We start from the raw sequence: 143,182 nt of genomic DNA, 5'->3' as shown, positions 1-143,182 counted from the left end.
TGATAGTTAGTTGCAAGTGCTGTCTAAATGGAGCATTTTTTCAATAAGTTGCCTCTGAAATCCTTTTGATTTCTGGTTTCTATGCTGGTAGAAAAAATAAGGACTTCTTTGCTTCACATTTACCGTGCAGAGAATGTAATCTAAAACTCTGAAATGTGTGTAAACTTTTTAAATCACTACAGTGAAATGTGCTTTTTCCCCCTGAAATTGTTACTATCTTTTTGGTAGTAGGCAGGGTTTCATGTCTGCTGTAATTTAGCAGCAGTAGAAAATCAGTTCTAAATCCTATTCCTGAAAGTGATACTAATATGCATAATCCTATCTAGTTGATTCTTAGCCTGAATTTCGCCAAAACATTCTGTGCAACAGCTACCAGAGGTGAATTTGCTGTCCTGTAATTGACAACTGAGATAATGTCCCAGCATCCTCATTGTTTGGGGTCATGTTTTGTGCAGTAAGAATGTTTTGGTTTCAGTAGGACTCCTGATACTTTGTGTGATGACCTCAAAGGAAAGTTTATACACAGTGGATACCAAATTTTGGGAAGATGGTGTGGATGCTGTGCTGGGGTTCCTTGGAGATCCGTCCAGTTTCGGTGACATTCTGCAATGACCTGGAGGATGTCATGAGCAGTGTGCTATTTTCAGGGGTGGACTGGGCAGTGCTGGGTTAATGATTGGACTCAGTGCTCTTAAAGTCTTTTCCAACTAGAATGAATTTATGATTCCAAGTGCCTTCCACCTCACGGGACTCAAAGCCAGGTTACAAGAACCGGCCTGCAGGGTTTTGCCTTTAGGGCTGTTTAAAATGCCAAGCTATGCATTTGGTCTGGATTTGGAATGTAATTAAAGCCAATAAGTGATCAGCACTGTAACCATGGAAATGCTGCCTGAACCACAGAGAGGAGCAGAAATGCCAGTGTTTGTGTCTTGGTGCAGTTGCTTTCACTTGGAAGTGCTTTGTAGCAGTTTAACACATGAAAGGTCCTGCTATCAGAAATCCAGGGTGGTGTGTGATGTGTAAGCAGCACTCTGTGAGCTGCAGTTCCCTTTATAACACCATTTCAGTGGTATTTCATGATTTTTGTGATTGGCTGTGTGTCTCAGCTATGGTTTTGTCTGAAATTTAACATGAAGCCGTTCCTGTTGCACTGCTGAAGACTTGGAAGAGATTAAATAGGTGTGAAGTAGACTGGATTGTGTCTGCAGAGCTGTGTGGAGATAAAGCTCTGTCCTGAAAGGTTTTGCTTCCCCATGCGTATCCCTGGTGTTCTGGATGAGTGGTGGTAAGTGCTGTTTGAAGCCAGGAACCGAGAAAAAATTCTCTCTACATTTTTATGGCCTCAGAGTAACTTAGTGGAGCCAAAGCACAGGGAGAACTTCTGTGCTGTTTCCTGTCTCCATAGAGATTTTTAATTTACTGAATCAAAGCCCTTCATACAAGATCACAAAGCAGTTATTGAATTTGAGTTTAGCCTGTATACTGGCTTATTTTGTAGTGGTTATGGGCAATGTCCTCATTGTTTTTAGGAATTTGCAGAATGGATGTGAAGCTGGGAGGTTTCTTGCTATGTTTTTCTAGGATTTGAGCAGTAAATTGCCTGCTTGGTACATGGGTAGGGCTGTTAACCTGTTTGGTAGAACAAATAGATATTGTTTGTTCAGTGGTGACATCTACTGAAGACAAGATCACTTTAACAGGTAGAGTCTATTTGAAATGTGCAAGAAACTTAACTGATTATTTACTTAACTTGAAAGTACTGTGGGCTTCTAATACAGCTAAATGTAAAAATGGACAGAGCAGTCTTGCCCTCTTCTTTTTGAAGGAAGTAATAAAACCTGAGGCTTTATATAGTTAAGCTAGGGTGAATTTAAATGTATTGGAATAAATCTGCTCATCCTTTCTTCCTCTTTCTTTATGGACATTCACAAGACACAAGTGGGTTGTTCATAGTGATGCAGAGCCTGAAATCCTTTCCAGTGAAACCTGACTAAATCAAGAGAACCCCTCAAACACGTATAGGCACCAAGAGAAGATGAGGACAAGTAGAGATTGCTTTTCCGTACACTTAATAAAACCATTTCTTCCATGCAGGACTCTTGAGTGACAGAGGAGATGTTGAGGGCAAGAATTAATGGCTATGGTAAATGCCAGGAAAAGAAATGTTTTCTTATTCACCTCATTTTCCTTAACTCCTGCTTTCATGGAGAATTTCTCAGGAATTTCATTTCCATTCCACAGAAGGAGAGTTGAGCTGAGGAAGCTTAATTTACTGGCTGCTAAACCAGTTACAATTTCAGATGCTTTCTTGAGACAAGGATACTGAAAAGAACAAGTCCTTGTAGCACTTCATGATTGAACAAGGCCCAAGGAAGCCCTGGTGATGTTAATGAAAAGGTTTTGCTGTGACCTTCAGTGTTTGTTGGGTGTAAGAGCAGCTTAGAGCACAGGTTATTCAACATCTGTGGGTGTTGGAAGCCCAGGGAGTGCCTAGAGACTGTGCAGGGTTCTGTAATGTCTGGGAGGTCAGGACTCATTCAGTGTGGGAAGTCTCTCCTGGATCTTCTGAGAAGAAGAGATGTAAACCTGGGTTGTAAATCTGAGCACCACTTCAGTGCAGTGTCATAAATACAGCATTTGAAGAATCTGAATATCATGCTGCAGTAAGTTTTTGAACCACTGACAATTTCTCTTCCCAGATAGTCAACCTGAAAGCTCTGATCTCTGCCTTGGAGAACATCCAAGGTTGTTTTCAAAGATTGCTTCTCTTGCTGTTTGAGAAATAATTAACCTTCAATTACAACTCATGAACAACATCTGTGCAAAGTAGATTCTTGTTAGTACTTGTCTGATTTGTATAATAGTATGTTTGTGTGGTCTATTAAAAAAAAAAGACAAACTCCAGAACTTCAAAACCAAAAAAGCCATTGTAATTGTAGTCCAAGGATTTGATGCATAATTATATAAAATGTTTAGAGCCTCCTTTATGAAAGTTTTCGACTAACTCCATTGTTTATGGACTTTAAGATGGGAATGTCCTTTGCACAGTAGAAGGAGCTGGGCCATTTTGGGCAATTACTTGGGAATGCTTTGCTTTGGAAGGCTGGATATGAACAGCGCTGTAAACTTACACTCTTAATGCACTAAAGATCATTTAATTAGAAAGTTCCAGGTCACTTCTTACACTCATGTGGTAAACAGGAGCTCTTTAGCATCTAAAACGGAGCAGAATGTTTGTCTTACCGATATTGACTTGTCCTATTGATTTTTCCGTGTAACTTACAGAAGGGTTATTTATTTTATCTTGGGTACACTTAATAGCTATCATTAATACTGAGATGGCCAAATTTCGTTGTACCAGGGAACAGAACAGAGGGTGAAGACAATCTATTGTGTTTTTGAATGACTCGTGCCATTCCAGGGTAAAATTGACTTTTTTGGACTGTAATGGAGGGAGGATACAAAAGGAACAAAGTAAATTAAGGTCAGGATGCAGTTGTAGGAAAGTGTGATGGGGAGGAAGGAGAACTGTGCAGATTTTTTTTTCCTGTAGCTTAGAGTAAGGGTCCACTCTCATTTGCCAGGAGAATGTCAGCTCTCGTTTTGGGAATGCTTTGGAATGCATCCCAGCACACGGAGCAGCCGATGGAGCCAGCTCTCTGCTGCTCACACCCTGCCCAAGTACAGCTCTGCTTGGAAAGGCAGGATTTTCCTCTCTTCTGTGGAATTCTGCTCTGCATGGAGAATACATTTATTTTTCCTGTTCTAAAATGAATGTATTTAAATAAAGGTACGTTTAAATGTGGGGCATTGGGATTTAGTTTCTCTTTTAACAAACCATGATGAAACAGAGCCTTCCTTTTTAATGAATGCTTGCTGCATTTGTCATAATCCTTAAAATCTCTGCAGTAGCTCTCCTTCAGGTGAAGAGTTATAATTTTTAATTCAAATTGCTTCCGCACAAGGTATTTCCTGATGTACTTTCTAATTACTTACTCCAATTCAGTGATAAATTGCTAAGCAAACATTTTGATTGTTGATCTTGCTCTGATAGCCAGCAGGTTCACCATTGGTGAATCTTGCTGGAAAAGCTATAGTGTATTTGTTCTAGTTCTATTTGAACACTTTTAAATACTTTTTAAAAGTAGAAATTGCAATGTAAAGCTTAATTTTTTTCCCTTTTAAAGTAAGTCATAGTGTTCTTTACACTCTGACTAGTCATATCTTGATGGCAGAGACTGTGCTAAGATTTACAGAGAAGTCAAAGGACTGGTAAGCAACCTCATATTTGTTGAGGACCAGAAATGGTACATAAAGGAAATTTTTGTTTTGATGGTACCCAGCCATTCACGGACAGGTCTGACCCTGCTGGGTTGTCTGTAGTCCCCACAAGCCTCAGCTGTGCTCTGTGTAACTAAAGCCTTCTCCATCTTTTCCACAGAGAGTTCTAGAACTGAGTGCCTGCCAAGCAGCCTTTGTTTCCCAGCAATAAGAGAATAACTCCTCTCTTTGTAAATGAGCTCGTTTAATGAGGTGAAAACACAACAGAGAGAAAAATCACTTAAGCCTCCTGAGCAAGGGCTGCTGTGGAGAGCTGCTCTGAGGGAAGGTCACTGCAGCAAGCCAAGGGGAGCAGAGCCTGCCTGGGACCCCCAGCGTGTCCTTGGAGGACTTGTCCCTGCAGAGCTGGCTTCCCAGGGGGGGCTCTTCCCAGAGAGCTGGCTACCCGCGTGTTAAAGATGTTTGTGCTTCCCCAACGTGCAGTTTGCTTCACGTTCCCCCTTCCCAGTGCCTGGGAGTGTTACCTTCCCAAAAGCCCTATTTGTGGAGCTCTTTGAGGTGTATCCACTGTAACCATCTGCTCTCTTGCATGCACGCCCCCGAGCTGATCGCTCCCATGCGAGCTAGCATCCCTCAGAGCCACTGGCACTGAGATCACACTGCTTTGTTCAAGTCTCACGATTTTTATGCTGCTTTGAACGAGTGTCATGGTTTTTATATACATATGTATGGATTGTGAAGGGAGTGATAGCTCTGAACAGCAGAACACAGGGCATGAAAAGTTATTTGCTGATCTGTGAGAGTTCATCCAGAATTGTTTCTTTTCAAGTTCAGCTGCCAAGGATGTGAAACCTCTTGGTTGCCCTGCCGTGGGTCAGTGCTTTTCCTATTGATCTGCAGTGCTCTAATGCAAGGGGAGGAAGGGATACAGGGCTCTGCAGGAATGATCAGGCTCCTGGAACGCAGCCTGTGGAGCCAGGGCAGCACCCTGTTTGTGTGAGCCTTCTTGTTTCTTGTGTTCATGAATAATTCAGAAACCCCACACACTGGAAGTGCATAGGGAAGCACAGTGAACTTTGGTATGCACTTGCACGTTGGTACCCACACATGGTCAGGCTCTGCAGGCAGAAATTAAAATTAGCACTGAGTGCTGCAGATGAGATGGACTGCCAGGATGAATCTGTTCATGGCTTCTCTTGAGGTGCCCTTGGAGAATGTGGTGCTGCTCTTGCCACGCTGCTTGGCCAGTAATCTTGGACAGAAAGCATCAAAAAGAAATAAAACATCTTAACATCTTGATTCATGCCATTAAGCTGTTAAAGCACTCAATATGCTTCATTTTCCAAATGGTAATTGAAATTCCTCTGTATTTAACCAGGGTAGAATTTCTGTTTGGAGGATTCACAACACAGCATAAGATTACTTGGAATATTTTTTTTCCTCTTTAAAGTGTACAAGTTAGTTTTGAGTCATTTAATGGAAATACTAAATAATCCCTGTCCTGCAAGGCAGGAGACTGGGAATATATTAATCTGGCCAGAGAAGCTGAGTAATTTATTTGCATGAATGACTGACTCTCCCTACTGAGGACTGAGCATATGCTTATTATCAAGGTATTTTATTAGCCCTAGGCATGGTTTGAGAAGCAAAAATCCAGAAATGTTTGAAAAATAGGCTGGGGGTCATACCTAAGTGCTGTTTTAAAGGTGGTATTTTGAAAGGAACTTGTTATTCCTGATACTAGAATTCAGAATCTAAGGGCTGTGGCAGCAAATACAATTCCCTTGGCTATGAACAAGGACTGCATTGGGTTTAAAATAGTCTGACTTCTGAATTGCTTTCATGTCTTCACACTCAGCTGAAATACTAGCAAGGATAAAAGTGGAATAAATCCTGTTATTTTGACTCTACTCTGAGCATGAGTTGCTAAGGGAAGCAGTTGGAAAAGCAGCTTTATTACAGTGCTATTTTGGTTGAAATTATGCTTGTCAGTGCTCTTGCTGTCAACATGCATTAAGAAAGTTAAATTTGTGGTTCAAGCTGCTTCACCAGACTGTGTTTTTCTTGATGCACAATGCAGCTTCTAATGGATCAGAGTACACAAATGTTGCAGAGGCTGGTGGGAAATGTAAAGGTACATTATTGAGGAACTGCAGAATTGCAGGCTCAGAATCACTTTTTGTGAGATCTGCACACAGGTGTCTCAGCCACAGAGGTGTTGTGACTTCGTGTCAAGCCCAGCTTCAGAGTTTTGGGGATGAGCACATCTGTGCTTTTGCCCCGTGCTCCGTGTCAGTCTCCACACACCCTGTGTGTTAAATGTGACAGTGACACGTCCTTGCAGCACCATTCCTGGGTACACTTAGTGCTGCAGCAGCAGCATTTCACTCCTGCGTGGAGCCCTTCAGGATTTTCTGCAGCTGCTTCTCTTTTGAGGAACTAATCGTCTTTGATTGTATCTGTGCAGTGAAATTGGAACACCGAGACAAAGGTGTAGAATATCTGATTTTATTTGTGAAGAGAGACCTATCTGTCCAGGTTTCACCACAATGCTGTCTTACAAGGGAGGAGCAATATTTTATAATAAACTCTGCTTTATCAGCCTGCTGGAGGAACACTGCATAATGCAGTTCAGTTATTTCCTGTCTGCAGAGCTGGATTTGAGACAAAATTTCTGGTTCAAAACACTTCAATAACACAGCAAAATCCCTTCAGTTCTCTTGGAAAATAAAAGCAGTGTTTGATCTTTCTTTAATTTTCTCGTGCTCCTTGAATAGCTCCAGTCTTGGCCGTGCACGTGCTGCTCTTACTCACGTGGCTCTTGCTGTGTTGTACCACAAATTACAGGTTTTCTTTCTGTGCTGTGTTGGTTTGTGGTGAAAGATCTGTCAGTGTCCTGTAGCTTTTAGCAGCTTTTTCCTGCCCACTCTGCGCTGTCAAACTGCAGTTCGTCCCTCGTGGAAGACACAGCCATGCTTGAATCAGTTTGAATCTTTTGACGTGACCATGGTTTGGATCACCTTTTATTCCAACCAGGCTGTGCTGAGAAATGGTGCATTACAAGGATGTATTAGCAGTGGGACATAAAGAAATAAAAGCTGATTTAAGAGCCCAGTAAATTTGGCTGTGAACAGTTTTCTGTGTGTATGTTCTTTAAGGAGAAAGAATCCTGAGTCGCTGCTAATCTCTTGGAAACCTTCAAGTACTTTTCTGTGAGCATTCAGCTTGCCAGCTTCTGGGCAGATAATTATTTAATTCTCTTCCAAATTGAAGACATTCAATTCAGTCTTGCCATTTAAAACAACATATTCTTCTCGGGCATTTTTTTGTTCACCGTTCAGGAGCAGGTAAGGCTCTGAATTGCAAACGTTCACAGGGCAAACATGAAGTGTTTGGTGTACTAAGATGAGAAAAGTGTCAGTATGTGCAATGAAGGTGACTTGCAAAGGCTTTGGCATAAAGGGGGCTGTTCAGATGGGGAAAACTTGTCATCCAAAGGTAAAAAAGACCTCGAAAAAAGTGAGAAAAATAGATACCTACTAGATACCTACTTATTAGATACCTACTGCTCTTGCTGTCCTGGCTATGAAATAATTGTAACATAAGGTCCTCAAAATAAAATCATTAAATGAAGGAATCTGAAAATGAGAAATGCTGCTAAATTCTGCTTCTTCTAGAAATGTTTTCTTTTTCTGACTTCATCTACAGTCATTGCAGTTCAAATAGGGATTAATTTATAAAGAATGCTGACACTTTTTCAGGAAGAGGGCTGAGATACTTGTGAGCAACTAAAATGTACAGCCTTCTGTCCAGAACAAGAGCCTTGTAAAAGAAATAAAGCTTCTTTGCCATACCAACAGGGCAAAAGAAACTTCTTATTCCGTGTTAATAGGAGCCATCCTCCCTTTGTCTCGGAGCTGTGAAGCATTTTCTCCCCCAGTGTTGGCTATTGTGTTACAGCAATGCTCTGTCCCTGCTGTTGTGCACACATCTCTGAGCCCAGGAATGATTGCTGCTCTTCAGTCAAACCCAGCCAGCTGTGCTCAGATGAGCTCTGGAGCAGGGAGTGTGTGTGACCCCTTCCCTGGCTGCACTTCTGCTGCCTTACACAGCAGCGTTATCAACTCAGGACACTCATGCTGCAAAAATGGTTTAAAAATGTGCACAGGGGAAAAAAGCTGACACTGTTTTAGTGCCTCACGCCACTGTCACCATAGAAACACTGCCTTCAAACTAGGTTTGAACACTGGTAATGAACTGAAGTATTTTAATTGTTCTAAAGGGAGAATTAAGAGACCTTTTGTGTTCCAGCCCCACCATTGCATACTTTGTGCAGCTGCTGCTTGTTTTGTTCCCCACCCTCTCCCTGTTGGTGCTGCAGCTGTTGTCAGAGTAGTTGAAATATCCTAAAATGACAGAGTGGATATTTGACCTGTTTTAAAGATTTGTTTCATGATGCTCTCTCAGATTTACTTTATCTAAGTTTTCTTCTGCATTGGGACATCTTGCGAAATCCTACCTCTTCACCAAAGCCAATGAGGTTCTGATAATAGCAAAAATGAAGGAATTCACAATACAGAAAGAAGGCTAAAGAATCACTGCTACCCATGAGGAAAAGAAAAAAAGCCAAAGAGAAGCTGAGATACATTAGAGACTGTGATAGAAAAAGAAAAAAATAAGAGCTCTCTTGTATTCTCCAGCCACAGTGGTTTTAAAATCAAAATTCAACAAGTTTTCTTGTGGGAATAACACCCATTTTCCTCTTATTTGTTTTACTGATCCCAAATCCTTAAGTGTCCTGTCTATGTCTGATTTAATACCATCTTTTCTGTGTGTCAAGTGTTTAAGGGATGAAGTTATTTACGTGGCTGTGTTCTTTAACCAAAATCAAAGCTGTTGCTAGCTCTTCATTATTGCAAGAAGTTGTACCTTTTCAGAAGTGTGAAATGAGCTCATTGTATTAAACTGACTGTTGTTGGACAAAACTGGGAACTGATAAACTGCAGTGAAATCATTAGGAACACTCTGTGCCCAGGGAGCTTGAGAGCTCTATTAGCTTAAGAAATAGCTTTTGAAATGTTTTTATTAGACCTTGGGGAGCTGTATGAAATCCCTCTAGACAGCTTGGTGAAACACCGGTAATTAGTAAGTGGGTTTTTTTAATCCAAGACATAATTGTTTTGTCTCGTGGTATTTTAGGACTGGGGGGCTGATTTTTCCTGTTATCAAGGGGGTTGTCATGGTACAGAACGAATAACTTCCTTTCCAGAGGGAGGGGAGTAATGGGTTATTTTGTGTGGTTTAAAAACTGCCTTACTGGCAAGGAACATATTAATAAATGGATTGTTTGGAATGCACTGTGACTCTTTCAGCTGTGGTGTGGGTTCAGGAAGGCTCAGCCCTTTCCACGGAAGCTCTGAAGGGCATTGAACCTCCAAATGCTGGAGGAGCTCTGCACACCCTCAGGAATTAATGGTGATGATTGTTTGTTCTCTTTCCATCGTGACAGGCATATGAAAGAAGGTTTCCTACGTGCCCTCTGATCCCCATGTTTGTAGCCAGTGACACTGTAAACGAGTACAAGAGTGAGGATGGGGCCATCCACGTGATTGAGCGGCGCTGCAAGCTGGACATCGATGCACCACGGCTGCTGAAAAAGGTGATGAGCCTTGAAGTGCCTGGTTTGGGCTTCTGGATGTCCCTTCACCTGAATACTGTGCTGTCTTGGTTTGACAAGACAGGTGTCTGCTAAGGAAGGCAGGAGCCTCTCCTGAAATGGAAAATGTAAACCCCCGCCCATTCAATTACTATAATTTTGAAATTAAGGGGCTCTCAGGCTGTAGAAATAACAGTTCTTTACTAGGAAAATTAAAAAACTAGAAATGTAATAGTACAAACAGAAAGAACTACTGCCAGAGTCAGAACATGCCCTGAGCCCTGTGGGTCAGGGTGGTGGCACAGTCCCATCCCATGGGGGCTCAGCCCTCCTGCAGTGCCAGCTGTGCTTCTGCTGGAGCAGGGATCCTGCACAAGGCTGCAGTTTTCCTCTGAAGCTCCAGGGCTGCTGGAGATGGGCCTGCTCTTCCTCTGGGAATGCAGGGCAGGAGAAAGCTGCTCCTCTGGGAATGCAGTGGGCAAAGGCTGCTGTGCTGTTCCAGGCTCAGATTGTATCCAGGTAGGAATGCTTGGCTCCTGCCCTGGGTGGAGCATCTCCCCATGGGATGCTGGAATTTGATCAGCCCTGCAGGGACACTCCCTGGCCATGGACAGCAGAGATCTGCTGGAGGGAGGATTGGCTGTGGGAGAGAAAAAGAAACTGCCCAGTGAACAGAGATAAGTTCTGATAGATGGTGACAGATAGGAACAAAACACCCCTATTTTCAACCTGGGACATGTACCTTTACAGAATCTGTGTCTCTTCCCCAGATTGCAGGAGTGGACTACGTCTACTTTGTCCAGAAGAACTCCCTGAACAGGCGAGAAAGGACTCTGCATATAGAAGCCTACAATGAAACCTTCTCTAACAGAGTCATCATTAATGAGCACTGCTCCTACACAGTGAGTAACAACAGGCCCTTGCTGGGGCTGCAGATGGAGCCAAGGCACTGTGCAGATCCCAGGACTCAAACAGAGCTTGGGTTGTTCCTGGCTTTTGCCTTGCAAGAAAATATAAGCAACATGTGGGAAATGAATTTGTAGGGAATGTATGCATCTGTATGCAAACGTTGAGGTAAGAAATGCTGACTTAGAAATGCCATGGAATAAGACAGACATTGTTGAAGAATGTATGCATCTGTATGCAAACCTTGAGATAAGAAATGCTGACTTAGAAATGCCATGGAATAAGACAGACATTGTTGAGAGAGAAATGGAACTAGAAACAAGTTTCAAAGGATGGCCGTGCAAATAAGACTGGATACTTTAGAGAAATAGAGCTATGAAAGATGCATTGTAGTAGGACCCACAAAGAGTAATTTTAGAGGTTTGGCTTTAAAGCATTTGCAGCATTGTGTGGCAAAAGCTAGTAGGCCAAGAAATGCTTATAATGCATCATAATTAAGAAATAGTTGGCTTCTGATTGTAATGGCATGAATTATAACATTTGTATTGTCTCACCCTTCACTTGAGACTGAAAATAGAATAAAAGTTTTAAAAACACCTCTCAGTTACTCCATCTCTGGGTCAGAAAAGAGCTTAATCCAGCACCAGCACACTTCCCTGAGTGATAATTGTTAGTCTTAAATGTAATACACTTGCCTCAAAAACTGAGACATGTTTGGCACCCTCTTGCTTGAGCATCTTCTCAGAGAGCAGAACACAACATAATTTGCTGTGTTTGACAGCTCTCTTTAGGCAAATCTGCTTTGTAGCAGCAGTGTGGGACTTGTTGAGGCTGTTGACACCCTGACAGAACTGCCAGAGGAAAGTTCAGCTGATTTGCCTTCTGCTCAGCTCACACAGGAGTTCACTGAGTCAGCTATGTGTTTTAACCTACCTTTTTTCATTGTTCTTGGTCTTCAGTGCAAATGTTGATGCAGAGGAGTCTGGTGGCAGGCCTGCTGCTCTGCTCTGGTCATGGTTTATTTCTGAATGGCTCAGCCCACCCTCGTGGGCTCTTACAGCATGTACTGTAGCAGTAGAACTTCAAATTGATGTTAAAGGTCAGATCAGAGCTAACAAATGTGACTGATTTATCTGCATTGTAGCACTCTTTCTAGGTCATAACATTTTCTGTTGTATTTAACCTGTGGTTAAAAGGTCACTGGGTTCCAAACCCACTTGACACTATTATCTAATATTTTTATAATTATTTCTGCTGTAACTTCCAGGGTAAATTTAAGAATACTCTTCCACTTAGCTGCAGTTTTTATGTGAAAGCTCTCTTTAAACAGGGGAAATGCTGTACAGAAAAGTGCATGTGGTAAATATGTACAAAACACAGCACTTCTCTATGCCCATTTGCTCTACTCAATTGAGAAATTAAGTAAATAAAAAAAATGGTTTTTAATGGAAGAATAAATTGTTTCTAAAAGTTCATTTTTATTAAAGGTAACTTATAACTGAATTTATGATAATACAGGGAGAGTCTTAAATGATGTTATTATGAGTTGTACTTACTGAGGCTGTACAAGCTATTCTTGTACCTCTCATTCCCTAATGCAGAAACAGAAATTGAAGGTAAAAGGGTTTGGGTTTTTTTTCTGCAATTGTCTCCTCATAAGTGTTGATCCTGTTCTTAGCCAAATTTAGCATGTTTTGAGGGGGAAGGGAACCCTAAGGCATCAGGCAAGTTACATGCTCAGAAATCCAGCCTTTTGTGGTGCTTTTGTAATGACAAATTCAGAGACCAGCCTAGAAATTGCTTGAACAAATCTATTTCAGCTGAAGAGAGTTTCAAGAACAGCTTTTTTGTAACAGTATCAGCATCAGTCATAGAATTGTTTAGGTTGGAAATGCCCTTTAAAATTGAGTCCAACTAAAAGTCTGTTTCAGGATCATGTCAGTAAAGCAAGAGATAAGCTAAGAGGGAAGGTGTCAGCTGAGTGAGGAGTGTGCACTTCTGTCTGTGGCATTATCATGGGAGAGGAAACATTAACAGTTTTCATTCTGCAGAATGCTAAAGTACCTCCTAGGTCAGTGTGGGAACAGTGTTTTGGCTGTCCCTTGGAAATGTTGGGAGTGCTGCCCCTGCCCTTGCTGCAGGGCTCAGCCTGGGCCTGGGCTATCAGCCAGAGCAGGGTTCCCTGTGGAGGCTTTCACCCTGTTCCACACACACCCTGCAGTGCCAGCCCTTATCTAGACTGAGGGGATGTAGAAATGTGCACTCCTCTGCTCTTGGCTGGTGCATTTGTGTTTCTCCACCCTCCCCTCTCTTATTTAGACCCAAAAAAAAGGGCTGTGGGACCAAAAGCTTCTCAGCTTTTTGTCCTTTGGTGTTGCCTCTTCCCAACTGTGAAGCAAATTCCACTTGAATGTTTTTGACTGTGTGAACCTGTAAAACAACAAACATTTCAAATATTGTGAGGGAGGAAAAAAACCCTAAATGGATAACTGAGCTGTATGATCTTCTGACTTGCAGGTTCATCCTGACAATGAAGATTGGACCTGTTTTGAACAGTCAGCAAGTCTGGATATCAAATCTTTTTTTGGTTTTGAAAGCACAGTGGAAAAGATTGCCATGAAGCAATACACCAGCAATATTAAAAAGGTGAGCCTGCAGTTGGGAAGGATGTGCCTGGCTCCAAGGTACCAAAAGACAATGAGGCTGCTGCTGTGTAACAGGCTGCTCTGCTCAGAAACCTGGGCTGCTTTGCTAAGGGCCTGGGGCACTGTGTCTGTGTAGGGCTGTTTCAAGTGAAATCTTTAGAGGTCTGATCACTTAATTTTCAGCTCAATCCTTTCTGTGTCTAAATGTGTGGGTTTTTCAGTAGCTGAAGTAAATTTTCTTTTTTTTTTTGAAGGGAAAAGAAATAATAGAGTACTACCTGAAGCAGCTGGAGGAAGAAGGAATAACCTTTGTCCCTCGCTGGACTCCTCCTGTTGCCTGTAAATCAGAGAGCAGCACATGCCACCCAAGGAGACCAGTGTCACCTGCCATTAATATCCCAGAGTCTGCCACAAAGGAGGGCTTGAGCAACAAGGAGATCCTCAACACCTCCAGCAGCCCCTCGGAGCCCACCGCAGGAACGCCCGATGGTATGGGGGTCTGATGTTTTACTGGGAAGCTTTGTGCTGGAGAGGCCCTCAGCACTGGGCACTTCTGGGCAGCTGAGGAGCTCCACATTGCTCCTGAGTTGGGGACATGCAGTGTTCAAGTGTGGGCTCACCAAGCAGTGACACATGGCAGGGCTCAGGCTGTTACTCGTGAGTAGAGATCAGGTATGAGCAGAAAAACTCTTTGCTGTTCATTGGGTTGCAAATGAACAGTCTGCTCTTATCCTGAAATTCAGGGGTGGGTGTAACTATAGGAATGATGGGGAGCAAACAGCTGAAGCTTCCCTAGATAGTCTTCTGGGAATTTGGGAAAATTCTTGCACCAGCGGATCAAAACTTCTCTGAGTATTTCTAGAAGCACCAAGCCCTGTGGTGCTGTGGATTGATGAATCTGAGTAGACTGGCAAAATGCTTTTAACAGATGTCTGCTTTTGGTCCTTCCTTAGCTGCAGAGGCAGAATTTTATCTTCTTCATGAAGATGACTGTGTAGCCTTGCTCATCCTTTCATTGATTCAAAGGAACCTTATTCAGTTCTGACTGTGCTGAACACAGCAGCCACTGTGAGACAGCAGCAGATCAGATCACGTGGTGCTTGGTCAGGTCAGGACCACTCTGATCACCTGCAATCTCTTTGTAGATAAGTTGGATGCAGACTACATCAAGAGGTACCTGGGGGACCTGACCCCGATGCAGGAGAGCTGCCTCATCCGCCTGCGGCAGTGGCTCCAGGAGACGCACAAAGGCAAGGTGAGTTCCCGGGGTGTCCCCTGGCTCAGAGAGTGTGACACACGAGGTGGGCCTGAGGAAATGCCCTGCCACACCCCCTGGGGCTGACTCTTTCTGCTAAGTGGCTCTCCATGAGCAAAACCTAAATTTGAGCAGTGGCAATCGGAGGAGTTCATTGTGACTGTCCAGCTGACTTTGCAGCTGCGGTGCTTCAATAATTAGCTTGAAAGCCTCTCAGACTGTTAGTTAAATTGCCACAGGGGAGTAGCATCAGTTTTATAAGTCTTCCTGGTTTCTACAATGACCTTATTTTTATATTTGTTTGTTTTGGCCGAACATCATAGTGTTAAATACTGAAACACTGGAAGGAGTGGAGCACTGATAGCAAGGCTGGGGTTTTTCCAGTGCCTTGTGATTTGCATTTGTGTCTCAGCTTCCTCTAACCTAACAATAAAACACAATCTGTGTTCTGTCCTGATTTATTTAAATTGGAGTGACTTGGTATGGTCATACAGATGGAAATGATTATATTAGAGTGCATGAAATTTTTATATCCCTTATGAAGGTAGCTGCAGTGACTGACAGGGCTCATGATTTTTTGTTTCAAACAAAGGCTGATTTTCTTGAGTAACTCCCAGCGTTACACACCATCCTCATGCATTGGTGTAGTGCTGCACATTTTTCAGCATCTAGTGTTTGGGTTTCTGTTCTTGTTTCAAACCTTGAATACAAAATTTGGTTTGGTTTTGTTCATAGATCCCAAAGGATGAGCACATTTTAAGATTCCTGCGTGCCCGGGACTTCAACATTGACAAAGCAAGAGAGATCCTTTGCCAGTCACTGACGTGGCGTAAGCAGCACCAGGTGGATTATATTCTGGACACCTGGAATCCTCCCCAGGTGCTCCAGGATTACTATGCAGGAGGCTGGCATCACCATGACAAAGGTATGGTTTCAGTACAAAATATGTATTGAACAGCCTTTTTGCCTTTTCAATGAAAGGTGATAGTTGTCCCTCTGTTAACTAGAGGTGGCTGGTTGGAACTTCTAGGGACACTTAAATTGATAGAATGTTTTGAGTTGAAAGGAAATTTAAAATCTTGTTCCATAATCTTGTTCCATCTCCCTGCCCCTTCCACTAGACCAGGTTGCTCAGAGCCCTGTCCAACCTGGCCTTGAGCACTTTCAGGGGCATCCACAGCTCCTTTGGGCAGCCTGTTCCACTGCCTTGCCAGCCCTTAGCTGCTGGAGGCAGAGTCCTGGATCAGAGTCTTTCTGACTAATACTGACGTACTTAAATCTGCTTTGCCAAGAGCTTAAAAAAGTGATTAATTGCACTTCTCTAGTGCTCTGAGATGCTTAGAAGGGTGTTAGGCAAATGCTGAGTGTGCTCTTTCAGTGATTAAAAGGTGTTTGTAAATAAGTATATCTTCGTAATCAATTTATTTCTGATGTTGCATAAGTCTGCTGATGGCATAATGAATATTTATTTGGTATTACAATCAGCTTAATGAAGAGAAGTGGAATGTTGCAAAAACATCAAATAGAGCAGGTTTGTTTAAGAAGAGAAGCAGCTTTGGCTGAATTCCCTTTGTGCTGTGAGGCACAGCCTGACACACTCCCCTGTCCCTCTGCTTTATCGTGCACTGATCTGGTTGCTAATACATACATAGAAATGAAACACGTTGGAATCTGTGGCTTGAGGCAAGCTGGGCTCTTCAGATAAGGAAATGATCTCTTACTGTGAGCGATCTGTGCTCTGATTGAGTCTTTTCCCACCAGGCACCATTGTTTCTGCTCAGCTCTTCCTTTTCCAAGCAGCATATGAAACAGGGCAGGATGCTGTCAGCAGTAGTGGCCAGGAGACAGGGAGAACACAGCAGAAGTTTAATCACAGAGCTTGAATGCCTCTTCCCTGCTGCTCTGGGTTTTACAGACCTCAAACTGAGAAAATGGAAAATGAGAATGTGCTTGTAAAGATTGTAGGGAAAAAGACCTGTTAATAAGTTCTCCCTTTCAGCCTGTTCCTTGTCTGTCCTTTGCAAAGACTTCCTCTATCAATTGCACACAACTGGGTCCTGCCAGTGAGCAGAAAGGTGCAGAATGCATCAAAGGCTTGTTTAATGTTCTTCTGAGAAGTTCTGCAGTCTTGTGGTGAACTTCATGCCCCCTCCCTTCCCTTGCAGTTCCTTTGATCTCTCTTGCAGCATGCCCACAAGTAAAGCATGGCTTTGTCAATAATGGAAACACCATTTCAGAACTGAGCAGTTCTCTATAATTTAAAACTTTACAGTGGTAGGTTCTTTTTTTAAACCCTCTTTTCTAGTATTGCTCCTTTCCTCCTACGTGTGCTAAATGTGCCAAACTTAAGCTGGCTCAGTGCTGTGGGGCTTTTAGTGCTACAGCAAGGGCAGCAGAGATAATGAAGCATGTTGTCTAGAACGAGTTATCAGTGCTAAAGAAAAGAAGTTATTATTTTGGCTTGCAATTAGCACAGATTTCTATACATCTGAATGGCTTTTATTTTGACAGGAATGCTTCAATCTAATGTCTTTTTAAAACCACAAAGCTCTAATGGAATATAAATTGCACAGTGATAACAGAGCACTGTCAGCTGAGATTCTCCTTCATGTGTCATTTGGGTGGACCAGAGTTACTGAGCTGTTAGTTTGGGTTTGGAGGCATCTGTGTCAGGGAGGGAGGGAGTGAGACCTGCTATGAAGCTTAATAGCAGTTTTTGTTTAGTGTTTCAAAAGCTAAACAGTGCATTCCAAGATAAGTGTGTGCTGATGTTAAAATAACATTTTCTTTTAGTCCACCTGATAAAACACTGTGAGCTTTCATGGGGGCAGTGTCTTTGTCAAATAAATAACTGGCCTTGACTCTGCAGTTTTGGTTGTTTGTTGTCTTTTTTTATAGTGTGTTTTTTTGCAGTTTCTCTCCTTGTGTCCCAAAGGACTTAATGATAATTTAATAACCTCTCTTGCAGCTGTTGCAGGGGAGTGAAGCTGCACAGACAACAAGACTTGAGGGAGATTTTTATGTAGAAAGCTTCCTCTTTTTCTTCTTTTTATATTGTTTGCTAACATATTCCCTTTTATAAGCTGGTGATTGTTTAGCCTGTATATTAGAATAGATGAAGCAAAGCCTAACAAGTGCATCACAACTTTAGAGGGAGGCTGGGAGCTGTTTTCTACAACTAAGAGCCAAAAATGCAAACTTTGATTCTCAATTTCAGCCAACACAGTAATTCACCTTAATGCCTGAGTATCCTGCCAGTGTCAGGCTGCCCCAGTGTGCTGACTGTGGTCCAGCTGAAGGTCCAGCTGAAGCTGATCTCTGGAGCAGAGTCTGTTCTCACCAGGCTTAACCTGCATTAGCAGGGCTGTGTGCCAGTTCTGCACAGTGTGCAGTGACAGAGCTGGAGTGTGGCTCCATCCAGCAGACTCTGCAGAGGGCAGGCTCTGGGTGAACACTTGGTTTCATTAATTCCCAGATGTCAGGATGGCTGTTTTTTCCGGAAATGTTGCTGTAAACTCTCCAGAGCACTGCTGCATCACGTGTGATAAAAGCCTTAGAGCCTTCCCTGCAGCTCTGCAGTGACAGGAAAGCTTCAATTCACTGGTGTACCTGAGCTGTCCTGGAAGCTAAGAATAGTCTGTGTCATTAATTGTGTATACCAAGGTCTGCAGTGTACTGATGTACTCAAAGTCCTTTGAACTTTCCATGAAGGTCAGGGAGCTATTTCTGAATCAGGATATGATCATTTTGCAGCTCATTTACAGATAATCTGTCGGTGTGGCTGCACAGAGCGATGTTTATGTTGCCGTCTGCTCTTGATTCTTCCTCATACAGGGGAGGTTTAACTGTTATGGTTTGTTTCCACGTGAATTTTTTAGCAGCAGCTCTCTGAAATGTCTCCTGCTGTGTGGTTTGTTCTCTGTGCAGACGGGCGCCCGCTGTACGTGCTGAGGCTGGGCCAGATGGACACCAAGGGCCTGGTGCGAGCGCTGGGCGAGGAGGCCTTGCTGCGCTACGTGAGTGTTCCTGAAACAACAGCAGCCCTGCACTTAGAAACCCTGGCTGTGCTCGTTATGCTTCCCTTGGGGCTCTTTCTCTTCTGCTCTCTTCATCTGCACAGCAGTGCAGCCTAATTCCCAAGTCTGGGGGGAAAATTTTACAGGCACTGGGCATTGGTGGAGGCTGCCAAAAAATCAGGCTGTGAGAGTGTCATGGGTAACATTTCCGTCAGGTTTTGGTTGGAATACTTCTGAAAGCCCGTGGTAGCTGTTCCTGGTGCCTTCTTCAGGCTGATGGAAAGGTGGAGTTCCTGGTAGCTCCTGTGATTATTGATTGACATTTGCACAGATTCTTCTGCACTTGTGCAGGGCTTCAGACTCCAGTCTCTGCTCTTGTGCAGAAGGGAAAACGCCACACTCAGCATTTTGTCAAGTCTGTACTTCAGGGATAAGAATCATGTTTTTTTAAAGAAAAAGTGCTTGCCTGTACTTCTGCCTTCTCCAAAGGCATCACTCAGACTGTTACTGTGGCTCTGCTCAGCTTCCAAGCAGAAAGCTGGCACAATTCCAGGTTTGCACTAACTTTTTTTGACTCCTAGTAATGACAGGAGTAGCCATAGTGACTATTAAAAACAGGGAGTGAGTTTTATTTTTCTCTCCTAATAGTGTTTCCTAGCAGACACTAACTTTTGTTGGCTTGCCCTAGTTCTGTTTCAAGGTTACTTTCTGTGATTTCAAAAGGGGCTTTAATTTCTGAGTAATTAAGGGTATTTGTAGTGATTTCTAATGAATTCTTTGGTGGGGGGAAAGTTCATGCTGGTTTGATCTTGTAGTTTCAATTAATCTTAGGGTATAAACATATTTTTTTTATCCTATCTACTGAATTTAAGACTGTCTTTTCTAACCCCACTCTTTTTTGTGCAGGTTCTTTCAATAAATGAGGAAGGGCTGAGGCGATGTGAGGAGAATACAAAAGTATTTGGCAGGCCAATAAGGTAAAGTCTGCTCTGTGGGAATGAGCTGCTTTCATGGGGTGTTGGGGGGAATGCCAGGCAGTGGAACAAGCAGAGGGTAGGCTGTGTCTCACATGCAGGTACAATCATACAGTTAATTAAGGGCCTCCCCAATTAGTGGAGCTAGAAGGAATGGGGAAGCCTGAGAGACACACATCACCTGGCCCAGCAGCCTTGGTCTTGTGCTCATAATGCTTCTCTTGGGGCTGTTTCTCTCCTGCTCCCTTCTACTGTTGGGTATCTGCAGAGCAGTGCAGCCTAACTCCCAAATCTGTTTGTGGGGGAGGTTTTACAGGCACTGGGCATTGGTGCAGTCTGCCAAAAAATCAGGCCATGATAGTGTCATGAGTAACAGTTCCAGTAGTTTAAGGTGTGGCTTCCATGGTCACTTGTTCATCCATGAGTCCAAGGCTCAGTACACTCAGCTCTGGTTTGCATTCTCCATTTATTATGTGTGGCTACTCAGCTGTTGATCCAAGGTGAGGTCATGAGGCTCCTGTAAAACCTGGGATCTAGTTTTCCAGATTCTGGCATGACTTCATGTGAAGCTCAGTCAAAAGTGGTTTTCTAGCCCATCTTGAAGTCATTGTAGGGGTCACTTGTGAAAGTGGGAACTGCAAAATGGATTTAAGGGCATGGAATGGAGGCAGAACCAGCCCTGAAAAGATGCCATGTTTCTTGAACTCTCTCCAGTTTCCTTCCCCTAATCTGTAAGGTCCAGGGGTGTGGGGTGTGCCTGCTTATCATTTCCCTGTTACAGACCTTCCTGGCCAAGCTCCCAAGGGAGGTCAAATCCAAGGGAGAGGTCTCGTGTGTGTAACAGTTGAATGGTGCTGCCTACTTGATCTCCATTTGTAGCCATAATCCCAAAGGGCTGTGTATTAAACATTTAAAGTGAAACAAAGAAGGGTTTGGTGTTTCATAGAAGCCTTATGCATAATGTAATGGCTGCTGGCTGCTGCAGCACAGCTGTAAATCTTGAATTCCTGCCCAGGGCAAGACCTGAACTTGGAAAGAAACTGAAACACATGCTGCAGCTCAGTGGTTAGTATTAAGAACATATCTCTTCCTATAGAAAAAGCTTCCTTCCCTGAGATCTGACAACAGAATTAGCTTTGACGTGTATTGGCACTTGTGCAGTAGAAAATCTGCTCTGTGAATGTCAAATTACCTCAGAGCAGGATTGTGGCCACTTAAATGATCTCCCAGTAAAAGCAATAGTTGAATCTTTGGGCTGACTGTTGACAGGATCTTTTTTTGGCTTCATATGGACTGAACTTTTATCTGGAATCTAAAATGTCTGTGGGGGAGTGTGCAGAGTGATCACTGCACACCCCTTAAACTCCAGTGTCTACAGGCAGCACAAAGGAGGTGAAACAGAAGAAACCAAAACATTTCAGTGCGTTGGGCACTTGCATAAGCAAAGAGAATTTTTATGTTTTTGAGATTTTTCTTTTTATCTCTCTCAAATTCAGCTCTTGGACCTGTCTAGTGGATCTGGAAGGCTTGAACATGAGGCACTTATGGAGACCTGGTGTCAAGGCCTTGCTGAGAATCATCGAGGTGGTTGAAGCTAACTACCCTGAGACCTTGGGTCGTCTGCTTATCCTAAGAGCACCTCGAGTTTTCCCAGTTCTCTGGACACTGGTATGTGTGTAATCCAAGGTTTTCCTCAGTTCTCTCAGTTTCTAAAAGCACTTCAGAGATCAGGCTGCAGCAAATATTGCCATTTGGAAGCATGTCCTTTCTATAGGATTCCTGGAGTGGATTAAAAACCACCACCTAAGAACCTGATTACTCAGACTGATTAATTTGGCTTCTTTGTGGTGGGAACTTTGCATAATCAGGATGGTGATGCTCAGTGTGATCAAAACTGATTCCTTCAAAACTGACTTGAAAACAATGTAAATTGACTTGAGAAAAACGTGAGGGCCTGATGTGTTCTGTTCTTCTTCCTTTGTAGGTTAGTCCATTCATTGATGACAACACCAGAAAGAAATTCCTTATTTATGCTGGAAATGACTACCAGGGTCCTGGGGGACTGCTGGATTACATCGATAAAGAAATTATCCCTGATTTCCTTGGTGGAGAGTGCATGGTATGAATATAAACTATTGCATATAACAACTTATTTGTGGGTTTTTTTTATTATTATTTTTTCTCTCCTCTAAGCAAAGAAGTCTGTAAGCACAGAGTGATTCCTGATGTAGTTTGGAGGTGGGGGCTTTGATGCAGGATTGCAGGCTCAGTGCTGTTTTCTGGATCCTTTAAAAAGAACAGTACAATACTTATCTTGGATAAGTATCTTGACCCAATACCTTATCAAAACAGCCAAGCACAGCTAAAAGCCACAGTCTGTTCCCTGGAAAGTTCAGGCAAACATGGTAGCAGAGCTCAGAGCAAGAGCTGATCCAGAGGGTCTGTGTCACCTTAAAATCTGATCCCAAAGGAGCCCAAGGAACATGAGGCACATCTGCTAAGAGAGCTCAGCAAACAGCCCAGTCTCCCCACACAGAGTGTGCAGTTACCCCAGCAAAGCAGAAAAGTGTTTTTTTACTGCAGGATGCTGTAATTTCTCAGTCCCTTGTCACGTGCCTGTGACAATGCAGCTGTTTCCTGCCTGGACCTTGGGTGTCAGTTGGACCTGACATTTAACATCTCACTGATAATGTAAGGTTTGTTTCACGTGTAATGCTTTTGACAACACAGGCTGGCTGGGTTCTCAGCCCCTGTACACTCTCTAGATTAATTTCTGTACCATTCTTGAAAATTCAGCTGTGTGTTCTCAGCCCCTGTACAGTCTCTGCATTAATTTCTGTACCATTCTTGAAAATTCAGCTGTGTCAGTTCCAATAGAGTCTCAAATGATCATGAAGTACAGTTAGATGTGTTGGAGTAGAGCATGTGTTTATCTCCAGTGGGCTGGTTTTTGTTGCAGCAGTAGCTTTCAGTGTTATCTAATTTGGAGCTTAAAGCTGGCAAAATCCACTGCTTAAATGAGCAAAAGTGAATGTTACCAGAAAACAAATTGCTACAATACTTCCTGCTAGTTACAGGCAGTGGCAGTCTCTCTCTTCTTCTTTACTTCTGGGTATTTGAACAAAAATGACTTCTCTGAGATCTTTTCAATTCTCTGTTGTAATTCTGTTACCAAACTTCTAGTTCCCCAGACACTTCTGTGGAACCTCCTGTGAGCTTCATTGCTACAGGCTTCTTAAAACAGAAGTTTGCTTAGGGAAGTTGTGTAATCACTTCCACCACTGAGCTGTCAGACAGCTGTAACTTCAAAACTGTTAATTTTCCTGGCTGCAGTATATTTTTACCTGCTTGGAAACTTTTTGTATCTCTCCACTATCTATCCTTAAATTTAGCTACCACCATTCTTTCAGGTCACTGTAGCTCTATTTTTCACACTTAGTCACTGTTGCCAGTTCCCTCAGGATTCTGAAGTGCCTCCCATCTTTCTTCAGTGTAAGGTGGTGTAAAATATAATTGCAGCCTTTGCACAGTCCCTTTCTGGGGTGCTGGCTGTTGTGTTTGTACAAGATCTGTTCCCCTGGTGTGCAATTCTGCAAACACCTCACCCAGATAATTTGAAAAAGAATTACCTATGTATCATGTACAAGCTATAAAATTACTTTCAGACTGTTCCCTTCTCCAGAGTATTGCTGAGTGTTTGTTCTGAAGCTGGAAGGCAGAGAACATGATGGGATGGTCACAGGAGATAATTCTTGATGTTTTTTTTTGTTTTAGTGTGAAGTACCAGAGGGTGGGCTGGTTCCCAAGTCCCTCTACCGGACAGCAGAAGAGTTGGAAAATGAAGACATCAAGCTTTGGACTGAAACAATCTACCAGTCTGCAAGTGTCTTCAAAGGGGCTCCCCACGAGGTACAGCTCCAGCTGCCCTTTGCTTTCATTTTCACCTCAGCCCTCTGCTCTGAGCTCGGTCTCTTGGCCTGGGAATGCTTTATTGCCTGTTTATTTAGCCCCTGTGCTTCCACCTTCTGGAGCTGGTGCACAGTGATGCTTTAATAGCTGAAGTTTGTGATTGTTCCTTCTGTTATTTTGTTGCCTTTTAGAGAATATCACTGGTTTTCATTCTATTCAAAGTCATATTCTTCTAAGCAAAGCAAGCAAACTTCTCAGAAGCTGCTTGAATGCTTCTGAAAGTAAGAAGGATAGACATCCCATCAGGGGGGAATTTGCATCTCCAATGCCTTTTTGTTCGACTATTAAAAAGCCTTTTTAAGAGTAGAAACTAAGCCCAGCAACAAAAAAGCTCTGTTCTTTGTCTGTTCTGTAGGAGTTTGCTTTTAGTGAGCAAATTGCTGTTGTCTAATGTTTCTCTCCTGCCTCAGGTTCTCATCCAGATCGTGGACGCCTCGTCGGTGATCACGTGGGATTTTGACGTGTGCAAGGGCGACATTGTTTTTAACATCTTCCATTCCAAAAGAGCCCCACAGCCTCCCAAAAAGGACTCTCTGGGAGCTCACAGCATTACATCTCCTGGTGGGAACAACGTCCAGTTGATAGACAAAGTCTGGCAGCTGGGACGTGACTACAGCATGGTGGAGTCTCCCCTGATCTGCAAAGAAGGGGAGAGTGTGCAGGTGAGGCAGGCAGAGCCCCTGTGGGGGCAGATGGAGCCCAAAGTGCCTGTTCTTACTCACAGCACTGACAGCTCAGTGCTGGTGACTCAGTGCTGGCCTTGCTTTTGGCCAGCATTTAGCTGCTCTTCCAGGCTGGGTGCTGCAGGGAGCAGGGGTGGGATTTATGTTGGATCTGCTGGGAGGGGAAGTTTCATCAGGTCTGCTAGGGACATGGGGAGGAACACCTAAAATGCACATCCAGAAAGCAACAAAACATGCTTTGTGCTGTAATTCTGACAGTTATTTCCTGAAGAGGGTGGGATTTATGTTGGATCTTCTGGGAGGGGAAGTTGCATCAGGTCTGCTAGGGACTGAGATGGACCAGCAAGGAACATGGGGAGGAACACCTAAAATGCACATCCAGAAAGCAACAAAACATGCTTTGTGCTGTAATTCTGACAGTTATTTGCTGAAGCAAATATTCTGTGTTTGAGGAATATCACAGTGCCTGCCCTCAGTAATAAGAGAAGGCTGGAAATCAAGTCTGAGATTCTGTGTTTGCACTCTAATGGGCAGTGTAAGAGCTCCTGATGGCCAAAGCTCCTGAAGGATTTTTTATGCCATTTGCAACCTGTCCTTTAATTCCAAGTTTAATATAGCATGCAGCATGTTTATAGTCACACTGCTGTTCCTGTTGACTTGAAATGAGTCAAACAGCCTCTGAAAAAGCAGCTCCTTAAGTCACCAAGATGGAAATGTTAAACTGGAAATATGGGCAGTGACCTCTTAAACTGTGAGGCAGAAGCCTTGACTGCTCTTTTCACAGCCTCAAAGGACAGCTGTGAATGAAAATAAATTGAAAAATGGATATTGTTTTAAAGCAGAACTTGTCCTTTCAGTGTATTAAATCCTAACCCCTCGACACTGTGCTGGTGTTCCATCCCAGATTTGATAAGGATGTTGTGTGGGGAGAGTCTCCCAGCACTGCCATTTGGCTGAGGAGCTGAAATGTTGGCACTGGGCAAAAATTCGGGGCATGTAGGCACTTTGTCTAGGCTTAGAAAAGTAAATCAAGCCTACAAATCTCTGTTAACCGAGGTAATTTTTGATTTTTGTTGTGTCTGCTTGCAGGGCTCCCATGTGACCAGGTGGCCTGGCTTCTACATTTTACAGTGGAAATTCCACAGCATGCCTGCCTGTGCTACAACCAACCTGCCTCGTGTGGATGATGTGCTGGCATCTCTACAGGTGTCCTCTCACAAATGTAAAGTGATGTACTATACAGAAGTGATAGGATCTGAAGATTTCAGGTATGTCTGGCCAAAAGCAGCCAGTGTCAAACCTTTCTGACTATTTGGATGATCAGGTCAATGTCAGCTTCACTTAAACACAAGTAAATTGTGAGAGCCTTAAAAAAATTGCACTGAGGGCAACTAATGTGTAAAAGGGGTTAATTACTTGTGTGGTGGCAATATCACTGGTCACTTGGCTCTGCTCTGAGAGCTTGTTGGGCTTGGCAGGTTGTCCTGTAGAAGGGAGTGCAATTCAAATTCCAGTTGTTGAATTTAATTTTCTGCCAGTGGATAAACTTCACTGAAATTAAATTTCTGTCTCTTTGAACAGCATCTGGTTTTTGAAAGAGGTGCAGTGTCCTCATTGCTTTATGTGGTGAGGCAGAAAAGCTTTTGAGTATCTGCACCAAAGCTGTTACTTGCTTTTTATTCAGTGTGCAAGCAAATTCAGTATAGACACAGAGCAGAAATCAAAATCTTTGTATGTTCTGAAGCTTAAAACTGCTTTCTTTTTTTCTTTTTTTTTTTCTCTGTAGGGGATCTATGACCAGCCTTGAATCAAGCCACAGTGGATTCTCCCAGCTCAGTGCTGCCACCACCTCCTCTAGCCAGTCCCATTCCAGCTCCATGATTTCCAGGTAGTGCCACAACAGCTGAAAAGCAAATGGATGTGATGGCTGGACCCTCTCCCGTGGCAGCTGACTGCAATACAGCATATTCAACTGGCAATTGTGCAAAAAAAAACCCACCCCAAAAAGCCTTTTATAGATAGTAAAGTAGCTGTTTGAATTTTACACTTAGTGGTTTTGATCTTTGTTAGATCCAACAGCTTGTCTCTTAACTTTAACCCTTTTTCCTAAATCAGCCATAAATATTTTTGCAAGTGTGCTTGCACAAATCCTAACTCTGAACACAAGGGCTCTTACTGAAAAGGAAAAACAACCAGTGCATCAGTTAAGAATGATTTCTTTTTTTTAACTGTGTAGATGTTAAAAAGGGAAAAAGAAAAACCCTACCAAAAATGCTCCATAGTGCATTAGAGATCAACTGCAAGTCTCCTGTCAGGACATTCCTTGCCATCCTGAGAAATCCCCTGTGATATTCCAGTGCTGCAAACTGTTCTCCTGTTGCCACTAATGATGTCCAAGACACAGAACAGCAGTTGCTGGATACTTGACTTTGTGAGTCCATTTTTTTCAAAGCATGCCCACAGAGCTGTGGCCAGGCTGTAACACTGAATATACCTTTTGTATGAGCACATTTCTGGGGAATTTGAGCTCTGGGTCTTGCTGGGTTAAAGCAATTTGTTCTTTCCTTGGATTTGTGCATGGAGCACTGTGGAGAGAGAGGTGGAGAGCAGGCTCTCCCTCACTGTGTCACACTGGGCTCATCCAGAGCTGCTCTGAGCTGTTCCCAGCCCTGTGCTGGAGCTTCACTCTGCTTCCCTAGTGCATTCCAAGCAAATGGATTTTACTGAGATTCTCTTCTTGTCAGGAACTTCTGCAGAGCTTCAGCTTGCTGCTTAAAGCAGTCTGAAAGAGGTGTGGCTTCCATCCTTCCTGAGCACTTCTCCCTCCCTGGGGCCTCCTGTCCTTCCCTGTGCCTGGCAGAAATAGATCACCTCAGGTCTGGTCAGCCTTCCTGTGGGCAGGGAGCACAGGGATCTTCCCTCTGAGTGATACAGGAGAAGATATTTAAGGATTTTCTCCACCATTTTCACTGCTGCCACTGCCAGGGGTGATCTGCCATTTGGGAATCTGTCCCTTTGGCCAGGCCCAAGCTGAACTCTGTTCAGGTGTTCTTCCCTCTCCAGCCCTCTCTCTATGCACAGCAAAAGGCTCCAAAGACTGAACTGTCAGACAGACACAGACCACACCTGGCAGTGGAGCAGAGAAGATTTTGGTCTGAAATGCCAACAGTATTTGCACAATTAGACCCTTCTTGATCTTTCCTTACCCTTGGTAGAGCTAAAATGTCCCTGCAGGCACAAGGAGCTCCTGTGCTGGCTGCAGTCCCTGCTGGGAAGTGGGATAGGGTCTGGCTTGGGTAAGTGGTGGAGGAGCTTCAGGAGGTGTTGCACTTGGATAGCAGAACTCACTCAAGATTCTGGATCCCCTGCCTGAGGAATGCTGGTTCTGGACTCAGTGTGAAGCTTTTTTATGCCTGCAGAGCTCTGGAAAGGCAGGTGACAGACCCCTGCTGCAGCCCTGTTCTGGCTGTGGCACGTGCCAGAGCTGACAGGTATTTTAGTAGCAGAGGTGCTCAGAGACCAACCTCCTTAAACTGAACCAAATGGATCTTAGAAGCTGCAGATGGAGGTCAGGCTGTTGCTTAGGCTGCCAGAGGGACACAGGTCACTGTTGGTGTCACACAGCTCCCACCCAGTGTCTGCACAGGCTGTGGCTCCAGGGCTGCTCCCAGGAGCTCTGCCCAAATTCCTGACCCCAGGAACAAGGCTTCCCAGCACAGGGAGTGCAGCTGGAGCACAGTGAGGTTCACCTGCTGACACTCATGACACTCACTCTTCCCATTCACCAGGCTGTAAGGGCTGAAGATGGTCCCTTTCTCTCTCTCTCTCTCTCTCAGATGGTGATTTTGTTGATAGCTGCTCCATTCAACACTCCACATCTGTCCAGGTGTCTGCCTTTGTAGACCTTTTTGAGTTGCAGTCCCTTTTCAAGTCTGAAGATCTATATTTTTATTTTTCACTTGAGCTGGCTCAAAAGTGGCACTTTGGGTTTTTCCTGCTTTTGATCTTAACACATCATTTAGAGCTCAAAGCACATTACAGCACAAACAAGCAGGGAGGAAAAATTCCAGAAAAACAATAGTTAATCTTCCTGTAAGCAAAGTGCTGTGGCAATATGACTTGATCACTGCAGTCTGACTAAATTTCCCATCCCCTGGTCTTTCTTTGTGTGATACTGCTCTTCCTTCTCTCAGCCAGTGACTCTTCTGTTGGCACCTTCCTGTTATCAGTGTCCTTCACTTCCCTGTCCCTCCTCATGAACTGCATATCAAATTCTGTAAATGTTTTGTATACATAATACCTCATTCTTGGTAATAAAATACAGATAGTCTTTAAAAGATTTTTTTATTGTTATCAATAAATGTTAATTGTTTGGAAAAAAAATGCAGGGGGAAGTGTCTTTATTTCATTCATCTGCTGCAAAGCTGCTGGGTTATTTTAGGTGCTGGATTCAGATCTGCCAGTGCTGGGTGAGGGAGGGGCTCCTTGGCTGCCCCCACCACTGCCACCTCAGGCAGGAGGCCCAGACAGTCACACTCAGGAAATGATGGTTTTTAATTAGTAGAAGTAGAATAAGCTTCAGCTATTTGAGAAACAGGAGCCAATAAATGTCAGACTGTGGGTTTTCTAATTCCTGGAACTGGAGCAGAGGCTGCAGCATGTAGCCATGTTTATGGTTGGTCTTTCAAATTTGATCCAAACTATGAGGTTTCTCTAAATGAGACTCTTTGACCATGGTCGTGGAGGTGTGTCAGCAAGAGCAGATGGCTGCCTGACCTACTTCAAGCTTTAGCATGTGGTCAATATTTCTATGCCAGCAGCTCTCAGCTGCTCAGGAGCTTGCTGGGTGCAGCAGTGCTTGAGAAGGTGTTGTGCAAGGAGGTGGCTTTGCTGCTCAGCTGGGCTGTGCCTGCAGACGTGGGGGAGCTGCCTTTGTGGCCAGTGCCCCTCTCTGAAATGGCAACCAAACAAACCTGAGCCTCAGCCCCTGCTTCAGCTGGGCAGGGGACAGTGGTGCAGGCCAGGCTGCATCAAACAGCTCCTCGGGGAGAGGTCTCAGCCTGAAGTGGGTGGTTTAGGCTTTTCTTTTCTTTTTTTCTTTTTTTTTTTTTTCCTAAAAGAAAAAGGTGCCATCTGGGTTTTCTTGGAAGGGCAGGAAGGTACTTAGGTTATTTTGCTAACTCATGCTGGCATAAGGGTTTGGATGCTGAAGAATAAAAGGATGGGGTTTTGCAATTTATTTTATTCCGTTCCCTAGGAGCACTGCTGAACTCCTCCCGCGTTGTGCCATCAGCCACAGGCCAAGGGAAGCAGGGAAGGGACCCTGGATTTGGGGCCCTTTCCCCTGTGCACAGGAGGGCTAAGAGAGAGCTGGGCTTCTCCCAACCCTCCTCCTGGCCTAACAAACCCACAAAGAAATAAATCTCAAGCTTTTCTTGGTGCTGATGGAGCCTTCCCTTGTGCCGTGGGGTGACCTTAGCAGGACACTTTTCCTGGGATGGGGAACCTGAGGGGAGTTCTGGATCCCAACATCCCTCAGGTGGGGCTTGGGATTTGCTGTGACCCCAGCACTGCCCCACACCTGGGCACTGTGCTTTGAACTGTTTGCAAAGAAAAGGGGAAATGAAGGAGAGAAAGAGGAAAAGAGAAAGAAAATGGGAAAGAAAAAAATAAAAAAGGAGTTAATGTCACACAGCATGCAACAAAAAAGGTGCAGGGCAGCCCCAGCCCCTGGTTTGCACACTCCCACTTCTCCTAAAGGCATTTTGTGCAGGAAACATCCAGCTGGGGGTTGAAGAGCAAGTGCAGGGGCCCCTGTGTGACCCCCACAAAGATCCATGGCCCAGCCCAGGGCTGGGGTCTGGATCCACTGCGTGGGGTCAGCGGCTCACCCAGATGTCACCCCACAGCCCAGTGTCCCCGCTGACCCCTCAGACCCCCATGGGGGCTCCCAGCCCTGGCGTGAGCAGGGTGAGGCCAGGGCGCTGCTGAGCCCGTCCAGGGAGGTCCCAGCTCTGCCCTGTGTCCCCAAATCCACCGTCTGTCACCCCTGGTACCGGGGGGCACCCACGGGGGGCAGCGGGCACGAACTCACCCACCCAAGCCCGGCGTGTAGCATGGAGGGAAGGGCTGGGGGAGACCCCCGAGGGGAATTTGGGGCCGTGCTGGTGCCCCAGGGACAGCGCAGGGACACGGGGCGGTCCCCGCACCAGCCCCACTAGATGGTGCCAGCAGCCCGCGCACGGCCCGGGCACCCGCGCTGCCGGGGGACACTGTCCCTGCTGTCCCTGCTGTCCCCACTGCCGGGGGGACACTGTCCCTGCTGTCCCCACTGCCGGGAGGACACTGTCCCTGCTGTCCCCATTGTCCCCACTGCCGGGGGGACACTGTCCCTGCTGTCCCCACTGTCCCCACTGCCAGGGGACACTGTCCCTGCTGTTCCCACTGTCCCCACTGCCAGGGGACACTGTCCCTGCTGTTCCCACTGTCCCCACTGCCAGGGGACACTGTCCCTGCTGTTCCCACTGTCCCCACTGCCGGGGGACACTGTCCCTGCTGTCCCTGCTGTCCCCACTGCCGGGGGACACTCCCTGCTACAAAGGAGGGACACTGTCCCCGCTGTCCCTGCTGCTGAAGGGACACTGTCCCTGCTGCTCTGTCCCTCGTGCACAGGCTCGGCGTGGAGCTGGGGCTGGAGCACTGGTCAATACTGGGAGCCACAAACAGGGCAGGGGACCCCCGTGTGACACCCCCAGTGCCTTGTGCAGGCTGAGCTAGAGCTGAGGCTGGGCAGAGCTAAGGAATAAAGCAGGGATTTATGAAAAGGCCTCAATGGATGCACCTTGGGCAGCACAAGAGCCCAGCCAGGGCTGCACCCAAGATGAACTCAAATAGTCCCAAAATGCACGAGCGCTCACGGGGTCTCTCCCTGGGATCAGCTCTGCTCCATGTGCACATTGCAGTTCATTGTCCAGTTTCAGCTTTAGCCCCTGCACTCCCATCCTGCTTGTTTTTCTCTCTCCAGCCCATGCTGTTTGTGCTCTTGGGCTGAGATTTGGATCATTTGTCCTTGGTGCCCAGCTGGAGCAGGAATTGTTTTGTCTCCCTGCTCTGTGCACAGAGCTCACCATCCCCTGATGTGAAACTCAGCCCCACTCACTAAAGCAGCTCAGAATCTGAAAATATAAAAGCTAAACCTGAGGCATCACTGGCCCAGCAAGGACAGCACATCATTCATGGAGCAGCCGCCACTCCAGACCCACGGGGTGCTGGGCTGGGACACTCCCAGCCCCCCCAGCCCTGTCCCTGTGCCCTGCACATCCCAGAGGATGCTGCACTGACCTCCAGGCACCATCCTGGCTGTGGGTTTGCCCCCCCACTGCTGAGAATCTTCCTGAACACTCACAATCTCCCAGGAGTCCTGAGAAACTTAATCAGCACTGGAGAAAACCCTTGAGGATCTGCTGGGATAAATGCTGTAGAAGTGAAAAAATATCCTGCTGATTTCTTGGCTCCAGTATGGATTGGCCCACGAGCTGCAGTGGGCTGTATCCAAACATTGAATTTTAATTATGAGCAGGATTTCACCAGGGACAGTGAGATGAGAAGAGGAGCAGGCCAGTGAAAAAGATGGAAACTGAAAATGCAAGTTCTCCCAAAAAAAAAAAGGCCTTGAAGCTCTTTTTTTGGAAGCCTTTTCTTGGCAAAACAAAATTTATCTCGAGCATTTTTGCCTTTGCATAGTTATCCAGCAGCTCCACTGCAGGTCCTGTGCCAGGCTCTGTGCAGTGCCAGCAGCCCATCCTGTCCCAGAGCAGAGCCCTGCTCCCCAGGAGGGCCCAGCACCATTCCCAGGGATCCACCCCAGACCCACAGCTCCAACTCACTCTGCCCCCACCAGGGCAGCCTCAGAGGGTGAAGCAAAACCAACCTGGAGCAGCATCCCAGCCCTTGGGCCTGAACAGGGTTGTTCTTCTGCTTTAGGAGGCAAAGCCCCAGTGCTGCTGATGCTCTGGGATCCAGTGGAACACTTTGGGATCCAGTGGAATGCTCTGGGATCCAGTGGAACACTCTGGGATCTGGCGGGACACTCTGGGATCCAGTGGAATGCTCTGGGATCCAGTGGAACCCTCTCAGATCTGGTGGAATGCTCTGGGATCTGATGGAACACTCTGGGATCCAGTGGAACACTCTGGGATCCAGTGGAATGCTCTGGGATCCAGTGGAACCCAGAGCACTCTGGGATCCCACTCTGGGATCCCTCCCCACCCGTCCCCAGCCGTGTCCCACGGGCAGTGGCACAGGTTCAGTGGGGTTTGGGGGAGCTGCTTGCACAGCTTGGTGTCACTGCTCCGTGTCCCCCAGGGGAAGGGCCTGGAGGTGGGACTGCCAAGGCCTGCAGGACAAGTGCCACCGTGCCAGGAGGGGTGGCTGGGACTCTGCCCTCACACCAGTGCCCTGCTGGTCCCAGCGTGGCATGGCTCTGGTGGCCACCACTGGGGCTGGGCTGCTCCAGTCCTGGGCAGCAGCTCCAGCCACAGCTCACCAAATCCTGCCTCATTCCAGGTGTTCTCCAGCTTACATACTCTTAACAAAGCGTGATCTTAAGTCATTAACTACATCACAACAACTTATTATATTCATTGGTGCAAAGCAATGAGTGCCAATATAATTGGCAAAAGTTTTACAGAAATTTCACAAGGCACGAATACACATCTACTTGTGCACGCAGCCTCGCTTACAAAAATGCTCATGTATCTTTTCTAATCTGTTTCCATGCTGACAGCCTTGTCTTCTTCCTTGTTATGGATAGACTCACAAATCATCGTTATTTCTTCTGTTCACTCAGCTTTGCTTGCAGGCCAGCTCTCAAGCCCCTCCATAGCCATCAGGGCTCTGTTCTGCACAAACCCCCCAGGTGAGCAGAGCCCCCCGTACCCCAGCCCCTGCCTGAGGCTCCCCCCTGCCCCCCTCCCTGGCACCGGGGCACGCATTCTGTGCCCTCTGGAGCGGCAGCCAGCCCGGGTTGTGAGCCAGAGGATTGCCAAACACACCTGGCTGTGCCAGGTCACCCCGCACGGCTGGCGCTGTCACACGGAGCCGGGACAAAGCCGCGCCTTTGTTTGCTGCTCCTTGGGCATCGCGGCGGGCTGGGCACTGGGGGGTGGCAGCTCGGGAGCATGAGCTCACCCTAGGCTGGGTTTGTCTTCGTGCTAAACCCTTCCTGGAGATGTCAGCTGCCAGAACGTGTCATTTCTGCTTCACGGCGCTGCCTCAGCGCCGCACGGCTGCGACAGAGTGACAAACAGCAGCATCCTTGGAGCTCGGTCTGGACGGCTCTCCTCTGAAACAAGCTGGGCTGGGCTGGGCTGAGCTAGCCACGGAGACTCTGCAGGGGCTGGGGCTGCCCGTGGTGAGAGGGACGGGCTGTGAGCTTTCCTGACACAGCCCCGGTCACCGGGACGTGCTCCCGGGCCCAAAAGCAAGGCTGGGGCTGTCCCAGCTCGGTGTCAGACCCGGCAAGTGCGGCGGGACCCTGCCCTGCCGCCCTCCCGGGATGCTGCCTGTCCCCCTCCACATCCCGGGATGCTCCATGCCCAGTTCCACATCCCGGGATGCTCCATGCCCAGTTCCACATCCCGGGATGCTCCATGCCCAGTTCCACATCCCGGGATGCTCCCTGTCCCCTCCTTCCACATCCCGGGATGCTCTTTGCCTTCCTCCACATCCCAGGATGCTCCCTGTCCCGCTCTCTGCATCCCGGGATGCTTCTTCTCATATCCACATCCCGGGGTGCTCCCTGTCCCCATCCACACCCCGGGATGCTCCTTTTCACCTCCACATCCCGGGGTGCTCCCTGCCCTCCCCGGCTCCAGTGATATTTTTCAGCTTTGCTCTTTTATTTTTACCTGCAGAGAAGCTGCTCCAGGAGGGGACAACAGAGCAGTGCCTTGCCCTCCTTGCCTCAGTTTACCTTGTGAAAAAACAAACCTCAGCTCTCTGCCCATGCAGAGGTTTGCTGAGGTTTTTAGCAGCTCCCTGCAGCACTCGGCTGGAGGGATGGAGCTGAGAACTGGAGCTGTGGATTGATTGTTGATTTTCCCTTCCCACAGTCCTGCTTGGAGAGCAGAAGGAACTTGGCCAACACCAGCACCAGGAGACACATCCATCAGCACTGGGCAAATACACCAATTGTTCCCAGCCCTGCAGGAAGGGCCAGGAGGGGAGCACAGGAGCACCCACACGGGTCACTGCACAGAAAAAACACAGGCAGGGGCATTGGGAGGGCCTGGCTGACCCATGGCCCTCCTGGGACACGGGAAGAGGTGTCCAGGTCCTGGTGTTGAGCAGCATCCCCTCCCCTCCTGGTGCCACTTGGGGCCACGCTGGCCTTGACAGAAATGAGACCTGAATCTGAGCACAAGGCAGCAGCACAGGGTAACTCAGCCCAGCCAGCTTCCCTCTGTTTCACACCACTGCTGGAGAAGGCTGATGGAAGTGCACATCATTCCCTTCCTCAGAGCCAGGGGGGAGCCACAGGGCTGGGCTCAGGCACCTGGGAACAGCTCTGATGCAGCTCACAGCCATTCCCTCCAGCCCTGCAGGGAGGGGACTCTGAGCCCCCCATTTCCTGCAATGTCCCCAGGCTGGCAATGTCCCCTGCCCTCCCATCCCCTCCTGCAAATGTGACTTTGGGTTCTTCATCTTTTAGTCCCAGGACATCACCTGCACAACCTGATCTAGTGGGTGGCCATGGCAGGAGGCTGGAACGAGATGATCTGTGAGGTTCCTACCCACCCAGCCTGTTCTGTAACCTCCTGGTTTTGTGGTTCCATGGTTCTCTGGTTCCATGGTTCTGTGGTTCTGTGGTCACTCCTCCTGGCTCAGCTGGCAGTTTGTCCTGCTGGGGACAGTCCCCAATGTCTCTGCCCACAGAGAGATGCCCTTGCTCAGTTCCCAGTCACAGGAGGGGACTGGAGCAGGTGACAGCAGTGTCCTGCAAACCTGAGACATGGCACAGCTCATCCTTCAGGGCAGGGAGAGCCCCACCCCGGGCAGGCAGGGCAAGCTGCCATTTATGGCTCACCAGCCCCACTTTGATCCCTCCCAAGCAAAAACCTGGGGAAAGCAAAAGCTCCAGAGCCCTGAGGACGCCAGAAGTCGGGAGCCAGCTTGGAGCCAGGCTCAGCAGGGTGGTGCCCCTGGGCACGGCCAGGCCTGGCTCTGCTGATCCTCCCCGACAGGAAATTGTCACAAACGTGAGGTGTCCTGACAGCCCCCGGCTGAGGCTGTGGAGCCGCCACGGCGCTGCCCGAGCGGGGCTGTCAGGAGCTCTTAGGGTGACAGGGGCTGCACTGAGGGGCTGCTGGGGACTGGGGCTGGGCAGAGCTTTCCTCCTCTCAACCCAAAACATGAGAGGTTTTGGGGATGGGCAGAGCTTTCCTCCTCTGAACCCAAAACATGAGAGGTTTTGGGGCTGGGCAGAGCTTTCCTCCTCTCAACCCAAAACATGAGAGGTTTTGGGGATGGGCAGAGCTTTCCTCCTCTGAACCCAAAACACGAGAGGTTTTAGGGATGGGCAGAGCTTTCCTCCTCTGAACCCACAACATGAGAGGTTTTGGGGGCAGCCAGACCAAAATGCTGAGACTCCACAGCTGATGGAGTATCAAGGAGCTGCCACCCTGTCCCCTACACTGTGGGCCTGGCACATTCCCAAAACATGAGAGGTTCTGGGGGCAGCCAGAACAAAATGCTGAGACTCCACAGCTGACGGAGTATCAAGGAGCTGCCACCCTGTCCCCCACACTGTGGGCCTGGCACATTCACAGGGAGCTTCAAAGCCTGTAAAATGAATGCAAGTCTCATTTTATTTTACCCTTGCTTTTGGCTAGAGCTGTCCTTTGCTCCTGCCCTGGAATGGAAGGAGCAGTTTGACCATGAATGTGTCTAGGGCAATAATGAGCTCAGATCCAGGACAACACTGAGGTCACTTGTGCCCCATCATGTGAAGTTTATTTGGTTATTTAAGGACAAGAAGTCACTGGGGAAAGAGTTGGGAGCTGTGGCATGAAAGCCCAGGGAGCCCAGGCCATGCAGTGAGTGGGGAAGGGCCCCCCTGGGCAGTGACAGGCAACCCTGGGCAGGCAGAGCACTGGGGGATGTTTACAAAATGACATTTTCATACACTCTGGAAAGGAAAAAAAATAAGCAGCAGTTTGTTTTCAGGGTGAGAGCATCACGTCTGCCTGGCTTTGCATGGCAAGGAGCAGTGCTCCCAGCAGGACACGGGCAGGGGAGGCTTGGCTGCCAGCACTGCCCTGGGCAGGGGCACAGCCTGGCAGGGCTGAGCTGTGGGGATGGGTGCAGTGTCCCTGACAGCCTCGGTGACAGCCTGGCACAGAGGGGTCCTGGCTCAGACCGGGCTGCAGAGCACCTTGGATGGGTGAAGAACCTCTTCTGTGCTCCTGTCTCCCAAATCTGGGGTGTTGGGCATCTCCTGCCAGCACCAGACCCTCTGCACCTTGTGTTAACCTGTGGATCTGCTGAAGATCCCATCTCCTTCTGACATTGCCATGAGAAGCCACACACCCACTCCTGGCCCCCCACATCCCACCAGCCATCCCTCGAGGGTGCCAGGCTTTCCCTGAGCTTTGGAGTAGCTCCTCTCTTCTCTCCACATTTTCTTGGACCCCATGGTGTATGTCAGGGGTGTTCTTACCTAATTAGCCATTTTTTTTTTCCTCCAGAAATCCCTTGCCTTTAGGACTTGTGTCAGTCATCCAGAGATGCACAGCCAAGGGCATCCTGCAACCTTGCCCTGGTGAAGGCTGCTACACTTTGTACATTTCTTTCCATGCCTCTCACATTCAGCCCCACTGATCCATCAGCATCCCTGTTCCCCTGTCTGCTCCTGGCTCCCCTCCCTCCCCTTTCCCCACCTGTACCCTGAACCCAGGACAGCAAGGTCCAGATCTGGGGTTTTCATGCCTACAGTAGCATCAGCCAGACAGCCCAGAGCCTCCTGTCCCTGCCTGCACTGATTTGATCTCCAGTGGCCAAGGGTGAAGGAGGGGTGCAGCACTGCCTTGGGGCTGCAGCCCCACGAGGAGGGGGCTCAGGGCTCAATCCCACATGGAGGAGGCTCAGGGCTCAATCCCAACTAGAGGAGGCTCAATCCCAAGTGGAGGAGGCTCAGGGCTCAATCCCAAGTGGAGGAGGCTCAATCCCACATGGAGGAGGCTCAGTCCCAACTAGAGGAGGCTCAGGGTTCAATCCCACTTGGAGGAGGCTCAGGGTTCAATCCCACATGGAAGAGGCTCAATCCCACTTGGAGGAGGCTCAATCCAAACTGGAGGAGGCTCACTGTTCAATCCTACATGGAGGAGGCTCAGGGCTCAATCCCACATGGAGGAGGCTCAGTCTGGCTTGGAGCAGCATGCAGAAAATCAGCTCAGCCTGGCTGCCCATGTACCTGGTAGCACCCCACCAGTCTTTACTGGCCCTCCAAGAAGATCAGCACTAATATTTTGCTTAATCTTGTGCCTGGAGAGGTTAAGGCAGCTGCCAGCTCTGGGTTTCCCTCCTCGATGCTGCTGCAGGCAACAAAGCCACAGAGCCAGGCACTGGGAGCAGTGCAGCCTGCTGCAGGGTGGGGTGCTCTGGGTCTCTGCTCCCCCTGGGCACCTCAGGGCTGCAGGAGACCTCAGCATCACACAGTTCATCCCCTGATGGCCTGAGAGCTCTGCTGTGTCACCCCATGTCACCCAAGGAAAAGCCGTGCTGGTGGCCCCAAGAGAGGCGAGCTCTTTCCTCCAGCCAATAATCCAGCCAGAGCAAGATAAGAGATGTTATAGAAACTCCTCTGAGCCTGAGAACAGCTACACTAAATCCCTTTAGTCCCCGGCGAGGTGTTTGTTTGCGGGGAGCCTGGGTTTTGTTACCCGAGGCGGTTCAGTACAGGCTGTCCGTGATTCCCTGCCCTCCCCCGGGGCTGTGACAGGAAACGGGGCTGGGGTCAGGGAAGGGCTCCAAACCCCAGATGGCATGGAAGAGGTCATCTGGAGAGGCATGAGGGGCAGAGCACCCGTGCCAGGGTCAGCACCCAGTGCCCCTGTGCCGAAAACAGGGTGTCACAGCTGTGACCCCGTGCTGGTGGCAGCGCAGGTGACACTGCTGCCCATGAGCACATCAGCAGGATGTGCCACGGGGATTCAGCTCCCCTGAGTGATGAGTGACCAACAGGGATCTCCTCCCACACCTCGTTCAGGGAGGACCCCAAACCCAGCCCCAGTGACCCCCAGCAAACCTCAGCCCTCCCGTCTCACAACCAGCTCCTGCCTCTGAGCCCAGCTGGCCCCGGGGGTCACCAGGCTGGAGTTTGTGTGACCCTCTCTAGGGCTGTGGCCCCTCGGAGTGGCAGGTGGCCCTTGGTGGCCCCAGGAGCCGGGAGCAGAAGCCGTGCTGTTCCAGACAGGAGCAGCACGTGTGGCTGATCCATCTATGCATCCCCCCTCCAGGGGGGTGGCGGCTATAGGGCTCGGATTTCTCCTCTCACCTGCCGCTGAATCAAAGGCCATTTGGATTTAATCTCCGGGAGAGGCAGGTTTAACCCTTTCGGGTGCAGCTTGTCCCCACACGGGGCAGGACCTGCCTCGCTGACCCTGTCCCCTCCTCTGCCTCACACAGCCCAGGCTGGCCCTTTGCTGTCCCACAGCAGGCAGCAGCTTCTCCTCCCTATCCTGTTTCATCTGGGCTCCCTTCCAGGGCTCAATCCACCTGGGAGAAGCCAGGATCCACCCCACGAGGCTGCTGCTTGGCCACTGCCTGCGGAGAGGGGCAGCAGCTGGGGCACAGCTGGCAGTGCAGGAGGGGCTCCCAGTGCTCCCACTTCCTTCCCAGCTCCTCAGCTGGGACACCCAGCTGGAAACACAGCCAGGCTCACATCCACCATTAATTTATGGCTGGTGAGGGGCTGGGAACACAAACCCTGTGAGGAATGACTGAAGGAGCTGGGGGGGCTCAGCCTGGAGAAAAGGAGACTCAGGGGTGCCCTCATCACTCTCACAGCTCCTGAAAGGTGCCTGTGCTCAGCTGGGGCTGGGCTCTTTCTCCAGGCAGTGCTGACAGAACCAGAGCACACAGCCTCAAGCTGCACCAAGGGAAATACAGGTTGGATAGCAGGAAAAAGTTTTTCACAGAAAGGGTGATGAAGTTCTGGCATGGCTGCCCGGGGAGGGGGTGCAGTCACCATCCCTGGGTGTGTTTAACAAAGCCTGGATGTGGCACTGGGGGCCAGGGTTCAGTTGAGGTGTTGGGGCTGGGTTGGACTCGATGATCTTGGAGGTCTCTTCCAACCCAGTGATTCTGTGAATTCTCTGAATTCTGTGATTTATCCAAGGGGAGAAGCAGAGGCAGGGGCATGACTGGGTAGGGTGGGATCATCCACACAGGCTGTGCTCACTGCATGTCCTGCTGTGGGTGCAAAGGCTGCTGAGGCTCTGGGTGCCCATTGCAGGACTCAGCTCCAGAAGCTGCTCAGGCTCCTGGGAATGCCCCACGGTGCTGCAGCCTGCTCACCAGCACTCACAGTGATGCCTCACTGCCTGTGAGCAATGGGCCAGCCCCAGGGCTCTGTCACCCGTGTGTGACCAGCGCTGCTGATCCGGGGCACCGTGTCCAGGGCTGGAGCAGTGCCCAGCACCAGCAGCTCCGGTGCTGAGAACACCAGAGCTGCTGAGCCAGGACAGCCAGGCTCTGAGGCAGGAGCTCCCCAGAGCACATCCAGGCCCAGCACGGGCTGTTCCTGAAGGTGCAAATTGCCTTTCTCCCGTCTGGGAGCAGCTGCGGAGCTGGGGAGCACTTGGCCATGGGAAGGGCTGCTGTGCTCTGCTGGATTTCCCCTCACTCAATCCCTTTCAGGCACCAGACATAAGCTGAAAAGCGAGGCAAAAAAATGAATGTTTGTAAAAGATTTCACAAACTTTGTCAGGACACCAGGATGTTTTTGGGGTGAGCTTCACTCACACCCCTCCAGCAGTGGAGCTCTGAGGGCTGGTTCAGGGACAGAAGAGGCACCACCCTGTTCCACATCCACACTGTTCCACATTCCCACTGGCAAACAGCCTGAGAGGGGAGCAGATCCCAGGCTTTCCCCTGTGCTGAGTGCTGCTGGCTTTTCCCAGGAGCAGGGGCTCAGCCCCTTCCTCTGTCCCCGTGCTCCCTGGCCCTGCAGCAGCTCACAGTGGGAAGCAGCAGCCCACACACCATTTCCCAGCATTCTGACCCAAACTGCCCTCTCCTGACTGCCAAAGGCTGCCCAGCCCATGGGGGCTTCACTCAGGCAGGAACCATCCAGTCTCCCATCCTTTGGCTCAGGCAGGGACCACCCAGCATCCCAGGCTTGGCTGATGGCTCTGCCTGAGCCCTGGCACTGACTGGGACCCTGGAGACCACCCCTCTCCTCCCACGGGGTACCCCCCTGCTCTGTCAGCCCTGCAGAGGGTTGGCTTTGGGGTAAGGATGGCCACAAACATCTCCAGGCTTGCTCCAGACCTGCCTGTGAACATTGGGGGTGTGACTCCCCCCGCCCCAAACCCAGCCCTGCTCCATCCCAGCTCCTGCCCAGCGTTGCTGTCATCCCTCCATCCTTCCCCCCCTGCCTGCCCTCCTCCCTGCCCTGCCCAGAGCTCCTTTCCCTCCCTGCTCCCTTGCAGGCAGGTTTCTGCCTCCCTCCCTCATTCCTCTGTCCCCGGGGTGTCACCTCTCCCCTGGGGACAGCGCAGGGCACGCTCTGGCTCAGCACTGGCAGAGGCTTTGCCCTGCCACGCTCCGGTTCCTGTGGGTGCAGTTTGTGCCCTGGCTGCAGGATCCAAACTCCACCTGCATTGCAAAACCCCAGAGATGGATCCTGGGCACTGCCACGAGCCATCCCAGCCCCCCTGGGCAGGACACAGGGCTTTTCTGTAGGGCACATCCATCACTGTCCCCATCTCCAAGTGCCCATAAAGGCCCCGTGAGTCTTTCCCTGGGGGAAACACAGACTGAAATAATTTTTTGGGGGGATAATATCTGACCCAAGCTGGTCAACCTTGAAAAATTCGGAATTTAGGGACATTAGTGTGAGCACAAAGGGCTGCAGTGGAAAACAAGTCACTGTGTTCATCCTTCCCTGCTCAGTCCCCCGTGCTTTGCTTTCCCTGCTGTCAGGGGCCATAAGCTCACAGGGAACAGCTATCCATGCAAAAGGCCTTTGGAAATATTCATTGCTCATCTCCTAACAAGATTACCCTGAAATCCTCCATTGCTCTGAGGGAGATTTAAAACCTCTCAGGCTCTCGGTAACCATAGCAGCACAGATGTGAGAACTGAGGGGAGACAAGTGATGTGAGAAACCACGGGGGCTGCAGAGCCTGGCTCTGTGTGACTCTGGCTGTGACTCCACAGTGCCACAGCTCTTTGTGCCACAGCCCAGGCTGCCCCCTCACCCTGCCCACACCTGGCAGGACACTTCCACCTCTGCAGGAGTGACCCAGAGCAAGGACAGTGGCTGTGATGTGACCCAGTCCTGGCTCCCACAGCACCAGGCTGCCCTTCCCAGGCCCAGCTCTGGAAGCCCTCCATGGATGGCATTGCTGCCTGGCATTGCATGGATGTCCATGCTGGCTCCTTCCCTGGGTGCCAGCAATGAAGGGGATGGTTTAGAGCCAGGATGGGCTGCTTGGAGCCTGGGGTTCCCATTCCCTCCTGCCAGGGGTTCCTTCTTCACCCTGGGCATCATTTCTGCACCTGTCAGAGAGATGCTGGGTGTTGTGAGATTGAAGAGATCCATGTTTTGAGGCCCTTTGGAATGAAGTGCTGGGAAAATGAGCAGCAGCAAGGGCACCACAGCCCCCCAGCACATCCTGAGAGCCTGCAGAGATCTGCTCTAGCAGCTGGGAGGGACTGTGGGAAACCCTTTCCATCTCTCCTGAAAACCAAACACAAAGAGGCATTAACCAAATTCTTTCCTATTAAAAAAATTAGGGGCTTGGCTTTAAACAGCTTCCAAGGGCTGGCTTGAAATTACTTGTCCTGCCTTGCTGCCTTCAGTTCCTCATTTACCCTGGTGCCAATGTCACACTACCCCTTGTCCTGGCTTTTAGCCTGCCATCAAATCTTCTGCATCCCCAGCTCCCTCCAGCTCAGTCCGTGACATCTGGGATCTCCTCATGGCTCAGGAAGTGTCCCCAGGGAGAGCTTCATGGTGGTGAGGGAAGGTGCATCACCAGGGGATGCTGTGGGGCACTGGACACCAATCCCACTGTCAGTCTTGCTGGGGACCCAACCCTTCCCTTCTCCCAGGGCATGCTGACACCATCATTCTGCTCATCTTGATATAATCTCTTGGCTCTCCTGATAATAAGATTAGCTGGGAAAGCTCCTAACATGGCTGAAATGCACAATAACTGGAGAATTAAAAGGCAGGACTAATTCCAGTGAAAAGGGTTTTGGAATCAACAGAAGAAATTCACCCAGAACTAAATTCTGGAACTGGTACTTCGCTATGAAAGGAAAACCTGTGTTAAAGCTCCAAAAAAACCCACACATCCACAAATTTAAGTTAGAAACTTATTTGAACTTCCGTGCAAGTTCCCTTTGTGTTTGCACTTTGCATGAATCAGCTCCTGAGACAGCTCCAGCATGGGATGGAAGGCGAGTGCTGAGCAAACACACCTGGCTGGGGCAGCCTGCACCTCTAGAGCAACCCCACTGCTGGGTCAGGGCCGTGGCTGCCCGGCATCTGCTCCCGGAGAGCGCCGTGCATCCTCTTCATGGAGATTAATTTCCCCCTCCGGTTAAATATTTCACAAAAATCACCGGTAACTGACAGCTGAATGAGGAGGTTATGACAGACGGGAGAGCTTATTTTCCCCCTCCAGCCAAAGATTTCATCGCTTCACTGGAGACATGGGCACGTTCACAGCAACCCCGTCTGCAAACGAGTGCCCGGCCCCGGGCAGGCGCAGGAAGCGCTGCAGGTGCCACCGTCCGGCCCCTGCCCAGGGCTGGGGATGGCCACCGAGTGTCCCCCTGGCAGCCAGCCCAGGCCAGGCAGCTCTCATGGCTCTGCGGGGAGCTGGCCGTGCTGCTCGGCCGCGGTGCAGCGCTGCTGCTGCGCTCCAGGGCTGGAGCGGCTTTCCAGGACTGAACTCTGCGGATTGGCCCGGAGCACCCCGCTCTCCTCCCTCCCTGCCCTCCCTCCTCCGGCACCCACGAGCCACGGAGATTGGACAGTTTGGTGCCACATGGCAGAGAGGAGCTAGGATAAAAAAATGAGCCGGGCTCGGGGATTGTAGAGTCCGCGGCAAAGCAGGCGGGAGAAGTTCGCGGAGCGCTGGCACCAACGTTCCCCGGCTGCGCTGAGTCAGGGCAGGGAGGACGGACAGACGGACACACCGGGGCTGCAGCCACCCAGGGACACCTGCGGGGTGAGCACCAGCTGCGGAGCATCCTGTCCCCTCCGTGCCAGCCATGTCCCTGGCGGTGAAGGAGAAGAACCACGTCCGCTTGGTTTTCCTGGGAGCTGCCGGCGTGGGCAAGACCTCGCTGATCCGCCGCTTCCTGCTGGACACCTTCGAGCCCAAGCACCGGCGCACGGTGGAGGAGCTGCACAGCAAGGAGTACGAGGTGTGCGGGGCCACGGTCACCGTGGAGATCCTGGACACCAGCGGCAGCTACTCCTTCCCGGCCATGAGGAAGCTCTCCATCCAGAACAGCGACGCCTTCGCCCTGGTCTACGCCGTGGATGACGCCGAGTCCTTCGAGAGCGTCAAGAGCCTGCGGGAGGAGATCCTGGAGGTGAAGGAGGACAAGTTCCCTCCCATCGTGGTGGTCGGCAACAAGGCGGAGAGCGGCGGCGAGCGGCGGGTGCCGGTGGAGGACGCGCTGTCGCTGGTGGAGCTGGACTGGAACAGCCGCTTCGTGGAGACGTCGGCCAAGGACAACGAGAACGTCCTGGAGGTGTTCAGGGAGCTGCTGCAGCAGGCCAACCTGCCCAGCAGGCTCAGCCCCGCGCTCTGCAAGAGGAGGGAGACGCTGCCCAAGGAGCAGGCGCTCAGGCCGCCCATGAACAAGACCAACAGCTGCTCCGTGTGCTGAGCCCGGGGCAGGCCCGGCTGGAAACTCAGGTGGGCTGGGTGGGAGAGGCACTGCCCCGGCCAAAACCTCCCCTGCTGCCTCCCACCCCTTCCCTCCTCTTCCCCACCCAGCCCAGAGGAGCAGAGAGGGTGGGAGGTGACCAGAAGGTGCTGGATGGGTGTGGGGAATTCCAAAAAAAGCAGGAGGCTCACCTGGGGAGCAGCCGTGGGTCAGCCAGGGCTCTGAGGGGGAGTGCAGGCACGGGCAGGGGGCTCTGGCAGATGTGGGCACCTGCAGCTGCATCAGCCCTGCCAGCACCGCTGTCCCAGGGCACTCAGGTCCGGTGTCACCTCGTCCCCAACACCTCCAACCTCCTGGCATGGCTCTGGCACCCACAGCACATCCGAGCAGTCCTGAGTCTGTACCTGGTGTAGAGCACGTGTTAGGGTGGTCATCAGTTTGGTTTTCTCTATTCTCTTTCTGTCTGTCTTTTTTGTTGTTGTTGTTTTGTTTTGGGTTTTTGGGGTTTTTTTTTGTTTTTTTTGGGTTTTTTTTTTAAGCATTCCAAATAAATAAATTGTTGCAAAGTGGAGCTGGAAAATGTCTCGGTTTCTTTCTCCTGCATTTCAGGTGCTGCAGTGCCTGCTATCAGTGTTTTAGGCTCTTATCACTGCATTTTGCCTTCCCTCCTCTGTGCTCCAGCCTCATGTGGAGTATTCTGGCACTGGAGGAGCCTCCCCTGGCAGTGCCAGGACATTCAGAGTTATGATTTTTCTAATAATTTACCCACACTGAAGTTTTTACCGAGCAGCAGAAACCAACAATAAAACACCTTCTCACCTCTGAGCACAGAAAATAACACCCAGCCATTAAAAGCCAGCTGATCCACTGAAATAAAAACACAAACATGTTAAAAGGAGATAATAAAGTGCACAAGGGGAGGCACGGAAGAGCTGTGTTTGCTGTGCTGAGTGTGCCCTGAACTGATTTACTCTCCCTTCACACAGCCCAGCCCGGCTGTAATGAGCACTTAACCTGCTCAGCAGCCCCACACACACACCAGAAACAGAGATGCCAAAGCCTGGTGGATTAAAGAGTCACCCCCAGCTCCAGACCCAAGGGGGCTGGGCACTTTGGGGTCTGCAGCTTTCAGAAGCCCAGCCCTACAGGATGGTGGGCCCCTGATCAGCTGGGGAGGCAGCTGGGGATTCCAGCCCTTTCCCAGGGGAGCAGCAGGGAGAGCCCAGCCTCCCAGTGGGCATCACCTGCTGGGACACCCTGCTGCCACCTCTCCCGTGGGCGCTGGGGCCAGGACAGCGACCTCCAGACAGGCAAAACCCTCCTCCTGGGTCTGGTGTGGGGCAGGGCTGGGGACAGGCAGCAGAGGGGACAGGCAGGTGCCACCAGGAGCTGCTGTGGTGGCTCAGGTTGCCCTCACCCTGCCCAGGTGTGTGGCTGTCCCTCGCCCAGCGCCTCGGGGACACGCAGAGCTGCCCAGGATGGAGCCTCTCCTGGGGAAAGGGAATTCCCTGCAGGAAAGGACCAGGAACAGCTCACCTGGGGCAGCTGAGCCCACGTGGTGCCCACAGAGGGGCTGGGGATGCAGGCACAGGGATGTGCCCACCAGGGGACACCTGCCAGGGCTGTCCCTGCCCACAGCCAGTCCCAGCCAGGGGTGCCCCAGCCGGGCAGCCAGCCCTGCAGCACCCCACACCTCCCAGGGCGGGTTTGGGTTTGTGGGATGCACAATCAGGAGCGCCAGGCCCTTTGGTTCACAGCATCATGCTGAAAACAGAAGGAAAATCTCCCTGCAGCGTGAAAAGAGGGATCTGGGAAGGGCAAGGCTGGCCATGATCCACGGCCAAGGTCTGGATACGGCCCCTCTTGGGGGTCCCAGCAGCCTCCCCAGGCTCAGGCTGGCAGAGCCCCCCGAGCTCCCCTGTGCCCCATCTCTGCCTTCCCTGGGCAGAGCAGGAACCCCGGGGGCTCCAGGACCCCAACTCCCAGCCAGCCCCAGCCCAAGACCTGCGGGGTACAGCAGCCACTGCTCTGCAGATGGATCCTGACCGAGACGCTGCAGCTGCAAGAGATGCAGGAACAGAGACTCTGGAAATGCAGGGGATGCACGGGGGGGTGCTGGTGGCGTCTGAGCTGCAGGAGGAGGTGATGGAGCTGCTGATGGAGGCACAGGAGCTGCAAAGGGACATGCAGGAGGTGCAGGAGCTGCAGAGGGGCAGGCAGGAGGTGCAGGAGGTGAAGAGGGAGATGCTAGAGATGCAGGAGGTGCAGAGGGAGATGCTGGAGATGCAGGAGGTGCAGGAGCTGCACAGGGACATGCAGGAGGTGCAGGAGGTGCACAGGGAGATGCAGGAGGTGCAGGAGCTTTATGTCCAAAAAGGAGACAGAGGAGAGCCTCGCAGGCAGCTCCGGGACCCTCTCCCCGGGCTCAGCTCCTGCCCCGGCACCGCCGGGCTCCAGCAAAGAGCGGAGCCACTGGAGGAGCCCTGCAGCACCCACTGCCCCCCGCCCAACCCCTGCCAGCCTCTTACAGCCCCTCCCGCCCACCCGTCAAAGCACCAGGAAGATCTGGAACATCTTCCCGCTGTTCCTCTTCCCTTCCCCTTCCCCAGCTGTCCCATTCACTCCAGACTGGCAGGAGAAGAGCTCCGTGTGATCCCTCCTGCTCTGTTCCACATTGTCGGGAAAATTCACCCACAAACACCAGAGGTTTATGTCCAAAAAGGAGACAGAGGAGTCCTTCCACTTTATTCGAATAAAGGGAGAGGCCATGAGGCATTCCCCTGGGGCCTCTCAAGTTTTTGGAGGATGCAGCCTCCCTTTTTATCCAATTTCCCACATTTCCCTTCTCTCTTTCCCCATTTCTGAGGTACTTGAGAGGTACCTCAGGTAAATTCCTGAAATCCCTGATACCAGAGATTTCCCTCTAATGTACAACCCTCATTTTTAATTTTTAATTCTTATGGAATTAAGGACATTTCCCCCCCCCCCCCCCCCCCATTGTTTCTTTCATCTTTCAACATCCAATTCCATTCACCAACAAACCTACAAACAAACCGCTGGTAAAGGCAAACACATTTTATCCATTCATCAATCAGTGGAATCCTTCCCATTGCTCCTTTGGTACTTTTACCCACCAGCCCGTTTGTGAGGACAAACCCGCGGTCTCTCTCGGCATCCTGAGCTCGTTCCCGAGCCGGGAGCTGCTCGGGCTCCGCTTGCGGGCACAGAGCCGGGGCAGGGAGCGGCCGCAGCCCGGGCTCGGCGGGGCTGGCTCCGGCCCCGACTGATGGGCGGCCTCGGGCCCCGAGAAACGCCAGTCGCTTGTTTGTAAAAATTGTAAAATTTAACAGTGATAAAGTGGTTAGGAAAAGAGTAATATAATTAGAGTAGTAAAAATTTGGACAATTTGGATTAGGACAATACGAGACGATAAGAACAAAGAGTTACGGATGGTCCGGGTACCTTTTCTGGGTAAAATAAACCTGAAAAGGGACACCCGTTAACAGAGGATTAACCCTTAAAGCCACAGCCTGTTGCAGATTCATACCCCTCACAGATGATGCATAAATTGCATTCAAACACGGGATTCTGTCTGGTCAGTGTCAGCTCCTTCCTCTGAATGCTGATGGCGTCTTCAGGGCTGATCGAGGCGAGAAGAACTCGATAATGGAGCAATAAATTCCTTTTCTCTGAAAGATTTAGGTGTCCTGTGGCTGCTATCTCGGTGCAAGTCCTCTCTTAAAAAAAGTATTTTACATAGCATAGTTTCTATTTTAACATTACCTTACAACTTAAAAATATATTTAACACACTACTAAAGGCAATTAACACAGCATAACTTTGTAACATAACACCTACAATATTAATTTCAATATTTGCGAAAAGCCTGTCATAAAATACGCATTTTTCACAGGCATGAACACCCACGCCAAGGACACCGGCACAGCAAAACATTTCCAACCCCGAAGCGGCACTCACTGGCTGCGGGGTGATTAAGGGTGTTTGTCTTTAGGAGCTTTGGCCGAGCGAGGCGCAGCGCCGGGGAAACGCTGAGTGCTCTGGAGAGAACAAACCTCATCACATGAGCCCCATTAGCTGGGATTCGGGGAATCGTGGAGCTGCTGAGGTTGGAAAAGGCCTGGAAGGTCGCCGAGTTCCCTGTGCTGGACAGGGCAGGGGAGCATCCCAGGGCTGCGCCCCGGACACGCAGAGCCCTGAGAAACGCCTCCAAAGAGGCTGGAGCCGGGAATCGGCCTCTTCTCCCCGGTGACAAGGGACACGATGACAGGGAACAGCCTCAAGTTTCTCCAGGGGAGGTTTAGGTGGGATATTGTGGAAAATTTCTTCTCCAAAAGTTTGCCCAGCCCTGGCAGAGCTGCCCAGGGCGGAGGTGGAGTCACCGCTGCTGGGGGGATTTAAAGGACGCGTGGATGTGGCACCTGGGGACATGGGTTAGAGGTGGGCTCGGCAGGGCTGGGTTGATCATTGAGCTTCATGACTCTTGAGGTCTTTTCCAGCCTGGTGATTCCATGGCTGGATCCAAGCACAGCCCACGGTCCGGCTTCAGCCTCTGCTTGCCGCGGAACCAGCTCCGTGCAGCGCGGCCCCAGCACCCCCTGCCCTGCACCCCTGGGCAGAGCAGCCTCCAGCACACGGAACTCCCCCGACAGCAGCCCGGGACACGAAATCCACCTGAACCGTGTCCAAGAAAAGAATTTTATAAAGGAACCCTCCAAAAAAAAAAAAAAAAAAAAAAACCGGGCCGGGGACGGGAGCGGCTCCCTGGCACCACCCTGTGGGGACACCGGGAATTGCAGCCGGGGACCCCTGCGAGCCCGGCGACAGTGGGCTCCTGTCCCCACTGCCCCCTGCGACCCCGGCGACAGCGGGCTCCTGTCCCCACTGCCCCCTGCGACCCCGGCGACAGTGGGCTCCTGTCCCCACCGCCCCCTGAGACCCCGGCGACAGTGGGCTCCTGTCCCCACTGCCCCTGAGACCCCGGCGACAGTGGGCTCCTGTCCCCACTGCCCCCTGAGACCCCGGCGACAGTGGGCTGCTGTCCCCACTGCCCCCTGAGACCCCGGCCACAGTGGGCTCCTGTCCCCACTGCTCCCTACAACCCCGGCGACAGTGGGCTCCTGTCCCCACTGCCCCCTGAGGCCACTGACTCCTGTGACCACCAATCTCTGGTACCACCGACCCCCGTGACCATCAATCCCCTGGGACCACTGATCCCTCTCATCAACGACCCCTGCCACCCTTGACCACGAGACCATCGATCCCCTGGGACCCCCGAGCCGTGTGAGCACTGATCCTTGCGACCACCGGCCCCTCTGACCACCGACCCCTGTGGCAATCAGACCCTCTGACCACTGACCCTTGGGACCACAGACCCCTGTGAGCACTGACCCCTGCAAACACCAGCCCCACTGACCGACCCCTGTGACTGCCAGCCCCTCTGACCACCGACCCCTGTGGCCAGAAGCCTCTGACCACCAGCCCCTGTGGCCACTGACCCCTGTGGCCACTGACCCCTGTGGCCACCAGCCCAGTGTGCCTCAGGCATGGGGCCACTGCAGATTTCTTCCCTGGGCAGAACAGATTGCAGGAGCTCAGGGAAGCACCCACTGCAGGGCTCCAAGTGTTTGCAAAGAGGATTTACAGTCCTTTGCCTTTTAATTGACAGCTCAAAGCTCAGCATGCTGAGCTTTGCTTGGCACAAAGGCTTTTTGAGATCAAGGGGCTCCAGTGAGGAGCCCCAGCTGCTCTGCAAACACCTGTGTTCATGCCCTGCATCCTTCAGAGGATCCAGGCAGCCCTCAGGAGAGCTCTGACCCCGCAGGCTCACGGGCATGCCTTTATAGAGCAGGGCTGCTGCAGAAAATGAGAGGAAAAGTGGGGTTTGTTCCCCTGGCACAAAGCCGTGTCCTGGAGGGCAGAGCAACCAAAACCACAGGAATCTCCACTCCAAGCCCAGATTGCACTGCAGAGCTGATCTCCCCATCCTGGCTCTGGCCTTAATCCCAGGGCAGCAGAATCCAGCATTGTCTGTGCTGTAGAAGCCTGATGTCCCTCCTGCTGCAGCCTTGGACCCCACGGGGACATGCCAAGGTGCTGGTAACCATTTCTGGTTTTGCAGACCATGAACTTTCGGAGATTTCCGTGATAAATATGTAAAAGAAAAAAACAAAAAAGTAAAAGAGTTGATAAATGCTCTGATTTGGTATTTCTGCTCTCTGGTCCCACACGGGACAGCAGCTGGACACACAGCTGACCCCTCTGTGGTGACAATTAAACCAGCAGAGCACTTTTAAGTGTGTGCCAGGGGATAGATGTCTCGTATTGACAAGAACTCTAGGAATAACCCCATTGGAAAAATGTGATATTTGGCCTCCTAACTTTGTTGAAGGTCCAAGTAGAAAAGGAGACTTCAACAAATTCCCTTTAGACTCACTTCAGAAAATTTTCCTTTCTCATCTAAAGGTGGTGCCCACAGTGGGTTCCAATGTCCTAGAATACCTGAATTCTCTAAATCAGATCAAAAATCAGTGTTTGAGCTGCAAGGGCATAAGGATCACTATCTGCCCCTGTGGCCACTGACCCCTGTGGCCACTGACCCCTGTGGCCACTGACCCCTGTGGCCACTGACCCCTGTGGCCACTGACCCCTGTGGCCACTGACCCCTGTGGCCACTGACCCCTGTGGCCACTGACCCCTGTGGCCACCAGCCCAGTGTGCCTCAGGCATGGGGCCACTGCAGATTTCTTCCCTGGGCAGAACAGATTGCAGGAGCTCAGGGAAGCACCCACTGCAGGGCACCAAGTGTTTGCAAAGAGGATTTACAGTCCTTTGCCTTTTAATTGACAGCTCAAAGCTCAGCATGCTGAGCTTTGCTTGGCACAAAGGCTTTTTGAGATCAAGGGGCTCCAGTGAGGAGCCCCAGCTGCTCTGCAAACACCTGTGTTCATGCCCTGCATCCTTCAGAGGATCCAGGCAGCCCTCAGGAGAGCTCTGACCCCGCAGGCTCACGGGCATGCCTTTATAGTGCAGGGCTGCTGCAGAAAATGAGAGGAAAAGTGGGGTTTGTTCCCCTGGCACAAAGCCGTGCCCTGGAAGGGCAGAGCAACCAAAACCACAGGAATCTCCACTCCAAGCCCAGATTGCACTGCAGAGCTGATCTCCCCATCCTGGCTCTGGCCTTAATCCCAGGGCAGCAGAATCCAGCATTGTCTGTGCTGTAGAAGCCTGATGTCCCTCCTGCTGCAGCCTTGGACCCCACGGGGACATGCCAAGGTGCTGGTAACCATTTCTGGTTTTGCAGACCATGAACTTTCGGAGATTTCCGTGATAAATATGTAAAAGAAAAAAACAAAAAAGTAAAAGAGTTGATAAATGCTCTGATTTGGTATTTCTGCTCTCTGGTCCCACACGGGACAGCAGCTGGACACACAGCTGACCCCTCTGTGGTGACAATTAAACCAGCAGAGCACTTTTAAGTGTGTGCCAGGGGAATGCTGCACTTTAGATGTCTCGTATTGACAAGAACTCTAGGAATAACCCCATTGGAAAAATGTGATATTTGGCCTCCTAACTTTGTTGAAGGTCCAAGTAGAAAAGGAGACTTCAACAAATTCCCTTTAGACTCACTTCAGAAAATTTTCCTTTCTCATCTAAAGGTGGTGCCCACAGTGGGTTCCAATGTCCTAGAATACCTGAATTCTCTAAATCAGATCAAAAATCAGTGTTTGAGCTGCAAGGGCATAAGGATCACTATCTCAGCTGTGAGATGTCTGTATTAGATGACACAATCTCTCACGTTTTTACTGGGTCCTGTTATTTTTTAATACTTCGAATGCTTTTCCTTCTGTCCCATCCCAATTAAGGAGAGAAGCAAAATTACCTACACTGTGTCTTAAATTTTGTGTTATGAGTGTTTAGTGTTTTGTGCTTAACTCCCACTAAATAACAAAAAATACTTTTGTGCTGCAGACAGAGTTTTAAAGCTTTATGCTCCATTAAACCCAGTCTGAGTCCCTGAATGGCTGTAAACCGGGCCGGGGACGGGAGCGGCTCCCTGGCACCACCCTGTGGGGACACCGGGAATTGCAGCCGGGGACCCCTGCGACCCCGGCGACAGTGGGCTCCTGTCCCCACTGCCCCCTGAGACCCCGGCGACAGTGGGCTCCTGTCCCCACTGCCCCCTGAGACCCCGGCGACAGTGGGCTCCTGTCCCCACTGCCCCCTGCGGCCACTGACTCCTGTGACCACCAATCCCTGGTACCACCGACCCCCGTGACCATCAATCCCCTGGTACCACTGATCCCTCTCATCAACGACCCCTGCCACCCTTGACCATGAGGCCATCGATCCCCTGGGACCCCCGAGCCGTGTGAGCACTGATCCTTGCGACCACCGGCCCCTCTGACCACCGACCCCTGTGACAATCAGACCCTCTGACCACTGACCCTTGGGACCACAGACCCCTGTGAGCACTGACCCCTGCAAACACCAGCCCCACTGACCGACCCCTGTGACTGCCAGCCCCTCTGACCACCAGCCCCTCTGACCACCAGCCCCTGTGGCCATTGACCCCTGTGGCCACCAGCCCAGCGTGCCTCAGGCATGGGGCCACTGCAGATTTCTTCCCTGGGCAGAACAGATTGCAGGAGCTCAGGGAAGCACCCACTGCAGGGCACCAAGTGTTTGCAAAGAGGATTTACAGTCCTTTGCCTTTTAATTGACAGCTCAAAGCTCAGCATGCTGAGCTTTGCTTGGCACAAAGGCTTTTTGAGATCAAGGGGCTCCAGTGAGGAGCCCCAGCTGCTCTGCAAACACCTGTGTTCATGCCCTGCATCCTTCAGAGGATCCAGGCAGCCCTCAGGAGAGCTCTGACCCCGCAGGCTCACGGGCATGCCTTTATAGTGCAGGGCTGCTGCAGAAAATGAGAGGAAAAGTGGGGTTTGTTCCCCTGGCACAAAGCCGTGCCCTGGAAGGGCAGAGCAACCAAAACCACAGGAATCTCCACTCCAAGCCCAGATTGCACTGCAGAGCTGATCTCCCCATCCTGGCTCTGGCCTTAATCCCAGGGCAGCAGAATCCAGCATTGTCTGTGCTGTAGAAGCCTGATGTCCCTCCTGCTGCAGCCTTGGACCCCACGGGGACATGCCAAGGTGCTGGTAACCATTTCTGGTTTTGCAGACCATGAACTTTCGGAGATTTCCGTGATAAATATGTAAAAGAAAAAAACAAAAAAGTAAAAGAGTTGATAAATGCTCTGATTTGGTATTTCTGCTCTCTGGTCCCACACGGGACAGCAGCTGGACACACAGCTGACCCCTCTGTGGTGACAATTAAACCAGCAGAGCACTTTTAAGTGTGTGCCAGGGGATAGATGTCTCGTATTGACAAGAACTCTAGGAATAACCCCATTTGAAAAATGTGATATTTGGCCTCCTAATTTTGTTGAAGGTCCAAGTAGAAAAGGAGACTTCAACAAATTCCCTTTAGACTCACTTCAGAAAATTTTCCTTTCTCATCTAAAGGTGGTGCCCACAGTGGGTTCCAATGTCCTAGAATACCTGAATTCTCTAAATCAGATCAAAAATCAGTGTTTGAGCTGCAAGGGCATAAGGATCACTATCTGTTTTCCTTTCTCATCTAAAGTGATACCTACAGTGGGTTCCAATGTCCTAGAATACCTGAATTCTCTAAATCAGATCAAAAATCAGTGTTTGAGCTGCAAGGGCATAAGGATCACTATCTCAGCTGTGAGATGTCTGTATTAGATGACACAATCCTCTCATCTTTGTACTGGTCCTGTTATTTTTTAATACTTCGAATGCTTTTCCTTCTGTCCCATCCCAATTAAGGAGAGAAGCAAAATTACCTACACTGTGTCTTAAATTTTGTGTTATGAGTGTTTAGTGTTTTGTGCTTAACTCCCACTAAATAACAAAAAATACTTTTGTGCTGCAGACAGAGTTTTAAAGCTTTATGCTCCATTAAACCCAGTCTGAGTCCCTGAATGGCTGTGCCCAAAAGCAGCACCAGGGCCTGTCCAAAGACTGGTCCTAGGCTGCAGTCACTGCTGCTCCCAAGTGCCCAACTTTGTGTTTTGCGTTTCAGAAGGGATTTATTCCAAGAAAGGTGCTGAAGCAGCCTGGGGAAATGATTTTGAAACTACTCCCAGCTGTGCTCCCAGCCAGGTTTCTGTAGAACCCATAACTCACAAACCAAGAGGCACAGAAAGCTGAGGAGCAAGAAATAAAGGGCATGAGTCCAAGACAGTGAGCAGGACACAGCTCCAGAACCACCTCACTGCAAGCTCGTGTTTACATGGTGGTGCTGTGGAGAAATGCATCACTGAGCCAACAGGGAGAGCAATTTATTTGTTTTGTTGTGGGTTTTGCTCTTGTTGTTTTGGTTTGTTTGTTTTTTTTTGTTTTTTTTTTTTTTTTTTTTATTTTGCTCTTTGGTTTTTTTTTTTTGTTTTTGTTTTTGTTTTTGTTTTTGTTTTTGTTTTTGTTTTTTTTGTTTTTTTTTTTCTTTAATTTGAGTCATTTTTAGTTCTTTCAGAACTGACTCCCCTATAAACGAGGCAATCCCTGTGCAATTCCCTCCAGCCCTGTCCCTGGGCTCTCCACCCTCCCCACAGCAGCTCCATCCCTCCCTGGATGCTGCAGGCTCAGGCAGCTGGGGAAGTGTGCTGGGAAACAAAATCCTGGCAGTTTTTGGGAAAATACTCATCAATAAAGGCATCCCAGGGTGATCAGAGCTATTTGCAGTCTTTTCCTTCAGGATCTGTGATTATCCCAGCAAAGACCCGAGGGCTGCTGAGCTGTGGGGGCTGATGTCTGTCCCCTCCTCTGTCTTTCAGGTATTTTCTGCTTCTGCTCAATCTCCCACTGGGATTACAGCTCTAATTAGGCAATTTCCAGACTTCACACAGGCAGAAGCTGCCATTCTTTACCTGTGGAATAATCACCTCCTCTGCCTTTATCAGAAGTTCCCTGGCATCTGTAGGTTAGGGAAGAGATGGGAAGGGACAGAGACAAGTGACAGGAAAAGGCAGAAAAAGTGGGTCCTGCTTGAAATGGGATAAAATAATGAAAAAAATGTCAGCTTTTCCTGCTCCTGTGGGATATTCCTGTGAGTAAAATATAATTGTAAAGCCTGAATATTGCAACGAAAACAAGGAGGCCTACTGCAAAAATGGAAAGAGGATCTGCTCTTTTCCAACACCACCGGTCACACAAGTCTGCAGCCCACCTGAATGTTTAGGAAGAAACAGAATAAATTCAGATAAATTAAGAAGCGGGCAAAGGATCCAGGAGGTGGAACAACAGAAAAATCACAGAGGAATCTGCCACAGTTGTGAATATTATCAAGACCATGCCTTGAACAAAATGAACACTTAAAATCATGAAGTATAACTCAGGACAGGCAGGTGGGACACACACACCTCTCCCAGGAGTCAGCAGCCCCACAGGTAGCTCATGGCAAAGCCCCTGGACCAACAAGAACATTTATTGAAAGCAAAGCAGCTCGTTGTGTTTGAGCCCATTTTAATAACCACGACTGCACCGGGATCACGTCTTCGTTTACAAGCGACTCGTTACAACGCGTGGCGCAGTAAAAAACGAACACGGGGGGCACACACAGGACAAAAATCACCCCAGAATCATCTCCTCTGGGTGGAACATCCTCCGGGAAGGAGCACCGGGAGCTGCCGGGGCACGGCGAGTCCGTCCGACCTCGGGAGAGCCGCTGGGGCCTCTCGGGCACACGGAGGGCAGCGGGGCTGGGGCACCTCAGGGAGGTGACACGAGGACGTGGCGGTGACAGTCCCGGCTCCGCAGGAGCTCCCGGAGCCGCTGGGGTTCCAGCGCTGCCGGGGCCACGGTGGCATCGAGAGGGTGGCACAGAGAGGGTGGCACAGAGAGGGTGACACAGAGAGGGTGACACCGTTCAGGTGGCACAGAGAGGGTGGCACAGAGAGGGTGACACAGTGTGGGTGGCACTGTGCTGGTGACAACGTGCAGGTGGCATCATGCGGGTGGCAGAGAGGGTGGCACCATGTGGGTGGCATCGTGCGGGTGGCACAGAGAGGGTGACACCATCCTGGTGGCATCATGCGGGTGGCAGCGTGCAGGTGGCATTATGTGGGTGGCATCGTGCGGGTGGCACAGAGAGGGTGACATCACTGGTGGCATCATGCGGGTGGCAGCGTGCTGGTGACATTGTGCGGGTGACATCGTGCAGGTGGCCCCGGTCGGGTGGCATAGAGAGGGTGACGCCGTGTGGATGACATCGTGCAGGTGGCACAGAGAGAGTGGCACAGAGAGGGTGACATCACTGGTGGCATCATGTGGGTGGCAGCGTGCTGGTGACATCGTGCAGGTGGCGTTGTGCGGGTGGCACAGAGAGGGTGGCGCCGTGCGGGTGACATCATGCGGGTGACATCGTGCGGGTGGCCCCGGTTGGGTGGCACACAGAGGGTGACATTGTGCGGGTGGCACAGAGAGGGTGACATCGTGCAGGTAACGTGGTGTGGGTGGCCCCGGTCGGGTGGCACACAGAGGGTGACACTGTGTGGTTGACACCGTGCGGGTGGCACAGAGAGGGTGGCACACAGAGGGTGACGTCGTGCTGGTGACATCGTTCGGGTGGCCCCGGTCGGGTGGCACACAGAGGGTGACATCGTGCAGGTGACATCGTTCGGGTGGCCCCGGTGGCCCTCGGGGGACGCTCGGCTCACCGCGGCTCCGCTGGCACGGGGGAGCTCCGCGCCCAAATCCTAACGTGTTTTCCAATTCCGTTTCCAGACTCTTCCAGCTCCATGTAATTCTTAACATATACAGATAGCCATATACATTTTTTTTGTTGTTTTTAATTAAAAAGTTCCTTCACATACACAATCATATATTGAATTAGCAAGAACAATAATATATTTATTGCAGAAAAGCAAAACATCTGCTCTGCCAGTGCCACCCACAAACTAGACAAAGAACTGAGAAATCTGACAGTTTCAGACCACTTAGGAAAGAGAAATTCTCTTGGCCTAGACAGGGAGCCATGCAGTGAAGGTGCCATGGAGGGTACAGCAAACGCAACATACAGAAAAACACAAAGTGTTAAAAATGTTTTTTTTGTAAAGATTCTGCGGCCAGAGGGTGAATCCTGATCATCAGGAGCTTTCTTTACAATTTAAGAGATACTGGATAGCATTGAAGCAGAAGAATGACACTGAAAAAAATAGTTATGCAAACATCGAAAGATTGATTTTGGCCAGAAGCTGAAATTTCTTTTAATGTATCGGGGGAAGTTCTGAATTTTAAGAGTGCATCTGGTTTACCAAAAGTTGTTGCTGCCAACCTCATGGAAGAATAAAACGTTTGACTCCATAAGGGACCTCAATGTCTTGGCAACAAAGACCAGAGACACCAAAACTGAAAGCCCTCCTTGCCAAGGACAAAATGCCCAAGGCAGGAAAGAATCAGAGAAGGAAAAGAAAAGGCAACTCTCTTTAAGTTTCATTATAAACACCTGGAAGAGGAAGAAAAAAAAAAAAAAAAAGGAAAATGATGTGGGAGGGGAAGCAGCTTCCAGTAGAAAAGAGCTGTGTGATTTTGGGGCCAGATCAGTCAAATTGGCAGAACAGGCTCCAGACTGGGAGATTTTGCTGTTTCCATAACAGAAATTACCCCCTAAGCTGGATTTGAGTATTTTAACTGTATCATCTCTTCCAGCACAACTCAGACCCAGCTGCCCACTGGGTCCCTCCTGGGAATTTGGCTCAGGGACAATCCCAGTGACAGCGTGGGGTGGGTGGTGCTTCAGGGCTGGGAGAACTCTCCAAAACCCAGCTGTCCATGCCAGATCCTCCTTCCCCAGTGGGTGGGGGGAATGAGCTCCTCTGGCCAGACTCACACCCGAGACCTGGGCCAGCCCTGCTCAGCACCACCCCACACCAGTGGCCCCAGTGCTGGGGGCTCAGGGACTGGTTTGGGGGAGGCAGGAAAAGCCTGGGAATGGGGCAGGGCTGGGGTCTCTCCATGGACACCCAGCCCTGCACCTCCTCAGGTTGGCATCTTTGGGGTAAAAGAACCTTCAAGTGGTGAATATCTCCCTACACTCAAACCCTGCAAGGCCAAACATGAAAACATTTTGTTTTTCCCCTTTTTAGGGGCTATTGCTCACCTCAGGATGATCAGATCTCTAAACTGGCAACTGGGGACATCCAGGGCCTGAAACTGGGGGAGCCCCAGCCTGGCTGGAGGGGGGAACAAACTCAGCTACTGTGTTACTGGAGACATGGAAAAATGAGAAAAAACAGAATCTGAAGGCAAAAATGGGTTCTGCTGCTCCTGGATGAGACGTGCAAAGCGTTGATGGAAAAGCTCATGAGTGTCACCAGCAGAGAGCACAGGGGTGACCACAACAGGAGGGGTCTGCCTGTCTGTACACGGAATTCTCACTCAAAATTAAACTCCTTCCATGAAATACCTTCACAGATTTAACAATATATATATATCTAGTATCCCCTGCATAAAAGAAAAGTACACATTATTTCAACAGCCAAGAAAAAACTGCAATTTATTAAGTTTCAAAGAATCTTCGTACTCTTGAAAGCAACTTTCGGTGCATGTTCTTTTAACAATCACATTCTATGAGGAGAATAAACATTAAAAGCCACAATTGTTGGTTTTCTTTTTAATCTCAGAGTTACAGACATCTTTAATTCAAAAGGAAAGGCCAAAAAAAAAAAAAAAAAAAAAAAAAAGCCCCTAAAAACAAAACCCACCCAATTCCCACCCCAACCCCTCCAACAGAAATTTTCATTCCCAATTTGAAAATATCAGGAGTTTTTCTACAACTCAATGCTAAACTTCAGCATGGAAAATTGTATGTAAACACGCACATACACACATACATATTTTATATAAGTGTGTGTGTGTATATATATGTATATATAAAATATATATGTAGGAGGCGTGTAATGGCAATGAGATGCAATTACTCTGAGGAAAGGTTATTCAGCTAAATACACTACTAAAACTTGAGGAAAAAAAAAAAAAACAAAACAAGTCTTGAACCCAGTTTGTGCATAGTTCATGATCCTCTATAAAACCAGCTTTTGTTAATTTGCAATCTTGCAGGACCCTTTAAATCTGATAAAACCATTAAAAAGCTAATCTTCCAAAAAAAAAAAAAAAATGTAATGCACAAGTTTCCTGATCCAAGCAGGCAGGGAGCACAATGTTCATATAATTTTTAAAACATACTTGAAGTGTATGTTATTCCATTGTCTTTCTTCCTTTCAAAACAATCAAAAACATTGATCTTTTTTTAAACATAAAGCGATTTTTTAATATATAAAGCACTCTTCAAACATCTATTTCTTTTGAGTCCATTATTTGGTAAATATGTAACTGCTACACATTAGATTAGGTATTTTTCTTCTTTCTTACTGTCTTTTTTTTTTTTTTATTTTATTTTGTTTTTTAATAATATCTTCAGTGCTAGGAGTTGGGTTTTAAAAATACATGAAATGGTGTGGAGTTGCTCCTCGGGAAACCCGGCTTTCCTGAGACATCTTCCACCATGTGCAAGATAGTGATCACAAAGTTTTCGCCACTTTGACGAAGAGGAGGAAAACAACAACAAAAATAGTACACAGCAATGGCCAAAGAAAAGGATAATACAACAACACTGTTCAATCCCAGAGCTCTGAAGTAGCATATCTTCATTCTGAAAATAGTTTTCTTTACGATGGAAGTCTTTTTTTTTTTTAAATTCCTTTTTTTATTTTAAAGTTTGAAGGAGAAAAAAAGGTCTGTAAACAGGTGGGAGCCAAAACTCCTGGCTCCTCCAAAAGCAGTCAAAACTTATGTCCAAGTGCTTGTTTCTGTTCCTGCTTGCAAGGGAACTATCAACTCTTTACAATTATCTATGGCCACAGTTCAACAAGAGTATTTTTTTTTTTAAACTTTATATTCCGAATGGAAAAATGGTGCAATACTCCGGTAATAATTTTCTTGCATTAGTCCACAATAAAAAGCCGCTAAAGGTAGATATACATATTATTCTCCAGAGATACACACTGTAATTTTAAAATGCAATAAGAGTCCTTGAGTAAACATTTACACGTGAATTGTCGCCGGCCCCTTCTATCAGTTTCTTTCCTTTTTTTTTTTTTCTTTTTCCTTTTTTTTTTTTTTTTTTTGTGTGTTTTTACCATTACAGGATTAGCTACAAGAAGGGCTGCGGACACTCAGTGCAAAGTTAGAAGCTAATAACAATTAAACATTTGACCAATGAGCAAATAAAAAGCATATACTGAACCAAAGGAAAAAACTTCACACGTTGAGTTAAACCACACGTGGGCACACGCACACACAGGCACACACACACACACACACTCACATCTGTCCCAACAAAAACATAGAGTCTGAACTTTTAAAAAACAAAATTCTTAGAGCCTGTTTTTTGTGTACTGATGCTGACCTGGAAGTGTAATAATTCAACTCAGAAAGTGTTCACATTTTGTTATTGGCCTGCTGGATTCAAGTATTTGCATGTTGATATGGTTTGTTGCTTTTTTTTTTTTTAAGTATTTTTTTTCTTTCTTTGTTGATTTTTTTTATTCTTTTTTTTTAACTTTTTCTATTTTTTGGGATTAAAAAAAATGACATGAAAAAGTAATGAAACAAGGGTAATGTGCATAGGCAGATCCATGGGAGTAGTGGACACAGAGATACCCCAACCCTGCCCTCCCTCCCCCCCTCTCAACCTGTACAGTCCAGAGTTGCCACTCGGAATCGTCACTTTTCTGTACCAATGGTAAAATATCACACTTCACCCTTTCTGATTACTGGGTCCGCCTCTGTAATGTGCATAATAGTCACAGGCTCATTTAAATAGGCTTTCATTTCCCCTTCCCACCCCCCCCAGTTGATAAAATAACCCTTTCCAGCCCAAATTCTGAAAAGTGCCCTTCATGATAGACCTATTCTAAGCAGCTTTTATACTTGGTTTTGAAAAATCACCATACAAACATAAAAAGACGACATAAAACAAAAACAAAAAAAAGCCATGAAAAAAGTAAAACCTGTCATTAGCATGTGACACTGACCAAAGGAGCCCATACTGTTTCAGGAACAGTTCACAAGGACTTCTGCAGTTTCAGATTCAATATTGGACAGAGGTACTAAAGGAGGGCTGCCAGTCTCATGGGTTAAAGCTGGATTCTTCATCAAGCCCGGGACTGGAAAGGGTTACCATTTTATTCTTTTTTTTTTTTTAATTTTTTTTTTTTTTTAAATTCTCTGTTATCCTTTAGTGCTGATGATTGTTACTTCCACCGTGTCTCCTAGATGGACTCCCCGCTGAGCAGATCCCCCGGCAGGAGCGTGTTGAGGGGCGTGGGGCTCCCGATGACTCTGCCGTCGTCGGCGCTGGGGGGTCCCCAAAGGCTGCTGGAGTACTGGGGCACCCCTCCCCAAAGCAGGTCGCTGCTGCCCTTGCCCCCCAGGCACGGGGGGTTCCAGTGGCCGGCGTCGGGGCGCACCAGCCCGTGGGAGCTGCCCGAGGAGCCCAGGCGGCCGGGCGTGGATCCAGTGTTGGACTGCCAGCTGGAGGTGGGCGGCAGCGCCTGCCCCTGCGCCAGGAAACGGTTCACTTCTTCCTCGCCAGCAAACTCCGCCAGGATGGTGGTGTTGCCCAGGACACACCTGAGATGTGGGGGGTAAAGGGTGTTTTCTGTCAGGAACGGATGGATGGCTGAGGGAATTGGGATTGGTCAGCCTGATCTGACTGCCTGAAGGAGCTCCAGGGAACACGGACAGACTATGGACAAAGGGGAATGGCTTCAGCCTGACACAGAGCAGGGTTGGATGGGCTATGAGGAAAGTATTCTTCCCTGTGAGGGTGGGCAGGCCCTGGCACAGGTGCCCAGAGAAGCTGCCCCATGATCACTGGAAGGTCCAAGGCCAGGTTGGACAGGGCTTGGAACAACCTCAGGAAAGGCTGAGGGAACTGGGATAGGCCAGCCTGACCTAACTGCAGCCTTCCAGTGCCTGAAGGAGCTCCAGGGAACACAGACTATGGACAGAGGGGAATGGCTTCAGCCTGACACAGAGCAGGGTTGGATGGGCTATGAGGAACATATTCTTCCCTGTGAGGGTGGGCAGGCCCTGGCACAGGGTGCCCAGAGAAGCTGCCCCTGGATCACTAGAAGGTCCAAGGCCAGGCTGGATGGGGCTTGGAGCAGCCTGGGACAGTGGAAGGTGTCCCTGCCATGGCAGGGGTGGCACTGGGTGAGCTCTAACATCCCTCCCACCCCAAGCAATTCTGTGACAGGGATCCACCTCCCCCCAAGCTGAAATTAAGGTGAAAATTTCCACCACATCCACTCTGAGCAACTCCTGTCTCTTCAACCCAGCCTGCTCTGTCCTATTTTCTATCCACCTTTCTACACCCACAAACACCCAAATCCACAAAGGTGGAGACCACCCCATCTAACTGACACATCCTGGAGCCTCAATCCTCTTCAGGAATAAGGACAGAAGCTCTCCAGCCACATGATGCTCCCACTGCCTCAGTACTTTCATTATGCTGATGCTGTAACCTGTTGATAAAGGGAATTGCTTTCCAACTCTAAATACCCAAGTAATTCTCCTGAAACATCACTCTCTGTATTCTTCATCCTGCCTAATGGCACTGATTTTACCTCTTGTGCCCTTATGCCAATTAGTCCCATGATTTTACAACTCCTAAAAAGCAGATTTTGTTGTCTTACACTTCTCTCATAACCCCTTTAAAAAAAAGGTGACCACCACGAACATATTGCTTATTCAGCATTTTTTTTACCCTCTCTGTTTCTTTCCAAAGCTAAAACCTTGTCCTGTGCTCTCCTTGAGCTTCCTTTGGAATCCTTACCACATCCTACAATTTCTTTGTGGCCTTACAGGTGACAAGTCCTAACTGAGGATTTTATTTATGCCGAATGAAGTTTTCTAACACCCTCTTATTCAGCACCCATCCCCAGTTAACTTTTTCCTCTCTCATTAGGTAACATTAAAAACGAAGCTGAAGTAACTAGCGATCGGTCACGCCTAAAAAAAATCTTCCCCGAGCTGGAACCAGCTTTGTACAAAAGGAAGAGGAAGCAGGAACGTACATGTGCAGAGACTTCTGGGCCTTGGCTGCCTCCTCCTTGGAGCTGTATCGGACCACAGCGTTGCCTTGGGTCAGGTTCAGGTGGAATGTGATGAGAGGGCCGTGCTGCAGGCACAGCGTGCGCAGCGTGGAGCCATCGATCTGCCAGGGGCAAGGGCAAACCACTTACTGCTGCTTCCTTTTTGTTTCTCTTAGGGTTGGGGTTGGAGGGTCTGAGATGGGTGTTTTGTGTTTAGGCTTGGGTGTTTGTTGTTTTTTATCCATATTGTAAGTTGTGAGTTCTGTGGTATTTTATTGATAAGTTACGAAATGGTTAATTATTTTTCTATATAAGGTTTTTAAAGGTTAAATTATCTGATTAAGAAATTATATTTAAATGATATTTACTTTTAACTCAATAACTAATCCTTCGAAGTCCACAATGAGGACTTTTCTGTCTAATTACAAAATAATACCCAAACCCATGGAGAAGAAGGTGAAGAAGAAGGATTAGTTATTATCCTAAAACTTCTATTTTGTTTTCTATATATTGCTATATTTTAAAACTTTTAAGTTTTTTGTCCTGTGATATTACACACTTCTAATTAAACTACACACCCATAATCCCAGTGCTATTAATTAATTTTGGAGGCTTTTTTTATGACCTCAGGTCAAATATAGAATTTTCTTGTGGGTTTCTGCCTTTTAGTACAGAAAATTTAAGATTCTTAGCATCCAGGGTTCCAACAGGTTACCTGTGGTATTGTAATCTTATCTTAAATGCTTCATTAACAAGTGCTTAAAAGCTAAAGAGTGAGTACAAGTGAAAGGAAAGTACTTAATTACACACTTATTGCTCTCTTCATTGAGGGAGATATCCTGTGTTTTTAAGAATTTCCTACAGTCCAGAGCATGAATTTTCTCAATTTAGGTTATACAAATTATATATTTATCATTAGACGTCCACAGAAATCCAGAAATAAGTTAAAGGGAAAACACACTTCATAAATGTAATTAAATTTTCCCAAAGCTTAATTTGGATGTCTGCATCCAAGGCTTTGTGACTTATGTTCTGCCTTTGGAATGACACCGTGAAGGACAAGTAGAGGATGTGACAGACATATGAGAAGGACCCAAAAAAACCCATAGGAAAATCAGATTTTTACATCTCTGTCTGTGCTTTACAACATCATTCACCTCCAAACTTGAAATGGTGCCCACTGAATGACTAATTACAGGCTTGAAAGTTCATACTTGATTTGACAGCACTTTGAACACTTAACAAATTCCCTGCAGAAGACAGATACTTGTAATAAATGCAGAATAATTATTCTTCTTTCAAATGAATCAAATGGCCAGGGCTGCTAAGTGTTGTTCTCATCATCTCTTAAATTCAAGTGTTTTTTCCTGGGCAGTTTTGTACAATTGCAGTTACCTGGGGGGTGAGGTTCCGAAGAACCAGCCAGCTGCTTGTTCTCCCTGAGCTGTCAGTACTCCATGCAGAACCTGCAACACAAATTCCACAACAAAACATTTGAGCACAGTCTCTGGAGAGCACCTTACAGGCAGATTTATCTGGAATCACAACACACTAACAAGCCTCAGTGCTGCTGAAAACAAATCCTGCAGCATTTTCCTCACATCTTGATTTACTGCCTCCCTTGGAAGGAAAGGTTGCAGAATGAAAAGCTGCTCTTGTTACATTTCTAAGATCTGTGGCATTTTTCATACTCCCACAGTAACTATTAGGGAGCTAACAGATGCAGGTATGGCACTGCCACAAACTGGATCCTCAGGATGCATTAGAATTAATCTGGAAGACACATTTTAAAAGCAGTTCTGATGTCCGAGCTCAGATTGCTGCCTGCTAATAAAGATTTTTATAGCACTGCAGCACTCTGCTCTCTTGCCAATGACAGATTAATGTGCATGACTTATTCAAAACAGGTATTTCTGCACTGACAATGTTCTGATTGAAGATACAAGGACATAACAAAAAAACCCCTGCCCTTAACAACCTCAGCCTGGTGCTTTACAGCTTGGTGCTTTGCAGGAAGAAGCTGTACAAGCTTGATATTTAGGAGTGGCATTTGAGAGTCACAGTGCATCCTGTGGGTGCTCCAGAGAGAATCCTGGGAGCAGCTTTATCTGCTCTTCCAGGTGGGGGTTTGGTGAAGGAACATTCAAAATAAATGGCAGGAAGAGGGAAGAACATTTAATTCTCAACTTAGTGTAAGCAGATTATTAAAACAGCTTTATAAAATAGAAGTAATATCTGCATATACATCTGTGTTTATATTGATAGAGGTATCTAAATATAGATATATATATTTAGCCAGATCCATGGCTTCTCCTATTTGTATTAAAGCAAACAAAGGCATATAAAAGAAGGAGCCAGCATGAAAAAATTCAGCCATTCCCTGAGGGCCCTGTAATGCCATCAGGTCCTAAATGCTTCACATCCATGTGTTCCATATTAAATTCCATGGGCTCCTCTTGAAGTCTTAGATCACACCACAGAACAGGACACATGTTTGAAAGACATTTTTAGAAATCAAGGAAACGGGGGGGAAAAAATCCTAGTTGGGAGTTAAAGAAATTGGGCAATTCCTATTTAAAATCACTGCCATGACCAGCTGAAAGATGCTTTAAGATTTACAACTTATTCAAAGTGAAATAATGAGACAGGAGATGCATCCCCAGCACAGAACACTCCAGCTGTGTTAAAGCTCTGGTTTCTGGAGCCTCACAGGCAGAGGAGAGGCAAACAATGCTGAAAAGAAGGCAGAAAAGAGAGCTGTGAGTACCAGAGGAGTAAGAGCTGGTCCAGCCCAGGGGACTGGCACCCCACGTGGAGGATGGCTTGGTGTTGGTTAAGCCTGGAGGAGGTCTGGTTGGAGCTGTAGTGTTTCTGGGTACCTTCCAGAGTTCGTGGGACAGAGAGGCTTGGGTGTGAGAGATTGGGCCAGAGGACCACGTGGACTTGATGTCTGACAGTTTACCTGCAAGAGAAAACCAGTACATTTGGGTGTTCTTCACTAATGGGCATTGTGGGCTACATGCTCCCAGCTTCTCAGGAGGAAAAGAACATCTTTCTGCAGCATCCAGTGCTATACATCCCATATTAAATATATTGGAATACTCCTATATTTGAACCTGCTTAAACCACTGTTCACAATTTTCAGTACTTTTGTGTTTATTGAACCTCACACTACCTGCTACATGCAAGTTCCCTTTTGAAAATCTATTGTTTTGTTTTCTTGTAAAAGACGATACATGGAAAGAAGTCCAGAAAATGGACGTAGGTATTTGAAATCTGATTTCATCAAAATTATAATGAAACACTTCAAGACTGTCTCTCTCAAAGGTTTAACAGGACTTAAACACTTTTTCTTGCACAACGCATTTTACCTATTTTAAAGAATTCAGTACATCCATATGTTCTTCTGATGCATTATTAAAATTCTAAAGATCAAAGACCAACAAAAACTTTTTTTCTGAATATTTGAAGTAACCTATACTATTTTTTCCAAGTATCTTTGAGAGAAACTAAGTCTTCAGAAGATCAGACCACACCACAACCCTTCAGCCTTTATAACTTTCTGCTGTTGCTTGTTCTTTCCCTGATCAGTTTTCAAACTCTTACTGCTGCTGTAACTGCCAATTCAAAGTTTTATAAAATAACACAAACCCAAGAACAGCAGACACATTACAGCATTCAGAGGGGCAGACTGGATTGATTTAAATAATGGATAAGAAAACAAATCTTTATTCACCTTTAGCCTTTCCACCTGATACCAACATGTGCTGTGCAATCAGAGCCCAATTTCCCTGTCACAGCCCTGCTGTTCCCAGCACTGGCAGCACATGGAGGGCTGGAATGGACTGAAAGGGACAAAGTCCTGCATCTTCTCCCCCTGCAAATGATGCTGTGACTGTTTTAATGCTTATTGCAGACAATAAGAAAATATCTGATCTGATAAAGGCCAAGATGCAAAGAGCTTGTGAATTTTTATAAAACTAGAACTGGCAGATTTAAGTTTCAGTGCTTTAAGACTTCAGGCAGGCACTGAGTAATTTTATGAGTCCCAAAGCCAAATTTACCAGTTGCAAAATCCCAGACTCAGTTACATGCACACACATTCCCCAAATTGCCTCCATTTATCTAAATCGTTTAACTCAATTATTTCATATTGAATCATAACAATTTAAGTGAAAGGGCAACCACTCTCCCATCTTCTGGCAAATTGTAGCAACATTTTGACAATGACAATGAGGACATTAATGAGTGTAAAATGGTGAGAGGAGAGGAGGAAGTCTTGAGTTTGAGAGCTCAGAGCAGCCCAGCCAGTGATGGGGCACCCAAGACAGGCACAGCACCACAGGCCAGTTGTTGCTATGTCACTGCTTCTCAAGGGGTAACACAAACATTAGATGACACTGCAAAAACAACAACAAAAAAGGCAGCAAAAAAAACCCCAGAAATGCATGGCAAATAAAGAAAAGCAAGCCACTCCTTTCTTTTCCTTTCACTGGAGGAAAACATCCCAAATAAGTCCTTTTTGTTTTGCATTCTGCAGCCTGACCCAGAGGCTGCACCCTCAGAGAAGTGGGGTGGGTTTCAGTGGATCAGCATTTTCTTTTCCAATCCATCTATATAGCCCAAGACAATTTTAAAATGGCACAAACTGCATATTTGGATAGCCAGTTTGCGTGCAAAATTTCTATGTTTTGCAAAAAGAAGCTCCACAATTTAGAGCTCAGTAAAGAAAATGGGGTAATTATTTAGCTCAGCCATATAGGGGAGCATCAGGCTTTGGCTTGACTATTAAAAGACACTGAAGAGCCCCAAACCCAACCCCCCAGAGCCATGCAAAAAGCACCCCTTGGAGGCACTACTGAAGCTTTTCTGAGCTGAAGGTGTTTCACTTTTAACAGTGAGTACTTTCACACAAATTTCACATCAGCTCTTCCTGGAAGGGTCTATTCCTGCTGAGGCCCTGGGCAGCGTTCCTCCCCGCAAAGATCTCGATGCCAGAGTGACACCAAGTGGAATAAATCCATTTTTCCTCAGCACAATCCCAGGCTCACCATCCACCACTCCCCACCGCAGAGCTGCCAGGAGAGCTCCCACCTAGCATGGGGCTCCAAACACACTTCTGGCCTGGGGCAGCACTCCTGCAAGCACTGGCAGAGCACTCCCTAGGGCCTTTTCCTGGGAATGCAGAAGCTGTGGAAGCAGAAAGGCCGTACCTGCAATGCTAGGTGCAGATGCAATGCTGCTGAAAGAGCTACTGTAGCCGGAGGCACTAAGCGGCCAGGCACTCGATGAAGGCAGCGTGGCATTCTGAGATGATGTTGGGGATGACCCTGCAGAACCAGCAGAGAAGCAACTAAGAAAGATGGGCATAATGATGTTTGGTGTGACATAAGCAAATCTGTTATGTGCAAATACAAACCATGCAAGGCATTCTCCTTTATTAGCCTGGTCTCTGAAGTCTAGGAATGAAATTTTGCTGGAAGCGTGATAAAGTGAGGCAGAAGTCTTTAGGGGGAAAGAGAAGAAAGCTGGCACAGGAACAATTCTAGTGCAGAAGGTAAATTCTGCATTTCCTTTAAGATACATGACTCAGAAAGTCAGTGTTAAAGTGTTTAGTCTCACAGGAACAGGCTTCATTTATAAATGTCCTCTGCCAGCTGACTTAGGCAATGGCAACTGTAGATGAGCAGAGATGTGTATGATTAACTAACCTCTTACCACGGGTGATCTGTCCTAAATTACTCAAGGTAAACACTTCCCCTACATCCTAATGCCCACAAGTATCTTTAAATTTTTGCAGACTTTCAGTAAAAGCAAAGATATATTTCAGCAATTTCTTCTCAAACTGATAATATAAATGAAATAGCACAAAACCACCTCAGTAAATCATTTACAATCTGAGCATCTATCTAAGCACACATACAATCTCCTTACTGGCAGCAAATGAAAGAAACTGAGCATAAAATCAAAAATCTTCATTGCAAAGATCAGGAGAGCTGGAAGTCTTCTCTCTAGCCACCAACAAAATCAGTGTGTATCCTGGGTGACTTATCATTCCTGACACACAGAGATGGGCTGTGATACTGAAACATCTTTAACTGACTAATAAAAATAGGTGAGCTGTGTAGCAAAGAGCACTGTGTTGGGGTAGAAGGGAGAAAGCAAAAACACAATCTCATCCCTCACAGCTCAATAAAAACACAGGCTTTGTTTTCAACTGGAACAGCAACCAACCAAACTTCACCTTAACCAGACTCCCTGTGCTCCAAGGGACACTGACACAGACATCAGTTTAATGCAACAGAACTCTATCAGGCCCTGTCTGGAAATAATCTATTCCCCAGGCAGGAACTATGGAATTATAGCAGATTCAAAGGCCCACAGAGCTGAAAATGGTCCTGATTCCTCGTGGCTACAAGTCTTAGCTCACAGAAGCTGACCCTCCAAAGCTTCATTAGCAAACAGGGCAAAGCAAAAATGGACCCAAAAGCTTAAGTTTGACCTGCTTTTAAGTGCACAGGGCAAGGACAGCACACCCCACAGCATGACCCTTTACCTGGGGAGCAGCTCTGTCTGTCAGCACAAGCTCTGTGCTTCAGGCCGCAGTTATACAAGCACAGAGACACAGATTCTGCAACTACAGTTTTTATTAAAATTCTATTATTACCAAGCTAAAAAGCTAATGAGGAAAAGAAGCACACACAGACCCCCACAGGCACTGCTTTTCAGAAGGTCTGACCTCTTGAGGGCCTGTTTACTTCTGCTAAGACCATCTCTGCTGACCTTTCTAAGGAGAGGAGTTATTTCTTCATTCCCCAAGCATTTTATGCACCAACAGAGCTCATGCTCCTTCTCTACAGCAGCAAGACCTGTAGTGGATATCATCTGGTTTTACAGGTAGAGCTCTGTAGGTTTAGGCTTCTGGCCTGAGGAGTATTTCTTGGGTGCACTCTATTTGAAGTGTCACTGAATTAAACACATTACAGCTTTTCTTTTTATAACTTCAAACCTGCCCATCCCCTTGGAAGCACTTTGGAGTCATTCAAGTTAATTCAACCTTACTCATTACCCAAATACTTCATGTTTCAGCTGAAAGAAAGGCTGCTTCTTGCTAAGACACAACCAAAATCACTGCAGGCAATCAACACTCTGCATTCCTTTCCCTCACGTTTCACATCCCTTACCTGAGGTAACAACCCCAGAGCTGGACCCCCACTTCAAGAGGGTCACAATCTGTGCTGGTATCACAGATGTAACTGTTAAAACAAACCCCACATTTTTACTCCTGACAGGTCCTTCTGAACAGCCTGGTTATATTATTCCTGTGCTAACTGCAGTGCTCTGACAGAGTGCAGATAACTTTGCTATTTTGGCACTCAGATCACAATTAACCAAGCCACCTTTCCCTTGATCAACTTCCAGCACATGTAGCTAATAAGTAGCACAGTCCCAATGCTTTCTTGTTTTATAGAATTCCCTTTTTATTCTGAAGTAAGCACTGCCAAGACAAAAGGAATGGAAATAGCACTGGGAAATACTAGTTTACTAGTCAATTCCCAATTTTTTTTCTTTTATGGTTTTGGAGATAAACCAGTTCTAATTTATTTTGCTTATTGATCTTCTCACAAAGCTACAGTTAATTAGTGTAGCAGAAGCCTGCTGTCTCAGCAACAACTGTGGAACTTTGTATTGAGTCTTCTGAGAATTTCACAAAGTATGGAGGAGGGTGGGCAGTGTGGAGAGCAAAATATTGTTCAAAACCTTGTGACACAGGTCAGAAAAACTTCCAGTGACCACAGAAGTTTAAATTACGTCTCACAGCCTTTTCCAATATAAAAGTATTTACGTTCCCATGGAAAACAAGAAATTTCTTAATCCCTTCTTTTAAAACAATTATTTCTGGATATTCAGTGACAGTTCTGAGCAGAAGCATTATTACATTAGGAGCACATGCAAAAAATATGTTATATCTGTAACAAATGAGGCCAACCCTTTTTTGGAAGGGAAAAGAAATTATGCAGAGAGGTGGAAGCAGTTTGTGTGCTTACCTCCACTCTTGAGCAGATAGCGATTCACATCCTGTATCGTGGTGTTTATGGTAGGCCCAGTTGGAACACTGCCAGGAGTAACATCAGGGTCATTTTCAGGATCAATATTCTGCAGTCCTTTCCATGGCACTCCTGGGTGAAACTCTGTTTCCAACACAATAAAAAGGGAAGTGTGTGAAGTCGTGATTCTCCACAGCTCCTGAGCATCAGGAGGACTCAAGAAAGTGTGTCCCTCAAACACACTCAAGAATGTGTTTGAGGGACACCAGCCCAACAGCAAGGCTTTGTGTCACTACAGGGCATGAAATAACATGATGTGGACACACATCTCCCAGGGCAAAAAGGGCACTTTTCATTTCTGACTCCAACATTTATAGATTTCCAGAAGTGACACTGGATTGGAGGGCGACAGTGCCACCTCTCCAATGACACTGGACAAACCAACAGTCTGTCAAATTTCTCTTCCTCCATAAAAGAACGTAAAACAATAAGTTATTTACAGAAAGTGTGTTGAGAAAGTTCGTTACAAGAATGTAAACATCAGAAGGCTTAGAAAAACTTTAAAAATCAGAGTGACAGGCTTTGGATTGAGTTACCTGGTGGCCAGTTGATGCTGGAGCCATTGGAAATCTTATCACTATCGGATTTGGCACGTGACCAGCTGTGAGGAACAGCTACAGGTGGGCTGGCAGGAGACTCACTGTTCTGCATCAGATCATAGCGGCCGTAGGAGTCATCGAGGGAGGACTTTCCCGGAGGACCAATGCTCAAACCTCCAGGGATAGCACCTGCAAGGAGTCACAGGGGGTTGGGGGGTTGGAATTTCAGCAGGATTTCTTTTGGAATTATTTGCTTTTTTTTCCCCTTTCTTTCTGTATTACAAAGGTAAAAAGAAAACTACAGTGCAAACACAGTAAGCCAAGCTTAATGGCATCTGAGGCCTTAGCAGGGGCTACAGCTGAGAGACACATTGCTGGTACAATCTAGACATTCAAGTTAAAGAACTCTGCATTAAATTCCTGCCAAAAAGAGACTAAGTAATTCAAATCATCACACTGTTGGTAAATAGGAACTTGCTGAGGCAGCATACCAAGGAATATCCCTCATCTCATCCTTCCCCAGGCATTCAGTGCTGACAGGATGGATGCTTTGAAATGGCTGTTCTCATGTTCCTACAAACTATCAAACAACAATTTGGCTTCGGCAGTACAGCTACTTGCAGAATAAAAAACTGATGTAAAAGAAGTAATTCATGCTGCTCAGAATAAAATCCAGGATATAATAAAGTTAACAGAGCCCCATGTTCTAACAGAGTAAATTTGAGACAGGAAATAAAGGAATAACTGGCTCAGGATACTGGAGGCATTAAGGATAAAGGTCACTTTAGAAAAGGAAGAAGTTTTTGCCCCTAACTCTAGGCTGAGTAACTATGTAACCCATCATATACTTTTGTACAGGGAAAGGTTGATGATACTGGAAAAATTGTGGGAGAAAGCCAATGTAAAGGTTTTTTTTGATTGAAGGTATGCAGGTCTGGAAGAAGGGGAAGATTGTGGGACTTGTTTTGCCAACACTAAAGGCTTATTTTACTTGAACTCCCTGTTCTCAGCAAAAAAACCCAACACATGAAAAATACATTCCTACACTGCATGCAGGGAGTGACAGCTGCAAGCCCTTCATTGCAGAAATCATCTATAAAATCTCACGGGCTCAGAGGTGCTCAGCACCAACCATTTGTGAGCACTTACACAAAAAAAGGAACACAGTATAAATAATTCCAATTGCACTGTGGCTGGAATCACCAAAAGCCAGGCTGGCAGGGGGTGCCAGGGGACATTACCGTGCTTGCTGGAGTTCTGGTCAAGAGAAGAAGCAGCACTAGACAGATTATCCATTGAGTTGGGGTGTGTCCACTGAGGAAGGCGAGACTGGGACTGAGAAGTGTCCTTCACTGACAAACCACCAGTAATGTCCATGTTATTTACATTCATGTTCGGGTTCAGTCCAGCTGGGGGGGAAAGAGATCCTTAGATATCCATCATACAATGAGGGATTGAAAAGCTGGGTTTGAAAGCCAACATTGATTTTCAGGTATCTGTATGCATGTGTGGCATTTTCAATTCACATTTTCAAGAATTTTTGCTTTTCCAGCCACAGGAATTACTCAGCATTGACTTTCAGGTATCTGTATGCATGTGTGGCATTTTCAATTCACATTTTCAAGAATTTTTGCTTTTATGGAACACCAACAGAACTCCCATGAATTCAGAAAAAGATAAAACCTTGCTAAAAAGGGTGGGGGGAAACAAGATGTAGGGATAATATTTTAAAGCTGGCAGTGTTTGTATTGCAGTCTTTTCACTTGTCTTGGAAGAATGCACTGGAATGTTGCATTTAAACCAGTTTGCACTATTCCATGGCTAAGCCAAAATCTTCCTAATGTCTCCCCAGCACCCCCCACCAATGTCTGCCACTTTGTTTTGCTAAAAATTCCCCAAAAAGGAACCAATTAAAGGTCAGACAAACAGCTGCTGTTTTTCATAGCAGGTTCTGCAGTAACTGGTTTCTATTTTGTATACACAGAACAGAATCACTCAGACTGTTATTACGGGAATAATTTTGAAATGCTTCTGTGACATGAATCTGGGTATTTCTTGATATATAATCCTTAGCAGATCACAGAAAGCTGAGATATCATAAGAACCTCTCAGACTTAGGCCTTTAATTCACAAATTTTTTTTGCCTTCTGATGCTGCCAGCCACAACAGCTCACCACAGCAGTCAGAATTACCTTCTTAACTGCTGCATGGCAGATAAAGCTTGGCAATACTATTGTATTCAGCATAAAGAGAGTCACAAAGAGATTAAATTAATTCCTTTATGTCAGAAAGGAAGTCTGTAGCACACATCAAACAATCACATAGCAAACAGGTCTGAAAGGTTGCTCTGTTCCCTCTGTATTCAGGCCCAATCAATTATTTTGACTTCAATCATATCTGACAGATCTCTGCCTAACCTACCACAAAATGCTGGTGAAGATTTCAGGAACTTCCTAGAAAATTTATTCCAGTACTCTACTCTGCTCAAGTGATTCTTAATGTCTAACTAGATCTTCTTTTATGCAACTAAAGTTTATTACCTCTTGCATTAGGAAATGCAAGAAAATGTCTTCCTAGATCTCCTTTATGTTTTTGAAGATTCTTGCATGTCTCTTACATCTTCTCTTTAGACTACAGAGCAGAGTATTTAATATTAAATATTGTTTATTTAATAAACAATATTGTTTATTAAATAAATATTGTTTATTTAATAAACAAATATATATATAATTTATATAGTTTAATATATTTTCTATATTATATATATATATATATTTATCTTCCTCTTTGGATATACCTGTATCTAGATATATTTATATCTATCTATCTATCTATCTATCTATCTATCTATCTATCTTTAGCTCTCTATATCAATATCTATGTATCTATATCTATCTACCAATACATCTATACATATTATATGTATATCTATATAGATATCTATCTATATCTATCTACCTAGATAGATAGATATACATATATATATATGTCTGTCTACATATATATATATATGTGTGTGTGTGTGTGTGTGTGTATATATGTATATATATATGTATGTATGTATGCATGTATGTATTTGTTACGTCAACAAATGCATTTGATGCATTTGTTACATCAACAAATCATCAGTGTGGAGCCAGATCTGGAGGTGTGAATAGAGGAGATGGCCTCCCTGTGTGGAGCTGCTGCAGGAGGACACTCACCAAGAGGGTAAGGAGCAAAGGTGTTCGGTGAAGACTGTTGCTCTTTGGTCTGCAGGTCAGGAAGGCCGGGAGCCTGGGGATGGGGTGAAAAGCTATCCATGGCTGATTTGCCTGCAGAGGGGTGCAAAGATAGATGTGGAGGGGGAGGCTGCTGCTTCATGAGCAGGGCCTGGGCCAGCTGGCGCTGGTGCTGCTGGATCTGCTGCTGCATGTTATTGATTGTACGTGCAACCTGCAGGGAGAGCCAACAAACACCTGTCAGTGGGCAATGCACAGGAACACTGCATTTCTCTACAGAGAAACAACACACTGCATCCCCTTACAAACACAAACTGCCTGTGTAAAGGGCTGAAGAGCTTTCCTCCAGCAAGGTTGTGGATCAGCTTTACTTTTTATTTTATTTTTACTCAGTACCTTCCCAGCCCAGCACTGCATCCCTGATTTAAGGATGCTTTAGCTGCTTTGCTGTAATGTCACTGAGCCTCTCCAAACTACTGAAACCAACCCCTAAAGCAGAGATTGAGCTGGCAGGGACACCTACTTGCTGCTCCTGTTGTCTCATGGGTCCGGAAACGTTACGCTGAGCCTGTAACATCTGCTGCTGGATTTGTAAACGTTGGTACGCCTGTGGGGACAGGGACAGTCAGACACAGCACACTCAGCAAGCTCAGCACGCTCCCTCCAGCTGCTCTGTGTGCCACAGCACAGACAAGGCCAGCTCTGCAGTGCTCTGAAAGCACTCCATGCAGCAACAGCAATAATCCTGTTGCAAATGCATTTTATAATGCGTTTATTTAAGTCCCGTGTTCATTTTTAAAACAAAAACAACTAATAAGTCCATAGCAAAAAGTGGTCATTAAAGACAGGAAGCTATTTTTTTTTTCTGAAATAACTGTAACGCAAAGCAAAAATTAAAATAAAAGTTTATGATATTATACAAACAGTATAAATACTGATTGTTGTTTTTGGTTTGGTCATTTTGAGTTCTGCCAACACTTTCTTGTTAAATCACTTGTGCTGCTTTATTCCTGAAAAAATCCACAATTTTCAAGTAGCTGGCTTGGCAGCAAATTCTTTTGCAAAGTAAGTTTCTCTGAAACACTTTGATGAATTCATCAACAGTTTCATGAATTCAAAATCCATAGGAATCCTGTACAGGTATTTTTCAAGTAGCTGGGTACTGTTCAATTATTATGAGAATAATGTTGTGCACCTCAAAACTAGAGAAAATAATCAGAAATTAGTAACAGTATCAAACACTGAATAAAAGGGTTTGACTAGACACTGAGATCAGCAACTGAACTAATCTATCATCTGTAATTTTATGTTTAACCCTGGCCAATACTGAGTTCACAGTATCCAGTTAAGTATTTTCATATGCATTAAAAACAGAGATGTTTTTCAAACACATTTTCAAACACAGCATAAGTGTTCTCATCACATGATGTGTTTAATATACACTCCATTAATTAAAGGAAATTCATCCTACACTTTATTTTTCAGTGAGGCAAGTGAAGAAGTCCTGTAGGTAACTCAGGTGACCAGCACTGCCAAGATTTGTCTCATTCTGTTGTGACACATGTGTCCAGTTTAATCTTTCCACTGCCATGTAACACCCAGGCCAGTGCTGTTTGAGAACACACTGTGTTATTCACACCACTAGGAAGACAGCTGATTTTTAGTTCCACTGATCAGCTGTAAAGGATAATTATTCCACAAATGACTATTTATAAAGCCCGAGGCAAAAAAAAAAAAAAAAAATTACTGTGTTTCTTTAAAAAGAAACTTCACCAAAGAAATCAGCAGCTGATTGTTTTGAAGATCTGTCATGTCATTTAAAAATTTAGTCATTCTCCTATTTTATCTTCATGCTTTCAATTCTGATTTAGAGCTTATCTGCCATGTCTTTTAACTTACCAGCTGCAGCTGATAGAGCTGGTTCAACATCGTCATATGCTGAGGATTATTAATTGGCGAGGTTAACTGTGCAGGGCTGAGACCAATGTTTTTTGCTGCAAACTGCAAAAGCTGTGCTTGAACCTAAAGGAGAGAAGAGTGTTAAACATTGTACATTTACTTTTAACAGTGGCAACTGCGTGAGCCATCAATAAGAGTCACATCAGCTGGAAAATGTTATTATCACCATGAACCATCAAAAAAATTAGCAAGAGGCTCGACAACAATCATAATAACCGTACTCAAGTGTTCATTTATAAAAAATGAGATGAGCACAAACGCCTCAGAAACATCACTGTGCAAAAAGGAGCACGAGAACGTGCTCTTAGAGGTAATTATATGACATGCATGTGGGAACACCTCAGCCATGCCACATCTTCCTGCCTAGGAAACAAACAAATAACACAGACACAGCCGGGCAGCAGCGGCTGCAACGCCTCAGGAGCACGACAGAGCACATGGGAGGAGTTCCAGGGAAAGGGAAAGAAAGAGTGAGGTGTTGTCTGACCTGAGGGGATAGAAACTGAGGCACTTGAGCACGAAGACTAGGCTGGGATGAATTAAGAGGTTGCACTGGCGGTTGCTGCGGCTGTTGCATGGTCCTGGCTTGTGCTGCTCCGCTATTGCCAAACATACCCAGATTGCCACTCGGTATCTGCAGCAGGACAACAGTGACACAGGCACTCAGTGACACCACCCAGCACAGAACCTGGGTGCTACTTGTCTCTGCAGGCTTTACTCTTAGTGATTCTGACAGGCACGAATCAAGAGACCAGCACATACAAAGTTCAGAATTGGGCAAGGCAAAGATCGCCGTGTACCCAACATCCCAAACCCCCAAAACTTTGTACACCTGACTGAACAAAAGGCAGCTGAAGTTGAAGACGGCTATTATAAGGATGCAGGACTCTAGAGGGTCACAAGATGAACAATCAAAAGTACTTGCCAAAAATGTTTGTATTTGTATAGCAAGGGACATGAGAAATGAGGCATTAAACTTACAGTAACCCCATCCTCCAGCTGGCTAAGCAGTTTTTTTACTTAGTCATTTTACAAAGCTACTGATAATGGACATCTATTAGTAGAGACTGCTTTGGAAAGATGTGCTTAATGGGCTGTAAGTGCTGGACAAGTATTGCCTTAAGAAAACTGACTAAAAGAATATACATAATAAAGAGCCACAACAGAATGATGAAGTTATTCTGTGTTGTTATTTCATATCTGTGCTGGGACTTCAGTTTGATGGCAAAAATAGACTTGTCATAATCAACAGTACTTAATGGCTTCTCACTCTCATGGGGGTTATCAGTTATCACCCCCTTCATCTCCTCTCCTTTTCTTTCCCTCTCAGCCCTGAACTCAATGCCCTACCTGACTCAGGTGCTGGAAGCACAGTTTCTTTCTTATCACCTGTTAAAACCATGAGATGCCTTGACACTTGGTGCAGGAATAAAAAAGCCCCCATCACATCACAGAATATTTATACCAGCCAGGAAAGATGAATTAGAGCTATCTCACTGCCTTACAAGTCTGGGACAATTATGTTCTACACAGGGGCCAAAACACTCCTGAACTCAATGCCCTACCTGACCCAGGTGCTGGAAGCACAGTTTCTTTCTTATCACCTGTTAAAACCATGAGATGCCTTGACACTTGGTGCAGGAATAAAAAAGCCCCCATCACATCACAGAATATTTATACCAGCCAGGAAAGATGAATTAGAGCTATCTCACTGCCTTACAAGTCTGGGACAATTAGTAATGCCTCAAAAAAAAAAAAGAGGCATTTTCCATCAATGAAGGCAGAGCCAAACAGGGTTCAGGGGTGTAAATCCAAAACACTACAGTCTCTTCTGGATGGATATGTGTCATCTGCAGGCTAATTACAACTACACAGTGTTTTATGTCCTGTAAGGTGAAACATTTACACAGCAGGCAGCTCCTCCTCTGATATTTCACATGAACAAAGCTGTTGCACCTCCAGTTTAAACCCATTTCTCCTGGGGAAGAGGCTGACAGGCACTAGCAGCTACTCCAAGAGAGCCAAATTCCCCTCAGCATCTCCCCCAACAGCCTTACCTGTCTAGAAGAATTCAAGTTTTGCATGCCCAGCCCTGAGGCAATCCCGCCCAGGGTCTGATTAGGGAGTGCACTGTTTGAAAGGGGGAGCTTCAGGCTTGGTGAAGGCAAAAATGGTGAAGTAGTGGGCTCTTCCACTAGGCCGCCATCCTGATTGGAGAAAGAAAGGGTGAGCTGTGTGCGGTGCCAGGAGCCCACAGCACAAACCAGAGTCCCATGGAGACAGAGAAGGGTGTGGATGAGTAAAAAGAGATAGATAAAAAAAGAGATGAGTAACAGGAAATGGAAAGCATGGAGTGAAGGGAGAAGAAAAAGAGAAACAGGATTAAGGTACTGGCTTTGGTAACTTTGTTGTACTTAATTCCCCAAATGCACAATCACCCTCACCCAGCTTTCCAGAGGAAAGGAAGGATTTTAGTAGCTGATTGCAGAGCTATCATGTGGCCATTGCCTCCTCCCCACTTAGGTTTTCTCCTTTCTTCTCCACCAGACTAAAAGGTGGAAGGGGAGAGGCCCAGCAGATTTCAGGGAAGCCCTCTGTCTGTCTGGAAAACTCCAGACATAACCCAGCACTTTAACAAACCCAAAACTTGGGAAAGGCCACATCAGCTTGTTTCACACCAGTCTGGATTTGGTTCCACATCATAGCTCTGCTCTTAAAAACACATTTTTGCATGAATCCCCTTTCCTAAGTGAGACACATGAGCCTCTTTTAATATTCACATAGCGCTGAGTTATTAATACCCCACTCTGAAACATCACACTGCAAGGCAGCCAGTGAACACAAACCATCAAACCCAGTAATGACAATATCAGCTGGGCAGCCTTCCTGAACATCCCCAGGAGGAGGCAGATTTTAGCAAGGCAGGAGGAGCCCTCTCTGCTAACTGGGCTGTGAGGAACCAAGCTGAGCGGGGATATGATGCACAGGAGGCAGCCCCCACGGGGGGCAAACAGCAAGGCAGAAAATAAAATAAATTAGAGAACCCCCAATCAAACAGGTAGATCTCTGCTCGTGTTTCAGTAGGGCACTGAGTTCTAGCTCAAACTGTGCTTTGATGTCTGGGAAGCCTGGGGTAAGCATGATCAAATAACACTGTGTACAAAGTAGGGCTCCAAAAAAGCAGGCAGAGAGAAAAAGCTTTAATTTGCAATGTGCTGGGTTGGTGTTTTTCAGGCAGTATGATCATTGTAAGGAAAGGCTTTTTAAAGAGGTGAGGAGCTTTATTTCAACCAATAAATTCAATGCTCCAGAAGACTGTGAGATACTGGTGAACCCTTTTTGTTGAAAAAGAAGCCCAGTCTGCTTACCACACACCCAAACAGATGACCTAATGCAGCAAGCATGCTCAGTGAATTATATGTTTTACGTTAATCCTGAAAAATGCATTTTCTACAGTTCTCCTTTGATGCAAAGGAAAAGTTTCTTTACTACCAGGCAAAGTGACACTTGACATCCTATCTGACTATCCTGAGGGGGACACTGACATTTTCTAATGATATCCCCAAGGCCTTTCAGCTTGAGATATTTTACATTCTACTGGACATCAGTCACACTCCACAAACAACTGCAGCTTGCATGACAGTAACAGGTTCAAGGATTTCACTTTAGATCACAGACACATGTTTACAATTCTACCCTTCCCCCTTCAAAGTGAAAATAATTTCAAGCTTGGTGCTCGCTCTCCCCTTCCGATGCCATTGTTCCCTATGTGAACAGACCTACTGACCATGAAAAACCCTCCCTACCCCCCAAATTTATTCAAGTCTTGCCTTACTGACATTATTTTTTCTCAATTTGGAAATAGGCAGTGCCAAGGATGGTGAAGGACAAGCCACACTGGAGACTCAGGAATTTCATTTCCAGACTCCTTCACAAGTGTGTTCCTTGGCTGAATTGCAGCAAATGGCTTTGTGTGAGTTTATAACATTTTATTCAAATTGACCTGGTTCTATTTTATTTAATTTGAACTTGTTGCACTGTGCTGCACGAATCTGTGCTTTATAACTGAACTAAAATCAATTCATTTAACATCAAGTATTTTAGTTGGTCAAATTAAAGCACCCTTTAGCATTTTCAAGCCAGACTAGAGGACAATTTTACTGCTCACAGTGGTTTCTGACCCATTATTTCTCAGGATCCTTTATGTAATAATTGTTTCCTGAAGAACAATCTTTTCTACCTAACCTGTCCTCTTCAGTGATTTTCTTACAAATTTATGTTACACTTCTTCCTCAGGCTACTCAATTAAAAATTGAATCATCACATTAATGCTCAATCCAGCACTGCTTTTAACTTTTTTGAAGGGATTTGACACACCCATAAAATCATACTGCTACCAGTGTTTCAGTTATCTAACACAAAGTACCACACTGGTGTTTTTTAGAATTTTGGGAAGTCCCTCACAACAGTCTCACACATCAAATGTGACAGAATGCAAGTGGAATTACTCAAAGGTTTTTAGTCCTATGAGATATGGACAATTTAGCAGAGGATGCCTGGACACTTGGCAGTCACCTGCCAACAACTGCCACTTCATGAAACAAAATGTCTCAACAGGCAGATGAGAGGCTGATGAATCTGCCAGAGGTCTTTGTGTAAAGTCAGTTACAGAAGTAGCTGTCAGAAAATACACATTGAATTCTTTAAAAAAAGATTGAAAAAAAATCCTTTCTTAAAAGAGGAAGTTAAAGTAATAAAATCTCATCTAAAATAAAGTTATCTTCAAATCAAACAGGAATTAGGCAAAAGAAACCTGGAGGAAATGCAATACTCAAAGAAGTGCTCATCATACAAGGGTGATGAACATGGTTTCAGTCACTGGATCACAGGTGGCAGAGATAGAGCAAAGTAGAATTTAAAAGAAAACTTTAAAATCCTAGTGATCATTATCTAATTGTGACATCTGAAAAAGTTTCTCCATATTAACACAATATTCTGCTTATTGTCCCAAAGATGAAAACCAATCACAATCCCCAGAGATTACTGGGCTCAGAATGTGAAGGATGAGGCCGAAAAAAAACCCAACAAACACTATGTTCAAATCAGAAACAAGGAACAGGTCTAGTCAGAAGATTTTTGGAAGAACAGGATTGCAGCCAAGAAGCATCAAGGCTTGTAGACCTGGATTTTGCAGCAGTAGAGAAAAGGAGCTGATCACTGACTATGAGGGTAAGAGGAAAGGACACTTCATTTGCAAGGTGAGAATTTGAGAGTCCCAAGTCAAACTCTATACTTGGGAAAAAAGATACATTCTCTAGGCTTATTTCTGGTATTTTAAGGATTTTTCCAGGAAAATATGACATGTTTTTCTTACAAATCTGATGGCTCCAGAAGGCACCAGGTAACATCTTCATACAAACCTGACACCTAAGCACAGCACGCCTGCCACCAAGTGTGACATAATGTGGTTGAGATCACGTATCAGGGCTGCATCTTTATTCCCTCAAGGCCACTGGATATTCTCCCTTGTCCTTTTATGGTACTACAGGTCAAGATAACATCCTGAGAAATAATAAATTAACAAAGCACCGAGTGCTGAAGATTGACTTGGTGTGACAAGGAATAAAGAGCACCTGCAGCAAGCAGAGAAAGCAAACACTCAAAGGTGATGCTGAATTGCCAGACCACTCCTGATGCAGAGAGAACAGGGAGTTCACTGGGTCCAGAAGCAAATGTCAGGATTGGAAATTTTCCCTCCTCAAATGTATAAAGTTAAAAAAATATTAAGTGCTGGCTTTAGCTGTTTAGAGAAAAATGATGGTGTCTCAATTCAGGTGAGCTGAGAGTGGCAACAAGGAGACACCACCCCAAACTACAACATGATGAAGAGGAACCTTGCAGAACTTACTGAAGCTTTAGAAAAGCCAACAAAAGGATGATGAGTTGATAAAGCAGTAAGTAAAACAAGGAAAGCTGTGTGGAGAGCTTGCTCCTCACCAAGGATGACCTAAGGAGAAACAAGACAGCTCCAGACTCAGGCCCTGAAACAGTACCTCAAAGGGCAAAAAGGTTTTGGAGGAATTGCTTAACTAGCATGAGCTGTAAATCTGGAAAGAATTTCTTTGGAGGAATAAAAACTCTGTGTTCTTAGAGTAGAAACTATATTTATTTAATTCACTTAGCAAGTTGCTCAACACTGTGATAGCTAACAAATACAGTGTGGGATTATTTCCTTTGTTAGAGCCAAGTCACTGTGACAGATTATGCCTAGACTGATAGATTTTACTTACTGTATGAATATTAATGATTTTAGTACTCCCTTCTCAATAGTTGTGTTTAACATATGTTTCCAGAATTATGCATCATGCTGCACATAATGCACCTCTCTCTGGCAAGAATTTTACTGCTGAAGATATTGTTATCCAAGAAAAGGAAAGGCTAACTGGCATGCATGCATCTTTTGTGGCCTTCAATTAACACATTCATTAAAGTCTGCCATGGCAAAGAATGAGCTTTATATGAGTGGATTTCATTACTGCCTCACACCCTGTACACAGCTCATGTGAAATGAATTGCTTTCAGCACAGTTTGTCAAAAGCACTGATTTCTGTGGTCAGAATCCTCCAGCACCCATCTGTATGAACCTTTCAATAACCTGTGAAATGCAGAATGACATCTGAGATTCTTCTTTAATTATCAATCATTTTCAGGAGGATTCTTAGGTGATTTGGTAAGTTTCTGCAGGATTTTCTGTCAAGGCTGTAAATCTCATTTCCTACTGAAGATTTGGCTGCACTTTTCCATGTATTCTTTTCTTTAGTAACTTTGAATCCTGGACAACACAAACTTCTGACTTTTCCTCAGTTATTAAATAGTGCTGGAAAATTTGTCATATGTGATCACAGAAAGGGAAGCTCATTGGAGAAGGTATTTATGGCTCTGCATGTCTGCTCTGAGACTTAACAAAAATACCTGAACTCCTCCTTCGTGTTTAGGTACTGAACTTTCACTGAAATTTGTTAAGAAGCTGAAAACTAAAAGAAGAGAAATTAAGAGCCTAATTCTTGGAAGATTCTGGCCTTGGTCCTGCCTGATTGTGAATGTGGGCAAGGGTCACTGACTGCACTCTCACAGAGTGCTGTGGTTAATTTTTTTCTCTTTTTTTCCCATTTCTAGTTCCTCTGTGTTACTGATTCCTTAGCAAGTTTTCAGGTGTAAAACTGGGGATGATCATTCTTTACTTCTATGTGAAAATCAAACCACTGCTCCTTTCCACAAGGACTGAATCCCCCACAAGACTGAAAAAATGCAAGAAAAGGAACAAAGCCACATCCATCGTATTTCTTCCTACACTTTCTAAGCAGTGAAAATCAGCAGCATTTCTACACTGTGCACACTCTGACTTGTTCCTGCTGCTGAACTCACCTTGTCAAGGAAGGTGGGGCGGTCCATGGAAGACTCTTTGGAGATTGGTGGTGGGCGGCAGCCAAGGGGTTTGGTGACCATTCCATTATAGTCGGTCACTCCCATTCCACGCTTGTCCATTTCCACCTTCTTTTCCAGCAGAGCACCTGCACAGAAAAGGGAAATATATTGGAAAAGGTGAGGCAGAGGGGAGTAAAGTTGCCAACAGCAGTTCAGAGAAATTCATCTTGCTTACAAAAGCAAGGCAAGAAAATAAATATTATCCAATTGGTCTGAGTATAATCAAATGCTTATAATCATGCAGGGTTCCTGTGTTGATTTAAAGACAAAAAAAGTTACTTACACAGATACTTACTCATGGCCTGATCAAGATTCATACTGTTGCTCTTCAAGGCCTCTTCCGCTGGCTCTCTCTGTCAAAAACAGGAATTTATGTTAAGAGGAAAAGTAATCACATTCATGTGATTTCAAAGTAACCTGAGAAAACAGACACATCTCTTAAATACTGGGCTTAATGTTTACTCAGCAGCCTAAATAATGTCTGTGTGTGGTTTTTTTCTGCTTTCAGCAATTCTCACAATTCAGGTATTTCAGTTTGTCAAGGAAGTACTGGCTCTACAAGGTGACACACATTGTTCTGTTTAAACATCTTCCTGTTTTCCATGAACAATTCAAATATCACAATGATATGACTTTCTCTACGAAACAACCAGGCTATACTCTCATTTTACCTGTTTAATGAAAAAAGAGGAATGGGAGGTGATTACTGCAGTTCAAAGTAATACCTGTTGTTATAAAAATAGGACTTCAAAATATATAAATGCCCTCATGGAAAGAATATTCCCAGTTCATCTCAGAGCATGGAATAGGTTTACAACAGATTTCTGAAATCACAATATGTGTTTAAATGCACATCGGGGCTACTTGCTGGCCTGGGGACTGAAGATCTTGGTGTAGCTACAGTCTGAAACAGCCACAGTCAGAAGTACAAGCTAAAAGCTAAGGCACAGTGTGCTGGCTGAGCACTACTCACAGGGAAGCCCATGTCTGTGAGCTGTTTTATCAGACGGTTCATGATCCAGGCCTCATCCTGCTTGCTAGATGTCTTCATGCCCTTAGTAAATAAATGGGAGATTCCATTAATGGGCTGGCTGCCACGTTCATTGTAGTGAGATGTACATAAAAGAAATGGTAAGTGGTTTTTATTAATAGCACATGCTACTGAAAGATGTATTAGTACATTAATTCAGAAAGTATTGAAGAACCCTCCGAGCAACGCGACTACGATTCTCTTCCCCCAAAAGTGTAAAAATTTATCTCAGCTGAATAGGTGCTCAGTGTACTATTTAGTATTTGATTTGCTGGCCACTGAATTAAAGCCACCTTTGAATTTACGTATTTCATTTTAATCCTTGGCAGAAAAATATAACGAAATAAAGCTGAAATAGTACAACACTTCCTGAAAAACATTCCCAAAAACAAGTTTGCAACCTTGAAGTTAAGAATGTTACTCAGTGTATTTTCTTAAAAACAAACAAGAGCGTCTAGATAAACACCTTTAAAAGATCTTTGTGCAGCTTTTCTATCACAATATCCTTAAGAAGTCTCTTCTTTTCAGTTCTCCAGAAAGTACCAAGGGACAAGCGCGGATTTGTTTTGGGCTGCGGACAGTACAAGAAACAACCATACTTGATCAAATCACCGGCCTAACTCTTGGCTAATGGATTAACAAACAAAGTGGCTAAATGCATTCCCAATTCCTTTAAGTTACAGCCTGGCCTTGTCCTGAAATAAAGACTGTGCAATGGAAAATTTCCTCACACAATTGTCTACGTTCTCGGTTGAGTGCAGCATTAACACAAGTTTGCTTTGTTCTCACACACACACACACCGTCCTCACAAACAGAAAACAGCTTTTTGTGTTAAACAACTCCATCACAAACTACTGTTTGCTTTTCCACCACCATGGGAAGTGTCTGAAAGCCCCCTTAACACCTTCTCCTCTTTCTGTTAATACATTATCATTTCTTTAGAATACATGGACGCTTATAAAACTTAGAGAAAACAAAGGCAACAACAACAGAACTCTCAAAGCATCTGACATGCCTAAATTCAAAGATCTCCCGTTTTCCCCTGGAAACAAGGTAGGCTGTACTTGAACCACTGTAGTGGCAAGCTGTGCTTGTGTTCAGGTGTCAGAGGTTTAATTTCAGGTATAATGCACCAGCAAATTTGTGACAACTTATTCTACAAATGTTACATTAATTCCACTCTTGCTGGAGAGTGTCTTTGTTTTTGTCTTACCTTTTGAAGTCCTTTCTTCGGGGCATTCCCCCAGGAATTACAGGAGGAGCTGCTCTCTTGTGAAGCAGTATTATTCCACATATCTCCTTCTTCATCTTCCCACTGACTAGTACTGAGATTCACATCATCCCCACCACTGCCCCAGCCTTCTTGCATAGATTTTGAAGCTGGAGGGAAAGTGGGAGAAGAAAAATCTTATTCAGTTTCCTGCAAATTTTACAGAAATAGCCTTTTGTGCCATATCCAGGTGTGCTAATGTAAGTATTTTCAAGAGATAAAGATGTTCATCAAATAGCTTAATTGGCAGTAAAATGATAAGAATGTCTTCTTTGAAGCTAGTAAAAAAAAGGGAGTTCTCTAAATACTCAAGAGAAGAAAACATCCCGCAACTGCAAGTCCTGCCTTTCCTAGAACCAGTAAGATCTGTGGTCATGGCCACTTTACTCCCCCAGGAACAAGGAACCAAAATATGAGCACACATTTGTTAAGTGCTATTTTGTTTTCAATGAATCTCACCATTTTACCTACCACATTCTTCCATGAACAAACCAAATTTCCAAGTCATTAACGCTCAGACACTCATTCGCATCTTGAAGAATGGAATCTGAAAGGAGCTTGTGGGCTGCAGGGAACGCTTCATATTCAGTGACAAGGCTGTGTCACCTCAGTCCATTTTATTCTGTTTACTCTCTTTAAAGCTGGGATTACTCATCTTAGGAGCTCTCACTCCCCCTTTTATGTTTTCTGGGACTTCTAACTACGTCTCACTATGGCATTTTGCAGGAGTGAATCTCTAGGCAACCTCCACAGCCAAGAGGAGAGTCTAAAGCAATCACAGTGGCCCTCAGGACATTCAGAGGTGGAGGATATTTATTAAATACCACGAGTTAGGAATCACGAAGCAGGAAATAGTTCAGGATGTTCCTGAACCTGGCAACAGTTTTAACATCTGAAGAAAACACCCATTCACCCAGTTTAACCCAACATGAGGTTGTTATGGTTAGTGGTTCTCAGGTGTTGCTTTTCCTACCAGAATCAGTTCTATCTTGACTGTTCTCCACTGCTTCTCATCCCAATACAGGTTTCTTTCAGACACCAAGGGTTTAAGTCCTAGTCACGTTCTTCTGCAGTTTCACAGTTTCCTGCACCTCTGCTATGCTGCTTTCCAAACACACAAAACTACTCTCCTTTAAATTTCCACATGGATGCCCTATATTCATATTTTTGAATTAACTTGGTGTTTGGATTAGCGTGGCCTTGTGACAGCTAACATAGTTTTGAGAATGAAACCACGAAGGCCGCCTGTGACTGAAATGCAGAGAAAGCAGAAGTGGCAGAAGCTAACTCCTGGGACTGAAACACACAGAAAAGAAGAAGTGGCAGAAGCAAACCCCCTCCCCTGCCAGGACAGCGGCAGCCCTGTGTGTACCTGGTTTGCACAGTGCTGGGGCAGCAGCTGGAGCGTTTGTTCTTCCATAGGTCCCTGCTGGCTCGGCAGGATTCTCTCCCCACCCGGTCCCACTGCTGGGGGGCTTCCCCCACGCCGAAGTGCCATTGTCAACTGCAGCAGAAGGGGAGGAGGGCTCTCCCCAGGAAGCTTCGCTCTTGGTGTGGACAGCAGGCATCTCTCCCCAGCCTGCTGGAGCAAGGCGAGGAGAACAGTGATGAGAGGAAAGGTTTCTTTATCAAATAATTCCAAAAAACTTTAAATTTTGCTCATGAGTTTCTCTGGAAAGAGCATGAGCCGGTAAGTACATACAGTGATTGTAGTTAAGTGTGTTTAAAAAAATCCCTTAAATTTGGTTTTAAGAGTTTTTTCTTAATTTTATGCTAATGTCAAGTTGTCAATACAGAAAGAGGGTTCTTTTCCACAGCCAGGAGCAACCAGGCTGCCGAGTGAGCACCAAGGAACAGCTGCCCAGGGCCAGGATTCCAAAGACCAGGACCCCAGTCTGAGTTGGGCCTTGATTCACTGAAAGATCTTAAACACTGTTAATTCCTTTTCACTGTTTACAAACTATAAAATCTCTTTTCTCATGCCCTGGCAGTAAGATGCAATTTGATTGTTCCCACTTTGAGTGAAGATTATCTGTGCTGAATGTATTCCTTGAAGCTTTCATTACAGCTCATAGCTACCTACCTATCCTTCATCACTGACCCTCTACATTATAATAAATATTATTTTAAGGGGAATTAATCAAGACTTCAATTAGGATCCGTAATCACTCCACGGGGAATGGCAGGTGGAAGCCATTGTTTTCCTACAGAGTATTACATGAACTCACTGGAAGACGTAAGCTACTCCAAAGAAACAGCCTGGGCTTGAATGTAATGCTCTTAAATCCACCTGACAGGATTTCAGCCCTGCAGCTGAACGTGGCAGCAACAGCCAAAGGGCTCCTGAGCCTACAGAGCAACCTGACCAACACAGCACAAGGGTAAACTGAATTCACAGCCATTGTTACCAGAGATTTTCTGGAGAGAGGACCTGGATCACAGATGGAGTTCAAGGTACTTTGTAAACAAGCACAAAGAGAGGCACAAAAAGCAAGAAAACAAATTTCTTACAGACACCTGACACTAACCTATTTTTCTACAATTGTAAAAAAAAATTACATCCCATTACATGACAGCTGAAATCTTCACAAATATTGTAGAATTCAGTCTGCTTAAAACTTCCACTGGTAATTAGGCTGCTAAATCAGGAATTTGTTCTCTTTTAATTGGAGATTAATGTTATTAAGATGAATATTTTGTAAGTGAATGATCAGATGCTGCTTTGCAACAACATTATTTCCTTTTTTTGCTCCACAATGGTATCTGTAAAAATACTCTGGAAAGGTTTCAAAAAGCAGGTGCAATATTTTCTCCACAAATTAACACCCAGAATAGGTAGGCAATGGCAAGGGAGTGCCTAAGAATACCTTGAAATACACTGGAATAACCAAACAATAGTGGTTATCTGAGCAACAAGTCCTTGCAGAACTCACTGAATTCCACAGAATTCCCCTATCCTGAACCTGCAGCAGCATCCATTGCCAATAACAATTCCAAAAATTGTCTGGCAGAGAAAACAATCAAACAGATGGGCCCAGAGCCGTGCATTGCTCCTCTGTTCCTGCACTATATATTTATTTTGGGCTCTATTCCTTACAGCCAGTGCAGCTCTCTCAGACACTGATGCAAGTGCAGATGGCACAGTGAGTGTCAAACTCTCCACTCATGCATTGCAGCTTCAGAAAACTCCTTCTCTGCCAGCAAAAGGCACTGAATTTAAAGCAAGCTCCTGAAACAACCCAAAATGTCACTCTTTTATTCAAGTTATTTCCATTTGAAACAAAAATACCACGGTTTAGGCTCGATCAACGTACCTTACAATTCTGGTTATTTTAAGGTGTGTAAAGAAGATAAACTGGCAGATCCACAGATGTACCTAAATGAACCTGTACTTAACATGACAGCTTCCTTGGTGTTGCACCTCAAATGCTTAATTCAAGGTTCCTGCTCGTATTTTCTAGCCAGCTTTATTTAAGGGAGGCTTTATTTGAGTTTCTGCCTCACTACTCAGGAGGCAACTGGCAGACAACTGCGTGTATTAAATCACACTGGCAGCTGAAAAAGATTAACTGCAGGCAAATGAAACAGAAAACAAAACATCTCCACAACACCACCCAGACTGCAAACAGGGACAGCGCAGAGTATTAACATCTCCCTGGCTTCATGCAACCTCTACTGGAAACTCTACCTAATTCAATTCATGAAATCATCCTTAAAACACAATTTATACATTTAAAAAAGCTGAAGTGTGCTGCGCTGTAGAGTAAAAACCTCAAAAAAAACTAGTTCCTCTGTTGCTCTTAGAAATTCAACAACTCCAACTAAAGGCCACAGATGTGTCATGTCCAAATTATTTTAAGTGCTTTTAAATGCACTGAGCAGGAAATAATATGGGATTACAAATAATGGGGGAACCAGCCTTTAGTAACAGAAAATAGTACAAGTACATAAAAGCAAACAAAATTAATCTACAACAAGTTTTCCAAACTATCTTAACAGATACAATTAAGTGCAGGAAATTAGTAAATAAAACCTGAAGGCTGCTGGAAAAATAACCTGTGCACTGCAAAAACTACACTGTCTGTAAATTCTGGAGCATTTCTCCATTGCAAACCTGTTTCCCCTCTGTGTAAATACTCCTGTCCCAATGCTACTGTCTCTGTGCTATGTTCCTTTGACTCCAAATGATTCTGTTTTAGGAAGTTTAAAAAGGAATAAAGTTACATTTTTGAATGAATGGTGCAAAACTCCCCGTGGCGGTTGGGAAGGCAAACCAAGACCTCTGAGTAGTCTCAAAACCTGAACCTGCCAAACGTTTTCAAAAGTTCTGCTTGGAGAAAACTTCCTATTTTCTGATGAGAATGATACAGATTTAGGCTCTGCTGGTAAAAAGCTCCTTAAAACCCCCAGCTCTGCAGAAATGTTGTTTGGCAACAGAACGTGCTCCATTTAAAGGCTTCTTTGGCAAGAAAGTGAGGTTTTAGTACTGAAGTTTTTAAACATTGTTAGAATTGCAAGAAATGAAAAGATCACAGTAAGTAATAAACATGGACACATTGGCAGAGCTTTGTTTTATAGAAATAAAAACATAATTAACATTGGGCCACAGCCAACAGGAAATCCTCAAGGGAAAGTGAAATGTTAACTAAGCTGTGGCAGGATGCAGTTGTTTTCCCTCAAAATAACCCTATAGCTATTTGGATGGCAGAAATTGTTTTCCTTCAAGTTGTTGGTCCGTGATAAACACCAAAGCACATGAGCACAACACAGGCAAACCAAAATATTAGAACCTTATATACATTTAAAAAATAAGATATTAGGCAGAAAAGAGGTTGTTCACTAATTACACACTAGTTATTCTGGGTTTTATATACACATTTAAGAGCTACCTACAATCTTTAATCACTCAAATTCTCATTTTCTGACAGGGATTCCAGTTCAACACTGAGCATTCAGAAAGCTCTAATTTGGGTTTCAGAAGTGACATCACCCTTGTGTGAAAATCGAGGGCAGCTCTCTCAGCATCACTTGGCTGCCCCCCAAAATCTGGCTATTCATGGGCTGAGCACCCACCAGAGGGTTTTAGGTTTTCACATGAGCACCCTAAAGGAGCCCAAAGCTGAGCTGCTTTCAAATCCATTCTGATGGAAGTTCAAAGTAAGAAAAACACTGCCATGTGAGCTGCCACTTAGAGGCACAGGATTATAAAAGGAACAGAGACGTTTGGAGCTTTCAGAACTTAGATCCAGTTCAGGTTTTTAAAACTTAAGCTCCTCACTCTCTAGTAACCACAAAGACTTTAATTTGTGACCTACAATCCCCACAGGGAAGCCTGTGTTATCTTCTGTTGCTCCTTTCCTCAGCTGGAGGATGCTGGAACCCTGCCAGGCTCTCCTGATGTAATGAGCAGGAAAGCATCAAGCCCACTCCTCAGCACTTGGAGGGAGGATCTGATGCTGTCTGTGATCCAAAAATCTCATTAAATCATTTCTGTTTGCAAAACCTTTTCTCACTTCTTATTCCCCTCATACCAAAGCTGCATGAGTTAGAAATGCTAGGAAGAATTATGCACAAGTAATTTAGATTAAACCCCAATCTAACTCAAACCCACCAGCTTTCTGATCCTTTTTCTAAGTAATTCACCAGTGCCTTGAGAACAAGCTCCTAGAACCAGCAAGGACTATCACATTATCTATCTCTTTCCCCTCTCTTTTTTTCCTCTTCTTTTCCAATGGAAAATGAAACTCCTTAGAGCATTCTTCATTTTCACCAAGTGTTTACCAACATCTGCTTCCCATCAATGGCTTTTAAGTTCTGCCTTCAAAGGATCTGGAGAACTTCTGGGGATGGGTGACAACTTGAATAACAAGACTGTAACTTGGCCTCTATTTCCAAACTAATAAAGCATACACTTCAACCCCAAAAGGAACTGTTAATCCTTTGTGAACTCCTAACTAGGGCTGTGCAGCAAAATTAAAATCCACTTCTTTGCCTGCAGGACATATGACTGTGACAACTTCCATCTGCACCACTCCTCCTTAGTTACACAGGAATGGAATCCATGATTCCTAATTCATTATATTCCCTGAAAGTGACTGGCAGAACACGTCATGACCCACGCAGGTGACAAAATGCCCACGGTAACTACAGAGTTCAAGAGTTGCAGGATTTTAGATGAGCACTTAACTGTGCCCTGTGGCACAGGCTCTAATTAATGACACAATCATGTTTTGCATGGAAAAGAACTGCTGCTGGATGAACTTTGGTTGTGGACTGCAGAAAGTCTCCTGGTGACAAGATTCTCTGCTGAGGCTGGAAATGCACAGCAAAGTGGAGAGGGAATTGGAGTAGGAAAAAGAGTTAAACAGCACAACTCCAAAGTGCAGGGCCCTGTCTGCGTGGGAGGCAAGACATTCACCACTTGCTTCCCATGTTTTGGCTGTCCCAGACGGGGGATGATTTGTGGATGTTTCAGGTCTGTGTACATTTCCACCCAGAGCACGAGGATGCTGCTGTGCAGCTGCCATGTGCTGCCTGCCCTGGGAAAAGGGGCCCTCCTGCACTCCTGCACGCAGGGAAGCCACGGGGATCCATCCCTTGGAGCTGCACTGCTGCTCTTCCTCCTCTGGCACAGCCACAAGCAAACACAGCAGAGCTCAAGACTGCTCCTCGCTTCCATTCAGACAAAAATCCGTCCAAATATCTCCATGTTTGACCTTTATACTTGTACTATACCAAGAGTTGGTAATATACCTTTATACTTGCACTATACCCAGAATTGCTGTACTATACCATGTATAAGGTTTAATTTATGCCTGCTACAACCTGATCTAAATTTTAATATCAGAACCATATTTTAAATTGTCTTCACTATTACCCATTTTGTACTTTCTTGCATGCTGACTTAAATATATTCTGAGAGCTGGCTTTGCTTACCTTGGAAAACTTTAAAAAAAAAAAAAAGAAGATAAAAGGTTTGCTTATCTTAAAAGATCTTAGAATCTTTCTAGCTCACATTTTTCAAGAAGCCCAACACTCACTTGAACCTGGTCAGGGTTGGTTACTTGTTCATAGGCAGTTTCTGAATATGTAAACATACTGCTTCAAAGAAACCCTTCCTTTGCTGCTGTTCATGCTCCAAAGGAATCACTGCAGATTAACACCAGCTTTTAAATTCCATTTTCAAAATCTGAGGGCTCAGGACCGTTAAGTTTTCCTCTATAAGGTGTTAATTACTTGAATAACATTAACAATGCATTGCTGTGTATGAACAGTTTCACAAGCACCAATGTAATCCTCCAAAAATCACCTTAATGAAAAACAAAACCTCACTCAAACCCAAGGAAAAATCCACTTTCATGATACTTCCATTACAATTCAGGAATCTGAATTCATGTTTCATGGGTAAAGTTCTAAATATGGATTAAATAAGCTAGTCACATATGTTGGCTGACCAAGTACAAAGGCATTTAAAGACTTCTCCTTCTGGAGCACGTTATTTCATTAAAACAGGTACCCTCTACTGTTAACATACTTGACCAGAGTGGGAAACGTAAGACTATTTTTATACAGACATTAAAGCAAATTTGAAACATTCCAAAACATCAAAGAGAAAAAGGATGGGAATGAGAGAACAAATCCCACTTGGAGAAAAACGTGGTTAAAAAGTCAGTACTTAGCCATGACCACGATGAAACAAAAACTTGGAAACAAAACTCAGGTGTAGAATTTGAAAGAGTACTGCATGATTAGATTTATTTTGGAGAGGTCTGTGGTCATGATATAGATATGGGCTGCTAGTGTAACTGTTATTTAAATACCTCTCTTTTAAGCATTTTCCCCATTTTTAATGCATTTTTATTCCTTGCTGCTTGTCTACAACAGCACCTTGCTTTTGATTAGAAAAATTCCTAAATACCTAAACTTTGTCTTTGAAACACAGGAAACCCTGAATATTAACACCTTGAATCAGTCCTGCTTTTTGAGAACCACACAAAATCCGGGATGCTGCCTGTGCCCGACCCCTGAGAAGGGAACCATTTCTTCATAAAAGACAACAAGCTGGACAGAGAAACAGCAGCAGCCTAAATTCATGCAATTGTTAACCAACATCTGTTGCCAAGAGATGTTTTGCAGAAAAGAAACAGATGCAGGCTGTCTAAACACACCGAGCCTGCGCAGTGGGGACAGCAGGCAAATAACAGAAGAAAGGGTTGCCAAAATCCCCCAGCCTCTCAAATGGCTGAATTAAAAGGTGTTAAATAACTGTGGAAGAGATGTTAAAATGAACATGGATCCACAACCTACCACGCTGTTGACCAAATATTGTTTCAAGCCTTTCTTACATTCATTTAGATTATGGAAATTTGTGTCAGGTTCCATGGATTCTGTCCTCAAGACAAGACAGTTTCAGAATAAAGGAACAATCATACTCTGGACATAAACACAGGATTTCTACCCAACACACCAACAGGACAGACAGCATTCAGCAACTAGTACTGGTATAAAGTATCTCTTAAAGCTGTTTTATGAAATATTTCACAAAACTGTTGCCATACCTGGGCCAAGCAGCGGGGACCGGTTCGGCTGGGCACTTGACTGGTGCGATGGCTGAGGTTCAACCATGTTGGTGTTGATAATGGTGCTAGTGGTGGTGGTGTTGGTTGTGGTACTGCTCTGAATTATAGGATTATTTCTATCCCACATGTTTACAGTCTTGTTGTTGTTGTAATTTGGGTCGCCCCAAGCTGAGGTACCATCATCGATTTCCATCTTGCGGCGAATGGACGGTGGAGATGGCTCTTCCCAGCCAGTTGCCTCACAGTTCTCTTTTTGTTTGGCTGGCACTGGCCCACCAACCCACCCTGACCCCGTCTGTTTTACAGAAGCAGCTCCTCCCCAGTTACTCACATTGTTGTCCTGGGGTTTATTAGCCCAATTTTGTTGGGGGCCTGGCTTTAAAGATTCCCCCCAACTTGTACCTGTATTAGCCTTGCTGTTTGTGCCATTCCCCCACCCACTGGTCCCAGACTTTGTGGAATCATTCCAGCCAGACCCCGATCTATTGTCAGAATCCCATCCAGATCCATTCTTCTTCCCATCACCCAAGTGTCCAGGAACAGACGATGAATCTGTCCAGTCTCCACCTCCTGAAGTCCAGCTTGGATTTGATTTCTGTCCATCTCCCCAGTTTTGAGATTTGGGTTTCTGAGGTTCACCCCAGGTAGGTGACTTGTCCTCCTGATTTGCGGTCCCACTCCAAGTGTGGCCGCTTTTGGCAGCAGCAGCATTATTAACAGTAGTAGAGCTTGCTGACTCTCCCCACCCCCCTGGGCCATTTGGTGCTTTGTTGTTATTGTCTCCCCAACCTGTATTTGTTGGAACAGCTGCCGGTGGAGAGTTGACCCACCCAGATACTGAAGAGGTATTTGTACTGTTCATGATGGACCCATCGTTCTTCCCCCCTGAGTTTGAAGATTGAGTAGCTGCACAACCCCAGGCCTCAGTTCCATTGTCATTCTTCCGTTCAGACCTTGGGGACTCTTCAAATTCCCAGGCAGTGTTTTGCTTCACAGGGGTCTGTCCCCACCCCGTGTTGGACAGGACCCTGGGGTCAAGGTCATTTCTTGGCAACTGAACTTGCCCTTGGTCTATCATCCCTTTGTCTCTCCTCCTGCCCTCTCCAGCCCCCTCCCTCCCAGTACTGCCTTCATTTTGACTCCCACCACTGTCGTTGCTTCCTTCACTAGCCGTGGTGCCAGATGCCGCAGCTTTGGCCCAAGAGTTCATTTGTTCATTGCCCTGCTGCATGGCAGGATTCGGACTGGTAACACTCGAGCTATCCCACCCTGTTGATCCTTTCCCATTGATGTCGCTATTGGAATGCTGGTTTGGGGGCTTGCCCCACTCCCCGTTGACACCGTTGCTGGCGCCGCGGTTGGGGTGGCCCCAGGCTCCAGAATGCACACTGCCAACCCCGCCACCGCCCCTGCCCCAAGCCAGGACCCCGGGGCCAGAGGGAGGCCCCGAGTCCCACGCGTTCGCTCCGTTTCCTTCCTTTTGCACAGCACTGCTGGATCCGTTTTGTTTAGCACTTAATGCTGAGTTCACAGTGTCTCCATTCCCCTGACTGAACCCAGAATTGCTGTTTCCTGCGGCAGGATTACCTGGGGACATCCCCCATACTGAACTGCCCATTCCTTCACCACTGCCCCCGCTGACTTGAGAAACCGCTGTTCCGTTAGCACCAGGAAGGCCTTGCAGGTGGGGCGGGATGATGGCCCCCATGCCCACGGCCATCCCCCAGTTCGGCAGTCCGTTTGTCTGCATTGCATTGATAGGGTTTGGTGAAGAGTTCATGGGGTTAGTGTTATTTGGTCCATCAGTGTTAAGGTTCTGAGGTTGTACGCTGAAAGACACATTCTGAGAAGTGGACGTTTGTGGTTCTGTGCTCTCTTGCGGCAGCAAGTTTCCCCAAGCACCTAAGGTGCCTGTTGGGTTCCCATTCTGGTTGCCCATGTTCTGACCTATGGCACTGACTGGACTGCAAATACTGGAAGGGTTGCCTGCTCCCACAGTTCCTTCATGTCCAAGTACAGGCCAGGCAGCTGGATTGGCATTAGGGTTAAGGTTAAGATTAATGCCAGCATTCGAGTTGGAAGCACCCCAGCAGTTCTGACTTCTACCGTCTCCCATCATGTTGTCCATCTTTCCATCCCCACCACTGGCAGAGCAGTGAGCTAGGCCAGAGCTGGAGCCTGCAGCCACCCCCCACACCCTGGCCGAGCTGCCGTTGCCGTTGGCTCCACCAGCTCCAAGGGCACTCTGGTTAGAAGTGCTTTGGACGAGTGCTCCGTTGGCGCCATTATTGCCATTAGTTTTCTTTGTATGTCCAGTGAAGTTGCCTTGGGCACTCCCTGTAGCCATGCTACTGTTCTCTGAGCCACAGTTGGAGGCAGAGTCAGTGTCTGTAGTACATTCTGAGGCAGACTCAGTCTCAGCTCCGGTAATGGAAGGCCACGCTTCCTTGTCAGTCCTGTCTATTATCACTTTATCCCAGCTGCAGTTGCCTTCACTCCTGAAAGCGGGCTGCTGTCCCCAGTGGGAATTCTCATAATGGTCTCCCAATCCACTGTGGCTGAGATCTGAAAGGATCCAAGGTTAAAAATGAGTCCACTGTTCAAGCACTGCAAAAGCCCTCTACTAAAAGCACTGTTTTACATCACTAGTTACAACACTACATTCTGCTAAAATTTAGAGTACATTCTCTAACATAATAAAGCAATTTTCCTCACTACAATGGAGCACGATGCTCATATTAACTTGTTTGGGGTTTTTTTTAATCTGACAAAACTCTCAATTAAAATAACTGAACAAATTTATTTTAGAACAGAGCAAGTGTTTTGTAGGCCACAGTGTACCAGTAAAAATAATAAGCAGGCAATAAATAAGAAGAGTGTGTGAAAAGTCTAAAAAAGCAAATTTGGAAAAAACACAGAAGAGTACCTAGCAGACTCTTACCATTTATTTTGACTCAATTTTCATTCTTCAGAGAAACACAATGAAAGTGCATCCAATAAAAAAATGTAAAATGTCAGCCTGCCTTGAGATATTACATACACACCCACATCACAACACACCAAACTGATACTGCATTTAGGTTTGCAACCCTTCCTGGAAACAAAGAAACAAATACAGACAGCAACCTTTACTGTTAGGTGCCAATTATAAACACCACCAATGTATATTTCAGCAGAGAACTTGGGCATCTCTAAATAACTGACAGTTTTGTCAGGAAACTTACCTCTCACAGGCTTTACTCGTGGTTTATACATCATTTGGGATTTGTACACACAATCCCCTGTGTTCCCAAGCCTATGAAAAGCGATGCTGTGCCTTTTCAGCACTGTCACATCCTCAAACACAGACACTAACCCAAAAAATTAACCAAAAGCTCTTGAGCATCTGCTTGCTCACCAGGGTGTGACGATAAACTGGAAGGCACAACACATCTCATGTTAAGAACTCAAGTTTGGTCAAGGTTTTGCATTTCCTTTCCATTCCAATTGCTCTGTACAAGATTATTTCTCTTAGTTTCTTTTGACAGGAATTTGACAACAAGTATTTCAGTCTGATCCAAGAGAGCTGTATGGGAGACAATCTGCAGAAGAGCTCCTCTAACTGCTTGCACACATCAAAGTAACCAATTCTGGATGTCAATTATTTTTACTTGCTTTCAATCTGCTGAAACATGGCTTCTACTCTTTTTGTGAATAGAATGAATATTTTTGTGGGGGAGATGGATGCAACAAATCTCTCAAACAAGTTGTTAACAATGAATGCCTAATATGAATTAATTTAAATCACAAGTATGTTGGTGTGATTAGCTCCTCTAATTAGAGGTGTTCTGATACTGCAAAGTTTACTCCCAAGATGAGAAAAAGCTCTCTCTCTCTCTCTGACAAAGCCTTGTTCACACATTTCACCTGTAGCTTTTTAAGGTGGTTGCTTAGTTGCCTTATGAAGATTTTGCAAGATGAAGAAATAACACGCTAAACCAACCCAGATTGCTTTATTAAAAAAAATAATAATTGAAGCAGAAGAAAGGATTTTAGAGAAAGGAAAGGAAAAACAGTCTTAGTTCATCACCCATGTTCTCATGATACCAGGAAAAGACTTAAATAATCAGAAAAAATAGAATTGTTTGGGTTTGAAGGGACCTTAAAAGTAATCTCATTCCACCCTCTGATGTGGGCAGGGACACCTCCCACTATCCCAGGTTGCTTCAAACCCTGTCCAGCCTGGCCTTGGACACTGCCAGGGATCCAGGGGCAGCCACAGCTTCTCTGTGCCTTACCACCCTCACAGGGAAGAACTTCTTCCATAATAATTGACAAGCACATGACAAATCTTAAAGAATGTGAACAGAAGCACTTGGATTTACCTGGATTCCTTCCTCTGCATGCAATGGCTGGAGAGGAAGAAAGCATCCTGTTACTCCTGGATACAGCCACTGCTACAGCACAGAGCTGAGGAAACACGTTGAACATTTACCTGATGATCTAGATTTGCTACACAGGTGTTAAACAGAGACCAGAATCCCAGATAAGACATGGAAGGGGAAGGCAGGCTGTGCAAGGACTTAAAAAGGGTCAGCGGGGTCAGAGAAATGAGCCGAGGAGCATTCTTAGTAGAGCAAGAATGAACAAAGGGAAAAAAGCAGCAGCAGGCCAGGCCAGAAGATAAGAAGTTGAGGCAACCAAGGAATCAGATAAGAGGAGTTATAGGAGATTTTTTTTCAACCCTGTGGGTGGTGCGACTCAGGGCTGCCTTTGAGCCTCGACAGGATTTGAAAGGGCCTGGAAATACATTGTTCCAATGAAAGGTCTCCTCAAAGCTGAAAGCTCAGCTCTGTGGGCTGGTGCTGCCCGAGCAGAGCCCTCAGGCTGGGGAAGGAGGATCAGGAGGGTGCCCAGGACGTCTCCACACTCACAGGAACAGCACCGTGGCTGATGAGATGAAAGGGAGCTGCTTGTTTAATCAGTTCCTTTCTCCTTTCCCCCCAAAGATGGTGGTTAAAGCGGTGCTCAAATTTGAGAGCACTTAGGAGACAAAATAAAGGGAATGGGTGGGATTGAAGATGAAAAAATAGCTTAGAATGATTGCTGAGAGTAGGGAGCAAAACATTTCGTTAAATACGAGACCAGATCTTCAGGAGCAGTAAGAGAAACCAAGAAAAAAAGAAAATGATGATGAGAAGAACTATAAAATCCAACAGATGTCCATACTAAGAGCAGAAAATGGCCAAATGCCTGGGCTTGGTTGGCCAAGCACAGCTCAGCAGGACCCCCCAGGAACGTGCAGCTCCAACCCCTGGGCATCCCAAGGCTTTGCAAATCCAGGTGCTCCCTTTCCTGTCCCACAGTCACGCTTCCCGAGGTTCAGATGATTCCCTCAACAACACCCATGGGCTAATCAGGCAGTGGGGCTTTGGTAGGGGTTACAGTGATTCTGTGTAGGGCTGTGAATTCGGTGATCCCCGCTGGAGCAGCGGTCGCCGTGCCGCGCCTTCCCCGCTCCGCTGGCAGCGGGATCCCGCTGGCACCTTCCACAAGCCACGGTTCAAAAATGAGAGAAAAAAACGATGCAATAACCTCAGAGTGTCCAACACCCACTGGAACAATTGGGTGAAACAGCAAGGCTGCTGCCACAAAGCTCGCAGGAAAAAGGACAGATGAAGAAAATGGGAAAAAAAAATTCACACCATGAACAGAAACCTGCAAAAACTGGGGCTTAGCTGCAGACAAACCAAGAGTTTGAATACAGATCTTGAATAGAGTAAAGTTTGATATTCTTGTCTCTAGAAGCAAATAACAAAAAGGCATTTTTCCACTTTCTTTTAACTAAAAGGGGCTTGCTGCTATGAAATAAATTATGAGTAGCACAGTCTCACTTAATCTGTAACTTCCTTAAACATTTGGGAAAAATAATGAATGCAAAATATTTTATATTGTTAAATCCAGAGAACTTTTCTGTTTGTTTGGGGCTGTTTTGTTTTGTTTTTTTTGAAAATGCATATTTCCTCCAACTTTCTAGGAAACCAACTCTTCACAGAAATTCACAATATTTTCTTTTCTTTTCAAAGTTGTTAAGATCGAAATGTGAAAACCACTTTAAAAATTCTTAAGAATCGGTTCCTCTTTATTTATGCAAATATGTGAAATAAAAGCACTTCCTCCAACTTTCTAGGAAACTAACTCTTCACAGAAATTCACAATATTTTCTTTTCTTTTCAAAGTTGTTAAGATCGAAATGTGAAAACCACTTTAAAAATTCTTAAGAATCGGTTCCTCTTTATTTATGCAAATATGTGAAATAAAAGCACTGAGTCCACCAGAAGCATTTCTATCCCTCCTCTGTGAGCTGAGCAAAGACTGTAAACAAGGCACAAGGAACAGGAACCACAGGTATTCCATGTTAGCAAATCCTAGTGCTGGGACACCACAAAGTGAAAAGTATTTTTAAATTAATACTTTGCGTTTCAGTATCTTAATTATGCATCTTTTATAAAATATCATTCCCCTGATCAACAACATTTCTTCAGCCATCAGGAAGGAAATATTAATTTGAGGATAATGGCTTAAATTTGTTTTAAACAAGCACAGAACTTCTGTCCAACTGCAACCATACACATGACCTGGAAAATACACAGCTCTCATCAGTATAACCAATAGCATGAGGGGGTTGTTTTGTTTTGGATTGCTGGTTTGTTTTTTTTTTTAAATAATATCCTTAATGGGGTGGGAGGAGATTGCTGGTGTTATTACATACTGTAGCCAACATACTTGACCAGCTTCAATTCAGTACTTATTAAAAACAGAAAACATTTTTGGCTGTGTTGGGTAATGAATAATTAGTTGCAAAATCAGTTTAGTGTTTACATAGATTACAAATGCAAAATATGAGTAGAGTGAAATGGGAGAAGCTGTTGCATGCATTTCTTAGAAACGCAAAATACGTCGCATGCACAAGCAACTGACCCCCAACATCCCCCTTCCTCTGAAAATTTCATTTACAATCATATTTAGTATTTTTTGTTCAGGTGAGTTAAAAGTAACTGTATCTTCATAGCTTCTGTTGCAATCATTTGTTCAAATGCTGTCTCCCCAACTATAACACAACATTCAGCTGACTTTGGAACCAAAGTACGGACAGGGTACAAAATGGCAAAGCCTGGGACAAACTTTTAATGGAACATTATTAATAAATTGTGCTCACCCCATTTTAAAATCAGATCTAGCAGTGACTCCTCTCTTACTACTCGTGTTATTTTTCAGCCCACGTTCGTCACGTAACAAAACCAGACCCCCTGGCTCGCCCTGTGCTGCCCAAAGGACAGATGACAGACGGTGCTCCCTGCTCTGACACACAGAACACAGAAAAATCCCAAGGGCCACTGACAGTCCCACTGGAGATTTTCCTTGGCACACACAAAGGTTAGTGATTCTAAGTCAAAATATGGGAAAAAAAGGGCAAATTACTTTCTATCCTCCCATCAAAATATAGTTTTCAATTCAACATGAGCAGATCTTTAAAATACTATAAATGAGTTTTTCCAAATCTGAATTAGAAATCACCAGAACATTTTAAGTGCTAAATCAAATGTAGCCTAATTTAATAAAGAAAACATGACATAAGCATCTGTTCTGAAGCACAAGATATAATAAAGCAGAAATTTGGGCATTGTAGTGCTAACATTTCAGGTTACCTGCTGCATCCAGCTCTAGGCATAGAGACAGATTTGAAAACTGGCATTATCTGAAGCCCCTAAAAAGCTCACTCACAAGTCTCATGGATTGAGGAAGCTGAAATCTTGCACAGCACACATAATGTGGAAAGGCAGAAAAGGAGATGGAAGCATTGAATAAAGCAGGTTTATTTATTTTAAAACTAAACCATAGCTAAGCCCACACGGGGGAAAGCCTGTTATCCCCTTTTCATTTTCTGCACTACGACATTCAAACGTAGTTCCTTCCCTCTGATGCTGAAAGCTTTCAAATGCATTAAGAAAACAAGCAAAAATAAACAAGATTTTTCATTATTAGTAGAGATTCCACTAAATGCTACCTCTCCGACACAAAAGCAGCAGTAGAAAACACCAAATCATTGCATTTTTCTGCTCAGTGCAACATATCTTTACAGGCAGCTCGCTGCGAAGACGCCATTTTATCAAACCTGAAACGCAGCCAAAAGCTCAGGACGCTGTGCTGCTGCTCTCTCGCTGAAATGTTATGTAATAAATTGATTTAACAGAAGCAGATGCTATTTTCTCAGGGTTAGGGTTACTTTCTCTCTTTTTTTGGCTCTAAAAAGGGCTGATGGGTAATAAAATACCTGAAGAAAGGAGCCGCCCAACCATCCTAGGAGACGCTACATTGTGTGCAGAGCTGTTTCTACTCCTGCCTCTACGTTCTCCAGGGCTCCCGGCTTCAATATGTCGGCTGTGTACAGTGTAAGCCTCATCCTGTAGAGCTGCCAAGAAAATCTCTCTGTGCGAGCGCGCGCCCAGACAACCTGCGAGCTCGGCCGGGCCTCGGCTGCACTGGCTATGGAAATGCCCTTTCCACGCACAGCCCTCCTCCCCCTTCCCCGAGCTCCGCTCCCCGGCTCTAGGTGAAGGTATCAACAGAGCAGGATTTTTAAGCTTTGATTATCTAATTGCAGCTGACACTAAACCGATCTTCCTTCCTCTTTAAATTCTTTCAACTGTCACAAAACATTTTCACTTCGGGACCCGGCTACAATTAGCGCCCGTAGCTGCTTTTCTGCCGCTTTTGAAAGTCAGCCAAGAGAAGACGCGGGCGCTGCCGAACGCCTGCCCCTGCTCGGAGTCCTCCTCCTTCCTCCTGCCCCTGCTCGGAGTCCTCCTCCTTCCTCCTGCCCCTGCTCCTGCCCAGTGCCCTCTTCCTTCCTCCTGCCTGGCATCCTCCTCCCCAGTGCCTCTCTCCCTCTCCCAGCCCCATCTGTGTCTCCTGCCCAGTGTCCTCCTCCTTTTCCCAGCCCCATCTGTGTCTCCTGCCCAGTGTCCTCCTCCCTCTCCCAGCCCCATTTGTGTCTCCTGCCCAGTGTCCTCCTCCCTCTCCCAGCCCCATCTCCTGCCCATCGCCCTCCTCCCTGCTCCAGTACCAGCTCCTGCCTCATTGCTCTCCTCCCTGCCCCAGCTCCTTCCTGTTCCAAGCGTCCTCTCCCCTGCCCCAGCTCCCGCCCGCCGCCCTCCTCCCTGCCCCAGCGGCAGCTCCCAAGTCCCAGATGTACCCTGGACTGCTGCCAAGCCCTTAATGACTTCCCTGCCTCTATCTAAACCAGCTCTAAGTGGCAAATGCGAGCGCATTAATCAGCGGCGCGGTTGTTTATAGAGGCAGGGAAGAGCTGCCCGAACAATGCGGCAGGAGCGGGCGCTGGCTGCGCCTGCACAGCGGGACCGACCATCTTGGAACACCCTGGGCTGGGAGCCTCGGCTCCCTCCAAGGCACAGGAACACTCAGAATGGGGTCAGCTTTACAATTTTAGGGCCTAAAGATCATCATAAATGCCAAGATTGCACGTAAAGGGCTTTTATCCATGCCCACACGCTAATCTTGAAGGCTAATTCAAACAAACTTCCAGCGTGCCCAATACTCTCCTTCACGATTATTTCCCCTCCTACCTGCCCCAAATACATATTAATGACGTGGTAAATGGGGCATGTTTCAACTGTGCTGTTTCAGTTCCTGCCAGGGGCTCATCGGAGCGGTGTTGCCCCTCTGTCCTGGATCTCACCACCACCATGGCTCTTTAAAGCTCTGGCCACACTCTCGGGGTCGCTGCCACTCCAGCACCGAGGCACAATCGCTGCCGCTATTCTTGGCTTGAGAACTGCTCTGCTGAAGGGCTCCTGAAAATAGTCGGTTTCCTCCTGAAGACATTTTTTCTCTGTTTCTCTGCAATAGCCTCTGAATACTGGTCGGGTTCAATCTCATTTCAGAAACAACAGATAAATGGAAATCAAATCTGTTTGGTTTTTTTTCTATTCGGAAAATGATTATCAAATGCACCCAGGAACTAGGCTTGAGAGTCAATTTTGCAAGAACAGTTTTAAGTGGAACTATTGTTGTGGTACATTACATTCCTTTAAAACTAACTATACATGATGGAAATTTCCATTAGTTAAAATGATTTGTCAAAACTGGGCTCCTTGTATTTTTCCTATAAATAACACAAACTTCCTATAATCAACTTCAATTTATGAATGCAAGTACTTATATAGGGCACCTATTGAAGGGAACTGTTTTTGCCAGTCAGGGTACACAGACACACAAAGAAGAACCCCAAGAAATGAGTCACAGCCCAACAAAAAGCTTGGGAGCAAAATGAAGTCCAGCTTCCAACTAACTGTGCTGGCAGAGCACATCTGTTCCCTTTCTATCTTGGACCAACTTTGATGGGGAATGCGTCTCATAAATTTGAAATTTGTAATTATTAATACCTGAAGACTAAAAATGGGGATTTGAGAGGCGATGCAGGCTGCTCACCTGGTCAAAGGAACTATTCCTGATACACACAAGGTGACATTAGCCCAGCCCAGCAAGGAAGGCCTCCAGCAATGGAGTCTGCACATTTCCCAAGTGTTTTATCTCACTTCTCAAGATAGCTTTCATACCAGATTTTCCTAATGTCCCCCCTCAATCTTCCCTGCTGAAATTTTAGCCCATAATTTCTTATCTGATCCATCACAGGCACATAGAAAGTATAATTTCCTTCCCTGCAGCAGCCATTCTGCAGGGAATGGCTGCTGCAGGAAATTAGCCAGGTATCTCAGCATTTATAATTCCAATCTTCCTTTCACTCAGGTGCTCAGATTCCTTCCCTCTTTGCAAGGCTTTTCTCCAAGATCTCTACTCATTCCTGTTGCATTCTCTGCTTCTTCCAAGTGGTTCCTTCTGAAGCACAGTGCCTCCAGCTGGAAAGTTCAGAGGCCTTACCCACATGTCCCCCAGGAACAGTGCTGCCTCTATCCCTCAGTGTCTGATCTCCTTTTAACACATTAATCAAGTTTACAGTGTGACCAGACCCCATTTTGCACTGTGAGACCCACACATCTGTATTTGGGTGCAGAGCTGCTCTGGCCAAAATAAAAGAAACTTTCGTATTTCTTTATTTCTTACCCAATTACACAGTTGTGTCACCAGTATTCCATACTGGAATTTTGCCTTTCTGTTGCCTAGCACTCTTCTCTGGTCTGTCTCAACCAAAAATTTATTGAAGGCTGCTGTTTAACTAACCCCTTTGGCATAACCTGCTCTCCACAAATGCCAGTGACTCTGCATTTCTCTCCTGAAAAATTCAACATGCACAGAAATGGCTGCTTTGGGGCTTTTCCCCCCCAGGATCATTGTAACAGTTACTCTGACTGATTTAGTTCAACATGCACAGAAATGGCTTCTTTGGGGTTTTTTTCCCCCCCAGGATCATTGTAACAGTTACTCTGACTGATTTACACTTCCTCAGTTCTAACTTTCTCACCTATTAACATTGGTTGGCTTTTTTCTCTTTTGTAGTTTTCATGCTCTTGAAGTGACCACATTGCTCCAATCCATCCTCTGCTTAGTCTGCTACATGATGAACAATTGCACATGATGACATGTCAGCATTTCCAGACAACTGGAAACTATTTCCTGAAGGCTCTATCTCACTGTAGTTTAGTTCTAAGTTTGCAGATGACGGGGAAAAGTATTTAAAATATTCCTGATGCCACCCATCAGTGGTTCCCTCTGTCCCACTGACCTTGCTCTTACTACTGACTCACTTATGAAAGATTTAGCTTTTTGTTCTTTGGGGCTTTTTTTCCCTCAAAACTGCTACAGATGTCTTTATTTATTTCTAGTAGCATTATATATAATTCCTGAGCTGTACAAATTCAGCTTTCCTGTAGTTTTCACATAACCTGAGTGTGCATCTGAGACTTCCTCCTCTTCCCAAGGACTAAACTCCTACCTATCCCTGGTCACTCTGACCTTAGTTGTGTTGTACCTTTTACTTCTCCACCACCAGAAAGGGTCCTGCTAACTTGGTCTCTTCACACACTTTGTCAGCAACTGCCACCTGCACATTTGACCACCTTGCCAGGCTGTTTCCTGACCTGTCCTTCCTCACAGACACCTGACCAGGGCAGTTCCTGTCCCTGCAGCACAGCCATCCACAGTGAAGCTGGAGAAGAGCTGCAGCTCCTGAAGCAAAAGCAGCCACCCTTGAGCCATCAAGCTTTTGCACAGCCCCACTCTCTGAAAGTGAAGACAGCAAAACTACAAAAGCACCTCAGTTATTTATCCTTCCACAGATTTCTATTTTTCTTTCTCCCTATGCTAAATTCTAATCACTGTCAAAGAGATTTGAAGCAGCAGATTTATTTTTCATGCTCTGCTGCCTGATGTCAGATAACATCCACAATACAGAAAAATTTGTTCCAAAGATTGGTTTACTGATGAGTTTTTACCATAATTTTTCATTCCTAATGCCCATATGTGGGCTACACAGAGATTGCCACTTCCTTATATTCAAAGCATTATAAGGAATTTTTGAAAATTTTGATGGGAGACAAAACTCTAAACTAGCTGAGACTCACTTTCCACAAATTTCCTGTCACTGCAGTTCAGAAAATGTTCCTCACCCAGGAGACAGAACCATGGGTTAGATCCCTTCTCTGTGTTATCTGCTACATTTATGGCTTTGTGTGATGTTTGAACTTCCTTTTGTCTGAACCTACACCTGGCACCTTTGGGAACACTGCCTGATTTCAGGGCCACACATCACACATCAAGTGCCACCAAATGCTGAACAAAGCCCTGAGAAACAACATGAGAAGACAGAAACACAATCACCTCTTATACCTGAACAGCGCTGAGACTAGTGGCAAAAAATGGAATAAAGTCAAATTCTTGATTCTGGTAATTTTTCAAATTTCTGGTAATTTTTCAAATTTTTCCCATGTTTTGATCCCAGTAGTAGGAAAACTTTTCCACAGCCACGTTACAGAATTGTGTGTACAGTGATGAGCTGTACAGTGGCCTGCTCTGCAAATCATGGCAAACAGAGGAGGGCAAGGACTGAAGCTGTCAGGAGTTTCTTGCAGGATGGAATGGTGTGTTTGTCATACACAGTCACCTTCCACTGAAGCAGCATGAAGAGCCAATTCCTGTGTTTCCAAAGAAACATCTCCATGCTGCCTTCTTCATTTGAGATCAACATCCATGATACCATGAAGCACATCATCCAGGTATTATGGAGAAGTTTTTTTTAAAAAGTGTATTTTCTATAAAAAGTGTGAAATTATATACATAGGAAGTGTGCAAACACAATGAATGAATATTACCTAATTTCTACTTTAAAGCTTTTAGTGTTTTAACTATTACATATTAAAAACTCTGCTCTGGGATATCCAGAATAAATCAATTTTTAAAGTCTCTGGTTTTAATTGTGTAACTTTCCAACTAAAAGCAAAAACACAGTAATGTTTTGCCAGCAAAGATACACTGCTAATGGAATTGCAGAATATGAGCCCGAAGAGGTGAAGTTCAGCAAATCATTTCCATAAAAGCACTTTTCACATGTGCTTTGTTTGTCAAGGCTCAGTCTGTTTGCAATGCCTCCAGGAGATCAAGCTAAATCTTATTTCAGACTTTGGAAATTAAACTTTATTAATACATTTCAGAACTGCTTTGGCACGTGCATGCCTTACCTACAGCCATCACAAATCACAATGAGCTGAACTGCTCAGGCTGAATTCTTCAAGCATGACTTTAGCAGAAAGGTCTCTATCACTGCTGGATCTGATGAAACAACTGTATGTCAAAGATTATCAGTGTTTTCCAACTCTGTTGACTGAAGGCATGATAATGTCTCTCTAAAACTTTTCTCCAAATTTGACTTTACAACCATATCAAATTCTGAGGGAATTCTGAAGTAACTGCAGTTAAAGGATTGGATGTTTGGAATGAGTAGTGTCAGACATGATTTTAACAGTAACCAGCATATTTTAATCTTGCTTCCTAAAAAAATCATCAAAATGAAAGTTAATACAGAGAGATTATAAGAAGAGTTAACCTGTCACAGAAGAGCACTCGGCAACTTCCAGCTGCCATTCAAGATGCACACCACACCATGCCATGGGCATGAATCTCTCAACTGCAGCTAAAGAAATCTTCAAACACAAAATAAACCTTCCAGCTCCAGAGAAAAGAAGAACAAAGTTCAGCACAAAATCTGGCATCAGCCCACACATGGAAAATAAATCTCTGTTTCTAACTGCTGTCAAATTTTCAATTCACAACAAACAACAGATAGAACAAATTAAGAGTGTAACTCGAGTTCCCACAACACTGGTGTGTTTACTCATTCTGATTTACTGCAGGAGTTACTTGCTCTCATTTCCTTCTGGACTTTGGAAACAGATAATATGGATCTGTTCTGCAAAATATTCTACTTGCCAATAGAAAGATGGGCACCAGTTCCACCCTGACTCCTGCAGGACGTGGTAGGTTGCTTTTGAGTTGACAGATGGTGATTTCACATTGCTGAACTTCAGGGAAGTCAAATCTTGGAGGAGAACTGATTATTTCTTTTGATCTCTGCTCTAACAATCATCAAACACACTGGTTGCCTGGAAACTCCTATATGAAATTCATCATTTGTAAAGAAACCAAGAAATCTCTCTTACTTGTTATTTTTAATCTCCCATGGTAGCTTCCAGAAATGATCCTAATTCTTTTAGATTACGTGGCAAAGGATCATTCCAATAATTCAATTAATTGAAAATGCCTCACACCTTACTGAGGGAAGTTAACTACTCACCTGTTTACTGAGTTAGATGACAAAGTGGGGAGGGAACAGACAAAAAGTCACAACTTTAAAAATAACAAACTAGACTAGATAATAGAATACTGCTCATAAATTAGAGATACAGCTTTCCTTCAGTGTAACCCTGGAAAGGATTACAGAGGGGGCAGGTCAAGAACAAGCTCTGTAGCTCAAGACAGACATTCCAGACAAATAACTATTCTACTCTTAAAGTACTTCAGAAAACAGTTCCATAATTGTTAACAATGAATAAAAGACTGTTTTCAAGGGGTAAGATTTTTTAAATATTCTATGCAATTCAAATTGTTTTAATTTCATAACAGTTTATCTGGCTAATGTTTAAGAGATTACCTTATGAGAGAAACAAAAAATCCCTACTCTCATCCACTTCACTGATACTTCTAGGTGATAAACCTGACAAAGAATATATTAGTGGCCATTAATTCCCACTTGCCTTACATTGGCAGAACATCCTTTTTAATTCATGACATTGCAGTAAAGTTCTGATAAGTGTTTTGGATAGGCCAAGGCAGTAGATAACAGGGGCTGCTGATAAGAGAATAAAGAAATAAAATAGTGTGATTTTTAGGGTGGAGAGACTGGCAGTGACTCTGTAACAGCATTCCTTGTACCTGGGTAGTTATAAATAAGGCCTGAAAGGAGCATGGAGGAATAATTACAAATTAACTCTCAAGGGATATGATGCTGTGAGAAGAAATGCTACAGACATGACGAACTCACATCAAGAATCTTCTGGGTACAAGGTGCTCATGTAGGGCAACCCTGACTCTTTGATTACACCAGATCATCCATAAAAAGGAGCTGCTGGGGTTCATGATGAGCCTAAAGAAGCCAGCCCTGGTCTGAGGGGCTCTGGGCAGGGCAGGACAGGGAGGAAGCCCTGAGCACAGATCCACCTCTGCCTTTACACCCTGGGGATGTCCAGCAATGCCCCTGCAGGGATCCCTCTCCCACACTGCAGGTGCTGTTCAGGCAGACAAAATTCCACTTCACACATGGCTCAGGCACCTACATTGACTCTTCTGGACAAGTTTGACTTTTTGTTCCTTCCCATCATTTCCCCAGAGAACTTTTACCTGCAAAGACTCTTCAGTAAATGAAATACCCAGGGAGGCAGAGACAGACGTTTAAAGGAAAACAGTTCCTACTGATGCTAAGAGGAGGATGGGGAAAAAGCTGCCTTTCAATAAAGTATTTCTTAGTGAGAATTCTCCTGTTTAAAATTCTTCCTTTTCATATTCACAAAACCACACCAGTTGAAGATTTCTGGGAAAATTCTCATGTTTACAGGATACAGAATTCCCTATTTTTTTCTAAATCTAACAGTCACTCAAATCCCAACAGCTGAGATGAAAAGGCTTTGGCCTTCCCTGGATACTCTCCCTACTTCTTTGCTCTTTATGCTTGACAAGATGAAAACAAAAGCCTGTATGAGAGACCGAGTAAGACTGTGGATATGTGCAATTCATGGCTACAAAGGTCTCTCAGGAGAGAGATACTCCTCCCTTGGCCTCCCAGGGCAGCCAGGCACAGAGCTGCTGTCGTTATAAGCTGAGCTGGACATTTATTTTTTTCCTCCTGTGCCTGCAGTCAGTACCTGAGCTGATGCTCCACCTGCTGGAAAGAGCTACGTGTGCTCCAAAATTCTGCAAGTTCTTTCTGTGTGCAAAAGGTCATCACTGAAATCTCCAAACACCACCTTGTGTCAGCAGACAAAAAGGTAGCCAAGATTTAGCTTGTTTAAGATCCTGTTCCAAGGGGTCTGTTCAGTGTGCAGATCTTGTGGTGCCTTTGAAACCTTCTGTTTTGACTTTACAGAGTAAAGAGCAACAGGACAACTGTGACTCTATGGACAAACTGCTACTGTGCAATTAAAATTGCAGCTTTAGATTTGAAGTGAGGAAGAAATTATTTACTCAGAGAGTAGTAAGGCCAGGAGGCCAGGGAAATGCTCCAAGGGCTGGAGCCCCTCTGCTCTGGATCCAGGCTGGGAGAGCTGGGAATGCCCAGCCTGGAGAAGAACAGACTCCAGGGAGAGCTCAGAGTCCCTTCCAGAGTCTGAAGGGGCTCCAGGAGAGCTGGAGAGGGACTGGAGACAAGAGATGGAGGGGCAGGACACAGGGAATGGCTGTAAACTGAAGAAGGGTAGGATTAGGTGAAATATTTGAAAGAAATTCTCCACTCTAAAGGTGGTGGGACACTGGTGCCAGGTTGGACAGCGCTGGGAGCAACCTGGTCTGGTGGAAGGTGTCCCAGCCTGTGGCAGGGGGTGGAATGAGATGAGCTTTAAGGTTACTTCAGCCCAAACCATTCCATGATTCTGATGCCAAGTAACATTTTTACAAAGAGTTTGATCTGCGTTAACTTGTTTGGGGCAAGAACATAAAATGAAGCTGAAAAGCTGCTGCACTGTTTCTTTTCCTCTCATTTCTACTAACCTTACTGTCCTCTGAATTTTTCCAATACTAACATAAAAGAAGCAAAAAAAATAAAAACCCCTGAATGAATTCAACAGTGTAAAACATCTGCTGGGGGCTGCCAATACTACACATACAGCAAGTTAAAATAGGAATTGGGAAAAAATAAAGCCTCAAGGTAGAAATGCATCTGGCAAGATCAAAGTCAGACAGCTCGTACTACACTCTTACAAGGAAAGTTCTTTTATGAGTTATGTTATGATTTACAGTGGCCTTTGTTTCATTAAACTCAAACACAGATGCTTCAGATCCATCTACAAGGATGCCTGAAAGAAACCTCCTGACCCTCAGGCAGCCTGAGCCACTGCAGTTGGCTGCTCTGTGTGCGCCACATAAATAATGATGAGAGGGGCAGCTCCAATCTCTGCTCCCCAGGACCTGAGGGAACGGCTGGGGCTGTGCCAGGGGAGGTTTGGGCTGGATACAGGGCAAGGTTCTTCCCCCAGAAGGTGCTGGGCACTGCCCAGGCCCCCAGGGAATGGGCACGGCCCCGAGGCTGCCAGGGGTGGCCAGGGTGGGGTTGTTGGGGTGTCAGGGCAGGGCCAGGGGCTGCACTGGGTGATCCTTGTGGGACCTTTCCAGCTCAGAATATGCTATGATTTCTATGGTTCCAGAAGTCTGAAAATAAAATAATAAACATATCTCTGACACAGAACATTAGTCTGACAGTTAGCAAACATTTCCCAGTCCAGAAGAAGCCAAGAATGTCAGAACCATCCCTGATGAATTGGGATTTGCAAGGAAAATTGCTGTTAGAAAAGTTAGAGAACTGCTGGGAAATGATAACTTTCCATCTCACTAAAGCCAAATACTTGAGAACACAGAAGCAGAACCTCTTCCCTTCCCAAAAAAGAACCACTTTAATAAATAATAAATTGTTTCATTTTGTCTGTTCAGTTTTAAGTTTCTAGGGAATAGCTGAGTGATATTTTCAAATGTATTTCGATAACCATAGAAGCTGTAATTTCAGAGACAGATTATTCTCTTATCTAACTACAACTTCTAAGGACAACACCAAAGAATTTTCTCTGTTGTAGTTCTTCTCAGCAGCAAATAGTGAAAGATTCGCTAATGCCCAAAGGGAAAAACTGCAGACAGTTCAGATCCAAATTTTGTGATGTTTGACAGTGCTAATGAGTGATAATGAGCAACACTTGAGATCACACAGAAATGACTAATATTCAAGCTATCAAACCCCTCCTTTATGATTTAGTCCAGATAACTTTTTCAAGCCATGGATAACTGTATGCCAGAACAGTCCCTGCTTTGCCTGACATCCACACAAAGCAGGGATGGAAAAGGGGATGTGCACCATTGAGTCCATCTCCACTGCAAAGCTCACACCACTGAAGAGAGCTGCTTATTTCCCATCAGCAGCTTCAGGAAAATAAAGTTAGCTAAGAGACTTATTCCTCAACATCTTATTTCCAACAGCCAAAGAAAGGCCTGTGTGTCTGCCTGAGAGCCCACCTCAGCGCTGTATCCAGCTCTGGGGCTCCCAACATCAGAAGGATGGAGAGCAGGAGAGAGTCCAGCAGGAGAAAGTCCAGAGGAGGCCAGGGAAATGCTCCAAGGGCTGGAGCCCCTCTGCTCTGGCCAGGCTGGGAGAGCTGGGGGAGCTCACCTGGAGAGGAGAAGGCTCCCGGGCGAGCTCAGAGCCCCTGAAGGGGCTCCAGGAGAGCTGGAGAGGGACTGGGGACAAAGGATGGAGGGACAGGACACAGGGAATGGCTTCTCACTGGCACATGGCAGCATTAAATGGGATATTTGGATTAAATACTTCCCTGTGAGGGTGGGCAGGCCCTGGCACAGGGGGCCCAGAGCAGCTGTGGCTGCCCCTGGATCCTTGGCAGTGCCCAAGGCCAGGCTGGACAGGGTTTGGAGCAGCCTGGGACAGTGGGAAGTGTCCCTGCCATGGCAGGGTCTGGAAATAGCTGTTCCCTAAAGTCCCTTCCAACTCAAACCATTTGTGACCTGCAAAGGACAGAAGGATGTGGTAAAAAGGCCTAAGACACTCAGCTACTTATCCCAAACTATTCTTTTCCTCAGGTGAAAATAACAATTGAAAGCATAAACAGGCAAAGGTATAAAAATGTCACAACAGAAAATAAGCGAAGTTACTATTCCTTATTTACAAACTTACAAAACATTGTTCAAGGAACATTAAAATTATCAGGATAGATATAACCTGTAAATACCCGAATTACCAATGCTTCTGTAACAATCACCACTAAATATTTACACTTCCTAAAGATTCATTATAGCTACCAAAGAAACACAAAGGGAAAAAAAAAACAAAGCAGAGGAAGACCCCACAGCTCTGAGCACGAGAACAAACAGTAAAATCTTTTACAAATGCATGCCAGAAGTGGCACATTGTGTCAGAATATGAGTATATAGCCAGGGATTACAAGTAATCCTCAAATAGGAGGATATTACGAGTAAGAATACGAGTAATAGGTGAGGATCAAAACTTTTAAATGGCATTTTGAAATGAAATTTTAAAATGGCGTTTGAAAACTAGAATTTTATAATGGCATTTGAAAGCCAGAATTTTTAAATGACATTAAAAAACCAGAATTTCGAGGATCGAAATTTTTAAATGGCATTTTGAAACTAAATTTTTAAATGGCATTTAAAACCAGAATTTTAAAATGGCATTTGAAAACTAGAATTTTATAATGGCATTTGAAAACTAGAATTTTATAATGGCATTTGAAAGCCAGAATTTTTAAATGACATTAAAAAACCAGAATTTTAAAATGGCGTTTTGAAACGAAATTTTTAAATGGCATTTTGAAATGAAATTTCGAAATGGCATTTTAAACCAAAGTTTTCAAATGTCATTTTAAAACTAAATTCTAAAATGGCATTTGAAAACAAAATTTGAAAACGGCATTTTTAAAGCGAAGTTTTAAAATGGCATTTAAACCAGAATTTTAAAATAGCATTTAAATCCAGAATTTTAAAATGGCATTGTAAACGAAATTTTAAAATGGCATTTCAAAACAAAATTTTAAAATGACATTTTAAAACGGCATTTTGAAATGGCATTTTTAAAACGGCATTTAAGGACCACAATTTTCCAATGGCATTTTAAAGCAAAATTTTCCAACGGCATTTTAAACCAAATTTTTAAAATGGCATTTAGACCAGAATTTTAAAATAGCAATTTAAATTCAGAATTTTAAAATAGCATTTTAAAACAAAATTTTAAAATGGCATTTTTAAAACGGCATTTTTCCACAATTTTCCAATGGCATTTTAAAGCAAAATTTTTAAGTGGCATTTTAAACCAGATTTTTAAAATGGCATTTAGACCAGAATTTTAAAATAGCATTTAAATCCAGAATTTTAAAACAGCATGTTAAAGCAAAATTTTAAAATGGCATTTTTAAAACGGCATTTTTCCACAATTTTCCAATGGCATTTTAAAGCAAAATTTTTAAGTGGCATTTTAAACCAGATTTTTAAAATGGCATTTAGACCAGAATTTTAAAATAGCATTTAAATCCAGAATTTTAAAACAGCATGTTAAAGCAAAATTTTAAAATGGCATTTTTAAAATGGCATTTTTAAAATGGCATTTAAAGACCACAATTTTCCAATGGCATTTTAAACCAAAATTTTCCAACGGCATTTTAAACCCAATTTTTAATGGCATTTAGACCAGAATTTTCAAGCGGCATTTAAACCGAGCCCGAGAGCGGAGCAGCCGCTCCCCCGGGCACCGCTCTTGGGCACCGCTCTTACCTGGCTGCGCCTTGCCGGGATGCTGCTGTGCTGCTGCTCCCTGCTGAGGAGGAGGAGGAGGAGGAGGAGGAGGGCTGGCTCACTGCGCTGCTGCCGTGCCCGGCGCCGGGCCGGGGGCACTCAGAGCCCCGGCGGGCAGTGGCTGCCCCCGCTTTAGGAGCTGCTTCTGTTCCTGCTGGCGGAAGCGGGGAGGCACCTCTCGGGGCAGGTATCGGGACGCCGCAGGCTGCTGCCCGTTGGCAGACGCGCGCTTGCCATTGCTGCTGTTGGTGAGAGTGCTGGTGGAAGTACTGGTACCGGTACCGGCAGGTTGGGGCTGGCTTAAACTGGTCTTAATAGGTTCTGGCACTAGGGTAAAAGAAAATAATCATCGTTGGTTTAAGATCTGGAAAGTTATCGGGGTTTTTTTTTTTAATGTAACGGGTAAAATGATGGTTTGCAGCCACTGAGAAGTTGGCGGTGTGTGTTAATTTTTGTGTAGGCTTACTTTCTGTGATGGTACTGGAACAAATCATCTGTATGGTCTAAAACAGGGAGGAGGACAAAAGAAAGCTTTGACAATTCAGTATTGAACAGAATGCTCATTTCTGCTGCACCCACCTTGAGCCCCCACTGCCTTTACAGTTCAGCAGTTTTGGGGGCGACCTTGCCAATATTAACATCAAATCCCAGGGCCTACAGCCATGAAAACAAACATTTTCAGGCTCCTAATAAGCTCCCAAAAAAACAAGCTAAAAGACCTGATCCACCAGCTTATTCAGCACTCGCACAAACTTTGGGTTTCTTGCGTTTGGTCACACAAACTTTTGGGTTTCTTCTGTTTGCATCTTGTGTTTGGGTTTCTTTGTTTGCATCAAACACTTAGGACATCCCAGCCACCAACATGTGCACTCCAGGCACAGATGTGATACCTCCCTGAACAAGCCAGGCCACCCTGGAATGTGCCTGCACACCTGGCACCACTGACCAAAAGTGCCAGGTCCTTTGGGACAGGCAGGAGGGAGTGGGAGGATGGCAGCCCTGGCTCAGCTCACCTGGCAGCAGCTGCCAGAGCTCTTCGGTCACCCAGAGAAACTCTTGGAGCTTCTGGGATGAACAGAAGCAAGCACTGCTCCAGCTCATCACAAGCCATGTCCAACAAGTGCAAAATTGCAGCTCTTCAGTCACAGAAGATGCTGAGTGGGAAGGGACACACAAGGATCATCCCCCAAGTGCTGGCCCCACACAGGACCCTCCCCAGGAGTGCCACCTTCTGCCCAAGGACACTGTTCAAATGTAGCCTGAACTCTGTCAGTGCCACTACAAACCCACAGCCAGCTCTCTCCAGGCTCTGACACACCTAGAAAACAACAACTTCTACAGCTGCAGCAGCGAACAGCGCCAAGGGAATGCCAAGGGTGGCTTCAAAACAAGCAGGGACTTGACCAAGCAAAAATATGCCAAAACATCTGACAGAACCATCAGCACTTCACTTCTCCAAGCTATCTGTTTTGGAAGCCTAAATAATTTCACCTGTGATTCTGTCTGCACAAAAAAGGAACTCTAAGTATATAAAAAAATATGAAGTACCACTAATACCTGAAGAGCAGAGAACAAACCTTCCTTAGCTTTTCAAAGTACACAATCACCTTTGGAAACAAACAGTTTATCCTTATTTTGAAATTTAAAAAGTAGATAGAAAGTATCATGGAATGCAGAGTAATTATTTTCAAACACCAAATCCGCATATGCATGTGAAAACTATTCTGTTTCCACAATACAAATAGATCATTCACCTGATAGAAAATAAGTCTGACTTCATTGTACTGTGTTTATTTTAGCTCCTATTGCTTCTGGTACTACTGGTACAGCAATGTAAGCATTTACCTCTACTACCACTAGCATCACAGAGATGCAAACATTTACAAACAGTGAGATCTGAAGGACTCAGGATTTCTGCAAAGTCATTTACCACAAGGTTCACCCAGAGCACTGCAGACACCGGCTGATCAACCAAAAATAACCCAGCATGGCAGCCAGGGAGCTTCTCCAGCTCGGCTGACAGACCAGGCACACACCCCCTGGTGCCAGCAGATCAGAGGGAATGCCAGGGAAGAGGAGGAAAAGGACAAGAGAATGGAAACCACTCACTGGCACGATGCCAGCAGAGCTGGGATTTGTCTGGCCCCAAGATTTTCATAAGGAATATTAATTAATTGGAAACATATTTTAGAGAGCAAGACAGGCAGCTTTTTAAAAAGCATTATATTCTCAATATTGTGTATATATAGATCACATCTGATATTCCCAAAGAGGTGTGCATATATCTATATTTTTTTTAAATCACTAATGCAAGTCATAGAATAGACAACACTTTTCACTTTATTGTAAACTAACAAACGTGTTTCATCACAAAGGTGAGGCCAGAGAAACCCATTTTCCCAGTGTTAGAGACAATGTTCCTTCTACATATCTGAATCACAAATGAGAGAAAAGAACAAAGAAAATCAAAATATCACTGTACTTTAGAATTAAAATATTTCTGCATATTCATGCTGTTTTTTCTCTAATCAACACAGCAAAGTAATTTTGATTTTGTCCATCAAAATCTCTTTAAAGAGTACCTAAATGGAAGCTCTTGCAAGAATACTATGTCTGCAAATCATGGCAGCTGGAAAAGAACTGTTTAATTACAAAATGACAGTGACAAAGCAAGAAGAGCGAACAACATCACACAAATGGGCTTGAGCCCTAAATTCCAGTTTCATACCAGGCTGGAATTTAGACTTCAAACACAGCAACAATACTTTGAGAATACACATTACAAAGACAATATGATTGTGTTCTAAAAGCCGTCCTCAGCAATGTTTAACCAGCAATTTTCACTTGATATGCACTGTGAGAAATACCAAATGTTCCAAGTGTCTGCCCTGGATGTCCTAATCCTGCATTGCTGTGTGATATTGGCAGTAACAGCATCTTTCTACAGCCTTGAGCCATTCCCTCTCCTGCAGGGCTGCCCCCTGAGATGATGGGTGCCCCTTGCAGCACCCACAAAGGTTTTTCCCCGCTGTGGGCACAAGGGCAGAGCAGCAGGAGCCTCTCCCACTGGAGCTCTGCTCTCATCAGCCCACAGAGAGCCCTGGCACCCCCAGGAGCAGCCTGCCCACCCTTCCACCTGCAAGGAATCCACTGTCACTGCTAATGGCATGTGGGCAGCTGCTGGAAAGCAGGGAATTAAAACACAGAATTTAGCCATTTTATGGCTAAATTTGCCCGAATGCGAAAAATGTTGTTTAAATTGTGTGGGGGAAAGGATTTAACAGCCAGTGATTTTCATAACCAGCACGTGATTAAAGAGCTAAAGCAAAAACATTTAAGTGGAAAGGCTCTTGCAAAAATACAATTAAAGGCGTAAAATGAAAGCCTTGAGATTGCTTGCTCTTAAGATGTTGGTGATGGGTATCTGCTTACTCTCCATTCCGAGCTGTACACACACTAAACAATGAGCTTGCTTGTAATAATTATCAGTACTTAATGGTATCTAAACTTCTTAATCCAATTTTACCCAAACAAATCCAATAATTACTCCATATGCTTTTTGATGATTACAATCTTGGGAATCCCAACTGCATAAAAAAGTGTTACGAGCAATTGTAGGTGGATTTTATTAATATAATGAATAGGATCAGTCTAACAGATTTCAATTACAACAATAGCTTTTAAGTACATTTCTATGACATAAGGAAAGAACATGCATAAATGAAAGAAACTGGTTAAGCCACATAATACTGATTTATGGCAGCTTTTTCCTTTCATTCACCTCATTAACATTTCTCTGTATTTCAGAATCCCCCACTCCAGCTCTACAAAACTTGCATTTCTAAAGCCTTCAAGGACCAGACATTCCAGAAGAGAAACAGTTAAACCCAGAAATGCATTCTTGGCTGCTACTGTGACAGGATTTATTTACAGCTTCTATTAAACACAGCAGCTCCATTACAAAGTGCTGGATGTGAGGAGAATTTTTGATTATACAATGCCAATGCCTCACTGCGTTAAACATATCATGCCAGTGTATTATTTTTTTCCTTCAGCAATTCGTTCAGGTCATTGTTTGATGGGTTTATGAATTCATTACAGGAAACAGATGGATCCCATAATTCAGAGCTATTCTCCCAGCCAATCATTTGGGCAATTTTTTTCCTCATCTTGCTCCCCCCTCCAAATCAACCTTAATGAAGCCACTTCCTCCACGGCCAGTTCCCTGCACACACACACACACACTGCAGCACATCACTGCTGGTTTCACCTCCCTCCAAACACTAAAGGCTTTCCAAATAAAGCTGAGCAGGAGCACAATCCCACAGACACCCCCTCCGAGGTCACACAGAGCACCAGGAACTTACCCAAGTCGGGTGAAGGCAGCCACCAAACACGGCATTAGGGTGGGCAAAACCACAAGTCCTCATTAGTGAGAAACCCATTTTTATTTGCTCACAGAAGTCTGTTGCTGGGAAAATATTCTTGCCTCCCCCCCCAATCTACTTTCAAAGGCTGAATTTTCATTTAGCAAATTACCTCCTTTGTCTCCCAAGTGCTGGGATTTGCTATCCACAGTGACATCTGCTGGCAACAGCAAAGGTGCTCAGAACTATTGCATAAAGCCCACTTCTAATGTTTTTACACATAAAATGCCAAATTTTCTGCCTGGATCATCCCTTCCCCCAATATCATGAACTTCTGGGGAGAAAAAAACTGCAGTCTAATGACAAGATAATCCCAAAACTTATAACAGCTTTAATAATGTAACCAGAAGCTGCTGTTTGACATCAACGCCCACATTGAATAATAAAAGTAAAAATACACGAGTTATTGTGCCTTTAGAACTTTGTCACCATTTATGTAAAGAAATGCCTTGACCTTGGGCCAATTCCTGATGATATCATTTATCTAATACCCAGAACAAATAAAGTCTTTTCTATGTTTAACTTCATTTCCCCCCTCACAGTTGACCATAGTGCAGCTTCTTCTGCTTCCTCTTCCAGACGTTTCCTCTCCACTTTCTTCTCTTGTCCTTTACAACACTTCCTTCCTTAAGTCTTTCACCACCCCAGTTTGAAAATCTTATCTAAAACCCACTTCTCTTGACAGACTTCTCACTTCTACCAACTTGGACCTTCTATACAGAACTTGATTTTTTTTTTCTTTTTCCAGGCAACTGGAAGTCAGAGTAGGAATTAAAAGAAAGCTGCAAAGTTCATGGAAAACTTCTAAATCAGTTACTGGAATTTCTCATCAATAGAAGGTCTTATGTTCTTAAGTGCTGGCTTTATGCAAAAAGTATGAAATAGAGAAGCATTGAGGATGTCATTCCCCACCTCCACTTTGACCCTAAAGCAATGTATCCACAAATCCAGCTGACCCCAGACACTCCTTTGTTCCTCCTTCCCCCCAGACCTGTCATTCACCTCAGCTCAAACAAGTTCTGTCTGTTTGCTCACATTTCCCACCCATGTCCCACCAGCCAAAGCTTGCTCTACGTATCTTAACTATGTCATGGCTGCTGAAATGACATTTTTACTTGATATTGTCATAAGCAAAGTAGGGAAATGTGAGTAAAATGTGAAATTGGTTGAAATGTTCTCTGGGAGAATCAATGGCTTGCTGTCAAAACAGAAGATGTTTCAGGAGAGATTCCACGGGGACTTGATCCGAGCCTACGCTGTTCAATATTTCGTTAACAGCTCGATGATGGACTAGAGAATATCCTTATTAAATCTACAAATGACACCAAGATGGGAGAAGGAAGATGGGGGTGGTCAGATCGCTGTGTGACAGGATCAGAGCTCAGCAGTGAGGAACTGGAGAAGGGATGTGACAGAACTACTACAATTCAGTAAGGAAAATCACATCATTAGCAGGAGGAATTAAATGCAGAACAGCAAACAACTCGCCCCACAGCAGTTCTGCAGAAAAAAGAAGCAATGTTTTAGCAGATCATAAACCAAAGAGGAGGAAAAGATATTCAAGAAGACTGTAAAAAATCCAATTTGGAATTTTCCAATTGGATTGTAAACATTCCAATGGGTGGAATGGGATAAACACCCAGCAACCCATCTACCTGAGCCTGGCATCACAAAAGCCTTCCCTGGTTGTACCCACAGCTCTTCCAGATGGGGCTGGACCACCTGAAAAGGGCGCAAAGGAAATGGGAATCTGGAAAAGGAAACTACCACAGCAGGCAGAGGTAAGGGAGTAGTCAGTCTGCAAGGCACTGGGTATACAAATTTAAAAAATACAAAGAAAGAAGAGGAAATAATTAGCTCCACCCCACAGCGAATAAGACAAGACTTGCTGGGTTTAAATGGCAGTCAGGGAGATTTGGACTTACATTTCCAACAATAAGGATGATTAAGGATTATCTGCAGACATGATACAGGTTTGGTGATCTTGTCTCAGGGCAAGAGGATGGAATAAATGACCTCTCAAGAACCTTTAGAGCACATTTTCTACCACTCTATATGTAAAACAGAGCTCCAAATCCATCTTACTCCGTTCTCCCACTTCCCTCAGCCATGACAAAGAAATCCTTTTCCCCTCAGGTTCACAGTCACAGCACTCTCACCAGCTTCTGCTGGTTTTTAAATAAGTTTCAGATGTGGCCTTTCTTCACTAGCCCTGCTTGCAGATCCTCTCCATTTTGTTCTTGATTAATGTAAATTTGAAATTGTATCAATCCTGAGTGACATTTTATCCCTTCACCACCACAGTGAATCCTCTGTGTAAGGCCAGCACAGCCCACCCTGAGGCAGAACTTCTCTGCAGAGAAGGGTCAGAGCCCAACTCTATTCACAAATGGAACTTTTTTCTTAAGAGCTGGACAAGTTCCTGACAAAAACACAGATTCTTGAGTACTTCAGAGCTCAGACACAGGATTTTGTTTCCCTTTCTGGAACAGCATCTACATTTTTTTCTTTCAGATCTGTCAGCAGAGATGGTGACAAACACTTCTTTTGACAGAAAGATACAAAACCTGTTTTCAGTGACTCAACATGTATTTTTAAGGTTTTTTTCAATCCTATTCTACATTATTCAGGTTGGTGTCACATGCAGCAATCTTGCGAAGAATACTTATACTTTTAACAGTTTTAATATTTCCCTCAGTGCTCTCCTCCATGTTAGCACTGATTATAATTTTAATTTTAAATTCACAATTAATTAGCTGTGCCATTAAAAATGGTACAGCTAATTAGGTTGATAGGTTGTCATCAACAATAGATTGATAATCCAAAGTAAATATGATGCTCTCCCACTGCAAGCCAAACTCCCTCATGTTTATTGAAAGCTCTGAGTGCACACACATGGGGTTTGCCATCAGCTAATTGATGAGCAGAAATTGGGCTGTACACACCAGGCCTCAAGCTCAGCAGCCCAAGCTAGGATCCAGGACTGTGGGCAATGGAACAGTTAAATTCTCAGAGCAGCATTCCTGCAGGACGTGAACTGATAACAGATGGTAACTTTCAGGAATTAACAATTCATCTGCTTCCTTTCAAGAGAGAGTGCTCCAATACCAGCATTAATCATGGACATCTCTGCACACAGACCTGCCCAAATGCCACCCCCTGAAAAGCAACAGATAAATAAATGAATTCACCTAACTAGAAGCTGCTCTCGGTCCTGAAGCCTCTGACATCTCAGCACAGGAGTATTTCCTTTAACACACCATCACATTCAACTTGGAATTCAGACTCCTGCAAACCCAACTCCCACCTCCAGAGCAGGGCAATACAAGAGAACTTGGCTATTCTAAAGGAAAATAATGAAGCTATTAGAAGTTTTTAATCACTCATATTAATAACATCAAGAAACAACAGCATTAACAACTGTCTGAAAAGGACAGGAGGGAGATAAGAGTCATTGCTGAGACAAATTAACTGGTGCAGGAAATTACGACTGTAAAATTTAAGTGAGAGGGCAGCTGAGAATTAAGAGAGGGATTCTTAGCAAGTGGTTAGAAATGCTGGTGGAATATTTTCAGGTTTTATAAGACTCCTATAGAGTGTTCAGAACTCTTCACAGAGAATTCACATTTTCCTTTCCTTCCCAGAGTATTTAGGAACATCTGAACTCCACCAATTAATTGTATAAAGACCCACTAGGGAAAAATGTAAGTTCTATTCCACCAACAGGACATGAGAGCATCACAAACAGAATCCCAAACACAATCCCAACAATTCAGGAACACAGCAGAGGATGTCAGGAGCCAGCCACAGGCATGGGCTCCCCCCTTCACTTCAAACCCTCCTCAGTGATGCTCCAGGCAAGGTACCCCCAGCAGGAACCACACAATAAAAGTCAGAGAAGACAGGAAACAGCTTAAAGTGAAATTACACAAAACCAACACTATCATCACTGCAAGTGCCAGTGGGAAAATTCAAGCATATAATAACAGATTAAATAACTTCATACAGAGCCACATAAGAAGTCTGGGCAGACCCAGGAAGTGAATCCTTCAATTTTAAACTGACTGTTTGCATTTAATCTCATTAGACAATGTTTTACACAGTTTTCATATGCAAAAGAATTTTTTGAAAACAAATTTACAAATGGCACAGCCATCACACCAGACGTGTTCTTCCTCCTTTCCACAGAGCACTTCCAGGCACAGACTGAGGAGTAAATATTATTTACAGCAGAAACCAAATTGTTAAACTACACACACAAACAGATAAATATGCAAATTCCCAGTAAGTACATTCCTAAGAAACTGAAAATGAGGACAGCCTCAGTATCCACTGATTTACTGGATACAAGAGCCTGAAATTTCCTTCACCTTGAACAGTGATTGATCTACATGTACAGCCCACTCTTCAGCTGGGGCTTGAAGAGTGAATCCCAGTGAAAATGCTTCCAGTCTCATACAGATGTGGTTGGTACTGTAAAGATACCCCATACCCCCATCATTTCTGCCTGGGGTTGCTCTACAGAGATCACTCAGCACTGGCCCACAGTGCACAGATTCTCAGATTCAGATTCCCACTTGGAATGTGTGCTGTACCCACGGTCTGTCCATGCAGGGTGGATGTTCCTGGAGTTTCAGGGTGTCCCAGGGCATCCCACCCAGGACAGCAGGGAACACTAAACACTGATGCTACAGCAGGTACAACATCTCTTTTTCCACTTTGATATTGGAGCTGGAAAGAAGGTTAAGGACTCCCTGGGTGTTTTCTGGAATGCCTGGAAATTGCCAGTGTGTATTTATGGATCAATATCCTGACATGAACAGAGAGATCAATGAGTGCAGGACAGCTCCGAGCTGCTGGGTGTGCAGGCAGCCTGTGTGACTTTTTGTGCCCAAAATCATGTCCAGGGAGCCCCAGGCCTGGGGAGTGTGGACACACCATGGGCCCAACAGCCCAGACTCATCACATCACCACACACAGGCACATTTTTCTCCTGGAAACCAGAAATACAGCTCCTCCAGGTATTTGATTTCTGTTTAGGGGAGCAGGCTGCACTGATATTTAATTCCTTTCAGACATGCCCATGGAAGCAGGCTGTGACTGCCTGCAGATGACAGGGCTGCTGCTCAGATGGGAAGTGTAATGTTGCCTGGCACTGCCTGTGCTGCTGGAACCACGGCACTGGGCACACATGTCACACTGACTAAAGGCTGTGCAAACACAGAGCCTCAGCCCTCTGTCACGGGCATTTATGGTACCACATGAATATTTTATGTGTGACACTAAAATAGCAACAATTCTGTGAGCAACCAGTAACAGGCCCCTGTAATTTTGGCATAACCCTTCCAGTTCACATTCTATCTCAAAAGAAGACTTAATATGTTCATACTACAGCTCTAAAGATAATGTAGAGTTATCTAAGCTATCATTTTAAATCAGTCAGCAGAAAAACCTGAAGCAGAGCCAACAGTGTCCAGCATGGACCAGCTTCCCCCACTCCTGGGCAGTGTGGATTTATTCCAAGTTTCAGGTAGCATCACCCTGAGAAATTGTGCACGGAGCCAAGTCAATGAAAGGTAAACCTAAAATATTTTGGCCCTACATGTTAAAATCTTGTGTCCTTACTAGGATAACCGAAGATGTGTTCATTTATATTTAAAAAAATTTTGAAAATCGTTGCTTTGAGCAAGTAGGTCTTTAACATACAGAACCCATAGGGACACCATTATCACTTTAGGGGGCTGTAATAATAAAATTTCACAGGTTTTCTATCTTAAAAACCTGTTTTGAGGTTCTATATCCTTCTTTGGATGCAGTTCCTAGCATTTGAAAGACATGAAAGGCCATTCTTGCCTTCAGAAAGGAGCAGCTGAGAACTCGAAGCCCAAAATGAAGAGTGATCCCTTATTCAGCCAAGCCCAATGAAATTAAAGTCATGCTCTAGAGATAAAACAAACAAATGAGTGCTTAAGTCTGTATACAGATCTGCAGGTGCTGGTGTGGAGGAAGAAAATACACTGAACTTTAAAATTACATTTCAGTTCTTTTATTACCTCCTTTTAACCTAAACATGACATTTCATATGCAATAGTGTTTTTCTGAATGAGCATCTCAATGCTGGTCTCTTTCCTGGAAGGTTTTTGTTTGGAACTCTGAGCTCATCTACCTGACAGTCAAACCTGGAGAGTCAGAAACAAACTCTTCATTTCTGATTCAACACCAAATCTGAAGCAAACTCTTCATTAATTCAGTTATAGCTGAACAGATTTTTTTATGTCTCCGGTGCCATCGTGCATTAATGCCACGTATGAAAAACAGGATTTAAATTATTCAGAAACGTGAAGAAAGCACTCCCAGCAGTTTACACACCTTCTCCTACTCAGGCTCCTCAGGAAAATTCCTTAAAGAAAAGCAGACTAAAAGCTGATGGGGGCTCAGCAATCGTTTCCCTGCAGATAAGGTGGGAGCAAAGAAAACTCCAAGTGAGTTCATTTGCTGAGCACACCCTGCAGGACAGCCCAGCCCTTCAGCGAGCAGGGCCAGGGCAGCTCTTCCTGAGATTCCAGCACCCACATGGAGCAGAAGAACAAGGCCAGAGGATCCATCCCGTGTTTCCAGCAGGGTTGTTGTCCCAGTGACAGCCCTGTGTCACCATAGCAACTTTCACCAAGAACTCACAATGCACCCAAACGAACTCCGAGCTAAATTAACTTATTGCATGTCACCAGTGAGAAATGACTGTTCAGAGGTAATTTTCTGTACTAATATGTAATAGAGTTAACTCTCTAAATTGAATTAAATTAATTAAATGCCACTCCCAGTAAATCAGATTCTATTACATGAATGTTAAAAGAAATTAAAGATGTTTTAATAAAGATTACTAATAATAACTTAATATTATTACTTCATTTTAATTCAAAAATTCTGCTCAGTTTATTTTAGACACATGTCTCCCCCTCACTAGGAAGGAATACCTAATTACTCCACATTCATTACACAGTTATTTCATAGAAATGGGCTTAGACTTAGCTAAAAGAAGTAACACCAGCACTTTAAGAAGAAATGCAGCTTGGTTTAATGAGTGACATCCTAAGATTCTTCCTCCCCACTCACACTTTGGCAAACTCCACATTTTCAATGAGCGTGTCCAGTTTCCAAAGGGTTTCATTTCTTCTTTTTGCAGAAGAAAATGAAAATGTCTTGCAGTAAAGCCAATTGCAAACAAAGAGGAAAATACCAGGTCTGCCTAGGCAAGGTATAAAAATAACAGCCCTTTAATGGCTTTGCAGATCTATCTAACAATGGGTTATTAAGTTTGTTTTTTAAAGTAGATTCCTGCACTTTGGAGGACAGACAGCTGGGAGGCAAATCTATAATGCTCCCAATTTCTCATGTAAATAAAATTTAAAACTGCCAGCTGATGGTGTTTGTGCTGTCCCACCACCCTGACTTCAACTCATAACACACCAAGACACTTCGGGCAAAACCAGGGGCTATTTAACAATAATCACTTCTCAGAATGATGAACCACAGGATTCAGTTTTATCCATTACTGAGGTTTCAAGAGGAAGCTGTGCTTGTGCTGAGAAGGCAGCTGGTGACAGCAGAGGGAGCACACGGAGCTGTCACATCTGCCACTGGTCACAAGGTGACAATGACGTCACCCCAGTCACCAGCCCAGCTCAACACCCAGAGGAAAGGCAGCACTGCCACCAAAAGAAAAATACGGTAAATAAGGATTAAAACATTCCCTGAACCTCCAGCAAATGGGAGTTAAGGCTGTGACAACCCTGTGGGGTGGAACAAGATGAGCTTCAACATCCCACCTACATTGCAGTTATCAGTAAAATGGGATTATGGATTTAAGTGTTCAATGTTACTATGCATCTAAGTTATTGGCCACAGATTTTAAGCTAGAATTATATATTTTTACGTCTTAGTAGCCATAATAAGGCACCAAATCACAGAATCTTCTACAGAGCTTTTCTGAGAAGGAATAGCTGAACAACTGAGGAGGCTGAAGACAACCTCTCACCTGATTTCCCAGAGTGATCACTGGACAAGACTGGAGATAACTATACAACAAAGTTAAGAAAAAGAATTATTGCTCTTTGAAACTGGCAGGAAGATATGGAAGCTGTAGCAGATGGAGCCTGTGTCAGAAAGGTGGCACTGAACACATTTTCTTCTTTTTTCACTCTGAAGACTTTCTCCTGTTTTGGAAGGAAATGCAGAACTGCCAGTGCAGGACAGGACAGCCTGACACCCCCAGCACCTGCAGGAAGGGTTCTCATGGTTTGTCAATCAAGCCTAAACAAGTGCAGTGGAAACCTGGGGAAATTAAAGCAAGGAATATATTTAAATGTATACTTCAGGGGTAAAATGGGTAGTGATTAAACAGGAGAAACGGGGAGTGAAAAAGAAACTGCACATTATCAAATCAACATCTTTATGGGATAAGGTATCTGAAACTTGGGAGCTTTCATAGCAAGCTGAGTTTAGGACAAAAAAAGTGAAAGAGAAGAATTAGCATTCCCCAGAACAGCCTGGATTACAGAGCTCTGCAATGGGGTGAGCCTGAAAGGCACAGACAATAAACCAGCCTTAGGTTTTACTTGGGAACAGCAGCAGGTTACTGCCCACAGATTAACTGAGGGGCTTCTTAATAACTCTCCAATGCCAGTGTGCTGGTTTTGGCTGGCACAGAGTTAATTTTCTTACAGGAGCTGGTGTGGGGCTGTGGTTTGGATCTGTGCTGATAACCCAGGGTGGTTTTGTTACTGCTGAGTGGTGCTCACAGAGAGCCAAGGCTGCTCTGCTCCTCACCCCAGCCAGGAGCCTGGGGGGACACCAGGAGCTGGGAGGGGACACAGCCAGGACAGCTGACTCCAGGGAATACTCCACAGCAGATGGTGCCATGATCACCACATACAGCTGGGGGAGAAGGAGGAACACGGGGAAGTTTGCAGCGGTGGTGTTTGTGTTCCCCAGGCACTGCTCCCTGGGATGGAGCCCTGCTGTCAGGGATGGCTGAACACCTGCCTGCCATGGGAGTGGGGAATCAGCTCCCTGCTTTGCTTTGCCTGTGTGTGTGACTTTTGCTTTACTGATTAAACGGTTTTCATCTCAACCCACGAGTTTTCTCACTTTTACTCCTCAAATTCTCTCCACATCCTGCCAGGGGGGAGTGAGCCCCAGCTCCTGCCTGGGGTTAAACCACAATACACAGATACTGCATTTATTAAAAGTAAATCTCCACTAACTGGAAGGACTTCCAAAGAAGAAAAACATAAATTAATATAGTTTGAAAAACAGTCTGAAAATGGTAGCACCAGGGAAAACTGGATGGGCTGTTCAGTAAAAAACAGGAGACACAAAAAGGCCTCTGCAGTGGAGGGGAAGATCAGCTCTCCTGGGCCAAGCAGCCAACAAAGAAGGGGCTTAAGTTGTAACAAAGACAGACTGAATGCGAAGATGCCTTTCCAAGATAATAAAAACATCTTTCAAGAACATCTGTTGGGCCTGTCTGAGAGAGGGGAGAGGGTTAAGACCATCCCTTTTTGCTCACCTAAAGAGATATATCTAGTGGTGTGATAGTAAGACATCAAAGTGGCATTTGAATTTTTAAGAGTTGAAGAATCATCAGTTCTCTCCATTAGTAACTCATGTGCTTCAAAACAGAAGTTCAATAGAGCCTGTCTGGCCTCCTAAAGGTGAAAAAAAAATTTGGTTTATGAAAAAAAGACAGTAACAGTAGCCAAATCAGAAATTATGCCTGAAATGTTAAGAACATCCTGGTTAACAGGAGGACAGGTCCTTCAGGAGCTAAAACAGAGAACAACTTCTGTTAACATGGGCTGAGGCCAGCAGGAGCCTGAGTCACACCAAGCTCAGCTGTTCCCACTGGGCAGGGGACAATGACAGCGATGCCACGCCCTGGCAGGATTCGGTGGTGCTGTTAAACACAGGTCCCACGAGGAGCTGAGCGTGGAAAATCACCTCCCCTCTGGATGCTAATGCACTCTGCACTGCCTGAACCAGTTCAGGAATAACCTGAAGGATCAGGTGCACATGCACACCTGAGCAGAAGCTTCGGAGCATTTACCAGAGTGTGAGCTGGTTAAACAGACATTTTAAGTAGTCCTGTAGGATTTGTAAAGCATGAGCTACCACCTTTAACAACTCAGGAAAAACATTAAAATAATCTAGCAAAACACAGGGAAGCCAAGGGTTCTCAGAGCAGAGGAATGTCAACACCAGGCAGTCAACAAGAGAACACAAAGGTCCCTCAGGCCAAACGCTTCACACACAGTGTAAAAAAATCAAAACCACGTTTTCATTCCCTTCCTTTTCCCAAGATAACCCTCTGCAGCATTTGTACAGTAACTATTCCAGGAGCACCTACTAGTGTTACAGTTCAAAGTGGATTTCATCCTTCCCAAGGAAGGGATCAGGTAACCTTAGAAACCCAGCATGTATCTCAAAACAATCATTACCAAAGAGAGCTAATGCATTTCCTGATGAACCTCTCCTCCAGCTCACAGTTTGCAGATCTTATCAACATTATATTTATATGCCTTACAAGCCTCCTCCAGGTAGCAAGATGATAATCTAATAATGGAAAGTGGTCAGCACGCTGCAGATAAATCAAAGCTGATAGGTCATTTTTTCATGGGAAACTGTTAGCTGCCCTCTCCATGAAAACCTGCGTGAGGCAGGCCTCAAGACAGAGCAGAAACTGCCTTCATGGACATGTTTCTCTAAAAGAACAATAAAAGTGAACAGCAGACTATAGTTCAGAAAGTAAAGGGAGAAAGAAGCACACTGATGAGCAGCATGCTTATATTTTTGCTATGAAATCACTTCCGAGGAAACAAATCTCAGGCTCTGCAGGGTGGGGAGGAGATGTGGGATGGGTGTTTGTTGCTATTAGTAGATACAAAAGTGGCATTTTACAAAGGAAATACTGGGGCATATATGCTCTGATGGAGGGCAAATATCAGACAACATTCTATTTATAATTGGAAAACAGTTACTTTACAGGCAGACTGACAGAAGAATAGAACATTTGCCAATGCCTGAGCTGCTGCAATGCCAAAAGAGCAGCAGTTTCACTATTTCACAGCCCACGTGCTCCCCACACTGCACTGGGGAACAGCAGCAGGCAGCAAAGCACCCACTGTGGGCAGATAAATACCCACAACCCAGCGTGCAGTTTGATCATAACCAACACCATTATCACTGTGAGGCTGGGTTAAAATTTATCTGTTAAAATACCCATTTGTCCACAATTGTATTGGCAGTTTTGCTGCTGGGAAAGCAAACTGGGATTTATCTGAGAGCACTTCCCACCAAGGGGCACCCTGACAATTAGTCTAGACTAGAAAAGCCTAGCTGGTGTTACCCAGTCTGTGCTTGCTCTCTCTTCAAAGGGTATTCTTGGAGAGATCATGTCCTGGGCTAGAAATGCACCTGACAATAGACCATGTAAAGAGAAATCTGATGATGCACAGGTTGTCCTGCTGCCCTCAAGCAGGATATCAACCCTTACAACCTAGAGCACTTGAAAAGTGCTTTTAACCAACTGTGTCTAGTGTTGGAAAACTTCCATTTTTATCTAATTCTAGAACTAACTACTTACAGGTCAGGCTCTTGCAATCTTCAGCCTGATAAACCCATATCATTCCTAACTGAGGAACCAGAAAAAGCAATAATCTGCTGGTGTTTATATTATGAGCACATGCCTAAATTTGCAGAACAGCAAACTACAACAGACCATCTCTAAGGAGAATAAAAACTACCTCAGGAGCACTAGGAGTATCTACTTGAGCCCTTACCTGTTTTTCCATTCCCAGAAGAGGAATCTGCAAAGCTCACAAGGCAAGCACAGACCAGTGATGCATTAAGTTTTAGCTTTCACATTTTCCAGATTCTGTACTTAGTGTGTGACTTTGTGTGCCTTAGTGTGTGACTCTGAACTTCACATAAAGTGTTAGCAGGTTGTCTTCACAGTTCAGTCAGACCAAACAATACTTTTGCAGTCCCAGAACACAGCTGGAGCTTTTGGGCTGTTTCAGGCCCAGAAAGTGTAAACAGCAGCAAACTGAGGAGAGAATCTGGGAGGATGGGACTGCATAACCTGGAGCTGTAACTGGACTATTAACCCCAATATGGAAATGGACCAAAACTTATAAAAGTGTGAAAACTCGTGACACGCTGTCCATCTTGGGTAGAGCCATGGCCAAGAGGTGTATCCCCTGAAGGCCTTCTAATAAATCTCTATTTTATTCCTTTAATTCTGTCTAGCCTCTGTTCCAGGCAGCCTCTCCAGGCATCACACCAGGACTGGAGGTGCTTCACTGGAGCAAAGCAGCAGCAACTCCAGGCAAGGACATCAAAGCACCTCTGAGGGAGCAGCTGTCCTGGAAATCCAGCTCAAGCTTGGAGTACCTTAGGAAGAATAAATTTCATGCTTACTTCTTTTATCTTCAAATAACCCCAGAGTTGTATGTTTGTTTGTTTTACTTTAGCAGATAAATGCTTTTCCCCAAAAAACTGTACTAATTGCTTTGTTGTCTGAAAAGGGCATTTATTTGAAAGCTGGGGAATCTATAGATTCAGCTACAGAAGATTTAAACCTTCTGAGATGTCAGTGCTTGCTTGCAGGGCTCAGGGCGTCCAGCCCTGACAAATTTCTCTCCTGCAAAAATTATCAATGCAAATCTCTCCTTGGGCACCTTTGACTTGCAAACCAGCAAGATGCACACAGAAAGAGCTACAAACCCAAATACAGTTTACCAAAGATTATTCATACATTTACTGTTTATCTTTTCTCCTTCACAAAGGCAATGTTGAAAGTTCATAATATTTCTTGCACTTGTAAGAGCAAATAGCTTATTAAATACCTCACAGTAACTCCACCTGAAAGAAAAGCAGGTAGGAAACCAAAGTTTTTTTCTTTAGTATTTTAACTCAAATTCTCCCAGCTCATCCTTCTTGCTTTGTCTCCTTGACTATACAAATTGCTCCTCCTGTCTGCTTCAATCTTTTTGCATTTTCTACTCCTCTTCACCCAGTACTGGATCCACAAATTACCTCCATCCTCTGTTCTGTGCAGGCTGTAAAATGGTAATTACTCCTCTATCAGAGAAGTGATATCTCAGTGGGTTTTATGAACAAATTCATGTTTGTTTAGAGATACTTATAGTAGCAGAACACCCCCATGATAACGTTTATCAAAAAGAAAACATTTTTGTGTTACAAAGCCTTAACGTATGGCCACAGGTTATCATTAAGTTATCAAGTGACTGCATATTAAGATCTAATTGAAGAACTTATTGCAGGGCTCCCCCTCCTTCTGCAATGATGATTTATGGCACATTTTGTCACTACAATGTGCAGCAGTTCAGTACAAACACAGCACTTAACTAACAAGATGACAGAGGCAGATATTCAAGCACGAGCTATAAATACTCAAATGAGTCAGAGGTTGTAAATCTGTTGTAAATCATACCTGATTTGTAGGCTGCAACACATTTTCTAATCTTATGGAAAAAGCCTCTGCTGGTTCCTACAATAATATGACACGAACCAGAAAAACTCAAGACTTTTCTTTTTAAAAAAGACTGATTGTGTTACATCCTGTCAGAATTCTACTTAAAATCCTGATGAGATTCTCTAAAAAGTTTCATTTTCCCTTTTTTCCTATGGAAGTACCACTAAACATCAGTAACATCCACCACAGCCAGAAGGAGCACATTAACAATATACACAAACCTCCTTTCTGTATGAGCAGAATGGAGGTTACACACACACAGGAGCACAGACAGAGAATATTCTAACAGCCCATTTGGGCAGGATAATTAAAGAATCAACTTAAAAATATGCAATAATCTACAAGGCTGATTTAGAAATTAAAATAAACCAGCTTTGAAAACAGGTATGCTGCAACTTCTGTCATCCCAACAGAAATGACAGAACAGAGGATGGATCTCAGATAGTTTCATCCATTCTTTTTTTTTCCTTTTAACTCCATTTTCTAATAGAGCAGACCATGTTCCTCCAGGTAAAATATACAGCACTGCCTGTGGGATAACAGATAACCTGAAGGAAGTATGCCAACATTTGTGACACCACAATGGTTTACCCAGCAACCACACGTTGTTAAATGTTTTCTGTTCAGTCCCCCAAAATAAAATGTATGAAAGCATAAACGTTGGCAGAGTAATCTCCCAGCCTGCAGACAACCTCCCTGACTCTGCGAGCTGCATATTAAAATCATCACAGCCCGAGGAGTCCCAAGGCACTCAGCCCAGACAGCCTGGGGGAGGGGACAGCTCCTCACCAGACCACAGATGGAAGGGAATGATGCTCAGCTCAGGAGCCACTGCACCACTGGGACAGAGGACAGGCAGTGCTGGACAGGCTGCTGAGTCCCAGGATCACTGCAGCCATCCAGCTCCCACAATTCTGCTTCATCATTCCCCAGCAGTGAGCTCAAATTCCCTTTTTCCCCTTGGGAAGCCCAGCTCTCCCTGCCTGTCCCATGCCATGAACATGCCAGACAGACCTGCAGGGATCATGGAGGTCCAAGAGGCACAGACTGACCACCTCTGCTTTACAGTAAAGGGATAAAAATATTTTCCAGCTAACATTTCTAATCAAAATATTTACCAAAATACTTTTTATGTTAGACTAACTGCAGAATATAGACTTAACTTCTTACTTTTCTGTTTGCAGATTTAGCACTTACCTTTATTGCATATAATGCTGAAGGGTTGGATGGATACTTCGCCTTTCAATTACCAGGGTGGATGTTTGAGTAACAAACCACTTAAGTTATTTTATATCAGCTTTAAACAAATGCACTCAGCTGAGGTGGGAGTGGAGCAGGCAAGGAGCTGATCACCTGTGCTGACTAAACCTGCAGGAGGATGGCTAGAAGAGAAGCAGGCAGCAAAACCCACCCTGATAGTATTTATGACAAGCACAGCTCCCTTAAAGCCCCCGTAGTTATTAAATAACAGCCATTCCCATACTAGTGACCCTTCACCATACACAACAGAGCTCACAATTACAGCTGAAGGTTTTCATTAGAAAAGCCCTTATACACAAAGTTTCTTGATCAAGTGCACATAAACTGGCAAGAGTTTATACATGTAAAATAAACACTAATAGCCTGTGCTCAATAGTCCCGTTCTCAAAAAAATTACCATAAAAGAACAACAACTTGAATGTGCAATAAAAACCTGCTCATTTCCCACCTCATCTAATTCTGCAGTGCTTCTCTCCAGCTGAACAGGAAGACTACTTTCATTTGTTTTCAAGTAATTGAGAAACATTTCAGGTCTTTATCAGCTCTCCAATCTTTCTTCTTTTCACATTCCCTAGAATTGTTGCCAACAGGGTATTTATAAAAGATCCAGCCTCACAAAAATACTCAAGCAAACAACATTGCAGGGGGAAAAAATAGAAACTGAAGGAGCTGTTAGGTAGAGAAGATTTAAAGGTTTGGATCATTGTTAAAAAAGAGAAAATAATTTGTTTCAGTGGATGCAAGAGCTGTGTGAGGGAGCACTCCTAGCCCTGGGCTCCAGCAGCAGGCACATACCTTTCCCCCACGGGTGGAAATACATGTTTATTTTGGAAGGGTTTGTGCTCCACATCACAAATGGAAACATTCAGCTGGGGCTGAGGCCTCAGAGCAAGACTGAACTGACAACAACCACAAACACACCCCCACAGGAAACCTCCTTCCTCTTGCTTCCCTTCTCTTTCCTGAGGCCTCACCAGACGCCGAACCTGCAGCAGCCCAGATCAGCTCCGAGCTGCACGTACAAAAACGAGCTCGTTACCGGCCAGGACAGCAGCTCCACACCTCTGTGACAGACAAATCCACGAAAAACTAACTAGTAATCAAAAAGAATCACACCTTGGTCACAGGTTTCCAGCACAGAAAAAGGCAACCCCTCCCTGTCAAGGCTCAGCACCTGGCCCTTCCTACCCACCTGAGCAAAGTGCCCTCACTTCCACAAGCACTGCTGAGAGCAAACAAGGGGCTGCACAAACACCCTGCCCCAGGCAGCTGAAAAACAGACTGAAAAACCCTCCCAGATCCCACCCGCACTTGGCTGATTTCTTTTTCTCCACTAGGACCCAACTAGTGCAAGCACCTCTCACTGCCATGGCAACCCAGTTGCAGAACTCAGTGACACACACATAAAATTAAGCAATTTTTTAACATACCACAAAGAGCTCCATTAAGTCATATTTATAAAGATCTCACCTACTAAAAACTACATTTTGCAAAACCTCCAGTCCCGCTTTAATCTCTGATTTAATATATCCTGTCCACTGGCATGCATTACCTGCTGCAGTCCATTCACTCAGTTTTACTGTGCCATCCTGTCATCACAACTAATTTAATTGCTGTGTCCCAGATAGGAAATAAATTAACTAAATTCAATGATAATCCCTGTGTTGCCTTTTAGTTCTAGTAGCATGTGTCACTTATCCTTGAAAATGTATCCAAATAAAGCACTTGGTGCAGCACTGCAATAAAATTTACAGTCAACTCTGAATATTGTAGGGAAAAAGTTCAGATTTTTCCTCTCATTAATTTTGTATTAATATTTTATCTATATTAAGAAATTCCTCTTATCTCTCATAAACTCATGAACATCCCTCCTAAAGATAAATGTAAGGAACTGCACCAAAAAGTGGAAATAAAACATTTCCACAGAGCAACCTGAAAAGCAATGAGTATTTGCCAGACAAGGGAAATTCAAAGAAGGGTCACTTACAGGACTGTAAATAACCCTGGCCCTTGCCCTGAGCATGAACAGGAGGTTTGGGCTCTCTGCAGGACAGGTCCCCCCTTCCAACGATGCTGAACCACAAAAGCTGCATCACTGCTTCTGACAGATGAAACAATAAATGCCAAAGCTGCTTAATCTCTAACAAAACTATCCTTATCCACTGCTGTCTTCTTCCTGATCCATATTTTATAGCAACAGAAGATGCTTAAATACATGGATAATGAAAAAAAAATCCAACAGATGGAGAAATGCAGTCCCTAAATTTGAAAGAAACAAACTCACAAGCATACCTGAAAAACTGAAGTTATTAACTAGAAACTTAAAACGTGGCAGCTTCAAGCAATTAAAAGCAAAGCTGTCACAACACAGACAGAAATAGTAACATCCCACAGAGGGAAAGCAGAAGGCTCTGTGTCTCACTCGTACAGAAATGAAGAGCCACTGAAAATGGCTGAAAATTACCACGTGAAAATGAATTTAGTTACCCTGACAGCAAAAACATCTGCTGCTGAATTGTGATATTAAAAAGTCATTATAATCCATTATAGAACAGTGAAACCTTTTCACACAGAAATGAGCTGATACAGAGAACAAAACAAGGAATTCTGTGAAAACAGAAATATTCCATTTAGATAGAAATTGCTCTTATGTATCTTAATTCCAAGGTTTTTCATGTACCTAAGTTTTGGTGGGACTCACATACCTCTGCTCCCTTCTCCTGAAAGTAAAATTCAGTGTTATAATAAATGACATGAGATCTCACAGTGCAGGTGCTCCAGAATTCAAACTAAAACTTTCTGACCTCTCCCTTTCTACATAGGAAAAACTTAGAAATAGAAGGACAGAGTTTCAATAAATTACTGTTACAGTACCTTCATCATGCAGTTATTACTTTATTTTTCTGAATTCATATTACTGAAGTAATATTTAATTTCTGCTGTATGTATAAATCATAAGAAGTGTTTGAAACATAAGTTTTTTAGTCCAGCCCTTATGTTAGCTCTTTTCTAATTCTCATTCTGTGGGTCTCTGGGAAGCTCCACTTGCCTGTCTGTCACCTAATTCCCCACCAAGAAATGACAATGCATTTGAGCTGGCTCACAACTGAGGCACACAAAGATCTGTAAGCCATCAGCTGCAGCAGACAGACATTCCCTTGCCTCTTTTCCCCACCTTTCTGAAAGCCACAGCTTCATTAACTTTTCTCCCAGGGAACCTGGCAGCCCACTGCCCCCAGAGGGGAAGGCATTCCTTACCTCTGCTGCTTCCTGACCATGCTGCAAAGCAGCTCCACTCTCTTCCCAGGCAGAAAACCCACACAGAAAGAAAAACCGTGGCAGCAGGGGAAATAGTTTCTTCTAAGCTCCATGAATTGAGTTTACACATTAAATTGAGTTGAATTGTGCAAGGGGAAAGGGGCAATTACTTGTCTTTGAAACAGATAAATAACTACTAACAACTAAAAGGAAAACTGCATCTGTCTTGACAAAAGAGATGACACATGCTGTGTTATGGTTCACAGAAAATTAATCCATATATTCTTGTCAAAAGGCTGCCACAGAATACCCAGCAAGATAAGCCAAAGCTTATGCTGAGAATCCCAACAAAACTTTAGGAACATGACAATCCTAGTAAGATATACTCCCCTCATTAAACAGACACAATGAATAAAAAGTACAAGCAGGTATTTTAAACAAGCTTATAAAAATATCAAAAATTTCACAGAGAATAAACATGAATTTACCTTTGGTTTTTTGTTCAGCAGCCTGAAAGAAGAGAAGAACAAAACAAATCAACTACTTGTCAATAGTGCAAATGATACCTAATAATCACAGGGCTGCAGGCCTAACTTTTTGCAGAAACTGCTTACATAAATCAGGCACTTGTTTCATTTAAGGACTGGAGAATCTTAGTTTAACTCCATGTGATAGAAATGTCTGCCTGAAGCCAAAGAGAAGTGTAAAGAATGACAAGAGAGGGCAGCAGCCCCCTCCACCCACCCAGCCCTCCCTCTCCTGAGGGGCAGAGGCTTTCTGGACCCCCACTCTGTGTGTGAACCCTTGAGCACCCAGCAGAATTAACTTCTGTGACTCTGTCCAGCATCCCTTTGAATCCACCCACACTATCAGCTTTCACAGAATACCTGTTTATTTTATAATCTGTTTGGAATTTTTTATGATGCCTGATTTTTATACCAAAAAAGACAGCGATCAATTCTTATTTCAAACTAAATCCAAATGTGCAATGCAGAAAATCAGAGAGAGCCAGTGCCAGGCTCACTCCCAGAGGTGAAGCTGCAGCACCAGTACCCACAGGCACATTTAAAAGTGAAGGGATCAATCACAACAGGAACATGAACAAACCTTTTTCTGAGCACCTTCCTTCTTTTTCTTTTCTTCCTGCTTTTTCTTTTTCTTTTCTTCCATCAAATGTTCCTCTTCTTGTGTTTCTTGTTCTTTCTCCCTGATAAAAACAAAAGTTAGGAAGAGCTTTTCAGTAAGATGAAGTTTCTCTAGGAAGGTGAATAATCCATATTTGCATTGCTAACTTTCTACATCTCGTGTCTAAAAAAGGCTGCTTCTAATGCTGCAATAAAAGTACTAAAAAAGAGCTGCTCCAAAACTGAAACCCACAACAAATAAAATAGCAGGCAGTGAGAATTCAGAAAGGATAGATTTTATTTGGAACCTCTTTCCACAATCACTCATAAGCAATGGTTAATATTAGCATATTCTAGGGAAAGAAAGTTTGAAACTGGAAAAAAAAGGAACAAACCCAAGTAATTAATGCAAGTTCTGCTGGCTTTCAGCAGCTGTGATTCACAATATACCTTGAAGATCATGAGCAAGTACATTACTTTGCAACTATTTTTCTCTTTTTGATCAAACACATGCTGCATTAATTTTCCATACGCATCAATTTTGTTCTCAAGAGTTGTAAACTAAGGCCCAGATGAATTCCAATAATCATATTTTGTGCTCATCCTATAAATTCTAGCTGAAGAATTTGCATTAATGCAAAACCAGACTGTTCCAGTATCATCCTGATTAAAAATTAACCTGGATCCTTCCAAATCAAGAAGAAAACCTACATGAAACCTTCTTTTGCCTGCTTCCTCTGTCCATCACTGAAATAAATGGTTATAGCAATGACCCTCCCAACATCCTTTTCAATAAACACCAATGCAAATAATTCATTTACTTCTCTATAACTGCTTTATCTTCCTTGACAGCTCTTCAGGTCCTGATCATTTATCAGCCTTACAGATCTTCTGAGCAGGCTGTTTCTGATGGGCTGAAGCCATTACCATCACTATTATTAGATTCAAAGCCTTCCAATTACTCCTCAAGACCACTTTTAGCCTAATTTACTATTGCTTTACATTTAACTTGCCAAAACCTGTAGCCCCCCCTCCCTTTTCTTTGTTTTGATCTTTGTTGTTGTTTTAAAAAATATTTTTTTAGTTACAAAACTCTTTATTTCTGGTCACAATCCATCAGACTGCTCTTTACCTAAAGGAGAAAACAACCACTCTTCAGATTTTGCACATTGTGTCTTCAGACATTCCCCATGAAACATTTTGCCTCTTAACAAGTTTGCATTTTCCTACATAGTTTCCCTTTGTTATAAAAAAAGGAACAGTGTAGCCTTCTGATATTTTGGTGCTGAAGGGCATTCTGGGATTTGGCTTTTTCCCTCGTCTGAAAATACGGATCCTGGCCACTGCAGATGCTTTAATGCTTACACAGATCCTGTATGGAGCTCCAGACTAAATTAAAAGCAGATTCCCGTTCCTTGTGTCACCCCAAACTATAAACACTGCAGAAAGCAATTCACAGCTCTAAACTGAGGTGTTAGTGCCTTTTTAAGGCACTTTACAGCACTCAGACTATTTAGAGAAGTGAGAGATATGGCAAGAGCCAGGGTCTGGAATAGCAGCCAGAGGTTGGGCACATCTGGGAGCTCTTGGAGCACCACTGGAGGTCCAGACAGCTGAAACGGCATTAAATATCTGTTTTTTAACTACTGATTCACCTTCTGTCATGGCCAAAAATTCACCACCTGCTCAGCTTATGCCAGCTCCATAGGGCCACCTTTTAAACCCGCGCTGTAAACTGAGATTTGGGAAACATCTGCCCTTAGGAACTGCAGGTGGGGATTTGCATGACCCTAAAAAAAATGTTAACTCGCACTTAAGACAGAGGTGCATGAAACTGTACTTTTAAATGGCTTCTTCTAGGACTTTGCAAAAAGTGATGACTTAGGTTGCCAAAAGAAACTGAGTTGAAACTGTGATAGATTTGCCTTTATCCCCGTTAGCTCAGTGGAGAACAGAAGTCCCCAGGACCTCAGAAACTACAAAGAAACAACATCCAGTCCCTTCATTTGCAGCTCCCTACCCAAGTCACAGCAGACTCTACAAAGGCCCTGTTCCAGTGAACTCCCCCAAGCTCTCAGACTATTGCCAGTGGAAGTTCAGCTTTTCCTGGTTTTTGAAAGCAGGTGAATGAAACAAGCCCATGTAAAATGAGAAACTTTTTGGTTTCCTCTTGCTGGTACTTAAGAAACCCCATGCCATTACAGCAATTCCAGAACACCACAGTTACATTTAAATCCCCCTCAATACTCAGGGCAGTATTTAAAAACAAAAACAAAAAACCACACACAAAAAGGAACCACCACCACCACCACCACTTTGCCTAACATGCAGAGTTTTCTTTAAGCTATAAAAGTACTTATTACCCAACTTCCTTGTTAGGCATCTTTTTCAATATCAAGTTCTTTTCCTAAAATACCAGGTTGAAAGGGATTTTAAGGATCATCTGGGCCAACCTTTCTTAGTCCAGCCAAGCTGCTAAAGCATCCAACCCTGGGGATCAACTTTCACCACTGCCGAAATCGTTCCTTACACTGGACTCCACTACCAATTTTTGTTTCCAGGC

At 45.1% G+C, this 143,182-nt stretch overlaps 3 protein-coding genes and 1 long non-coding RNA gene across 18 annotated transcripts in view; 3 read left to right on the top strand and 1 right to left on the bottom strand.

Moving 5' to 3' along the window:
• Positions 1 to 26,429, top strand: part of SEC14L1 (SEC14 like lipid binding 1) — a 40,647-nt gene extending 14,218 nt beyond the window's left edge. Inside the window, exons 3-16 of the mRNA XM_041409166.1 lie at positions 9,791 to 9,940; positions 10,708 to 10,839; positions 13,361 to 13,489; positions 13,743 to 13,977; positions 14,634 to 14,743; positions 15,479 to 15,668; positions 18,671 to 18,759; positions 19,666 to 19,736; positions 21,230 to 21,401; positions 21,718 to 21,852; positions 23,508 to 23,642; positions 24,113 to 24,364; positions 25,475 to 25,653; positions 26,172 to 26,429. Coding sequence (XP_041265100.1) covers positions 9,791 to 9,940; positions 10,708 to 10,839; positions 13,361 to 13,489; positions 13,743 to 13,977; positions 14,634 to 14,743; positions 15,479 to 15,668; positions 18,671 to 18,759; positions 19,666 to 19,736; positions 21,230 to 21,401; positions 21,718 to 21,852; positions 23,508 to 23,642; positions 24,113 to 24,364; positions 25,475 to 25,653; positions 26,172 to 26,277 — 2,085 coding nt within the window. The 3' untranslated portion in view covers positions 26,278 to 26,429. The remainder of the gene's footprint in view (positions 1 to 9,790; positions 9,941 to 10,707; positions 10,840 to 13,360; positions 13,490 to 13,742; positions 13,978 to 14,633; positions 14,744 to 15,478; positions 15,669 to 18,670; positions 18,760 to 19,665; positions 19,737 to 21,229; positions 21,402 to 21,717; positions 21,853 to 23,507; positions 23,643 to 24,112; positions 24,365 to 25,474; positions 25,654 to 26,171) is intronic.
• A 17,376-nt stretch (positions 26,430 to 43,805) lies between these two features.
• Positions 43,806 to 44,521, top strand: LOC121338415 (GTP-binding protein Rhes-like). Its single transcript, XM_041409359.1, has one exon. The coding sequence runs from the start codon at positions 43,895 to 43,897 to the stop codon at positions 44,519 to 44,521; it is 627 nt and encodes a 208-aa protein (XP_041265293.1). The 5' UTR covers positions 43,806 to 43,894.
• A 15,780-nt stretch (positions 44,522 to 60,301) lies between these two features.
• On the bottom strand, positions 60,302 to 140,693 carry TNRC6C (trinucleotide repeat containing adaptor 6C). Of its 15 annotated transcripts, XM_041409587.1 has the most exons (23): positions 140,603 to 140,693; positions 139,984 to 140,005; positions 116,975 to 117,322; positions 95,891 to 98,476; positions 88,705 to 88,914; positions 87,276 to 87,442; positions 86,528 to 86,632; positions 86,005 to 86,085; positions 85,315 to 85,384; positions 84,972 to 85,117; positions 79,604 to 79,777; positions 78,034 to 78,180; positions 77,487 to 77,609; positions 76,111 to 76,194; positions 75,570 to 75,801; positions 73,608 to 73,775; positions 72,364 to 72,555; positions 71,768 to 71,911; positions 68,933 to 69,049; positions 66,487 to 66,681; positions 65,115 to 65,185; positions 63,702 to 63,841; positions 60,302 to 62,253 (listed from the first exon to the last, which is right to left on the bottom strand). In XM_041409587.1, the coding sequence occupies exons 4-23, from the start codon at positions 98,256 to 98,258 to the stop codon at positions 61,893 to 61,895; spliced, it is 5,295 nt and encodes a 1,764-aa protein (XP_041265521.1). In that variant the 5' UTR covers positions 98,259 to 98,476; positions 116,975 to 117,322; positions 139,984 to 140,005; positions 140,603 to 140,693; the 3' UTR covers positions 60,302 to 61,892. The 15 variants fall into 15 exon arrangements, with proteins under 15 accessions (XP_041265521.1, XP_041265518.1, XP_041265519.1 ...); XM_041409584.1 differs by lacking the exons at positions 116,975 to 117,322; positions 139,984 to 140,005; positions 140,603 to 140,693 and adding exons at positions 100,276 to 100,360; positions 104,226 to 104,332; XM_041409585.1 differs by lacking the exons at positions 116,975 to 117,322; positions 139,984 to 140,005; positions 140,603 to 140,693 and adding an exon at positions 104,226 to 104,352.
• Positions 103,202 to 106,311, top strand: LOC121338508. Its single transcript, XR_005953039.1, has 3 exons — positions 103,202 to 103,327; positions 104,205 to 104,343; positions 105,599 to 106,311. It is a non-coding gene; the product is annotated as an uncharacterized LOC121338508 (long non-coding RNA).
• Positions 140,694 to 143,182: the final 2,489 nt, after the last annotated feature.

The sequence above is a fragment of the Onychostruthus taczanowskii genome, unplaced genomic scaffold (genome assembly GCF_017590055.1).
Source record: "Onychostruthus taczanowskii isolate IOZ18803 unplaced genomic scaffold, ASM1759005v1 scaffold30, whole genome shotgun sequence".
NCBI classification, from domain to species: domain Eukaryota; kingdom Metazoa; phylum Chordata; class Aves; order Passeriformes; family Passeridae; genus Onychostruthus; species Onychostruthus taczanowskii.
This window is presented reverse-complemented; position numbering and strand designations above follow the sequence as displayed.

Bases quoted from the DNA above. Each gene is read 5' to 3' on its own strand.
- LOC121338415 (XM_041409359.1), top strand. From the start codon at position 43,895: ATGTCCCTGGCGGTGAAGGAGAAGAACCACGTCCGCTTGGTTTTCCTG.
- TNRC6C (XM_041409584.1), bottom strand. From the start codon at position 100,321: ATGCTTTCTTCCTCTCCAGCCATTGCATGCAGAGGAAGGAATCCAG. The intron at 79,778-84,971 runs GTGAGTTCAGCA...CACCGCACACAG, and splicing joins GCCCCACCTTCCTTGACAAG to CTCACCCTTTCTTTCTCCAA. The intron at 66,682-68,932 runs GTACGGCCTTTC...TTTCTCTTGCAG, and splicing joins ATCTGCACCTAGCATTGCAG to GTAAACTGTCAGACATCAAG.